We start from the raw sequence: 143,175 nt of genomic DNA on the forward strand, positions 1-143,175 counted from the left end.
GGGGCAAATCATCAAAAGACTTTATTTCCACTAAGAAATGTAAAAAAAATGGATGATGGACGTGTGTGTGTGCATGTGTATGTGTACTTGTATTTATATCTTTGTAAGGTCAAAAAAAAAACTTACAATTATATCTTTCTGGGCACATTTTGCCTGAGCCACACAACTTTAAAGTGCCCTTTCAGGATTAAGACCTGGTTTTAGGGTTAGGGTTAGAATTTGGTTTAGTTTAAGGTTAAGGTTAAGGTCTTGTTCTTCCATCATAGTTGATGATGATTATGGCATGTCTGAAATTGTTGGGTTTCAGTGAGTTCATACATGACTGTGCAGACCATTCTGGGCCCGGAGCACTGTGTAGATCAGGGATGAGGAGGAGCTCTGAAATGCAGCCACATGTCCTTGTTTGGCGATGCTGCCTCTTCAGCATGGCACAGGAGCTTCTCCTGCTAATATGACACCTTCCTGGACTCGTCTTCTCCAGGTTGGTCCAGTGCTGCGGCTTCCCAGCTGTTTTTTTTAGCTCAAACCTAAAGTTCTTCAAGGAGCATTTCAGGGTGTCTTTATAACTTTTGGGGCCGCCTTGTGCTTGCTTGACGACTTTTTATTTGGTAGTCTTGTGCAGGGCATTCTGGTCACAAGCAGAGTGGGAATACTGGGAATACAGGCCTTGCTGAAGACTTCAGTATCAGGAATTCCGTCCTGCCACTAGATCATCAGCACTTTCCTCAGACAACTTGGGAGGAATTGGTTGAGTTTCCTGACATGGTGCTGGTAGACGGTCCAGGCTTCAGCCCCATAAATAATAGAATAGAGTATGGCAGCTTGGTAGACCAACAGTTTTGTCTCCTGCTTGATGCCAGTCATTTGCTAAATCATGTCTCGCTATGTTTAGGGTAAGGGGCTCGGGGATGTGACCTCACTAAAATATAAAAACAAGTGTGCGTGTGTGTGTATGTGCGTGCATGCATAAACAATGCCCAGGTTCCATGTCACAACAAATGCAACAAACTCTTTTCTGAAAAGTCAATGGCAAAATGTAAGGAACGAGAGATGCTCTAAAAGTGGGCAGTTGGAGTCTATTCTGACTGGGGTGCACAGCATTTAATCTGTGTGTTTATCTGACGTTAAAAAGCATTTGTGCCATCTAAAGAAGAGGTTAGGTGTTTTTCAATGGAAATGTTCTCTGTTTGGACTCAGATTTATGATTGTTGAAACACTGTGCTGGTCTTTAAATGGGATCTGTAATGATCAGATTTATCTCCCAGTTTAGGAATGAATGTGTTTGATCACAGTGCGTGTGTGTGTGAGCCCTGAGCTCATATTTGAAAACCATCTGCAGGCAATTGGGAGAAGTTCTTAATCAACAGAAGTAGCACATCTCAAAGACGGAAGGGACCTAAGTGATTGATTTATTGACGGGGGGGCTCCACGATCATCGATATCTTCCCTCCATCCTGTACTCCCTGTCTCCCATAGGTGACCATTGATCACAGGGAGATGAATGGTGAATGGGCGGATTAGGGTGATTTCACAGATTGGTGCTTTGCCAATTGAGCGAAGCTGGTCATGAAAGAGAGAGATGGGGTTTTAGTGGGGTTACAGTGCACTAACTCCACCATTATAATAACAGCTGCTCATTCAGAGGGCTTTTTTATTTTTATTTTTATTTTTTTAAAACAAAGTGTCTCAGTGTTGGTGAGTCAGCCCATATTTGGGCCTGACAATGGCACTAGATCCTTGTGGTTGTCATCTGGTTGGTAGCTGCAAGTGTTTGCACAGGTTTTTAAAGGATAATTCAGAATTGTGGTTGTATGAAGGACTTAATAGACAAGCAGTGTGTTACATACACGTGACTGCACTGTAGCCAGGGTCAGCCGGTGCAAGCTCTTTGAAAACATGTTTGTCAATAAATACAAAGGGAGTTTAATGCCCAGTTGATAGCACAAGAGTAATGAGTTTGATATCCAGCCTTATCTGTGACAGACATACACCAGCCATCATTCAAGATTCAAAGTGTGTATTGTCATGTGTACAGTAAAAAAAAAAAACTGTTTCTCTGTGCACCGAATTTTTTTCTTTTCTGTCCATAAGAATGCCAAACTAACAAATGTCAAAAGCAATAGATAAATAGTAAAATAATAATAATAGAACACCATATTCAGTGCGTTTGCATGCATGTCAGATTATATAAACTGCCGTATTGTTGCCTGAAATCATACGGCAGCATCTGCTCGAAATTTGTATCATGATGAACATATACAGCAGGTACAAAACATGCAGAACCAAAGCACAATCCATCTCAGCGTCATGTAAAGGTCAACAGGAAACTGATTCAGTACGCACTAGCTTATAGAGAGACACAGCACCACCTACAGAAGCGGTGTCGGACGTACACGGCCAATAAAACGATTTTCTCCCCTGCTTTGTGTACAACTGTAAGTTGTCCAATTGGCCGGACTATGGCCTCAGCTCGATTAAACTGAGCATGTAAACGTACAGTGTTGCTACAACCACCAACCTTTCACTGTTTTCTTTTGAAAACTTTAAAGGTCCACTGTGTAAAATGAAGGTAAAACCATTTTGTAATGAGCATTTTATATTTATGAAAGGAACTACCAACTTTATGAAGACTGCCAATTTGGACCACCATGTTTTTACAATAGCCCATAGTAGACAAACTAAACTTCCTTCAATTTTTGATGCTGATTTAAGGCTACATTGCCTCTCCAAAACACCAGGAAGGAGGGGGAGGTGAGGGGTAGTAATTACAACATTTACTTCACCAGTGAATGCTAAATTCCACCCAGTGTTTGTTTCACAGATATCAGTAAATTAAGAGAATTTCTACAAACAAGATTAACAAATTAGATGTAACTGATTTTGCCTAACTCGTCTCACATTAACAAGCAAAGATCACACCTGAGTGTGTAACGGCAGTTCCATTTGTGTCACGCACACACACGGACACACTGACCTGTGAGCTGCTGAGCTTGGATCACTACAGATCCCTCAGAGATCTCTGTGCAGATCGACCGCTCTCTTTCTAGAGTCAGCAAAGCTGCAGTGGAGCTTAGTGTTGACCACAGGGGAGCATTATTTGTCGATGAAGCTTTGAGTCTCATATTAAAGTGGTCGCACTGTGGTTGGCTTTATTTATCCACTGGAATTTGAAGAGCAGAACCCGTGAACGCACCCAGGACAGACATTTGTTAATTAAACTGTTCGGGGAGATGACCTTCGCTCAGCATTCGTTATTAGCAGACAGATATTTGCTTTATGTTATTCTGTCATTTGCTGGTCTGTCTCGAGTAAATGAAACTGGGACCTGAGTGTTTTTGATTAAGTGATTTGTGTTTCAGCATCATGGGTGCAATGTAGATATCAGGACACAAATCTCAATTATACTTGAACTTCGAGCTGGGCAATGAATCAATTTTTACGTTTTCACATTTGTAGTTTAGGATTTGTTTTTAATGAAAATTGGTTTTCTCTTTAATTTCCACTACCAACACTCCCCGTGGGCTCCTGTAGTTAAGATAAGATCCCTGGAAGTTGGGACGTTCTTTAGAGCCAGTAAAAAAGCTTGCTGAAGTTCTATTTTTGCTGTTGTTTACAATGGCAGAGTTTGCCATCCTGTTCATACACCTGTTTTAAGGCTTGTATTTTGTTGCACCGTTACCCTAAGGGGGAAACCACAGGACGGAAAATTCAGAGAAAATTAAATAATGACTTTCTTTATTTGTAGTTTGTTTTTAAGAAGGAAAGAAAAAATCTATTATAATCTTAAATCGAGTTAGGTGTGAGTAAATCATAGATTTTTATTTTAAAGCCATATTGACCAGCCTTACTTACTACAGCATTTGTTCTTGGAGTTGAGCACACTGTGACAACTAATGCCAGGAAGCTGTAAAGGCCTATTCAAACCAGTGTCGGATGAAAACACGCATATAACAGATTAAGTAATTTACGAGTCCAGTAAGAGAAGCGCTTGTGCTTTGTCTTTCTAGAAGCTTTGGATGAGTTACTGTCTGCCACTACTGAGTGGCTCATTACTTGTTCAAGCTAAGTGGCAACCGGATGTGTCAATCACACTGGGGTCCACTCATGTGTCATAATTTACCAACTAGCTTCTCCAAATGGGAACATTAATTAAAAAAAACTGACATTATGTGCTATTGAAGAAGACCCCAAACTGAGTCCATTATCGCCTCAAGCAAATGTTGCATAGTTACCCCCTGATGGTTATTTAGTATACTTCAGCATTGGTGTCCTTGAGAGAGACAGACATCTATGTCCACTTTTTACATAATGTTCTATGGTTCAAAGAGAATTTGTGAACTCAGAACTTGGAGTTAATAGGGTGTAAATATGAGTGATGTGTTGCCATGTGAACACGTTAAACAACCCCATTTGAAAGCAACATATTTATATACATAATCTTTGTGTGATATGTATCTCTTTAGTGCTGCAAATGTAGCCTGTTTAAATTCTAGTATGTTGGTTGTTGTTCTATGTGGCTGGTTCTCTGCAATGTAACACTCATTTTGTCAATTAAAAGAAGACGTGCATAAACACTGATTAAATCCTCCGTTAATGTTCTTCTTCAAAAGTGACATTCAATCAAATGCTACGTTTGGCCTTATGATAGAGAGTTCCAAGTTGCATAGACTATAAGTAAGCTGACTTATCAGGCTGATGTGTAGCCCCACATACTAATTGTCAGTAATAAGTGTTGTCGGTATGAATAATGTAATTTATATTATGATGAATTTGACACATCATCACAGATCATTTACAGCTGAGGCTTCACAGTGAAAAACAAAAACACTTTATTTACTGATGGAAAAGTCACCTGTCTTTGTTTTGTGTGTGGCTGCCAGCTTGAATTAAGTGACAAACACATATTTTCAGTTATCAGGCAGCCCAACTTCCATATCAGGACCCTTGAAGAATCGATGCTGAAGTGCTTTTGTGACATCAAGTCACACAATGTACATGTATTGCTCCAGTTAAATGAGCTGTATGCAAGAAATGTAATCGGAGAATAAGGAAACAGGTTAAATTGTTATAATGGCTTCGGCGACAAAAATGGGAGGAGGGGGAACAACAACAACATAATATGTTTAATCTAGACTACAGTACCTATTCTAAACTCAAGTTGAATATCCTACAAATCGCCCCATACATACAAGCCTGAGCAACTGAAACAAATAATGCACATTTTACCTATTCACATGATATGTGAAAGTATAATGACCCGAGTCTTCATCTCTAGTAGTAGTAGACAGTTGTTTAATTGTGTTTAATTCCGGCTCACTTTGAGATTAAACATCTTTTTATAGGTTGTTCACAGCCTCTGCAGTTTTTGCCAATGTTGGAATAGAGACTTTTTCACTGAAGGGATGTGTTTGTGCAGCTGTTTTGTAGAACATCCAGTAGGCTGTGCCATCTCTTTCTCTCTCTCTGAGCCGCTCTGTGATTGGTCAAAGTCTCTCATCATAGGCCAGATTTCTACAAAGCAAGAAACAGAGCCAAGAGGGGGTGCAGAAGTCTAGTTCTCGCTCACATATCTTCATTTAAATTAGGCTGGAAGGTTATTATTGAATTATTGATCAGCAACCACAAATATGTGGACTACCCCAAGGACATAGGCTAAGGTCACTGTCTCAGGAATGCCTTTGTGGGAAACTGGACAGATTGGCACAGCTGCTAACTTGGATTCAGGGATGAATTTTGTTACTTTTTTTTTGTGGCCTAATGTCACCACAGTTTATCCGTTATGCTGAGGTGACTGACATCGTAGTGGGTGGTGGAGTTTTGATTTAGTTGTAATTGTTGACGTTTTATTTGGACTATTAATAAAATAGTTTGTCTGTCTGTATAGTATATGATTTCATAAAGCCAGTGTGTGTGTATATTCTTGTATTTGTGGATTTGTGAGACATTTTTGGCAAAGTGAGGTCATTTAAGCTGGTCCTCACACTTTTTGGGGGTGAAGACCTGGTTTTAAGACCTGGTTTTAAGGTTAAGATTAGAATTAGGTGAAGGTTAGGGTAAGGGGCTAGGGAATGCATTATGTCTAAGAGTGTCCTCACTGTGAATGAAGTACAAATGTGCATGTGTGTGCCTGCTCCACATGTCTGAGCTCAGTGTCACTCTGCTTTGATGATGTTAAACGGGACATGAGAAAAACTGTTTGACTAACAATAACTGTGTTTCTATTGATCTACTGCCGCTTTGAGGAGCTGCTTATACACGCACACGCAGACACACACACACACATTATATATTCTGTCGTCTTTTCACTTTTCATTAGCTGCAGTGATAAAATATGGCAGAGCTCAGATAAAACCACAGAATTAACTCTTGCTTTCATCTGAGGTAGAGTCACCGTTTGTGCTGAAACTGAACAAATGTGAGGAAGAGGATCCTCTGCACTTTTTCTGTCCTTGGGTGAATTGAACTAAAAACTAAAAGCTGATGATGAAGATGTTTCAGTGGGGGAAAACTGAAAACCGCTTCATTTTCACTCAACAGTGCAAATAAAACATGGTTTTATTTCAGAGGCTGCAAAAGCATTGTGTGTAAATGACAGGTGAATCTGCTCATCTGCTGTAGGTGTCCTGAGCTCCATCCCCGCTTTCGTCAGATCGCAACTCATCCTGCTCCTGTGCTGAAGGTAAGCTGTGTTCAGTCAGAGTATAATTTTATACTATTCTCTTTATATGAGTCTTTGGTTTGAATCTTGGAAAAATTGTAGTGAGTACAGGTGACTGCATTCTTTGTGCTCACTGTGCTGAGAACATAACATAAAACTACTTTTATTTTATTTTTATTTAAATTTTATTTTATTATTTTATATCAGTGTAACTTGTTATCTGAAAATGGGTTTTCTCTGTTTTATTTTTAGTTAGACAGTCTTTTCTGACATGAAATTGAAGTTTGTGTTACCTTGGATACGGCTTAGTCTCCCACCCCAAAGTATATAGCAGGCAAATCAGCGATTTTAACTTGCATGGGGTACTGCTGTCTTCTTTAGCAAGTTTGTGTTACTGGGGTAAATCGCAAATAAGAATTTTGAACACAGACGCCACAAAATAAGAATGGAATGATGGAATTGCTACATTTGAATTGGAGAAAATAATGGATCATATGATTATATATATGATATATTTTATTGATTATATGAAAAGCCAGTCAGTGGCGAGATTCTTCCACTGTCCCAAAACGGGACCAGGGGAAGGTGGAGAGGGCGAGGCAGAAAGTAAATGAAGAAGATGGACTTCCTGCTTACTACTGTGTTAATTGATTCAAGCTATTTTCAGCACTTGGCACCAACCTTAGCCCCAGGTGAGTAGTAGTTACCTGTTGTTTTTGTTGTGTGTACTCAGTTAATCATGCGAGTAAACACAAATTATCCACATGTGCGCGAGTAATGCGATGTGGAACATTGCTTTCACGTTCAGTGTGAACACACGTTAAGAGTCCAGAGTTTCTGTCGGTCCGTCTCGTGACAGTGGTTGTATTGTAGCATCCGACAGCAGTGTCATCGTCATCACACTTTGGTGGACGGTGCTGTTGTTTATGTCAGACATGTTGTTCAGAGGTTGCTCTCGCCGAATTAATCATAAATATAAATGTCTGCAGTCTGTCTGCACCTGTACGAAAAACCAATATCCATCCAAACTTGACGTTTTCCGCTCACCTAATGAGAACATGCCACCAGTCGTCCACCAGAGAACCTCATCATGTCAGTCCTTCACGGGACGGCGTGGGTGGAAGGCTTTGGCTCGTACCACCTCTGTCACTCAGGGGTTTATTCATCATCACCGTGATCCTTGAGGCTTGTCATTGTGAGCTCAGCTGAAATGTCCTGACAACCTGAAGAAGTCTTGTGTCACAGCTGCTGCCACACAACACTCTCAGCAAACATCCTTTGTGTAAACACCAGTTGAGACATGGTAATAATTTTGTTAAATTTCCGTCTGTGATTCTCTGAGTGTTTCTGCTCCAGTTTTGCACTTTGACAGTTTTGGTTGAGACTCATGTTTTCCCACCGTGGCCTCTCTACTGTTGCACCTGATATTTATGTAAAGCAGAGATTGTTGTGTCAGACGCCCCGCATTGAGTCACTGCTCACAGTTCCCTGATTGGCATCCTCAGAAACATTTTCATGATTTGCTGTTTTTATTTTGCATAAAGCAACAGAAGCTTTTGAACATTTCTGTGCCATTTCCACCCGACATCCATTCACCCTCCACTGTTGCTCACAACAACAAAAAATAACAGTGGATCACAAGTTTCATTACTTTGTGAACCCGATCTCATTCAGAAATCTCCATATTTGCAGCCTGGCTACTTTCTGTATTCTCACATTGACTTGTTGTTTTTGTATCAGTTTTATCTCACTGATTATTTTGTATCGATGGTCACACCCACTTTCATCTCCACCACCTGCTGCTGACAGTGATTTAACGTGAAAACATTACTCTGTTTCAGCATCTTCTGATTTTTGCTGCTGCATATCGAGCAGCACGTCAGTAAGACTGCAGCGACGGAGGAGGACACCTCTTCAAGTTTCTTTTATACATTAATATTTTCTTTTTTCCTTTCGTTCCTTTCATGGATTTTTTTTCCAATCTTTGGTGTTTGTAAAATTTAAAGCTTTAGTGCGTAACTTTTTGTTATTTTGAGCTATTGGTTCACACTGATGCTGATCAAGCCTGTCAGCTGCACGTGACTCTCTCTCTGTGACTCTTTGTGTGTTGTGTGTAGTATAGCAATGTTTTGTTTTTGTGCATGTGGCCACATTCCCACACTACAGACACAGTGAGATGCATTTTACATCATAACTGAGACGGCAAGGTGGAAGAACCACACGGCATGAGTAAAGTGACACAATTTTTGATTTTATTTTTAATCACACATCATGATTTTGACTCACAAATTAAATTGAAGCAGCAATCAAGAGCTCCCTGAATGGTTGCCTGACCAGCTGCTTGCATGTACCAATCATAACTGCTGCTTTTTCCTTTACCATACAGCTCCACATTTCCTGGATAGATATGTTTTACTTAATAAAGGAGAAAACATGTTATAAATTTATAAGCAGAAGCACTTTGTGAACCACAAAGCCATTTATATATTCGATTGGAATTTGCTTTAAAGTAAAATCTCAATGATAAAGGTCACAGTTACAGTGAATTTAGTGGAATAGACATAACAAGACAATTTAACTATAAATACTCAAGTAAAGCTTTACTTTCTCACCTTTCTACAAGTCCAGTCTCGACTGATTCAATGACTTTTGGAGAACTATGACCTTGATGAATGAGAATCTACACATATCTTTATACAAGGATACCATCATTTGTACACTTCCTGCAATGCATCTGTAGCACATCTTTTTTCCCTTTGTGTGTATTTCATTTTCGGATATTGAAGATAAGCAGTGATGTGTTTTGTTGACCTTCGCCTCGCAATCATTGTTTCTGCAGATTTGTTTATAAGGGCGATGGTGTTCTTTTTTTCTCCCCTGATTCAAGAACTCGTCACCATCACCGTCAAATGCTGTTTAATAGGTCAACACACATCTCTAATGATCTCTTTTTTTCCCCTCAGTGACGAGGACAATGTGGTTACTGCTGCGTCTTAGCCTGTTCAGCTTCATCTCGATGGCATCGCCGCTCAACCCTGACGACCCCAATGTGTGCAGCCACTGGGAGAGGTCAGTGTATAATAAATGGACTGCTGCCACACATGTGGTTTGAGGACTGGGAGACTGGGCAAAAAGCAGTCATGTGGCTCGGCACCTGCTGTGGTCAATGAGCTCTCCCTGTCTTCATAGTTTCATCTGACACAATTTTCCATATAAAGGGAACCCTCAGCTCAGGTGGGAACACACTGACTACATCTCAGTGTCACAGCTCAGAACAACAGGTGGACATTAATCAAAGTAAAAATCCTGAAAGTTTAAAAGAAAATCAAACTCAGAGTTCAGAGGAAGAATTGATCTCTATGTAGTTTCCTGGCTCTTCACCCATGGATCAATTCTCCTCATCTTGATGATTCGTCTTTAAGAGTAAACGGTATTGACGGTGGCATCACGACAAATTTTTGAAATATTGACAGATTGGAGAATATTCTGTTGCTCCATCACTGTGGTGCTGTCTTCACGCTCCTGCCTGTGAATGTGATTATGAGGAAACTGTCGTAGCGGATCTGACCTTTCCTGTTTCTGTCCTTGTAGCTACGCAGTGACTGTGCAGGAGTCGTACGCTCATCCATTTGACCAGGTCTACTACACCCGCTGCACCGACATCCTCAACTGGTTCAAATGCACAAGACACAGGTATGAAAGGGTATTCTACATGTTCCCACTTCTTTTTGTTTTCAGTTAAATACAAACTTTTATTTGTCCCCAGTGAAGCCTTGAAGTGTTCACAGGGCAGTTATAAAAAAAACATTTATATTTAACATCCTGGTGTAGGTTTTCCTTTTCTGTGTGTGTGTGTAGAGGTGAGCGTTTGTAGCCTTGTATGTGGTGTGTAATAGTAATCATAGTTTGATTGCATATCACCAGCATCTCGAATGCCTGCTACAAATGGAGAATAAAATGATCTTATAGTATGGCATTTTATTCATGAAAAACAGGAAGAAGTGCATATTTATGTAAGAGAAAAATAATTATGGTTAAAAATAATGACACATTGATCTGAAAGAGATGCATAAAAACAGACAATATTATTATATGTATTATCTTTGCTTGACTTGGAATGATGTATTATGGGTCTTTTTTTAATTATCATTAGCATTAATATTAAGACCGTTTCTATAATCACGTATGTTTTCCTGCAGTAAGTATTGATCTTTTCAAAACAAAAACCTTCACTCATCCACAGGTTTTATCGCTGTGAAGAAATATCTCCTGAAACAGTTACATTGTACAGTATTTGCTGTTTGCCTGCTGATGACTGACAATGTTTGCTCTGTCTGTAAACATAATGAGGATCCAATACAAGTTTGACACGTTTCTGCTCAGTGACATTATGACGTTATGACTCGTGTACAGGGAAAGTCAGGTTGCCACTGTACCCCCACGCCGCCGCCATGGTCATTCTGATGAGTGTCTGTTGTGTCGACTTTAATGACCCCATTAAGCTTTATAGCCGCCAGTTTAGCTCCCGCGTCTCCGAACTGAGTCATTGAACCTGATGTGAAATGTCAGAAAACATCAGTGTCCTTGAATGAGTCGCACGGACTCCCCGAGACGCTTGAGTTATGATCGTCATTCAGAGGTGGAGGTGTGAACAGATAGGGAGCAGCGTGTCCACGATTGGTTCATCATTTATTTAATATGAATGTACTGTTACACAGGATAGAAGATGTGAATTTAAAAAGTCATACTGTTTGTTAAAGTTTAAATCATTTTGTAAATCACAACAGTCTCACTTTCCATTTATTTTCATAAACGGATAAGGTTGCAACTCTTAAAACAGAATTAACTCAAATTCAAATATTATATTTAAAATTTAAAAATAAGTTTTGATAACTTTTTATTTTATTCTGATGCATGCATGTTCATAGCATGCATCATAACTATTCGTAATCTTAGCAGCCCTGTTCTTTAGACAACGTCTGGCCTATCAGTACAGGGATAAGTTCTGTGAGTTATGCTGTAAACGGGCAACATATTTTGTGCTTCCTTCACTTTCCCAGAAAGCTACAGTTGGTAATTCAGGGATCTTCAGGGAGCAGTGAGTTTGAGACCTCTGGTGTAATTGTTTCCAAACATCTGTTTCTGCCTGTCCAGACAAAAAGCACTGAAAAGACTTTTCCAACTAAAATGTAGCCAGCAGCGTTTCCAAACTCCTCCAAACTCTAGTTTCAGTAGGACTGTAAATAATGACTGATAGTGTATGAGATGCCATTGTGTCCTTCATGTACGTTTTGCCCTTTCTGAGCTCTTGTAGAAGCAGGGCAGCCTCTGTGGACAAAAGTGTTCCTGAAAACGTTCAGAGGGGCTTTATGTAAGAGAAATGCAAATGTCCACATCAGGAAGTTCTCCTGTCATCTCAGTATGTCACATTTCGAGTGAGTCCATGTGTCTCCTGCAGCTTGAACCAGGTGTCAGGTTTTTTTTTTACCTGGATGTTCCAGTCGATCTGCTGCCAGTATGAACATGTCTGACCCAGACAATCTCCCACTTTGTCAGGTTTATCACATTTGTCATATGGGTGTGTTCTCTCACCCAGTTGGGTTATGGGTAAGGGTATCTGTCTAATGGTTGTGTGTGTGTGTGTTTGTAGGATCAGCTATAAGACAGCCTACAGAAAAGGTGTGAGGACCATGTACCGGCGACGCTCTCAGTGCTGTCCAGGATTCTACGAGCTTGGAGATCTCTGTGTCCGTAAGTTGTCTTGATATTTTTTTCACTTTGGGTCTATTAAGCTAAAAAACGTGCCGAACTGAACCGTGCCACTGAGTGGAAACACGGCTAAAAACTGTGTGCAACCTAAAACAGTTGATGGAATTACAGTGTATTAGTGAAAGCATTCTTAATTTACTTCACCTTTTCCACAATAACATATATTGTTTTTTTCAAACAATTTTCCTTTTTGATCAATTATCAACACAAAACCAACCAGCAGAAGTTTCTCCAGCTGCAGATGAAATATTTTTTATTTATTTTCGGTGTAACAGTTATTTACCTGTCACCTGTTTATTTATTTTTTTTCGTTTTCCACCTGATACACAAAGTGTCCATGTTTGTGGAAATTGCTCTGTGTTGCTGCATCTCAGTCATTATCTTTTCACTGGCACCAGGCAGTTTTCTGTATCTGCATCAGATCAGTGCAGCTCTGTTACACAGTCGATGATTCAACTTTGACCTCAGCTCTGAAATCACAGTAAACAAGAGGAAACAAAAAACATGAGACGAGCAGACAACCATAGTGTGTGTTTTAAAGTAGCGGAGTTTAGTTTGAGGTTTAGGTCAACAATAGGGCTGTTGGGACAAATTGCATTGTTTCATAATTGTTGGCACATGCAGGTTTATAAATGTATGTATGTGGCAAATCACACGTTCTATTTTCTGAATTGTATTCCCACTACTCAACAAGGAAACATTGTCATGCATCTTTCTAATGACAAATTTACAGTTTTAGTGTTTTGGGTTGGTTTCATGTTGGTCTTTTTTTTTTAGGATTGGCTCAATATAATTTTTTTAGGGCAGGTGCAATATCGATCTTTCTTAAGCTGAAGCTTTTGTATAATTCTGTGAATTATATGTCCTTCTGTTTGTAGTCTTTGTTGTTCTGTGTAATGTTCTGCAGCTGTTGCTGCACATTTGCCCATGGAAAAATCTGATTTGGGAAAATAATTTGATTTTATCTGATTTTGAAACCTTAAAACACATAAAATACTTCTCTTAAATTAGCTTTTTATTTATTTATTTGATGAGAATGCAAAAAGAACAATCAGCAGCATTGCAGGTATTTCAGCTCACTGTCCCTAATAAACTGACCATTGATCATTGGTGCTGCCAGAATTTTTTGTTTTTTTCCAGTGATACTTTTAGTGAATTTGTACTTGATGCTCATCCCTGGAAGCAATAGCTTTAATTGAGAGAAGTTGTTTTTTTTCCTCAGTGTTATTTATTGGACTTCTTATACATCAATGTTGAGAAAAGACTGAGAGGAGAGTGTAGTCAGTAAACATCTGCTGCCGTTTGTTGACATAAAGATCTTCCCTTCTTCCCAAGGAAAATCTTTTTTCTTTATTTGTTTTGTTTTTTTGTTTTGTTTTTTTAAACAAAGTGCAGAGAAAGTGAGACATCGACAGTGGACAGAGAGTGTAGAACTGACAGGAGAAAGAAGAATGTCTCTAATCTTCATCTTAATCTCAGACTAATGCTTCGTCCTCCTGCTTCTGCTGAACGCGTCAATTATCCAGCCTACATGGTAAACTCTATAGAGCGGCACTGCTTTTTCTCATGGTACAGAAGAAGTCAATGGCTCTGCCTCGGGGGATGGGGAGTGTGCCGTTGTGTGTCTTTATTTATACATCTGCTGGTAAAATGACTTTATTACATTGTCCCGGGGATGGGGAAACACTCTATTGTATGACATCGCTCACATTGGCCAAAGAGCTTAAACGCTTGGAGCGACCAGTGATGGCTCGCTAATGCTAACAACCTCCGACAGGTCTTTTGTTGTGTGGTAGGCACAGCATGAGGTAAATAAAAGGATTCCCTCTTCCCCTCTGCAGCAGCGGGAGGTCATGGGGGAAGGAGTGGGATGTTTCCCTGCTTTTGTTTTCTGGCTGCTTTGTTTATGTTCCAGTTTTTATTTCCTGCTTATCAGGAAGTATAAAGTGTTTACCTTTTAGATGAAATTGCAGTTTGGGTTGCCTTCTTTCTGTCTGAACCCAACCTAAGCTCCCTGACATGCAGCTGTTACCACAGTAACCACTTGTTTTCCCAGTTTACAGACTCATGAAGAGCAAATGACCATCAACACATATATGAATATGAAAGATTTCCAGTATAGCATTAACAGTATCTGGGTGAATGTAGGTTTAAGATGATTTAGTGCATCGCTTCATGTTCTACTCACAGATGATCTGACCGGGTGTTTTTGTGAAAAATACTGGACGGAATGGAAATATTATCAGATAAAGTGATATCATCAGATGGAGTTTTTTTTCTTTCTTTTGTGCTGAGATGAGTGGATTATGGGTGGTTGATGGTTGGAGGAACGTCCTGGTTATGCCACCAAAGTCATAAGTCATGAGTCATGAGAGCATACAGGCAAACATTGTGATATTTTTTTATTGTGCCTCATATTTTATTTCATTGTGAGCCTTGATATTGGAAAGGCACTTCTCTATTTTGTCTCACATATTAATGTCAAGCACTTATCTACGACGACTCTATCTGTTGTGTTATCTAGTGTGTTGTTTGATTGGCTGTTAAAAAATCTCATTTATGAAAAAAAGTTTTAAAAAGAATTATACATAAAAAACACACACACAAGAGAACACAAGTATCCAAAAAGGAGCAGGATAAAGTAAAATTTGTGTTCTCTACTTATATACTTTACAGTATAAAGTATAACCTGACCTTTTACCCTTTGTCAGTATAAAGTTTATACTGATATAGGGCAAAAGGTCGGGTTGAACCCTGCCAGTCCATCACAGGGTTAACATGCAAAGATGAAGAGCCATCCACTCTCACACTCACACTACAGAGGACAAGGAGAAAGGCCTGAACTAGAATGCGAAGCGGCGATCGACTTGCTGTGAGGCAACAACGCTTTTACGTCTCTGCTAAATAATTCAACAGCGTCAAATATTTGCAATCAGCCTAAATCCACAAGTTACCCTTCAAAAAACGATGTTCAACCCAAACTAAGTATATACAAATAGTTCATCCAAATGTATTCACAACCCAAATATCCATGCAGTATTAAAATAAAAATAACAGTGAAGAGTGAAAGAAAATGTATTTTTTTTTTGTATCTCATAAACTTAATTTAACTGAAGTGCACATACTCTGCTTTGTGGAATGAGCACATCTATGTATGAGCTCTAAGTCTTTTATTGTCTAGTAGCTTTTTATGGATTTGGTGTTCATTTAACTGTTTTCATTTGAGGGACAGTTTTTAGTCTTTACCAACATCTATTGGCTTTGACCTCAATGTTCTCCTCCTTGCACGTAGGAAAAACAATGTTAGCCTTCAGTTCCTGTATCATTAAAACTCAAACGCTTGTTTAGTTTGTCCATTTAAAAACACGATGGTCCATGAGGCAGCTGTGAAGAGACGCCGCTGAGGAGAAGTGTTGGTCGATGCTTACGTCAGCTCTCGCTCTCCAGCGTCGGGAGCTTGAAGGGCACTGAGGACGGCTTCAGCATGCTGAGACAATAGCTGGAATTAGGTAGTGATTATTTATTTTGATATCTATTCATCTTGTTGCTGATGTAATCCACCAGTAGCTGTTCCTGGATGAAAGGATTATTCGGCTGTTTAAAGATTCATCAGGATTCTGTGTCTCTGGCTCTCTGGGGTTTCTGCCTGAAAGTGTCAAACAGAACCCAAGTTTTTCAAGCGGTTTACTTGGTGCGTCACATTTACTTATTTTAATGCTTTATGACCATATTTCCTAGAGTGAGGAAGGAATGTGTCACCTCCCGGCAGTTAAATGTCGTCCTCCACAGCAGCTGGAGATAAAAACCTTTAAAAGCCTTTTTATAGCTGCACACAGGTGACAGCCAGAGGCCGGAGGCGCCGTGTTTTCAGGTCGTCCGTCCCTCACGTTCTTGTGAACGTGACATCTCAAGAACGTCTTTAGGGAATCCTTTCAAACTTGGCACAAGCGTTCACTTAATCTCAAGGATGAGATTTTGGTGGTCACTCAGACAAATCTTTGTTTTACCTTGTATACGTGATTCCCTGGGGGGGAACTTAGGCAGAAACTTTCACCTGGACTGAAGAGATTTTGACCTTCAAAAGTCAAGGTCATTGTGACCTAATATTTCTATGAATGCGATATATCGAAGATACTGTTGAATGTGTATGAAATGCACCATGACTTGATCAGAGATGACAGGAAATAATATGTTAAAAGACTCATATTATACCCTATTTTTACAAGTTAACCGAATTCCCTGGTCTCCTAATGAACATGTGACATTTGTGGTCAAAATACCAAGATTAAAACGAAACTTAATGGGCAGGAAATGACATCAGCCACAGAGACTACTGGGAGCTAACAGTTAGCATTTGGAAAATGATAATTTGCAGGCTCTAGCAGGCACATTGCCGTCATATATAACATGTATCCGCTGGACAGATAAATCCTCTGAGGCTGGAAGTTTGTGTAGGACTCTGTGATGCATTGTGGAGCCAAGAATAGAACTTTTCTCAGACTTCCGGTTTTTCGGATATCGTTGCCCTCACCAGCACTCTCCCGTGTTTTGCTCCATTAAGGCTTAATGGAGCAAAACACCAAACCTAAACAGTGCCTTAATGTTTAAGCCACCCACTGCCACACACCCAATAATGCAGCTCATGGCACTTCAACACATGGAATGCCAACAGAACACTGAGCTGCAGTAATGGGTCAGAAAAGCCTTAACTACCCTCAAAATCCTCTCAACCAGAGATGAAAAAGAGGTCCTGTAGTGGAGATGTGTTCAAATAAAAGACAGCTGAGGGTGGAGAGAAAGTTATTGACAAACATGCCTGTGTGGATAATGTTATACCACTCTCTTATACACTTGGTTGGTGGATATTTAACATATTTACAGTCAGTTGTTGTTGCCCTGTCATCTCCTCTCATGTGATATAATGCTCTGCTGCTTAAAGATTAGCGATAAGCAAACATATGAAACAGCGGGACAGATGCTGAGAATAACAGGAAGTTCATTCATGTATGTTAATGACACAACAAACTGTCACCTGTTTCACAACACATTATAAATGACCTTATTATCTTTCGTTGGAGTGAGCAAAATTATACAGGGAATTAAAATCAGGGCTGTTCCTCTCGCCCTATAAACTTAAAGTATTTTTTTATTTGCATGATTTAATTAAAATAAGCAAATTTGAATAGCTTTATTTGCATGAAGTGATATGCTGTTTACAGCTATATTTTCCACATCACTAACTTCCCGTTATTACACCTCATTCGTTACGTATCACACAAAGGTGTGCATGTGTCACATATAACGTTGGTTAGATGCACAGTGTAACGCGGTGTTCTTACAGAGACTCGCGCTGTGGCAGCCAGAGCAGCTGCTGTCCCTTCAGTGAGCACAATCCTTAGTTTCTTTTCTATTCTGGGTTTAACACCAGGACGTTTGGTATTTTCTTTGACATTTCTTTGGAGAATGACCCTCTTAGCGAGAAGAATTTCTCACAGTGAAGGAGGAAGTGCATCTCCATTTCCACCTCCACACACACAGCTGTGTTTTATTTTCAGCCTGCCTCTCTTTCTATTGTGCACTAGCGGTCAGTGAGTCTTTGTTTGGTCAGAATCAAGCTCAAGTTTTCTATTTGAACTTGAATAACAATTTAGTTGACTCAAGGATTCAGTTCAGTTTTTTTTTCCTCAGTGTTCGAGATATATATTTTTTTTTTGTGTAATTTATGAGTTTGATTTTATTGTGGTGGTTGCGGTCGCTGTCTTTTTGGTTAGTTTAATCTACAGCTGAAGATTGAGAAGGCTGTTCTGTTGTCAAGGCTTTGAATGGCTAAGTGTGTTTTACACTTGAATATACAGTATATCTTTTTTATTATTATTTCAGTGCCAAATTCTTTTGACTGCCTGAGCAAGACGAGTCAAATCTCCGATATTGTAATATTGAACGCTTTGTAATCCATCAGTCGCATTAACATACAGCAACTCTGCTCACTGTTATTGTGCAGCAACAACTCTGTATCAGACTCATGGTGTTAGGAGCCAAGTGTGTGTGTGCGTAGCTGACGATTCTTAATGCAGGAGGAGGGGTGAAAAGCTGTAAAACATTAACACAGTGCTGCTGTAAATTTAGAGAGTGTGACCTGTCTGTGGCTAAAACACCATAAAACTCATATTGGTGGGTTTTCCTGTGCTGCAGCCCTTTTGTTTCACTGCTCTTCTTTCTCATCTCATTTTAAAAAGCAGCCTCGAACATGTAAACACACAGGTAGCCCTCTCTCCCTCTGTGTGTATGTGTGTGTGTCATTTATGAGATCTTCATCTGTGCACATATTTATGCACATCAGGCCACCTGGTTCTCCTACATGGAATCATCTGCACAAACAGAGCTTGAGCTGCTCCTGCAGCTGCTAAAGTCTCGGAGCTGTCAGTCCGACGTCTTCAGCTCGTCCTGATGTAAGATTCACTGTCACGCTCGGATCCACAGAAACTGAGCCACAGAGGAAGCGAGATAAAACTCAGACTTATGACACATACTATAATTAAAAGATCCGGGTCTTCATTTTAACTCGACTGAACATCTTCATGCTTCGTAGGTGTGTTATGTGTTTGTGCTCTCACCAACGGAAAATATTTACTGCACTTCTCAGCGTTTTCCCAGCATGGACTGGACACACATCCATGCTGACTTTACACTCTGACGGTTGTTTAATAATGTTGCTGTAACAAACGTGACACCGCGTGGGAAAAGTCTAAATTTAAATACATTTTTGGGAAATTCACATCGCGGAAGATCGTGTCAGAATTGAAATGAACTCATAAGATAATCCTTTATCTGTCCCACACCGGGGGAATGTACAACCGTTAGTTGATGGTAATACACTCCAGCTATAATCAGCTGACAGCATGCTGTCCTCAATTTATTAATCACGCCATAATCACAGCCAATCTCTCACCAAGGCGGTCCGTTTAAATAACAATTTGCACTCATTTCTTGCCACTCTCAAGCCACTGCCACTGGCAAAGCTTTGCCGCTGCCACCAGAGCCTCCACTCTTCTAGATGAGAAAACACAGCTTCTATCCAGAGACTGTAAGACCGGTCAACTCTAAGCCTCATTCAATTAATTTTACACTGCTCTTCCCTGCTGTGCTGCTATGTTTTTCAAACTTTCTGCTCTGCTTTTAATTGCTGTACCAGTTATTTATTACAAATGTACTTTTTAGTTTTACATTTTTAAAAACATAATGACTTTAATTATTAATTAATTATTATTATTTGTATTAGTAGTAGCTGCTGGTCCTGAGGCAGAGGCGTAACATGGTAACGACAGGCCCCAGTGCAAGCTTGTATGACGGGCCCTTGTACACACAAGTTATTAATAATGAGCACACATATTCACACACTGTATACAGTATATATTAAACAACCACATATGCATTTGACTATGGTTATTGTGTTGGAAAAGCAGAGATGAGAAGTCATAAACATGGACAGCGCTTGGTTAAGAGCCCTCAGAGGTGAAAACGAGGCATGAGCCAGAGCAGGGGAGCTGTCCGATGTCTCCGTGGTGCTGAAATGAGCACTAACTGTGACAAACAGGCCTTTCTTTCAGGCCATAACTTCACAACAGCACTTCAGTACTTGATAATTAGGCAAACAGTCATACAGTAACATGAAGCCTGTAGATCATAATGAGACTGAAGCGATTGGCGATAATTTAAAACCATACAAAAACTGACAATCTGCATAAACCACATCAAACGATGATTTTGCAGCAGAAAACAAATTTATCATCACCTGGAATGAATACGACACTAAATAAATGGATTAGAAATCTTTCGGAAACCCTTGAACTTAAAAATGTTAATTATTTGGCAGATGACGAAAATTAATTCACCAAGTCAGAAATTAATCAAGCGTAACATTAAAAATAAATAAATAAAATGTTCAGGAATGCAACAAATGTAATTTGTCTATAACTTTAATCTAAAAATAAAAATTTGCTTAAAACAGTAAATTTGAAAATTCATGCATACAAAAAAATTATATTTTAGCATTAAAAATATAATTTCAATTCAGCACTAAACTGTAGGTCATACACACAGAATCAACTTGCTTCAACAACACTGGGCAACGAACTATGCGCTCGGCATTGACTTGAAGATGTCGCATAAGACACTGCAGACCACCACCATAATCCATAATCACTGGAAAAAACTGGTTTATTCCAGCCATGTTGTCCTGCTGAACACGCTGTAAAAAAAATGTATATGAGGTTGTTTCACTTCCCTCAACCATTCATTATTATAGAGTGTGTGGAACACAAACTACGTAGCACAGCATAAATTATAAACCCCAGGCCCCGCATCTGCACGGACACCTGCTGCACTGCCTATAGTTATACCATTGTCCTGAGGACAAATTGCATTTTCATGTGCAAACTTGTAAATGAAAACAAAGGAACCTTGAACCTGGAGTCTAACAGGCTAACAGTTTTTCAATTTCTTGCTTGGGCTTGCTTTTGTACAAGTTTACATTTGATTCCCTGTTTGGCTTAGTAAGCTGCTCGGCCAATCCATGGAGCATTTAAAGAGCAGAGCCATCAGCGCCAAGTCTAACTGTATTTCCTTTTGTTGCAATGAATGGTTTAATTATGGTGAGAGTGTTCCTGACTACACTTCACTTGCGTTGTTGGACTCAGTCCTTCTCAGTGGCTTCTCTTTCTTTGACTCTGTGTTCGGACTTGTCAGATGCTATTCCAAATATGCTTTGTAATACCATTTAGCGTGTCTAACTCTGCAATCCTTTCGCACACAGCGGAAGCTTCGACTGAAATGCTGCTCCGTCTGTGTCTTGCCTCACTCTGCACGCACTGCATGTGGCAGAAGTCGAGACATTTTCATTTTTCTAAGTGTCGGTACCAAGTGCTGGCCAAATCAAACCCTGTCATGCAATTATTCCAGCACAGGCACCAACCAATCAAGTTATGTTTATGCGTTAAATCTCAACGGTACACCGTCCAAACAGAGCTCTTGGACAAGTCTGTTCTCCCTGCTGCAGTCATAAAAAGTGCACACACCAACAGTGGACATCACATCACCATCACTGTAAATATGTAAATGTAAATAGACATTGGCTAGTTTGGCTCATCAGGAACGACAGCATTGTTACCAAGGCTTCGTGTTTATATCTAGTCTGTTGACAACACACTGATAAGCATTTGAGAAGAAATTCTGCAATTGATCATCTGGTTGACAGCGAGGCTGAGGATGAAAAGAGGCTCTGAGACAAATCACTTTCAACCCCTTGCACACAAGCTGCCTGGGCATTTTAGCCCTGAGTATTGCCTCTCAGGCTAAGGCAGAGACACAGAGGGGACACCTGCAAAACATGGTATTCTTGTTAGGTTTCTGGAGAGAACAGACTTTTAGTAGAAGTAAAAGAGTGGATGCTCTGGTCTCTGAGCTTAAGACACATTTTAAAGAAGTTTGTTTATATAAAGTTTTTAACCTGCTAAATTTAATCTGGTTCTTGACGGCTCCTGTTGTTTGTGCTTTGACAGATTAATATATTCCACAGAGACATGGATGAATCTATCAACACTCGCTGTATGTATTTATGAATTTACAGACTCGGTTCAGATGCAGTGAGATGCTTCCCGATAGCAGCGTGCTCGCCACATTATCAGCTGTGTACAGCGAGCAGATAAGAATGCCATGGCTTCATTTTGCTGCTTTAAACTTTTCCAGCTGCTGTAATATTTCACCGTGACTCCACCTTACATTTGAGATTTGTCAGACTCTATCTGCAGGTTCAAAACAGATGACTCTATCACTTCATTATAAACGATGCCGGGTTTTTACGGCGCCGTCCAGCCACACTCTGTCATTATCCCCCATGGCGATTAGCTGAGAGGCCAGAGGCCACGGCAAGAAGACGGGAGGGAGGACGAGCAGAGGAGAAAACCTAAAGAAAGAGGGAGACAATATAAAAGACTCGCAGACACAGAGAGAGACAGAGCAATAAATACATACACGACAAGAGCACTCAGAGAGAGCTGACCTCTGCCAAGGCTTTTAACACTTTATCACCCGCGATTTACATACTGGCATCTGAAATGCTTTGATCCACTGGATCCAGAAGACTTTCTAGAGCTGTACAGAACTTCACTTGCTGATAGCCATTTCCATCGCATGATTCATCCTGATCTGTTTAGGATGTTGCTGAGAATTACACATCTGAGCTTGCTAAATGTGTGTTAACCATGTTAAATATTAATTGCCGCCAATTTGCCAAATCCGTAATCTGGGTTTTGACAAATTATGTTTGACAGTTTTGCCATCAGTGGTTAGATTCTCCAAAATAATCACTTACCCATTGCAAGAAAAGTAATATTGATCCTATGAAAAACTGTTTTTTCTTCTTCTTCCAATAAGTTCTGGCAGTTTCTCACTTACTATTATTTTGTCATTGCATGGAGACAAGTCCCTTTTGAGGAAACATTTCAAATTCAAATATGAAAGAGGTAATTACAGTTTTTTTTTTTTTTTGAAAAGTGGGTGTAGGCAGGTGGTAGGCAGGCTTGTGCTCGTGGAAAAATATAGCTGTGATTTTGATTTTGCACCTAAAAAAAATACTCTAGCCACATAACAAAAGGCTCACCTAATAAAATCAGAATTTGTAAACTGCACACTGGATTGTTTCATCCCCTGCTGCCTCCATTAATAAGAGTTTGTCTTCAAAATAACAAATAACACATTTTAACCTAGTGACAGAAGCAACAGTAGACCTGCAAATTGTCCCTGCATGCTAAAAAACATTTCTTCATGGGCTTTTGTACTAAAGAGTGAGAAGTTTTCAGAGCATTATAAACCCCAGTTTCAGGCTGTCAAACAGCAGGTTAGCAGAGTGAACATACTTTAAATTAAAGGTCTTTGTAGTTCACATGTGAACAAAAGGTAATATTCTGCGTCCACAGTTTCCCTTGCATTGTTTCATTTGAGAATTGAAAACACAAATAAAAGTACAAATGTTTTAATTTTAAAAGAAAATGCCAAAGCCTCTTTGAATGAAACTGAAAACATCTGGTTCAAACATGGTCTAATCTTAACACCTGTCTTTATGTCATATGTAAACATGTCAGTGGTAACACAGTCTCTCTCTCTGATCTTCTAGCTCTGTGTACAGAAGAGTGCGCTCATGGTCGCTGCGTCTCTCCAGACACATGTCAGTGTGAGCCCGGCTGGGGAGGACTGGACTGCTCCAGTGGTGAGTTTGCTGCCCCAATCATGGACTTTTTTTTTTATAACTACCAAGATTGTACGAGACACTGCGTCGTGTCTTATTATAATGTTACATGTGAGCTTTTCCACAACAGCAAAAACACTTAGGTTTGAAGGGGGTGGTGGCAGGTGTCAAACATCAGGAACTCATCATCCACATACAAACGTAAATAATTAGTGTTTCTTCAGTTTTTCAAAGAAAAAAAAGGGAGGGATTTTACAGCGCCCTCTGGTGGACGACCTATCTGTCTTCATCTGCGGTGATTCTGCACACTGAGCACTGGTTTTTACGCGGTTGTATTTCTGTATTTGAATACGGTGGAATTTCAAGGGCTGCTAACATTTATTAGCCCTCAACCTCTTGCTGTAATTGGTACAATCCAGCCCACGCAGTGTTTGTCCTGTTTTATTAGTGTTCAAAAGATCTAAGGGTCAACCTAAGAGTCCAACTCTGCTTTACTGAGAAGAGAGGATATAGTGAATGCATCACTGATCATTCACCGTCTCTCTGTCTTTATCCCTGTCTTTCTCATCTCTGTCGCTAACTATTTCATCGCTCTCTCCCTGTGTTCGTCTTTTTCTGTTTTTGTCTGACCCTCTTAATCCCTGTCTATGTCCATCTCCATTTCTGTTTCTTTCTGTTCGTCTCCATCTCTCTGTGTCTGTGTCTCTGTCCCTGTCTTTCTCTCTTTTTCTGTCTATATCTGTCCATCTCTGTGAGAAAGAGCACAGGTAAAGTTGAACTCTGTCCACTGTGTCAGGTTCCTTCCTTTCTTCTTCAATCTCCTGTCATCTCTTTCCTTCTACTTTTTCTCGTTTATTTCAGTGAAGGACACTGACTTTGTTTGCAGCAGCGTCACACAGCTGAACGTTGACACTGAAAATGTTTATTTTCGATTGATCCATCCATGTCAGTGTGACGACTTAATCCTCTTATCACTGTATCTGTCATGTAAACGTGTTAAAAAGACGCTGCACACTGAGCCTGACTTTTCTCTCCTGCCGGTTATTGAGCGCAACTTCACACATGCACACACTCGCTGCGTTTTTATTTTACACACACTCTCCAACCTGGTTGGACAGAGGAGATTGATCCTGCCGTCTGCTTCTCTAACACCAGCTCTGGGTGATGTCGGTGGTTTTGTAAATAACCGCCGTTAAGCTTCGGTGGCACGTTGAACGAATTTAAGGACTCGACGTGTATCGCTGGATCATGATTGGCAGACAACACCTGCTCCTCTACATCTATCAAGCATAATAACCAGAGGCAGCTGGTACATTTTTGTCCAAGCAGGGCAGATTGGACATATATCAAAAAGCAGGCAAACATGCTTTAAGTTTTATTGCAGTGTATTTAATTTAAATTAGATGAAAGGCTTTTATTTGTATTAAAGGTCCAACATGCAATCGATAATGTAGAATACTAATGTCTTGAGCAGAGAGAGACGTCTGAGAGAATGGAGACATTACTGTGAACAGCAGCTCTTTCTGACACTGAGCATCTCCTCAAATGTGTTCTCTCTCTCTGATGTTGTTGATTTTAGATTGGGGTTTTACTCCACCCTCCCTCTAGCCTCCATAGGAATCAGTACATTAGTATTTCTGTAACCTGGTAACCAACTACAGCTACTGTGCAGCTCTGTAGCCCATAAATGAATCCATCATTTGCTTTCCTTTTAGCTCAGTTTTTAGTTTCGACCTGAGAAAAAAAAACATCTGCTGGCTGTTTACCTGTTTATCTGCTGTTTGCTGTGAAGATGGTTAACATCAAAGCAGTGAAGTTCTGACATCAAACTGTTCGAAAAGTTGAACAACGGACAATGGACGTGATGAGGGTAATTTACTCGTCTCCATTGAGTGAGCATATTTAACACATAATTCAAAGCAGGAGTCATCGAATGTGCTTTACTTTATTTAAGTCCTTGGCTTTCTTTATTTTCAAACGCATGGTGGATTCTGAAAAACAAAAGGATGCAGTTAGCAGGAGATGACACCAGACACAGGACTGTCCTCTGCAGCATCTCCTGTCCTCTGCAGCGTGACCTGCTGCAGCTGAGCAGATTATCCTCAGTCCTTCCCTCCACACTCCACACAGCTGAGCGACTGATGCTCTGCCAGGAGAAAGAACCAGCTCAGAGGACGAGGACATGGTGGTGATGACAAAAGAGGAGGAAAGAGAAGAGACTTTAATGAAGAGGAAGCAGAACAAGTGGAAGATAAGGAGTTATGATGATTACAGTTATCTTGTGAAGATAAAATGATGACGAGGAAAGATTGTCAAGACCAAGAAGGATGAGATAAATGGAAATAACACTGAAGCACAGAGTTTAATGTGATAATTGCTTCGCTGATTTAATTCATCTTCAGACTTTTTCATGAATGTCAGACGTGACAAAGTTTATTCGTTCGATTAATAATTTCTTTGAGTTACACTTTGTGAAGAAACATCATGTCCAAATTCAGGGAGAAAAAACAAACTAAAAAAAAGACTCTTGTTCCCAGTCAGCGTGCCATTTGTTGCCATAGAAACAGTGGAAACAAATGATTTCCTCTTCTTCTTTTAATGGCAGAACTATGAATTTCGGTTACAACAGTACATCACAAGGACTATGTGAAACCATTTCACTGTCAGTGTTTCAAATCAGGACGCTTTACCTGAGAGAGCACGTTCATCCTGGTTCATCTCACCTTTTTAACTGAACTGAAATGATCTCATCAAGTGTTAGATAAAACTGGATAAAAACGTAAGTAAAACTGGAATGACACTGGATCAAACCCCATAATAAACTGCAATAATAATGGACTGACTGCAGATTAAAATAGGACCAGTACAGAGAGATAAACCTTGATTAAATCAGAAATACAACAGAATTGCAACAGGAATAAAACTATATTCAAACTGCAGTAAGACAAGTTGTATTGAAGAGGAAAAAACATGTGTAGATTTTTTTTTTCTTTCTAGTGAAGTGGAGGTTTCTGAAACAAAACCGCCTTTTGAAATGAGTAATTTTATTCTGCAGATGCACCGAGAAAAGTAATCTGAAACCAAGTAAAGAGATTTGTTGTACATATTTAGTTTGTCGAGGTCAAGTTCAGTGTGGATGTCCTCTCACTAGAGTTACTACTGTGCCTGAGCTATCAAAAACACACATACAAAGGTTCACACAGTTATTCTCTCAGGTTACTGCATTTACTACCGTTTCCATTGGACAACCTAAACAAAGGGATATTCATAACTCTAACCCATAAGCAGTTGATACCTAAACCTAACCTAACCTCCTCAGAAATTTGGTTCTGCATCATTAGGACCAGGTCTTGGTCTCCTGACAAGGTTAGTGTTGATGTCAGAAAGAAAAGGTCCTAATGAGGTAACAAATACAAGTGTATACAGTGTACTGTGCAAAGGTCTTAGACCTTTTTTTCAGTGTAACTGAATCATTAGAATCAGATAATCAGATAATTAATTTGTCCAGTATTTTCTCCATGACCGGAGCACACATTGATGCCGCTCGGGATCAGCAGTGCTGTCACTAAATACACCAGCCTCCTCTGTTAAATATTGAGATTTTAGACATTTCCCCTGGTAATTGTTGGAGATTAACCCACGGATTTAAGCCTTTTTAACTGATCTGCAATTCGGCATTGTTGGGCTTGAATCTTGTGTTGGACACAATCTTCCTGTGACAGCACTCTGACCAATCAGTGGCCAGCTGTCTGGCGACATCACACATAGTACCTGCTCAGCACGCTTGGAACCTCGCCAGAGCAGGTACTAAAAAAAAGTACCTGGTATGCTAGTGGAAACGCAACTTAACCATGCAGAGGCGAATTGAGTTGAGCCGGTGGAAACGCCATTGGACTTGAAATAAAACGAAGTAAAGACATAAGATAAGAAAGCTTGTGGTGCTCTAAGACTTTTGCATGGGGCTTTTTAAACACACACACACACACATTCTGGTTTCCATTAATACAGAGGACATTACATTGACTTTCATTCATTTCCTGGAGATTTATTCCAACCTTTACAATAACTACTTCTGGAGTAACCCTAACCTAAACCTAACCCTAACCTTCCACAATGTGACTAATGTGTGTAAACAGAGTTAGATTCCCCCAACAGGAGTAATCACTGGAACACACACACACACAGACGCCTGCAGTGGCATTTTTGCAGCTTTTCCCTCACGAGCCACATTTCTCAAGGGTTTTTTATGCTGGTGTCCTTGCAACATTAAAGTGTGTGGAGGTGTGCAAGCACACGCTGCAGCGGTCTGTCTCATGCTGACACTCATCAGAGTCCACTCACACATCCAGCACAGTAAAAGTACCCCAAAATCCCCCCTGTGTGTGTGTGTGTGTTTCATGCCAGGTTTAATACTCGGCTACTTCATTCATCATGACCTGTTTTCACTGTTTTCCACTTTGATTCCATTTTACCCACAGAATTATAATCTGTATCAAACAATCAAACTTTATCTGTGTAGTTTTAATACACATACAAATGGGGGCCACCAAGAAACACCAGGGTGATATAATTAGAATGTGATGGTGGATTATAATAATGAGCCAAAACAATTAAAATAAATAAAAATGTAAATAGAAATGTAATCACGTATCACAGAAATTAGACGACCCGCTGATTCACAGCTGGCCCTTTTATAAAAGGCAAGAGAAAAAGCAATCACTGTATCAGGTTACAAAGATATGACAATATTTAATATAATAAAATAAAAGCAATGAAATAAGGATTTGTAAAATCAATGTCAAAGAAGCCTTTACAATAAAAGTATTCAGTTGTGAAGCTGCATTCAAATGCCAAGTCTTGAAAAAGCACCCTGGAGCTCTCCAGACACGTCTCTTCACGGAGGTTGTTATACTGAGACAGTGCCCTAACGGGAAAATCCCGGTCACCGTTGAAATGTCAACCTATTTTTGAAAGGTAAGCAGAGCTTCTGCCCCGGCTTTGACTGCAGGGCTCGAGTGGTGTTTGTGTTATAGAATGGGCCATAAAGTCAATAATAAAATCTAAATTATTTTGTAAAATGAACTGGAAGCCAACATGAGAGGATGATCTTGTCTTGGTGTTGTTGTGGTGTTGATCATTAATTTATTCTAAACACATCGTTGATATTTGCAGCTTCGAGTGTCAGTTTATCTTCACTGCTACTGGAGGCGAAAAACAACAATTATACCAAAGTTTAATTGTGCGATTCAAATTGTCTCTATTAACGTGCACTGAACTGTCACTTTACACATGTCACTGAGGTGTGTGTGGAATTGTTACCTAGCAACAAAGCGCGAGGTGACGGTGATGCAGTGACACCGAGCTGCAACTGCTGGCCGGTTAAACAGAAGATCAATCACAAAATGATCAATATGAAACTCAACGGAATTTAATCTGTGACGTTAAAGGAGTGTGTGTGTCTCGATGTACTGGACCTTGTCAGGACCAGTTTGAAAACCAGATCCTAATCGGGCAGAAACAATTTTTTGCGGAGATGTATTGTTAGGTTAAGGTTAGGGTTAGCATTATTGGGTTTTGGTTAATGCTTCAGTTAGGTTTTACTAAAGAAAGCAAGTGAGTGAGAGTCCTTAAAGGTTTAGCTGTGTGTGTGTCCTAGGTATTACTCATGTTGTGGGGACCTATGTTTAACTCTCCATAACATAAATGATTACATTTTAAGATAAAGACATGTATGGTGAGGATGAGTTTAGGGTTAGGGTTACGCCAGTAATAGTTATGGTTAAGGTTAGTCTCCAGGAAATGAATGTAGGTCAATGTAATGTCCTCTGAAGTCAAGGAAACCAGACTGTGTTACATGAATCCTCCGTTGTTTCCAATTATCAGCACATACGTCATTGATCTATACCCCTATTGCCCCACATGCTCATTACAGCAATGGACATGGATCAATCCACAGCTGAAAATAGACCCCAACAAACAAACACGCTGTTTCCTCCTGTTTGTTTGAACAGCGTCAAGCAGCTTTGCTTTCAGTCCTAAGCCCCTCCCACCAGGTGAGCATTGACAGATACATATCATTAAAAAAAATGCTGGATGACGTTACAACGTTACAGTGCCACGTACAGGCCTGGCATATGTACTACAGCGTTTAGAGTCATTTTGGCCGATTTGTGTGGATGAAGACATTGCCTGAAACTATGCCGTATTTATGGAAAACCTTTCCCTCTCATTCCATGTGGATAGGTCCCAAGACAGGAAGTAGAGTACAGCAAAAGTTCTGTACAGTTGTCTGAACTGAACTGAATATACAGTACTGTATGTTGCCTAAAGTGTTCCAGTGCAGCTTTTTGTCTTCAGGTGTTCAGCTTTTTGTTTGCTTGATTTTTATACCAAAGCTCAGCACTCCCTAGCCTGTCTTCAATGTTCTTGAGAAAAATCCCCACAGATCCCAGTGTAAAGTCAGAAATGTTTGCTCACTGAACACGGTGACTTCCAGAACTTTGTTAGTTTGTGACTTGATGAGACAACTTGATGAGAGAAAATGACAAGAGGAGATTAGAGTCTTTGTGAGCAGAGATGAAGGAGGTGTGAGGTTTTTGGGGTGAGCGAAAGGTACAGCAGAGACGAACGTGACTTGTTTCTTGAGGAGAGGAGTTTTCACCCCCCCAGTGACTGTACAGAGCTGAATGGGATAAAGGTCGTCCTTCCTGTGGGAGACAAGCGGGAACAAAGTCACCAAGTTAAGCTCCGGTATGAGCTGATCGGCTGCTGTAGAGTCTCAAAGCCCCTCGGGAACAGCATACTCACTGTGTGGCCTTTCATGGAGATTACTTTATCACCATCACACTCTGGGGCTCACTCACCTGTTATTTATTGTCTCTGGCATCTGCAGGGGTGTTTGAGTTCAAGGAGACAACATCCCCACGGAACGTAAAAGTCCACAGGACATTAATGTGTGTAAGGTTTGAAACTTAAACTGAAATGAAACGAGAAATTGGATGAAGTAAGAGTGAACATTGCCTTCAGCAAACATTAGCAATTTAAGTTAATTATGAGGGGAGGGAAGATACCTGTCTTTATCATCGCTGTTTTAGCACCAGATAGATGGTCGAATCCACTCATAAAGTCAAAAGAGTGAAATATGTGTGAACCATCTGCATCCAAACTAGATTCAAACAAGTTCCTTACCAGTCCTAAACCGGATTCAGAACCGGACTCAAACTATACACCAACTCAAACAAACCAGACCCAAAACAGACCTAGAACAGACGAAAACCTGTTCTTTGTGTTCTTCCCCTGTGGCTGATTGAAACGGCAACATGGCTAAATTAATCCACTCATGTTATCTGATTAAAACTCTGTACATCATGTGTTGACAGGTCATAAAAGTGACTTGGCAACATGCTTTGCTGCTGCTGTTGCCAGTTAGCATCAGGGGCACTCTTCAGATGAGTTTGACCTCTGCTCACTGCTGTCTGACACACATACACACACACACACACACACTCTGCTCGGTCTTCTCCGGTCCCCTTGGTTATTACACATAATGTGAAACATTCGTTCTAGAACACATAATAAGCCACAATGCAAACTGTAAACTACTGTAATTAAACTGGTCATTTATCTGTTCAAAATAATATATATATTATATTGAAGAACACAACACGACTTTGTTTAAACTATATTAGTCATGCGCCCTCTCCAGAAATCAAAAAAATCTATCCAAGACAGTAAAAAGGTGTAGGTAAATGGTGAGACAACAAGGGAAGCTCAGCTTCCTCTAAAATGTCGTCAACTATGTACTGCGTTTTCAATTTCAATACTAAACCTGCACTAGAACACGATTAGAACGTGTCACTAGCTTGTTCAGAATCAGCCGTTTATCACGGATCGTCTTACGCGATTTTTCATGTTCCCGTAGCAGCCTTCGCAATAAAATGTCTTGAAGCTCAGCTTCAACTTTACTCTATGGGACGACACAGAATAGGGTTTTTTTCACTGCGGTGAGCTCGACAGTGATTGGACAAATGCGGCAAAAACTTCACGTCCACGGAAGCTCAGCTTCCCTGAGTCAGTGGCACAGTGGGTAGGTGCAGACACTGGGCTTCTGCATGATGATTGGAGGAACTGTCTGAAAGTCAGAATCAGTTTTTGATTGACAGCGTTGCAGAAGCATATACGAAGGCTGAGCCTTTTCTGCCTAATTCCTGTGTGGATTTTGCGAGGGAAGTCTGTAGCCAAATAGCTGGTTGTTGTGTGCTATTTGCTTGGCGATATATAGCCCATTCTAATTTTTTAATGTACACTGTAAATAAAATGCTAGTATAGCATTTCAGTTTTACATAATTATTTAAAAAAAAATTCTAGTTGTTCTCTTGCAGAATTTATGTATAAATTACTGGACCTGAAATGAGCTTCCCCTGTTTAAAAGACCACTGGTGAATAGAGAGAGAAGAATAGGCAGTAATGCAATATTACAGATGCCGACTGCCATAAAACACCAAGAACAAAGAAACATCCGTCACTACAGCCAGATAAGTTTTGAGTCCAAAATAAATTTTTTGGTGGTGTCCCTGTGAAAACGCAAAAGCAACAGGTACCAACACAGACAGGAGACGGCAATCATCTGCATTGTAATAACTCACAGTGCTGTCGCTGCTGTTGGTGTTTACTTATTTGCTGCTTTGATTTCTTATTGTTGTCTTCATGTTGGTGTAATTACTCAGCTTGCAGAGTTATAGAGTTGATAAGAAAAGCATTTATTTGTGAGGTGTCCATGTGAATGAATCTGCTGCTTTTCGTCAGGTGTGTAAAACTGATGACACGGCAGCAGGATCCTTGAAGAGTGAATCTCGTACATGAACGTGAGCGTGATGCTACCACATCTCACTTAGTGAAAACAAAGGAAACAAGGCAATCAGAGACTTCACAAGCCTCTGGCAGCCTCTATTGGTCATGTTGGCAAGTGCAAGTGTGGAAGCATAGACACACCCAGACTGTAGTTAACTACAACTACACAGTTTCTGTTTCAGGTATAAAGATGTCTCTGCTCTGAAGGTTGTCGCTGTTTTTGCTGCATGACAGCACTGCTTAGCTACTAAGCTAAGCTACAATTTACCTGTGGCTAAGCTCCTCCTCCTTGGCTCACGACAGTCATTACTTTAACAGCGGTTTTGTCTAAAATGTGTTTAGGTAAGGTACATTGGTGTTTGAAGTGGATATTGTTGCTTTCGCTGCTGATTTGGTGACATTTAATTACACATTTGAACTCTGTGTACTCAGTGCTTCTATGTACTGTTGGCTATAGCAAAGTTAAGTAACGTGGGCAGAAAAAACTCAACACATGTCTGATATATAGTTTTAAAACCATTGCCGAGTGGCAGCTGTTTTTATCTCACGATTCCAGGACTTTGTGCGTCATTCATGATTACGCTTGTCCTTCTGAACTGTGAGCCCACTGCTCCTCCACCACATCAGCTACTCAGTATCGTGGACACGAGTCCAAATCACCTGAGCTCTGCCGGCAACGAACTCCTGCTGCTCTTCATTAGCATCGAGCTCATTAGGCAGCTAATACCTGTTGTCCCCATCGGAGGGGGCGGGGTCAGCAGCCATTAGCCCGTCTGTCCTCTGGGCTCAAATCCTGCTCTGAACCTTTCAGGATAAAACAAAGAGCATCGTCCATTACCAACGTTTGTGTGCATGCGTGTGTGTGGTGTGCGTGTAAGAGAGAGACTGGGTTCAGCATTGAAGGAATACTAGAGATGTCTCACAGACACGAAAGAGGCTGAACATAGGAAACACAACTGGGTTTGTGTTTGTTTTCATTCTGACACTTCGTTTTTGTCCTCAGCGATAATACACATGGTCAGACATTGATTAACCTGCTCAACACAAACACAGCTTCAACACACACACACACACACACACACATAGTGGGCACTGTCAGGTCCAATTAGTGGCTGCAGCAGCATCAGCATGCCCCGTGTGTTTGGACTAAATTAATATAACAACAAACTTTTTAATCAAGTTTCACCACGGCGCTGCAAGTTGATCGAGTGTTTGGAGCTGTGACGAGGAGCCGCAATTCAGAAACATGATCCGTCAGCGTTTTCTACTGTTTGTTTCATTAGTCTCAGTATGTTTGTGTGTGTGTGTGTGTGTGTGTGTGTGTGTGTGTGTGTGTGTGTGTGTGGTAATCTGGCTGCTTGTATGTATTAGGACCTCAAAATAGCACATTCCAGGAAAAAATGACATAAGTATATTTAACTTGGATTAGATTGTGAAGATGGGTTGTGATCCACACATTGTTGTTGTTGCATTTTGACTGACAAAGTCAGTGGCCAAGAAATTTGGCTTGTAACTGGAGGGTTGCTGGTTTAAATCCCGGGACAGGTAAAGAGGCTGAGGTGCCCCTGAGTAAGGCACCAAATCCCCCATGTCTCCCTGGGTGCAGAAAGTGCTGCCCACTGCTCCTTTGCCTGGCTTGGGTGTAGGTCTGAACAATGAATCGAATTTTAATCAAAATCGCAATACAGAGGTGCAATATTTGTTAAGGCCAAAATGTGTGTCAAAATATCATTTTAGATGAATAATTTTCTTGATATATACACATCATATTCTTCAGACTGCAGGGAACATCTTTGTTTCTCACAGAAAGCACAAATATCACACAGTAAATAATTTTAAATATGTTTTTCGAATGAAAATGAGAATCATGATGTAAATATTTCCATTCTCTCTGATATCGCGAATCATATCGCAATCGCAATTAGATATTTATTCAAAATCGTTCAGCCCTGCTTGTTTGTGTTCACTACTGGTGTGTAAAATGGGTGGTTTAAGGGCAGAGGTCAAATTTACTATACGTTACTGGTGTGTGTGAAAAGAATAATTAATTCTAATTCTAGGAAATAATAACCACATGACTGTTCCAAACCATTGACTATAAACAGATTTGTCTTCACTTACTCCCACAGTAAAAACAGGAGTCAATGCAGCAGTGATCTGGTAATGAGATGTAGCTTTCTAACGTAAAATGACAGAAACCAATTATTTGATGCCTAATTCTGCTTAAACTGAGGTGGTGGGGTTTATGCATCCATATAGCAGACAGGTAAACTGACAGAATATTTACACACGACATGCGTGCAGTGCAAGTAGAAAAGTCATAAGAACACAGTTGCTCTGCAACAGCAGACACTGTATCTTCAGCCAATATTAATGTAATGCAGGGTCTGAAGACAAAAAAAATGTCCAGGAGTTGAAAATGTGAACATTTGCATCACAACTCGTGAACTCAGCATTTTCAGAAAAACTTTCCACTTACAATGTTGTGAATACGACATTAGGGGGCCGTTCACCTGGATTATTCTCGTAAAGTGTAAGCATTATGCTATTTGAAGGCACTGTGTTTCAAAGCTGTGAGGAAACGGCAGAACGTATAATGGACGGTACGAGGAAATGGACATTACCTCACCTCCCGCACTTTCTGATTTCCCACTTTCCTTCTAATGCCATGTGAACCCACGCTGGATTAACTTCCCCACAGATGAGCCATTAATCACCACACACCCCACTCTCTCCCTCTCTGTCTTTCAGTCTCTCTCCCCCCTGTGCACTCTGATTAATTTCCAGACTAACTTGTTTATTGCTCACTGCCTTTCACCTGCACAATAGCTGCTTTTTCTCCCCACACGACTGACTTCACTTTGACTTTGAAAATGGCTTGGAATTATTCATTTGCCGTCTTCCTCCACTTTACATTTGCTCCAAGGAGAGCAGCGCAATCGCAGCCCCCCCCCCCACTCTTTAAATCCTCATCCATTTCTTCCTCAGTTATTTTGCACTTCAAGCCATTTTGACCTTTCTCAAAGGATGCAGGGAGGCAGGGGGAGACGGAAGGTCGGTCTGTTGATTCCTAAACGATCCCCTGAAGCCGGTCTGCTCTTGAGGACGGTGTATGGGCTGAATGAGAGCACATTCAGGTCTTATAGGATATGATGACACTTCACTGTGTCTTTATAGAAGTACTGTCTTCCAGGACGCGCAGCACTCCAAAGAACTGAGACAACAAGGTGCCAACAAAGTGAAACATAAATTTTGTGCACACACGCATGCACTGCAAGTCTTTATCCTTACACCCTCTTACCTTTTTATGACATCAATATTATTTATTTTATTGTTTGTCCTTCCACCCTTCCTCCCTCTCCATATATTACCATCCATGCATCAAAACTGTGCACCCATAGAAGCCAGATTGTATTATTTTACACCTCGGTATAGTCTTGTCCTGTTTTCTGCCCGTGTTATTGTTCCTTACCTCTCAAAAAGCTGTTCAGTGATTACAATCATTGCACTTGCCCTCACCTGTCTTGTAACCACTAAATTCCACAATAAAAAGGGTTTATTATTCGGGATGAAATGTGTTCTACAAATACATTTGCCTTGCTTTGCCCTTTGAAACTCAATAAATAAATAAAGCAAGTAATGAAGACTGAATTAAAAAATAAAAAGTAGACAGAGCAGGTGGAGCTCAATAGGACATGAAAGAAGGCACTATAAATGCTGCCATTCTAAATGTTAGTAAAGTAGAATGATTTTACCATGTTCACCATCTAGATCACAGTATTGGCATGCATTATTGTATTATTCGTTTTCCAGATATAGTTTTTGTGATGTCATCCATTGGTTTGTGAATCCTCTTTTTGATTTTGTTGATGGACGTTGTTCAAACATTAGAAAAATAAAGACTCCTGTCTTATTGTCTGGACATGGCGATGGCGTCATAAAGAGTAGAATCACACACAAAACACACGTATAGCCACAGAGTATGTCAGAGTAAACTGACACTTTATTCCAGGTCTATGAGCAGAAAACGATGTCGTCCATCTCGTCTGCACGACCCCACCCACACCCACACACACACCCCTCATTGACCCTGACAGCCCAACAGCCTGAAATATGCTGCCACTAATTAGAATAATTAATTGAAAATAGGAAATCAATGTATCTGAATTAAACATGTGTGTTTTTGTGTGTGTGTGTGTGTGCGTGCGTGCGTGCGTGTGTGTGTGTGTGTGTTAGTCATCTCAGAATAACACGTGTGCGTGCAACACACACATGCACATAGTGTCCTTTAGTATCTGCGACTTTCATCGCCTTGCATTGGAGGTTAAAAACAAACAGCGACTGTTTTTCTTATTGGGGATTGCTCCGTTGTTTGTCAGAGCCGAGCTCTCTCGCCGCCGTCTGATGCCGTGCTTATGGAAACAGTTTTGCTCGCAACGCCGTTGTGGCCATGAATAAAGTGGTACAAACGTGGAAGTGAGGGAATCTAAAAGAAGTGCATAGTTTGAGTCTGGGTTTCTGTGATTTAAAGGAATAATGAGCTTCTTCTTTTTTTTCATCGAAATATAGCTGTATTGTTTTACCACATGATAATGACTCGGCTATATTCTGCTGCATCAGAAGTTATTGTCTCTGTTTGCATGGAAGCAACAGCAGCCATTTGTTTGGAATAAATTTAAATGAAATGTTCTTAATAATAGATAAAGTTAACCCAGCGCTGCAGTAAATGTAAAACACTGGAGCCACGATGGTGTTGTCAAAGTCATGAAAACAGTTGGTCTTTGTGTATGAGTGTGTGTGTAGATTTGTCATGTTTTCCTTTCAAAAGATGAATAATGTAAAGCCACGTTGGCTTTATTAACGGTTAATCAATTAGTTATATTGAACCTCTAAAGAACAGTTATTAATGTTAAAAAATAATGTTTGGGTTGCCAAGTTGTGTTGTTTATCCTCCTCTGTGACATTACATATGCAAGACTGTAAAGGCTTAGTGTGTGTAGTTTAAATAAAGTTAGATAGTTTGTAGGCATCAATGTAGAATGCACCTCATTATTCTCGGATTCCTTTTGTTTCATACGTCTGTGGTTATAAATGATATGTTGTTTTGCTCCAGATTCTCTGGATTCCTCATGAATATCAGATTTCTGTTGCAAATGATTTGATATAATGAGATTTTAATGATAAGAAAAAAAAATGAATCAAACTGACTTTGTGTTTAAGACCAAGTCCACAGTGTCAGATAAACATCCCTGTGTGAAGCCGGCAGCGTTTACATTTCCTTAAGTGTATCCACCAAATTAAAGTAGTCGTTGTTTGTTATTTGTTGGTAGGAAGCTACAGTTCATGTGAGGAAATGTGAGTTCCCACAAAAGTTGATATGTAATGCATTATTCAACAATTGATTAAGCATTAATAAAGCCATTAGTTGGGACTTTTTTTAAAGAAGTGGTTCGAATAATTAAAGTAGTTTTTTAAGGAAGTGCCAAGAACAAAAAAAGTTAGAGTGTGGCTCCTGCTCTGTTTTTCGACCGCCCGTCCCTCAGCTCCACTTATTGGCAGGTTGCTTCTTGTCGTTCCTGTCCAATCAGGCTGCTAGTCGATCACTCTCTCACTGGCAGCACCATTAATTTCCTCATCACTTTAGAGCTGATGTGTCCAAGTCAGTCTCAATCTGAGTTTGTGAATTGATTAGTTTGGTCTGCTTGCAGCTCTCAGACCAGCTCTGAAGTCTGGACGTGTTCCTCAAATTACCCGGAGGTGCTGTATGTGAGAACACAAATGTTTTTTGCAAACGGCACTCTAGACATTTTCTGGAACTTTTCCTTTCAGCTCCCTCGTCAAATTTAGGATAATGTTAAAGTGAGAGCACAGCAGGAAAGCCTTGTAGCATAAATGAAGGCATCTGGCTCAGACGATCCCCTGCTGTGTTGTCCGTGTAGAGGGAGTCGTGTTTGAACTTGAAGGTTGTGGGTTAGATTCCAAGACACTCTGCTGATGTGTCCTTGGGCAAGACACTTAACCCCACACTGCTCCTGACGGCTGTGTCGGCAGCGTGTGAATGGGTATGAAAGATGAGTAATAGAAAAGACAAATGCAAAAACACTTTCTATGAAGGTCTAGTTTATAACGCATTAGGAGTACATGCATAAGATATTATAATGCTTCGTACAAGTCATTATAATGGTGTATAATCATGTAAAAGAACTTATACCAATGTTTATAAAGTATTACAAGTGTGGACATTGAAGCACTATATGCATTATAATGTTTTATGCATATACTCCTAATGCATTATAAACTAGACCTTCATGGAAAGTGTTACCGAAAATCCACTGCACATAGATGTGCTGTATGAAAGTGTGAGTGAATGGCAAAATTGTAACTGGAAAGCAGCTTTTCCTCAAGACTAGAAAAGTGCTATAAATACAGACCATTTGAATTTGAACAGCAAACTCCAGAAAATATCTGGACGTAATTGTCTCAACATGTGCCCCAAGTTCATGTCTCAAATCACCAAAATGAGTATCTGCAGTGCTGGGTTCATCGTGTCTGAGTGACTCATGTTCATGAACAGACAAAACACACTTCCTTCATCCACATCTGTAAATCTGATTGAGCTGGAAATCAACACACAGTAAGGAGCTGCAGCTAATTTATTTTCTCTGTTTGTGAACCAACACTTCAGACGGTTAGTCACACTCATCACTGTCACCGAACTGACTGTTAAACACAAGCGGCATTGATTAATGAACAACACTTCATGCTGATGCCAGCGGTTGGTCACATGTTTTTATATTAATTTAATGCTCAAGAGGTTTTTGTGTTTTTTCAACTCCAGCAGATTTGAACATTATTCTCCATGTTATTCCTCTACTCTCATGCTACATCCCACATGACTTCGTTTTCTTTTCTTTCTTTAAATACATCACTGCTACGGTTACACCTGTCATCTTAGAGTTTTGCAGCCCCTAAAACGGGTAAAGTGTGGGAACTTTGTTGGACACATTTTAGTTTTTAGGGCTTTTTAGGGCTGCATTGGGCAGGTGGGAAAAAGAAATGTTTAAAACTGATAACGCAGTTATCCACCGTCATGTGGCTCATATCTATTCAATTCAATTCAATTCAATTTGATTTGTATAGCACCAAATCATAACATACATTATCTCAAGGCACTCTACATAGACAACATCATGCAGAGCAGAGAAACCCAACAATTCACACAATGAGCAAATACTGGGCATCAGTGGAGAGAGAAAAAAACCTCAGAGAAGCAGACTCAAAGATGTGCAGCCATCTGCCTCGACCGGTTGGGGTGAAAGGAAAAATGGGGGACAGAGGAGAGGTGAGGGACAGAAAGGACAAGAGGGAGGTGAGGTAGAGACAGAAGAACGAGACCAGGAGCAGACACAGCTGTCAAGTTATACATTTATACAGGACATTTGGAGTCAGTGATGACATGTTTATAGAACTACAGTCATTTATATAGCAGCAGCAGCAGAAATTGTTGATAAAAATGATACTGATATCGACTTAATTATAGCATAATAATAATAATGGTGATGACATGTATGATAATAATAATAATAACAGTAGTAGTAGCCTCGAAACTGGATCTGGATCCTGCAACCGCTTTATCCTCCACCGGAAGGTCACGGTATCAGTCACAACTCTCTGATAAGGTGTAAACGTCCATGCAACTGACTAAAATGGCACTTTTGCTCACAGCTGATTGTCCAGTTGTTGGCGAGGAAAAAAACAATCAGGAAGTTAATGTGGGTAACTGCATCGTCATTTCCAAAGGTCTGCCTCTCCAGACTAAACTGCAGCCCTGGGCTTTCTCAAACAAAAATGGAGCAGCATTTTCAAACTTTTCTAAAATAAACGACAGGTGCATCTAAAGCAGAATGTACATATTTTTTTAAAATGAAAATCGAGTCTTGTAGTCTTACTTGTAGTCTTACACTACTACACTGAGACCATGCACTTCTCAGACATTATTTGGTGAGATCTAAGCTCATTTTCTTATAAACTTTTAATCCAAACCACTTGAGTCTCCCCTCCTGGTGGACATTGAAGATAATCCAGGTTTCAGACACTTCCACACAAGCATAGCGTTTGCTTGTGTCAGTTCAGTCAAACCGTAAGAATTTTTTAATGTTACAAACAAGTGGAGACAAGACACACCCAGGATTTTAAGTAGATGCAGCTTTTGATTTTACGATATTGTAAATCAGCCATGCAAAATGGTGTGTGTGGGTGTGGGTGTCTTAAAACCTGTTTGAAATGCCATAATCACATCATGGTCCTCTATCACAGTATGTTACAGCATCATTGTGCTGCCTTGGCGACTTCTAGCTGCTCCGCTCTAATAAGTTAAAGGCAATGAAGCAGCTGCAAAATAATAGAAATATACAACATCATCAGCGGCGAGGAGCAGTAATGAGATTTTTTTTTTTAAGGTGGTTATTGTCAATACTTCTATTTGTAACAATGTGTGAAATGAGGATGTGAATCATGAGCAGAATCTGCAGCTTGACTGAGTTTTATAGTTTCAGCTCAGTGTTTATCAAAACACACACACGTTTGCACAGCTATTGTTTTTAGGACATTGACTTCTATTTATTTATCTTGTCTCTAACCTTTACCTTAACCAGTTAATGTCTAACCACAATTCACATTTTTACCAGAGCCTCAGAAATTAGGTTATGCCTCATTAAAGCAAGACCTTGTTCCATATGAGACCCACTGGTCCTAACACAGTGAGCGTTTATACCCGAAAATGTCCTAAAAAGGTAAAAAATATGTTTATATATATATATATACATATGTATATATATATATATATACATATGTATATATATATATATATACATATGTATATATATATATATATATATATATACATATGTATATATATATATATATACATATGTATATATATATATATATATATACATATGTATATATATATCAAACCATTATGAAGTGAGAGGCTCCCTGCACTGAAATCAAACCTTCTGCATTATTTCAAATTTTACTTTTAGAGAGTGACTCAACTACAGACAGTGAGGAGCTCTTCTGCCACAGTTTATTACTCTGCTGTTAATTTAGTGCAAAAAAGTTCTGCTCACTGCCAGTGAGCTGCTCCTGATCAAAGTCATTAGTCACTCGATTTGGACTCTTTGCTGCTGAATAATTGAGGCCGTGAGAGGATAAAGGATTTGACTCACTAGTTAAGAAAAAATAAAGAGACAGGAAGAGGAGAGAGAGGAGATAGAGAAAGAGAGAGGGATATAGAGCAGGAGGAGACACGGAATAAGACAAGTAAATTAAAGAGTGATTGAGAGGGAGAAAGTGTGATGTATGCTCACAGCTCTGTCCACCGCACAACATACGGAGAAACGGTAACAATGTGTCTGTGAGACGGCTCCCATGTGTAGAAAGAAATGCTCCTTTCTCCACCTCTGCTGAATTCGCTGTCACCTCCAATGTACAACGGCACTGAGGTGTTTAAAGGGGATATTATACCATATTTCTCCAAGTTATCTCAGCGCTGATTGGTCACCATGTCGCCAACGTTGAAACTTCTCAACTCGAGTGTAGGATCGGTTGTGGTGTTGTTTGCACAATTGGTGCGAAATCTACTCACGTCCTATACAACAACAATAAGAGAGGAGAACCTCTGTGCTGATTGGCTTTCACAACATTGCACATTTTTCATTTTTACAGTTTAAATATTTCAATGTAAGTGTCTGAAGCTAAGCACTTTGTTTTCCTGCCTCTTTGCTTTGACTTTATTTAATCTCAAAGTGCAGAAAAACTGGGTAGCATGTGATGTGAATGCACCATCATAATTAGTCAATGTCACTGTCAGAAAAGCGAAAAAACATGCAATGAATGTCTGAATGATAGTGGTGGTCGGACGGGCCGTTTGGCGCACATTGGCAGCCACGCTTCCGTCAGTCTGCTCCAGAGCAGCTCTGGCTACACGTAGCTTACCACCACCAGTGAGAATGTGTTAATTAATAATGGCCAATTTGTAAAGCGCTTTGAGTATCTAGAAAAGTGCTCTAGAAAAATGTAATGAAATGTAATGAGAATATACCACCCTTCCATCAGCCCTTGGGTCGGAACTCTGCCTCCAAAACACAGGGACTCATTGCCTGTCGTGGAACCGTGAATTTTGGCTGCACTTTCTCTGCCATTTACCTTTGACCTGCTCACTAAATTCTGGTTGTCGGCTATCTGGCTGTACGCCTCTTTGAATTGTGAAAACTGTCAGCACTCGGCCTCTGGGTGCAGAACTTTTCGTGTGTGGAGTGAACCTCAGCCCAGGTGCAAAAAAATGGAAATTCTGAAAGTTCAAACATTATGTACATAAAATTCCCTTCTTTTATTCTTGTTTTCAGATCATGTCAAATCTGAAGTAATTAACCATGTAGAAATCCCCACAATAATCCATTAGTTTATGCTGTCAGACAAGTAGGAACTGCAATAATCCATTTGTTTATTCTAATTTCACATGGTTATAAATGCTAATTGGGGAATTTTCTTGCTGTGTCAGCACGACAACTTGACCACATGGCGTCCTGCATCCATCACGCCTCACGTCACCTCAGCAGGCTGCTCTTTGAGGTGTTTTTGCTCTGCGACATTTTAATGTCTCATCAGGATAAATGAGTGTGAATGTAATTCTGAGATGTGGGACATTTTTAAAATAAACTGCCTTGTGCTGGCTGCGTCTCTTCTGGATCACTGCGCTCGGGGCTGGGTTGAAAAAGCGACACCACATCCTCCTCTTGGCTGCATCCCATTCACTCCCCCAGTCGGCCTCCAAAAATGTTTTGTTCTATTTGTCGTTACAGCAGGATGAATAAGGAAATGAGGTGAAGACTGCACATTTACTGTCCACATGAAGAGAAGTTGAGTAGGTTAAAGAATGAGTAAGGAAAGTGTTAAGTTTAATCATTTTATTCTAATCTCTCTTCATTCGCTGCCATCTCTGTGCAAGACCACTGTGACCGTTTTCTTCTCTCTCTCCATAATAAGAAAACCCACTGAGGCTTTTAATGTCACAGTATTATTTACTGAGCGTGTCATTGAAATATTCTTCTAGTAATTTGTAGGTGATTAGAGTTGACCATACAGTATGTGCAGGGTCAGCAATAAGGAGGAAATGTCAGGTAGACAAAGACGTCTGTGTTAATCAGAGTTCTGATTAACAGAACAGTTCATGTGTTTTTTGACGTCCCCTCCTCTGCTTTGTGTTTGTGCCTGGTGTGGATTCTGCACAGCGCAGTCAGCTGCGTGTTTCACACCGACCACAGCCATTTTTAGACACAAACTCTGGGATTATATAATGTCCTGATATTTAGGTCCAGACATTCGCCGGAGTTTGCTGTTCACGTATGACGAATGCATCGAGAGACACGTCCACAACAGCTGGATAATCACCCTTTCACTCACCGTGGTTCCTCTGGAGTTTTCTCCAGCTGGTGTTCTCACAAGAGCTCACCTGGACATTAACCACAGTTTACAGTATCCTAGGGAGTTTGCAGAGTTCTGTGCTTGTCTGAAAACAAAGTATGTGTAAATATTACACTTTAAAACAAACCCTTTACAGGTTTTGATGGACAATAGATCATTTCTTTCATCATCATTTCAAACTGAGAGTGGCTGCTACAGAGTTGTTGTTTTAGATAATAACCATAATATCACTTACCTTATAGAGTCTTTCTTAGTATATTTTTTTGATATATATTTTCCCCCTTTTCACTGGTGACAGGATTTATGTCACATCGGCGGGTTCTTCTTCCCTTAAAGGCTGAGACTTTGCCGTTTGTGTGTTCATAGTTTTTTTTAAAGTTGACAGATCCCAGAGCAGCTCGGTTGGTAAACATCAGCCTGCAGTGTGGAGTTCACCGACATCACGACCCACAGCACTTCAGAATTTTTTACCGTTGTGATTTGAGACTTGCCACTTCTGTGATGCGGTCTCGGGCCCCTCGGTATGATAAATGAAACTTTGTTTGACTCTGGCCAGGTAAACATGCTATTTATTTAATTATTTATCTATCTGCAAAACACTGAACCTCAAATCACAGGATTCTGTGTACGGGTGCGCGTGGTGTGAATGTTCAACAGTAGCTGTGGTCATCCCAAACATACATATGATGTTGGTGGTCAAAGGTCACTGTGGCCTCCTCCCTTGTGCATTTTATTTTACTACTAACATAATGCCAACCATACAAGCCCAGGGGGGCAATGTTTTGATCTGGGGTTGCTTCAGTTGGTCCAATCTAGTTTTTACCAACATAGTGCAAAAAAATGAGGTTGCTGCATGACCAATTTTTAAAAGCATATTCCTAGACGGCAGTGCCAGGACTCATCGGGCTGAAATTGTGACGGAGTGGTTCAGGGATCATGAGACATCGTTTTCACCAGAGTCCATGCCATTGTGAATCTTTGGAACGGGTAAGAGGAGACAGTGCTCTATCTCTATCCTGTGAATTGGTCACTGTGACCTCACAAACACATTTTAACATGAGTTAAATACTGTGGACAGGCATGAACTATACCTATATGACTATATATCACCTCACCATTCTCTCGTTTCTCAAACATTAACCCTCTCACACTGATCAATGAATCACTCTCAAACCAATGACTCATGCAGACACAGATGACACAGCTTTAAATCACACATGCTTTTTCCCTGTGTCCAGAGTGTGAGAGCGACTTCTGGGGCCCTCACTGCACCAACCGCTGTCAGTGTCGCAACGGCGCCAAATGCAACCCCATCACTGGAGCCTGCGTCTGCACCGACGGCTACCAGGGCTGGCGCTGTGAGGAGCCCTGCGACTCCGGCTTCTATGGCAAAGACTGCCTGTTGGAGTGCCAGTGCCTCAATGGCGCCACCTGTCGCCATGAGACCGGCGAGTGCCTGTGTGCTCCTGGATACACCGGAGCATTGTGAGTCACTTTTTTTTCCAGAATAAAGCTCCTCCACGTTCTCCTTGAATGTGCCGATTATTACACTGATCACTTCATCATCGGTGTGTTACTTACAGGGGACTGCTTGACTGTTGCATGAGAGTGGTTCAAGTGGGGTTTCAGATTTTTCAAAATACTGACCTTGGCTGAAGTTCCCTATTTTGCTTTCTTGTTCATAAGGAAAGTATCCACACAGGCATGTCTGTCATGAGCTTCCCCTCCATTGCATCTCCACTGCAGATCCTGGTTTTGCTTTTCCTCTGGTGATAGGGAGGGTGGCAACAAAGACCAAAACACCGAAGCAAATACCTGTGACGTGCCTCCCATCCACATCCTTCCAATGTGGTGGTCAATTTAAACCGTATTACCTCGCCTCCATCTCTTGCTGCCTGTCATTCGATGTGTCACCTTGTTCCAGCAACGCTGCCTGTTCTTCAGCCCCACCACCACCCCCCAGCATGCATCTGTTGACTCTGATATCATAAGTAATGTAATTTGCTGTATCTGCAGGGAGTGATGAGATTGGAGCCGAGACGCCAATCTCTCAAATAGGTTTTCCTGCTGCAACATTTTCAACTTTAGTCATCTGACTGAACTGAAGTTTATATCCATCTGTAAACCACACACTCCCCCTGAAAAGGCTCACAGGACACAGGAGTTTGTGTTACTAAAGTAAAACTTAGAATATAATTTCAAACGGCACAAGTGGATCAACTACAACTGTGTGCTGTGATATAAAATTGATGATTTTCTCTGTGGACTTTGGTGCAGAGTGTGAGTTTACAAAGTGACATAAACTGTTCTACAGGGGAAGGCTGTACACTTGAACTGCTAATTTTATTGGGTGAGCCTTTTGGTAAGTGGCTAAAATCTGTTTTTTTCTGTTGTTTGTCTCAACTCAGTGAGTGTTTTCACCTGTATGTAACACACTGACATCTTCCTTCTCTCTCTCCGTCTCCTCCAGCTGTGAGGAGAAGTGTCCTCCAGGGAAACATGGCTCCCTGTGTGAACAACGCTGTCCCTGTCAGAATGGAGGGACGTGTCATCATGTGACTGGACAGTGTTCCTGTCTCGCCGGCTGGATGGTACGACCCACACTATGAAATGATTTAGCTTAGCTACGGGGAATTATGTGAACCACAATGTTTGTGTTTGGCGATGAGGGTTTAAATCTTGCTGGACCTTCCAAACCTAAAGAAAACAAAACCAACAAACTAAACACTGTGTCACTTTGTCACTTTTAACCCTTTTTTTTCTCTCTTTCTCAGGGCCCGGTGTGTGCGCAGCCATGCCCATTTGGATCTTTCGGTATCAACTGCTCTCAGGAGTGCACGTGTCGTAACAGTGGCCTGTGCGACCACATCAGTGGTCAGTGCCAGTGTACGTCAGGCTACATCGGAGAGAGGTGCGTTAGCACAGTACATGAAGCTCTTACGATAAGTTTTTAATACATTTTATCAGACTTGGCAAAGAGTAACGGGAACATGAATGATGCCTTGTTTTGTCCTCCACTTCTTTGATCTCTACTGTGTTTCAAAATCCCTTCTTTCTGGTATTTTCTGTCCAGAATTTCTGCCATGCAACATTTTTACACTTATAAGATACTGAAAGACACCAATTAAATTGGTGTCTTTCAGTATCTTATAAGTGTAAAAATGTTGCAATAATAATAATTATTATAATAATAATAAAAACTATTACAAATAAATGGGGAAAAGGGGACCCCCTCTACCCAGTGGCAAAACTATTAACAATCTGCTTTTATAGCCAAACTTAAATCAATACAAATTTACTTTATCAGAAGCATTTTCCACAAAACTGATAATATCAGGCTCTAGAGTCTGTAAACGAAACTGAAATACAGACGGGAAACGGATCCCTGCGGAAACAAGTCATTATCCTGTGGGATTTTATCAGATCTGAACACGTGCAATAGAACTCCCTGTAACAGCACTTAAAGTGTGTGCTTCCTTACATTTTATAGCACTTTGTAGTGCAATACATACAGCTTTTTCACATTTTTGTATTGTTCGTACTATAACTGTTTGTGTACAAATGGCAAATAAAACATCAAGTATTCACAAATTCTGCACAGTAAAATAATGTGGGCAGTTTTTTTTTCAAAACATCAGTGATCACAGAGCTCGCCATAGCAAACACTTGCATCAGACAGAGCTGCGTGGAAACAGGCGTTTTATCCAACTTTATCCAGCCCTCCGTCTTTCCTCTGCTATCACCATCGATGTGTCTCCCTCTCTTCATTATTATTCTCCATTGAGCTAAATTATGTGTTTGTTTGGGCCAAGACGGATGAATTAGCCGACATGGATTGAGTTCTCACCCACTCGTCCACGCTCTAATGGAATTATGCGCGTGCGGAGGAAGTGACACTGAACATAAGTCCCGGCAAAGACGTCTTCATTGACTGATTTGTCTGTTTCTTAATAAACGTACGTGTAGAGAATGATGCAGAGAAACTGGCTCATTATAATCCACATCACCACTCTGTGACCTTAAAGCTCCACTCAGGTCTGAGTATAATGTGGTTGACCTCACGATGCCGTCGGTGTGCGTGATGTCACAGTGTGTGTGAGGAAATGAAGTGCACTGGGGAAAATCTGTGTTGTGATGCAGCAGCCGTGTCACTAGTTCTTTTCATTCACTTTTTTTCTTCTGATAATTTATTTTTAAAGGAGACATATTATGCAAAATCAACATTTTAATCCTTGTTATCCTTATATTTGGGACTCTGGAGGCCCTATGAGTAGGCAAAATGTGAAAAAAAAAAATGACTCATTTTTCTTGTGATCCGCCTCAGTCTAAGCACAGGAGATAAAACATGCGATGTTGACTTCAGCACTCATTGTGACTTCACAATGAGACATTCCTGGAATTGTTGTCTTGTGGAGCTCCGCTTTGTCCCTAATAAATGTGAGAGTGCAGGCGAGGGCAATAGTATCCGGAAGAGTGTAAGTGCGCGAAGTGTTCTATGCTTGGCTCCACAGTGCAGCACAGAGTTCTACACAAACTTCCAGCCTCAGAGGATTTACGTGTTCAGTGGATACATTTTATATATGACGGTAATGTGCCGGCTAGAGTTGGCAAATGATAACTTTTCCAAATGCGAACTGCTGTTGACATCAGCCCTTAAGTTTAGTTTTTTTTTTTTTTAAAGAGATACTACTAAACCGAGCGTATTTTGACCAAAGCATGTCACAGACATGTTCATTAGGACACCAGGGAACTAGTTTAACTTGTAGAAATAGGGTGTAATATCTCCTAAGATGTTGATGTTCTTTTCTCTGTCTAATTTTAAAGCTGCAGCTTCTTCCGTTTCATTAAAACATCGTATCCAAGACACCTGAGATCACTTCCTCTCACTTCTCCATCCTTACTGCTTCAGGTGTCAGGAGGAATGTCCGGTCGGCACCTATGGACCACAGTGTGCCCACAAGTGTGACTGTCAGAATGGCGCAAAGTGTTACCACATCAATGGGGCATGTCTGTGCAACGAGGGCTTCAAAGGTCCCAGCTGCCAGGACCGGTTCTGTCCCAGTGGCCTGTATGGATTTATGTGTGATAAACACTGTCCCTGTACAGCTGCACACACACTCAGGTACTGACACACACACACACACACACACACACACACACTCTCTCTCTTCCAGACATGCACCTGCAGGTTCTGGCACAATACACAAACACACACACATTGAGCTGTGGTCTTTGCAGCACAGTGTGAACAGAAGAAAATTGGTGTGGAAAGTCTGAGGCTACATCCACATGACCTTTACAAATGCATAGATTCTGCTCCAGATATGCCTGCTGCCCTCGCTGCCCTCGTGTTTGTGAGCCCTTGAAAAAGGGGGACGTTTAAAATTGCAGTGGTTCCAGTTTAGTTTGAAAAATAAAATTTGAATTTTAATCTGGGTGGGCAGAAATAGAGAGTATACATTTGAAAACGATGAAGCAGTTATCCACATTCATGATTGGTTCTTATCAGCCACAACCTGACTATCAACTGTGAGTGAAAAGCTCCTTTTTAGTTTATATTTGTCTTTGGCTCCCTTCTCACCAAGATTCAAGATTATTTTACTGTTTCCAATAAATAGTACTCTCTAAAATTGAAGAAATAAACTGAGGATCAGCTTCCTGTTTACACAGTCATGTGTATTCCCAGTGTACCTGAATGGTTATGTGATAGGCGTATTCAGGGGTATTGGCCTGAAATGCAGATTGTGAAACATCGTGAAAACTTTGTTGTGTCATTTTTGACATTCTGGTTCCTCCTCACTTGTCCAGTTCACCTTTTGTAACAACCATGATTCCATACATAGTACAACTGTTGTTGTACAATTATTGTATATGTATAACCATTATACTACTGTGTGTGTGTGTGTGTGTGTGTGTGTGTGTGTGTGTGTGTGTGTGTGTGTGTGTGTGTGTGTGTGTGTGTGTGTGTGTGTGTGTGTGTGTGTGTGTGTGTGTGTGTGTGTGTGTGTGTGTGTGTGTGTGCGTGCGTGCGCGTGCGTGTGTGTACGCTTGATGATTTGCGTCATCCCATATGATCATTATGGTCTTAAATTGTTGTTTTGTTGTACACAAGACATCCATTGCACATCTCTCTCTCTGTCTTGGAAGAAATATTCTTCCTCTGAGGCTTTTCCTGAGCTTTCTTTTTCATTATTTTTCTTCCTGTGGAAAGGTTTTTTTTTTGTGGTGTGAGTTCCTTACCTTAGCCAAGACTCTAACACAATTTGAGGATAAACAGATCGTAAACCCCACCAAGACAAACTGTGTTCCGTGCATATGTGTTGTTGTGTGCTGTTAAACCAAATAGATTTTTCATGTCCTTTCTCCGTCTCAGCTGTCACCCGCTGTCGGGGGAGTGCACCTGCATCGCAGGATGGACGGGCCTCTACTGCAATGATACCTGTCCGGCAGGTTACTACGGCACTGGCTGCAGGGAACTCTGTGCCTGCGCCAATGGAGCTGACTGTGACGGCACCACCGGAGCCTGTGTGTGCGCGCCAGGATTTATTGTAAGTTCAGAAACACACACATTCACAAATGTTGCTGAGCTCTCTGATTTAAGGGCATCATGACCATGGCTCTTGTAATATTAGTAGCCTATGCAGATTTACATATTTCCGGTTAAAGTGAGTTGCGAAGGAGGAAGACAACCTACTGTCTGTTGTGGAGGAATTCTCTATACCTGCTATATCTATGTTTCTGACGAACAAGATGATGAGTAGGACATTTCTAGATTGAGGTTGACATGTCTGAATAGTACATCAGGTGGGGGTGACGCATTGAAAGGATCATACAATCAAATCCAAAATTTAATCACTTGTTCTTGGTCCCATTGCGGACATTTCCTGAAAATTTCATCCAAATCCGGCAGTGACTTTTCGAATTATGTTGCTAACAGACAGACAGACAAACAAAAAACAAACAAACTCTGGTGAAATTACAGTATATACCTCCTGGTGGAGGTCAACAACAACAGCTGAAACAAGTGCTGTACATCAGAGATAAGTAAATCAAATAAAACATACAGACGTGTGACCTAATAAACCTATTAACAATAAAACAATAAAATACTGTAGAAAATATAAAAACAACACAAATAAACAGGTCATACAATAAAATGATAAAAAAAAGAGATAAAACCAACTTCTCATACCCAATAGAAATTGGTATAGCGTAAGATGAGTCATCAAAAATCTATAGCAGCATCTTTTGATATTATTAGGATGTATACAGGCACATATGTAACATTTCAAGCAACATATATCTGATTGAAGCACTAAAATGTGTATTTTCATGGGATCTGTGTTATGAAAGTGACGATAAAGTTCTCAGAAAATGTGTTTGTGAGGAACTGTACGCAATCATGTTGTCAGGTTGTCCTTCTTTCTACCCGCCCACCCCCCCCCCCCTCTCATCAGTCTCTTAGGAGGATGAACAGTTAATTAAGCTTGAACTTGGAGTCAAATAAACAGCATGAAGTTAAATAGCTGCAGAATGTCTGCGTGATGATGATGAAGAAGAAGAGTTGAGCTTCCTGCCCTGCTCACATGTGGCGGTAATAACATGTGGTGGCATTGTTGCAGCAGCAGCAGAACCTGCTGACTCGTCAACTCCTATCGACTCGTCAGCTGCTGTTGACTCGGCACGTTTAGTCACATGATCAAAGTGCAAACTGCAGGTGCAGAGCTCTAATATAGGTCAGCCAATGTCAGCACTGTGTGTGTGTGTGCATGTTATATGTTATTATATTTTCCCCTCGTCAATAGTCAGCATATTTAAAACAGAAAAAAATAATTAAAGATGATATAGGTGATGTATGTTTGAGCTAATTGATAATATAAATTACTTTTCACCTCCATGTAGATCAAGCTATCTTCTTTGTCCTTAAACATCGGGGCCGAGGTTTGAAATCTACTCATGTGTCACTGTTTCACTTCGAGATATAGTGTACACTAAAAAAAAAAGGAAGTCTAGAAATTAATAAATAAATAAAATGTCAAGGCAACTTGATCCAATCAATTTTTGAGTTTACAGCCCAACAAAAGTTTTAAAAAAAAGTTCCATCAACTAACTTTTTTATTTTGTTAGACAAACTTGTAAGTTAGAGTTGTGCCAGCTCAAAAGTCTCTTTTCAAACAGTTTGGCTAACTAATCTTGTTCAGATAATGTAAAAAATTTATTAAAAAATAAAACTTAAAATAATATTAGTTGATGGAACTTTTTTAAAAACCCAAGATCTTTTGTTGGGCTGTCAAATCAAATATTGATTGCAGCAAGTTGCCTTGAAATGTTGAGTTTTATTTTTTACAGTGTAGAAGAAGAGATGGTTTCTATGGAAACCGCTGCTACGTCCGTTACAGATTGTTGTGACAAAGTGACAGTGAGCGTCCTCAGCTTCCACTCGTTGAAAATGATTTCATCATTTCTATAATTACTGACGTAGTCAACATACTGCGTTTATCATCACACAATGTAAATTAATTATTGTGGGCTGACGTGTCTAAAAATGTATTTATTGTGATTATTTAAAAACACAAACCAACAAGATTTTAGTCACTTCAACATCAGTTTCAGTGTAAACCATCTTAAGAACATGGCCATTGCTGTACCTTGCTGTTTAACAGCCTTTTCAAACAGGAAATTGAACAATAATACGATTAATAAATAATAATAATTAATTGAGGGCCACACGGCGATGTAGTGGCTCGCACTGTTGCATGTCATGCAGCCCCGCGACCCTCATGTGGAGCATAAAGCGGTTAAGAACACGTGTATCTACAATTTCTTATGACACTGAATTTTTTTTACCATGTACAGTAAGTGACTTTGTCAGCAGTTACAACCTGTCAATTACTATGACCAGTAAAATGTAGATCACAAACCTTTAAGTACATTTGTAAAATGTAAACCTCATCATGCTTTTTGTCAAAGAAAATGAAAACCTCACTTGATTTTTATGTCAGTCTTTCCTGGAACCAGCGTGGCAGATTTGTATATGATTCAGGGTCCACAAAGACATAACGCATGTTTATGGTCAAATTAAATTATGAGTAAGCAAATTAAAAGAAATATGAAAAGAAGTTTAGTCATACACTATCATCAAATTTCAACTTATGAAAAAGAAGAAAATCCCCAGTCATTCAATTTAAGGTCACATCCTAATCTGCTGGTTTTTCTCATTGGTCTAACACATTATTTTTTAACAAAAATGCTCCAACTTTTTAATAAGACCTCTCTCTCTTACTATCAGTATTACTCTCTCTCTCCCTCCCTCACTCTGCCTTTGTGAATATTAGATTAATAAAGGAGAGCAGGTTGGAAGCAGCACATTTAATTAGCACATTTATATGTTGAAGGTCCTGATCAATGCGGCACCATGCTTCAGCTTCAGGGTTTGTGGAGCTCACTTCCACTAAAAGTGACGGGCTCTTCTCTGACCATGTCCACTTTTGATCGGACAAGCTGTGACATGATGTTGCTCAGTGGGGGGACACACAAATACACACAGACATCCACCAGTGACCATTGTCTCTATCTGCTCCATAATATATGTGCTTGTTGTTTGTCGCATCTTGCCGTCATTTTTAATGCAGCGGTGGAGTCGTAATGAATTTAAAGATGAACTGTGAAAGAGACGCCGGGGGAAAACTGTCAGTCACAGGTGATTGTTGGCTGAGCAGCGGCGCTCTATCTACAGTATGAAGAATGAACGAGTCTCAATCAAGGAGGGGCAGAGGCTCACTGCAAACAAACAAAATGTCCTTACCTTTATAAATAAATGAAGCAAATGAAGCAAGTGTCACTTACTCACCTGATGACACCTGTGAGCCCATAAACAAATGTAATATGTACATATGTGTATAAAGTATGTATTTTACTATGGGTACGTCATATATGTTTTAAACCTATACTGAATGTGATATTAATACTATATCACCAAATAGGAGACACGCTTAATATCATTCTGAGTATAAATGTCATGCATTACATGACAGTAGACTGCTGCAACCACAGAGTAGAGCCATAATCTGACATGAGCTCCAGAAAATGTCTGATTTTGTGTTCTCAACTGAGCTCACTTGGACATTGCGGGGAGGTTGTATAATAAGTTCAGTAGATTGTTTACCGAATGGCGTTTGCAGGAGTGTGTGTTCTCACATACAGCCCCTGCGGACAGTTTAAGGAACTCAGGTCAGCGCTGAAAGCAGCTTAGTTTGTAACCGCATCATCACTCTACATTAGCGTAATACAGTATTGTAAAACTGAAGTACCGTCATAATGAATTCACTTCTGACTAAGCCCTTCCCTCAACCACAGAATGGCCGGTCACAGCGTGTGGTATCAGCTTCACAATGTACTTGAACATTCTAATATGAGATCTCCATCAAAACGCATTAATGATAATCATTTAACGATGTCCATAGCATGAATGCAACTCATTTGGGTGTCAACTTTGTGTCACTTTTGCGATCACGTTACCATTATGGCCAGCTTCAGTGTTGCCAGGGTCGTAAAATCTCCTCAGTACCTTGTTTTATCATTTTAACAGGAACGCACGCTAAAAGCTCACAATTTCTACGACAAACTTTCACTTCAAATAAATCATGCCTTATCTATGCTCTTCTCTGTCACTGTGACATGCATTTTAGTCCAAAACTCCACACATTTCAACATAACTTCACGACTCCAGTGTGGACTGCTTGTCTGAGTGGGCCACAGGTCAGTTACTTATCTGTCTCTATGTTGTGTTTGTGTCCCAGGGTGACGACTGCTACATCAGCTGTCCGTCAGGTCTGTATGGGACCAACTGCTCCTCGTCGTGCTCCTGCCACAACGAGATTTCCTGCTCACACATCGACGGCTCCTGCACCTGCGGAGAAGGTTCTCCCCCTTTTTTACTCAGCCAGAATGTTCTGCAGCTCTACTTTACATCCATCCATCTTTATCTATACCTCTTATTGCATCAGGGAGGTTGGAAAAGCAAAAAAAATTACAGAGATAGTGATATTTAAAATAAGAAACACCAAGGCCTAAGCTGAACCCGAGTGAAAACCTTGAAATGAGGCAACCATATAAACCACCACACTGCTGTTTCCACTCACTTAGTATCAGCATCTTTACATTATTTATGTTCCCCCGACCCTTGTGGGGGAACGTGTGTAATTAAAGTGGAGACACATCAGAGGCCAAGCACAGAACCAGAGGCCCGAGAGGTTTGAGCTTCAGGCTGTAAACTCTGATTTCTTTTCTTTTAAAATCACTCAGGGTAAAACTGAGAGGCAACCTTACTGGAACATTTCTGCCGAGCAAAGACGTGATGACTTTGACACCCAGGGATCATCATGGGTCTGACCATGAAGCTTTGCCTTCAACAACGTCTTAGAAAACAGCAGAGAGATGAGTGAGATCCCTGTTTTCAGGGTTAGGATGAGAGCATACAGGGTCGAGCGATATTGACAGTTCTCAAATGGAACTGTCAGTTTGACTATCATAATAGAGGCTGGAGAACAATACACAGAGGAAAAAGTGTGACATCACTCTCTGCTTGAAACATCAGTACTTTATTATATATTTGTATGTGTAATATTTGTCTCCTTGTATCCTGTGATGTAGATTGCTGCAAATTTACAAATATTATAGTTTGAGTTTTGTAAAGCGATTCACCAAGTTAACAACAAAGAAAATACACCACTTTGAGTACCTCATCTAAATAAAGGGCTTTCATTCATGTTGACAAACTGACAGCTGAATTCATGATCACCAATATATCAATATGGATCCCATTCCAGACACTGTGGGCTGATGGTTTGTTTCTTTCTTCTTCTCTATCTTTGTCTCTGACCATGTCTTGGCCTCCATCTTTGTCTGCATGTCCACCTCTGTGTCTCCAGGTTGGCAGGGCGTGGACTGCTCCATCCCCTGCTCCAGCGGTTCTTGGGGACTGAACTGTAATCAGACGTGTCTGTGTGCCAACGGAGCAGCGTGCGACCCCATCAACGGGACGTGCACCTGCTCGTCGGGCTGGAGGGGCGAATATTGTGACGAACCGTGTTTTGTGAGTGGTCATTGGTCATGAGTGCAAGATGAGATGGAGTCATCGAGATGGGTATTAAAGATCCTGTCTGTTGTGTTGCTGTTGGTACTGTAGGAGGGGTCATATGGACTGGACTGCACAGAGCGATGTGACTGTGTCCACTCCAACGGCTGTGACCCAGTGTCCGGTCTCTGTCACTGTCTCGCCGGTTGGACAGGTACGTGTAAAAGTCAAAAAATGTGTTGGTGAGTTGTTTGTGGTTGTGCATGTATGCAAGTGTTTTTTTTTTTTTGACAGGGGTTGAAAGATGAAAGTTGTTTGAAGGTAAAACTTTTTCAACATGCTCAGACACATCTCAACATTTTACAACAATTCACACAGTCTGTTGGGTGTAACCATCTATGTGACATCAGTGAAACGCAGCTGGAAGTTGAGTCGACATGTACGTTCATGTATGGTTTGATCCAAACGTCACACGAACGATCGGCAAAGTCAGTTTGAAACTGCTGTAACTGGTGATGTGCATGGTTTTTCTTCTTCTCTTGGGGTTTATTGGCGGTTGACCTACCCAGCTTATGGGTGTTTTGACCCAGGACTGACCTGTAGGACTGACAGTCGTCAAATGCTTCCAGTTCTGAGCTGAAGTTGATAAAAAAAAAACAAGCGAATTCAACATAAAACTTTTGCATCATTTCTTCATTGTAGATCTGCGTCCATTGCAGTTTGCCTCAAGCTTGCTCGTGTTGTCCACCGTATGTCAGCTATTTTGGACTGTCAGTCATGATCTACATCCAGTTCTGAACTTCAGTTTTGTAGTTGAAGCACTTATGAGGAACACTTGATATTCTGTAACTGAGAACAGAAAAGGATGTGAGGGCAGCTTTAGGTGGTGACACCACAACATTGATAGAGAAGACAAGTATACCACAAACTACAACAAAGTCATGGAAGCTGACTCGCGTATACATAATATACACATCAACTGAAAGACAGCATTTAATACGTTGGGCTCAAAAAGGCTTAAACAGAGCTCTCAGACAAGACTGTTCTCCCAGTTACCTATGTTTTTGTCCGTTAAAGTGCACCCAACAATGGCAAAACATCACATCAACATCAGTTTTGCTCCAGCACCGAGCGTCAGACCCGCCTACCGTCCAGAATTCAAGTGACAAAATGTGTTTGACAGGAGAATCCTTTAGTTGTGGAAAAGCTTGAACAAAATACGGCTGATACACTCCACCCCCTCCTGTCAGCCCACAAAACACTGGCAGTTTTGCAACCCAGAATGGACTTGCTTGAGTTTTCTTGAAGACATTTCACCTCTCTTCTAAGAGGCTTCTTCACTTCTTTCACTTTCTTTTTTTTTTTTTTTTTTTTTTTTTTTTTAAACTAATGCCAACTCAGAGAGTTGTTATGTTGGAGTATAGAACTGAAGTGGGACACAGCAGTGAACAGTAAAATCTGGATATACTGGACTGAAATACGAGCGTCATATGACTGAAACTTAACTGGGTCATGTTTTAATATTTTTTTTCAGTGACTTGACAGTGAATTGTTTCTTGGATGTTCACTTCACAGCACACTCATCTGTCTCCACCTCTCCCCACCTCCCTTTGTTTTAACTTCCCCTAACATAATGAATAAGCCTCAGATTCTCACTCACTTTATAGCTCAGAGGGGTTTTATTAATTGAGCTATAAAATCTGCCTCTGCCCACTCTCATATTCTCTTATGTTCTCTGTCGATGGAAGTTTCTAATGAGCTGCAGATAAAAAACACAGAGCGAGAGAAGACTATAGGCCCATTTATACTCTACGCAAAAGACGCAGATGGAAGGACCCTTTCGTCCGCACTTTACATTAATTTCCTCCGTCATAATGCGCCTCGCAGGGGAGCTTACAATGATGGATGAAATGGAGCAACACCACCAGAAATCGTGGGGGCAGTATAGAGTCAATAGTCCAATCAGTCAGGAATACAAGGAAGAATAGTGTATAAAAGCAATTAAAACTGGCTGCCGGAGCTTTCCGGCTTATCCCTGCAGCCAGAAAACAGAGAGCGACTGCCAAGCGCACGGCTTTACTTACTGACGCACTGTGGAAAGTGGCATGTTAAATTCTAGGGTCTATTCGGAGAAGCAAGTTGTTGAAAGTCCATCCTTTATCTACCGCGTTATCCTCCACTGGAGGGTCGCTGGGCCTATCTCAGCTGACATAGGGCGATAGGCGGGGTACACCCTGGACAGTTTGCCAGTCCATCGCAGGACCACATATAGAGACAAACAACCATTCCAAAATAACCTCTTCAGTGGTCGCCATGTTTGTTGATGCCTGCAACTTGGTACTTGACACTGCCCTCTAAAAGAAATGTCCACACCAATCCAAAAGACACATGGAGGCATGTAGGATAGTGATGGAGAGTATAAATGGGCCTTAAGAGTTAAAGCTGCCGTCAGTGAGATACTGTCATTCAAACCTGTGTGAAAAAGCTCTATATTCTGACAGCAATCAATGATATAGTGTTTGGTGAGTAAATGACATATTGAAGAAACTTTTCCGTTATCCTACAACAGTTTAGCCAATCTAGATCCACAGTTCCACAAAGAGGCAGTCCTCTCTGTTTGTGGTGTAAGGGGGAGGAAAGCAGGAAACAAAGCCACAGCTAGTTAGCAGTTAGAACATTAGCTAAACATTAGATGAAAGACATCCTTTCAATCACTTTAATGTACACTTTCTGCCTTTTCACATCACTACTTTTTTTCCCCGCGATATTATTTGTGCATTAAAAACATTTTTAAATATTAAAAACTGAGTCCAGTCAGTGCAACTTTCACATCAGTGAATTATTTTTGCTTCCAGTGGAAGCACTTTTAACAAATCAGAATGTGTGCTGTTGACAAGACAGTAAGAATATTAAATTAAGCAAATTTACTCAAAACTTTTAACTGTCTGACAGACGTCCTTAAACCTGACATGTAGCAGTGAAGTGGTAAAGTCTAGGCTCCTGAAAGCTCTCCTTTTTCTTCAGTGTTTGCTGTTCTCAGGTATGTTTTATTTTAATAAGTAAAACGACTGAGCTCCTACTCATTATCGCTAGATGCTGACTCCACCTGTTTCTCCCTGTGATGCCATTTTTTTTATGTTCCTTATGATTTAGTCTCTTAATCACATCAGTGAAAAGTGAGGGCTGGTCAAAATTCACCTCCGAGTTATTTTCAGGTTCATGACTTTCGTTCACATTGCCGTCGATGTGCAAAAAAACCCCAACCTTTTCACTTTATTACGCTTCATTGTCCCAGATTAAAAAAAAAAAAAAAAGTTTCACAACATGAAAATTACACAACCATCTGTATAATGATTCTAAATGTGAAAATATGTTGGTTTACACAGTCACATTACTTGTCTTCCTGATGGACAAAAACCAAGTCCCCATAATCTAAGTGATTACATTTTAAGGTGAAGATGTGTTGTATGGTTAGGATGAGGTTAGGGTTAGGCATTTTAGGTGCGTGTGTATATCTTTGTGAGGTCCAAAAAAACATAAAAACCTATCTTTGTGGAGACATTTTTGTTTGGGCCCCAAACTTTAACTGGATTTTAAAGGGTTAGGGTTAGACACTTAGTTGTGATGGTTAAGGTTAGGGTAAGGGGTTAGGGAATGCTCATTATCTCAATGATGTGTCCTCACTAAGATAATATAAAAACAAGTTTGTGTGTGTGTGTGTGTGTGTGTCTTATGAGCACCGAGGACTCAAACGCTTATGTGTCAAGAGTCTCCGTCTCTGGACACGCTCACATGCAAGACTGATGAAAGAGCGAGACACTTCGGCAAATGATTAAAGGGCAAAATGTCTCAAGCTGTTACGGTTTTTCACTTTTACTTCATACAAACCGTTGTTTGTTCCGTGACATCATCGTCATGATATCATCATTTACTTGGTGCCGACTCAGAATGAACATTGGGAGGTGAAAAAACTAACCAAGCTTCTAATTGAAATTTAAACACATATATTTATAAATAACTTGTCAAGAAAATAAATATCCTTCATCTGTTTTCTGTATTTAAATGGAAAGACACAAAGTTTCTCTCACTCATGAATTAATGAGGCCAAACTGCCAGCATAAATCTCACATTCAGTTAATGTAAATAAAATCACATTTTCACAGCAGTTATCAAAACTTAACCTTGATGGTGTATTCACACTGCATGTACAGTAACACTTTTTTTCCATTCAATAAGATTACATATAATGTGAGTAAAAATCCACAAAAGCATTTTAGCTGAGTCATGTTTGGGCTTTTGTTTCTTCTTTTTGCGAGAACAATATTTGTTACACAGTTGGAGAATTATGTCTTTGAAATGACTCGGCACCAATGTGTTGGTAACAGCGTCATAGTTCATAAATGGTCTAAAATGATTTTATGGGACTAATATTGATATCAGGAGATGCTCTAGATTGTGATATCGGTATCGTACACATTCAATGTGGTATTGTCTCGTCCCTAATAACATACAAAATCTAACATTAGTCATGCCAACGAGAAATTCATGAATCCTGCTATAATGTGAACTTTTTTTTTTGCATTTAGATATATATTGTGTGAAAACAAGTGAGTGGAGCACCTGCATTTCACATCTGCTGACCACCAGCTCTGGAGGAAAGAGGCAGGGCCAGATTCGGACCCAGGTCACACACACTTCATCATAGTGTAACCTGTGTGTGTGTGTGTGTGTTGTGCAGGTGTCCACTGTGGCAGTGTGTGTGAGGAGGGACGCTGGGGACCCAACTGCTCCTACAGCTGCACCTGTGAGAATGGTGGCTCCTGCTCCCCAGAGGACGGGACCTGCATGTGTCCTCCTGGCTACCGTGGCAACAACTGCAGACGAAGTATGATTTATAAGCGCACACACACACACCCTCTAACACAACACAAGTCACTCTTAAAAGCATCACACTGATCTGATTATTGACATCACACTGAAACTACAATCTGTTGCTGAACGTCGTGTCTGGGTTTAGAACATTGAAGCCTTGAATGTCTATCTGACAGTGACTCTGTTGTGTTGTATACAGGTCCATAGGAAAATTAGATGAATTACTACTGTTCAAAAGTTTGGGTAAAACTCACCCTTTTATTCATCAAAAGAGTTGCAAAATGATTGACATTGACAAGATTAGAAATAATGATTTTTATTCCAAATAATAATTTTGCCCTTCAAACTTTGCTTTTGTCAAAGAACCAGCAAAACTGTTTTCAGCTAACATCTTTGCACAAGGGTTTTCAAGGGTTTTTGAATCATCCAATCACCTTCTAAAGTGATTATCAAACACAATGAACCAATAAAAGTGCTTTTCCTTCAAAAATAAGGACATTTCTAAGTGACCCCAAACTTTTGAATGGTAGTGTATCTCTTGGTTCTGTTTATAAATATTTATTTTAGACGTTTTAGAGTTCAGCATTGTCGTCATCATTAGTCTCAGGAAAAGATGACTATTTTTCCTCTTTCTTGATCGCTACACACACACCCATGACTTTACCATAATAATATTATGGTACATAACATAACATAACATATTATGTTATGTTTAAAAACGTCCCATGTTATAAATATGTTCACAAATCTTATTTGAAGGAACAAACTCAGTTTTACCCAGGGCTTTTCCAAATACTGATCTCTTCTGGTTAAAAAGAAATGTACTCTTCTTTTCTTTCTACAATCAAATATCACATTTTGGTTGAAAACAAAGAATGACATTCAAAATGAAATGGGAAAAATTGGGAGTGTCGAGTTAAAACACAGTAAATTCCTCTGTGTGTGGAGGTCTGTTCTTGACCTTGAGACCACAAGCACCTGCTAACGGAAAAGTGGTCCTCAGTGAATAAGACTTTATCTTCTGGACTTATTTAAATGATGCAAAATAAAAGCTGAAGTGGCTCCATCAGTTCTACATTTTAAAAGCACTTGAGTGGAGTGCACACAGCACACTGTTCCACCAGGAGGAGCCTCGACTACTATAGTGTCTCTCATTTTCAAACCGCATTTGGTCACAAACACCTATAGTAACACGGATATGTTGTTTAAAACAAGGTTTAATGTTGCTTGGTTTCATATTTACGGGTCATATTGTGTTTTTGATGTTGTTACACGTTTTTCCTCCTTCTCTGTGATGAATCAGTGGTTTATTCATGTTTGAATGTCTTACCCCGTCCTGAGCTCTCGTTGGCTGACATTGGCTCAAATTGTTTTAAACTCCTAAAGTGTGAATCAGATTAGAATCTGCAACGCGATGGCAAGCCTCTTTAATTGCCTCTTGAAAAAAGTTCACACACAGTGATTGGAGATTGCTTGCTGATCTGATCAGGGAGAGGATTTGTCCAAGACTTTTTGCACCTGAAAATCGTGGTGTGTGTGAATGAGGATTCGTAACATTTAATGGTTCAGAATAGACTTACTCCAGACTAGGGTTTAAGCAAGGTCATCACATGCAATGTTGAGTAAGGTCATTTTGATCAAACTTTGCTGCTTAATTCAAACCAAACTTGCTAAGTCCATCTGATATCACATCATTGGACGTTCTACTTAACTCCAGTTTTCAGGCAAAATAAATGTGCAAATAACCACCAGTCACATTGTTTTTGATCAGTTTCATTTTCACAATGAAAGCAGCTCCCAACGTTGATGGTTTGAGGGTGCAGCCGTACTCCAGATCAGAGCACACTGCAGGAGAGTGTGAAAATGGATCTTCTTCTTCCTTCTTCTGCTCCTGAGAAATCTGAACAAACACGTACAGTGTAATGAAATGAAGCAGCTACAGCTTTGTGTTGTCCATGTCGATAACAGACATGAAGAAGCCACTATTTGTATTCTATGTCTATGTCTGGTGTCAGACTGTCTGACACGGTTGTTGACGCAGGGAAACAACTAGCACCACGTCTTCTGTGCTTCTTCCCAACTCTCTGCTCAGTCCCTCTGCAGCTATCTTAATTAGGGAAATCATGTTTGTGAGGCAGTGTGATGACACCGCCTACACTGAAATCAATTAAAGCCAATTAAAGGCTGAGTTAAAGGAGAAAAAAGAGTGAGGAGAAAAGAAAAAGGGGATCGAACCAACAAGTTGATCTCTGACTCACACACACACACACACACACATGCTGCTAACCCATACCTCTGCTTATGTCCTCTGCAGCCTGCTCTCCTGGTTTCTATGGACACCGCTGCAGTCAGTCATGTCCTCAGTGTGTCCACAGTGACGGGCCATGCCATCATGTGACCGGTCACTGTGATTGTCTCTCTGGCTACTTTGGCTCCCTCTGTAACCAAGGTCAGTGTCAACATTTACTTCCTGTTCCCGTAGTCAATGTGGACAATATGTTTATGTCCTTATGAATACATGAGACCTGCTGCCTCAGATGACACAGCGTCTCTGACTGTGACCCAGCTCACACATTGGGGCACATTGTATGCTGTTGTCCCACTGTCCCCCCGTGTTTTCTCAAGAGCTCAGGTTATTATGAAACTCTGTATGTTTGAAGTGAAATGGTTACTGTCATGTCGCCACATATTCTGTCTGCACATAATCATACCATGTGTTTTCTATGTTGGTGTGAGAGCACATCCTCCACTCGCTTTTTCAGCTCAGATTCTTTACACTGTACATTACATGCGTCCATATGTGCATACATATGGATTCAATCCTGTCCTTTACAAATAAATGTAAAGGACTTTAAAACAACCACAGTGGACCCAATGAATAAAAGGCATAAAAGCTCACACGAGGCAATAAGATGCATCTAAAACAACAAAAATAAATGAAGAGACATTTAAAATGTGGATAAAAGTAACAGCAACTACAATAAACCACAATAAAAACTTGTCAAATTAAATAAATAAAAACTAAATATAAATAACCAAATATGCATGTATGATATTTTGTTTAATTGTTAAGTTTCTGTTTCCATGGTAACTTGTTTGACCAAAGTTAGTGCAGTTAAAAAAAATCTCTGGAAACAAGTTGTTACTCTTGCCAGCAACCACCTGTTGAGAACCAGGTTGGGCCTTTGACCATCAAATACATACATGTACAAATGTATGAAGAATGTAAATGTCTGAAGAAAAACACAGTGTAAATTCATATTGTTTGCGTTAGTTAAGTTAGATTGACAGTTCACAACTGTTCAAAGCATCTTCCTGGTGATTCCTCTGTACATCATTGATGCAGTATGTTTGAACAGTCGCAGTCAATCAAACTTGTTTGAATTTCTTTAGCCGACTCTGGACGCAATCGGGTAGTGTGTAGTGATCACCGACCCAGCTGCAAACACACGTCGCAAACAGTCAATGAAAAAGAGCAGGTGGGACACAGGACATAGCATCAGAAGACAACAGGAAGTAGTGTGAATATCAAAACAGCGATGGCGATGTTCGTTTACCCTTTAAACTGTCGCTCAAGTAGACATAGTCGCTCAAGTAGACATCGTCACTCAAGTAGATATAGTCGCTCAAGTAGACATCGTCACTCAAGTAGATATAGTCGCTCAAGTAGACATAGTCGCTCTCACGAGAGTTCGATGATTTCAGTTGTTTTGACAGATAAGTAGTCTGTGATCCCTCGTCAGGTGCAGTCGTTAAATGTGTGATACCCAGTCTTTATGTTGTCGTAAAAAATCTGCTGAAACGTTTAGTGTGTACTCCAAGTCTTTTCAAAATCGGCAACGATTGTGAAAGTTGTGTAGTGTGTTCCCAGCGTCTGATGCTGACTATATGTCGGTAAAAAACTTTCTATCATCTTCCTGTTACCTCTGTGTTTTCATGCAGTTTATATCTGCAGGTGATACAGGAGTTCATTCTCTCAAGGAGATGACCAGCGAGGTTTGTGCCAAGAGAAATTTAAATAGAGACTGTGGAGCAGAATGAAGTAAAATATTCATTGTCGTTAAACAAGAAGAGGGCCTTAGTTTTGCCCTGTTCTACATTAGCCATTCTGCTAGTCACTGCAGCTTTGTGGAGGGCCTCAGATAACTGGATGATAAATCAGACGTCCAGTGCAGAAGCTTGTAGTCTGTGCCTGTTCCCTTGATGCTGGAAACACTTTTGTACAAGCTAATGAGGTTATTGACTGGTAAACTCCTGAGGGTCGGTTTCATCTCAGAAGAAAACATCTAATTGTGTGTGCATGTTTTTAAGAGCTAATTGTTCAATGAGCTATAAATGTTTCAGCGGAAACCGTCCAGAGCTGTGAAATAGACACTTTTCGTCTTATACTTATCATTTGGATGTTGGAACTGATTGCACAGTGTAATGGTGATGACACCAAAATGACACCATCCACAGTTATATTGATCCCCTTAAGTCCACCATCCACATTTGTATTGATCCCCCATTAGTCTCTTTCACTATGCCATTTATGGCGCAAAAGAACTGCATTATTTGATGAATTCCAAAACAATGACACAATAGTGCCTGTGTCCTTACCGTTATCTTAACAATGTATCAGAAACGGTTCCTTTACTCGTCAACTAGGGTTCCCAACTTTTATATTTACATTTATATTCTTATATGGTTCTACTGAGCACTTTTATTTCTGAAATTATAGTACCACAGAAATTGTATTGTATTATGTGATTGTGGATGAACTCTCAGTTGGAGAGGTGGAACTTTTTAATCTACTTCCAGAGTATCATCGACATTGTCATGTTTAATCCTCTGAGGAGCATGAACCACCATTGTAGTTGTGATATTTCAGGACTGAGGGATTGGACTACAAAGCCACATTCACTGCTAGGGATGATAATTAAGAGCCGATCAGGGAACACAGTCCCTGTCCTGCTCATTATTTCTGCCAAATTCTCCTCTTTTCAGTCAATATGTCCCGAACATGCTGTTTATTACTTTGATCCCAATTTTTTTCGATACTACTCATACTCTGGTAACTGTTACGTAAGTGGAGGGACTTCATTAAACCATCGTAATGAACTGCATTGTAGTTTTATTTACAGTTGATAATCCCCCTCCGGCTCTGCAGGGCAGGATAATGGCAGCTACAAGCGCAGGTGGGCATGCCATATTAATATAGGCAATAAATTTAATGTAACAGGTGAAAAAAGCAGTAAAATGCAAATCAGTGCAAAAGAGTGAAAAGTGATGATTTACACAGATCACGTGCTGTGCATCCCATATCATTTCAGCCTTACAAGAAATCACACGTTCATAAAATGTTTTATGAAGGTGACTTTGATCACGATTGTGCAACGGAAACATTTGAGTATTTTTTTTTTTGTATCATGAGTTAAATTCAAGTCAAACACCAACTTTTCTCTTCTAAGCACTCTTTTAACTTAATTTGCTCACAAATCTGAGATGAACCTGAGCACAACACGGAGATTATTGCACACATTAGTAGCAGTGTGTCGTGTTAATGGGCTATAATCAAAAATCCCCAGAGCACATAAAATATTATCAGGCCTGTCAGACACTAAGTTAACTACATTTGGTAAAATAAATAAAAAAGAAGAGTTATTACATCCTTAAGCTACAGGATGTGTCTTTCTAACTCTAACTGTAGAAAGCAGCTTCTCTGTCTTTCTCTGGACAAAGATGCTGTCCAATCAAGATTTTAAGATTTTTAAAGACAGTTTTGGACGTCACAGACCTGTCAATCAAATCAAATTAATTTAGATTTTACAGTAACATCACTCAGTTACAAATAAAGACATCCTATCTGACCGAGGCCATTGATGCAGACATATTCACTAACGTGGGTAATCTTAATGTGCTTCTTATAGAAATAAAATCATGGATTGTGACGTCATTGATTGTTTTTTTCAGATCTAGTGAACAAGACCATTGTGCTTTTATGGTTTGGGTCAGTATATCAGGGTCTTGGGAATAGTTTATTTGTCACATTATATTACTATTATATTACATAAATTATCAGCTTTCAGAAACTACTGGAATTTTTTTAGATTGCACAAACCGTCGCGTAATTAAGTAAGTTTACATGATTAAAATGAAATCCAATACAAGCAAACATCTCTGGGTTCAGTAGTCGTGGCTGTGGTCACAGCAGTTTGGTGCATAGTTTCCATCATACAGTATGTCAGCTGGTAAATAAATGTGTAATAATATTCATTAAAATATGACTAACTTTAATGTGCTTTTATAGACGATAATTTATGACTTGTGGCTCATGACCTCATTGAAAACCCTCATGGATTTTATGTGCAGACAGAAGTTCACAAAACCCAAAGCGTTGCTTTAATGGTTGTTAATATGTTGTTAAAATGGAGACTTTGTGACTGACTGCTCACGCTTCCCGTAGTGTGTCACTCTGGGAAGTTTGGTAAGGCCTGTGCCGAGACGTGTCTGTGCACCAACAACGGCACCTGTAACCCCATCGACGGCTCGTGTCAGTGTTACCCCGGATGGATTGGCGAGGACTGCTCCAAACGTAAGACAGAGCTCTGCTCTCACTTATCGAGCAGTCGAGTAAAGGCCACTACTCCATTGGCTCTGACATTAATTATCCATCTAACACTGAGCAGAGCTCCCACAATCACTCAGTCACTGGTGACTAATGAAGACTCAGACTGTCCAGATCCCTGTCACGACCTGTCCTCTGGCTGATGACGTACTGTGGTGTGTGTGTGTGTCTGTTTTATTGGCAGCGTGTCCTCAGGGCTCGTGGGGACCAGACTGCATCCACACATGTAACTGTCACAACGGAGCCCTGTGCAGCGCCACAGATGGAGAGTGTGACTGCAGCCAGGGCTGGACGGGACTCTTCTGCACTCAGCGTAGGACACACACACATACACACACACGCATACACACGCATATACACACACACACACTCATGTTTCATTGCCTTGAATACCTTACCTACACTTCCATCTGGTGGCAAATACTAAAAGTACATCCCTGAATATACCCTTTCCTGTCTTTTCATTGTGACCTGGTACCATTGTTGCAGCTTTCTTTCATTTCAGAGGGCAAAAGAGGAATAAAATCCTATCGTTATTTTAGGATACACTGTGTGGATTTTGACCTGTCTGAGCCTAAGAGAAAAGTGCTTCTGTGTTTGAACCTATTCCAAATTTGAAAACGTCAATGGGCCTGATTTAAACAATCAAAAGTGCATGGTTCAAAGTACGTGGAACAAATGCATGAGGGTGTGTTCTACTCCACTTTTGCTTGTTACACAGCACGTAATCTAGGTGAAGGGGTTGTATTATAAGCCAGGTGCACTTGTGTCTTGCACATTGCTATTTGTCGAAAGGAGTGAAGGGAGGTTCAGATCCTCTACTATATATTCTGCATATACTGAGGGATAGGTACATGGTCCTTGGCCAGTGAATTGTCTGCCTCATTATATCCTACTGATCCTCTGTCCCAACAACAACTCAGTTAAGCCGCAGAAGTTAAAGAATTGCAATGACATGTAACCTGCATTTAAGTGATGAGGAAGAGGAGGAGGAGGACCGCTGAAGCATGTGTAACTGTGTGTGTAACCAACAAAATTGACCAACAAAAACACTGCACCTGGCCACACCTCAATTTAAGTCAAATTTAACACACCCAGAGGTGCACTGATGGACGCAGCATTTGCTACCGACACAATGTGAGCGCTGGGTGTCTGTGCATATATATGTTTCATGTGAATAATGTCATGTCCTAGCTTTGAAGAGGACAACTTAGACAAAAAAGAACCAGCTTGATTTATTAAAGCACAATGTCAAGAACAGCCAATGTGGACTTGATCCAGACCCAAGCATATATTCAGATATTTTGTCCAAACCTGGCGCACCCTGACCTGTGTTCTGGGCATTATCTCTGGTAGTTGTGTTTACATGTTTCTGAAACATGGGACATCACTGAAAACTGTCAGAGTAACAATATAGAATATACAGTGTGCTAAATAAAACTGTTTCAAACTGACTGAGAAAGTCAATAATATTCATTTGCATATAAGCACAGTACATTTCTGGGTTTGCCTGCATGTGTAAATTGAACTTTCCTGAATGCTGTTTCTGCAACAAGAGGGAAAATAACTGCTTCACACAGCATTTCATTTTAGCCCAACGTGTTTAAATCTGATGAGTTTTTCCCCCACTGTGACAGAACAGATTAGCCAATCCCAGAAAAAGCTGCTTCCACATGTTCCGCATTTCCAGGATTAGTCAGTAGTTGAGTTTGTCCTCTTTTAGACATCAGAGGTGTGATGAAGACACAAAGAGTGAAAAAACATTGTTGTGTCGTCCTCCGTAGGTTGTCCCACGGGCTTCTACGGCACTCAGTGTGCCGAGGTGTGTCGCTGTCAAAACGGAGCAGACTGCGACCACATCACTGGACAGTGTTCATGTAGGACAGGATTCATCGGACACAGCTGTGAACTCAGTGAGTGTGTGTGTGTGTTCTCATGTCCACATTTCTGAGTTAAGGGCTAAGGTTTTGAATTGTGGTTAGGTTAAGGTTAGGTTATGCATTCGCTGGGATAACAGTGTCCTGCTGATTTTCTGTAGATATTCTCTGATGTGGTGGATTTAGTGCTTTACAAAGCAACAAAAACTTCAGTTTCTTGTCTAATGGCCAGCAATAAACATATTCTTATGTGACATACACTTAACCTGATGTAGATTTATATGAGTTGAGCCTTTTGTTAAGTGGCTAATGTTTATTTTCAGTCAGAACCTAACCCATGCAACCACACTTCTGCAACTGTCTCTGTTAACATTCATTTCTGGGCATTCAGTTACACACAGCGTAATTGGAAAAACAATACCCTCGCCTCACAGTTTCAGGAAATGATTGTATTCCCTGGACATAAATATTAAGCCAATGTTTTGTTAAGACAAATACAGCCGATAAATGAATCCACCAGTGGGGCTGTGAGTTTAACAAAGTGTTCTGCTTTGTGTGCAGAGTGTCCCGCGGGGACGTTCGGTTACGGCTGCCAGCAACTGTGCGAGTGTATGAACAACGCCACCTGCGACTACGTGACAGGAACCTGCTACTGCAGCATCGGCTTCAAAGGCATCCGCTGTGACCAGGGTGAGCGTTAATGGCATCGTGTGTGGGGGGAAAGTGTCTCAGATGAGAGAGAGTTGGCTTCTTCAGATAAGGCTTCAAGTGAATCTCTGAAAACAGTTTTTCCTTTTTCTTTTTTAGAGTTTAAAAGGCAGTAAGACAAAATTTAAAAAAAGATAATGAAAGTGTTTCTGTAAAGATGAAGGGACAGAGTTGTGTTTGTTCTTCGTTTTGAAGCTGAACTTTCTAGGCTAACTTTGTTTTTATCCTTTTGGGCCTTAATTTGATAGAAACAGTGAACACTCAGCTTTCAGGATGCCCTTTGTTGTTCATTTGTTTGTATCCTGTTGTTTCTCATGATGCTGCATATTATCAGTGAGTTCTTCAGAAGCTGTTCCACTGTCCTGTTGATCAACACATTAAATCAGCAACACATTTATAAAGTGTGATTGCACCCAGGAGGGAGATATCATCATTTGCCATGTGCACAGGTCGACTGGAATTTGTGTGCATGTTTAAAGGTATTTAATTTACCACCCTCTTAAGTCACAAAGATGTTCACTGTGATAAAAAGAAATTAATTAGTAATTAATATATTAATTTTTTTTTTGTGGTTTTTTAAATGTTGCAGTGTCGAGCTCTTCACCTTGGTCATTCCCAGATTTAAGAACGCCATGGCCCAATTTAAAGTCTGAATATTTTCTGTGGTGCATCAAAACATTAAATCACATCTCCAATCAGCACTCAAGTTCCATACGAATCTATTTCATATTTAATGCATAAAATACCGTTTGAACTTACAAGCTACAAAATCCTCCATAAATTATCCATAAAAATAATGTGTTCCCAAGAACATAGCAATCTGCAAATTAACTTTTACAAAAAACACCAACAATACAATTACCGTTCGTAATATAGGGGTAAAGCCTAATCCAGCTGTTCCCAAACTTGTTTTTGCAGTGACTGGATTTATCTTGCAGCTGCTAGTTGATGTTATACCTGTAGTTTTTTCTTCACAAAAACATTGGTCTCACATTTCCCTCAGCTGCTCTGATGATGGAGGAACTCAACCCCTACACCAAGATCAGCCCGGCACAGGCGTCAGAGCGGCAGTCAGCCGGCGCCGTCCTTGGCATCATCTTCCTGCTGCTGCTCATCATGGCCATGCTCGGCCTGGTCGTCTGGTTCCGCTATCGACAGAGAGAGAAGGGTCACCACGTTCCGAATGTCACGTACACTCCTGCCCTGCACGTCACCTCCACCGACTACTCACTCTCAGGTGAGACGTTCTCCTCTTTATTTATTTTTCCTTTTTCATGCAGGTTTCACACTTCCAGGACGACCTGCCACACAGCAGCTGCCACAGATTCATTTTTATTTTTGTGAAGGTTTAATAATCAATGACATTATCTGTCTTGTCATAATGAAAAACACCTGATTCTATACTGACACTGAGTAATCAATGTATTTGATTTTCAAAATCACTCCATTGTCACTCCTCGGGCTCACAGCTGTGTGTTAATGTGTGATAACATGTTGTGTGGTGGCAGCAGGGCTACAGTGCACAGGCCTTCTCTCCTCTGCTGACTCCTCCCCCAGCAACAGCACTGTCGGACACTGCTTCTCTAACCCAAGTTACCACACTCTGGGGCCGTGTGGCTATGCCGCACACTACGCCAAGACAGACAAGAAGGGCTCCACCAGGGTGAGTGTCCAACAACGTTAATCCTGCCCTCCAATATTTTTCTCTCTGGACTTTGCCAATCAAATTAGACTTTTTTCATTGGATTTCAGACAAACCGGATGCACTTACAGTATCTCACATAAAGTGTGCATTAAAATCCCCCTTTTGGCATGGAACTGTGATAGTCAGACTGTTTAATTGTATAATGAAAGAACTAATGTTATTTTGATTAAAAAACACAACTGTGGGAAGTTTATTATTAGGATCGAACAATGAATCAATGAATTGAAAGAGTTGTAGAAGCCCCGGTTAACGAAAGAAGTGAAGATCAGCGAGCAGCAGTATGGGTTCATGCTAAGAAGAATACCACACAGGAGCAGTACCGAGAAGGTCAGAAGTTTTTGTGGATCGAGAGACAGCTTAGGATTGGGTGCCAACAGAGAAACTGTGGCAGAGAAGTATGTGAGGGTGGTGCAGGATCTTTAAACACAGTGGTGAGGTGTGCATATGGAGTGACGGATGGGTTCTAGTGAAGGTGGGATCAGCTCTGAGCTCTGTCTTGTTTGCAATGGACACGTTGACAGATGAGGTCAGGCAGGTGTTTCCCGTAGACTAGGTTGTTTGTATATGATATTGTAATCTGTAGTGAAAGTAGGGGGGAGGGAGCCTGGAGAGGCGGACTAGGAATGAAGGTTAACAGGAGCAAGGCGGAACACCTGTGTGTGACAGTGAAGATGCAAGGACTAGAGGTGGTGAATGTTGATGAGTTATAATACCTGGGGTCAAAAGCAATAGACAGTTCACAAGAGAGATGAAGAAGAGAGTGCAGGCAGGGTGGAGTGAGTGGAGATGAATGTCAGGGCTGATGTATGACAGAAGAATAGCAGCATAAGTGAAAGGGAAGGTCTACAAGACAGTAGTGAGACCTACTATAATGTATGGCTTTGAGACAGTGGCCAGGATACGGGGATTAGAAATGAGCAGAATTGCAGGACTGCTCAGGTTGAACAGTTTGGTGTTGAAGTAAGAGTTGAGATGGTTTGGTCACATGCAGAAGAAAGATAGTATAAAAACAGGCAGAGCACAGAGAAGTTTTATGATTTGGTGAAACAGATGAGGACACAAGGGGATAGGACGAAATAGAAGCAGATGATCCAGGGAGAAGCCAAAAGAAGAAGAAGATATTTACCCCAAATTTCACCCCATATTACAATCATATAGCCTATATTAATTTATATGTACAGTGCATAATTATGTCAATAAACATACTGATAGTAATATAATCCACTTATACCATATACTTTAATCTCCAGTCTTATTAGAGTGTCAGGTGCATTTAATAAAAACCAGGCAGCAAAAAACTGTTTACTCTCCCATAACTGCTGTGCATTAACATTCATGTTGCAGTGGCAAAAAAGGCATAAGCACAGGCTGTAATAAGAGATGCATGTCATCATGCTCATGTGACCAACTGTGTGGACTCTTTTTAAGATTATAGACACATTTTAACTCAGTTACGTTGTGTTATGGCAATCAGAATCAGTAGATACTCAAGGTTCTGATGTTGGTATCAGACCAGGTTAAGTGGTGTGGAGTGGCCCCAAACTAACAGCCTGTGTGTATTTTCTAGATGAAGATGAAGAAGCGACACAGGAACAGCGCTCCAGAGTGGGGAGCTTACTGTAACCTCAGTGAACTCGGTCAGTCTCCTGCCTCCACCTCCACATGCAAACGTTTCTGTCATAATATTTTTTTGTGTGTAATAAAAGTGATGTGAAGTGACATTATTGGTGAAGCCTAGCAGATTGAAGCCTCAGTTTGCTTTTCTTCAAGGCTTAAGGAGATAGTTAAGGATAGGATTTTAAATTGTTGCATCAGGTAATGGCCAGTGTTACATTTCGATCACTTTGCGCTCACATTATGAAATCTTAAATGAATGCTGTCTTAAGAATTATGTTCACTGCTTCTCCAGCAAGACAGAAAATAGTTGTTTATCCACTGCTTCCGCCATCAGTAAGTAAAAATGTATTATTTTGTGACTGAAACCCTTCTTTCAGGTGTGCATACAGTACAGACTCCAATTTCCAGCAGGAAAAGGGATTTTGTATTGTGAGATAAAGCAGCAAACATGTTCTTAAGATATTGTAGACTGATGTAGAAAACATATTTTTGTGTGTTTGTGTCCCTTAAAAGTGGGGGACACTTTCACTAAGCATCTGCCTGCCTTTGCTGGCTGCTTCTCAGCAAAGGGAGTGCACAGAGTGCAGTCAGCTGTCAACTCACTGACTATAAACCTCTCTCTCAAACACACACACACACACACACACACACACACCCCCCCACACACACTGTCTCCATAAAACCTGAATCATCACTTTAATGGTGAATCATTCAACCCCTTTTGCTGCTCCAGAGCGGTGGTGTTCATCTGTGAGCTCAAATGAACATAAACTTCCAACCTGTAAACAACACAAGACTCATATATCACTAAATCTCACTAAAAAGTGTGCATTATCTCCTCCTTCCCAACCAAGCAACATACAGTATACTACTCCATCACTGACAATAACACCAGTATTTCTGTAGTTGTAATGTACCTTTTTGTTCTTCGTCTCCGTGCAGGTGTTTACTGCATCGATCGTCGTTACAGCTACCACCTGGAGCCGCGCTACAGAGGTACAGTGTGAGGTGGACTGACTCCACCCACCCCACACAGTCCCCAGCCAATGACCACTGTGACCCTGCAAGCTTCATGTTCCATTTCCCGTGTTTAAAGTTTGAGGTCGCAGAGACGAGGTGTACTGTACCTGTGACGCACGGTGCTGTAGCTGATATCACAGCTGTACCTGACCAGTAGATGTGGTTGACATGTTTGAACATGAGGACAGAAAGAAAAAACAGGAAATCCCAACAAAACATTTATCACGTTCGTTTTTCCATTATACAGTTATAGCCCTACTTGGCTCTACTCGGTGTGGAATCAGACACGTTGTTTTCCATTACTTCATAGTACCTATTCAACGTGGGCGAGGTGGTCATAACGCGGTTGCACGAAACTGCTGGGATGTTGTCTTATACAAACACAGAAAGTAGTGACAGCAGTTGTTTTCGGCATCATTCAATCATAACAATCAGTTAAAGGCGCATTATATAATAAATCTAAAGCAACTGGCCATAAAATCCTCCTAATATGTCACAGAGACTCAGGAATAATGTTCATATAACAAACTGAACTCACCAACAACAACAGTACAACCAAAATATTTGCATTAAAGAAAATATTTTGCAGACTGCAAATCATGTTTATGTTTTGAGATCATGTTTTGGCATGTGGCGCCACCTACCGCCGTCTACCAATCATTGCAGTTAGTCGAGTCTCAGCTGCCGAGCAACCACGGGTTGTCAGTTACGTCAGAAAACGAAACCTAAAAGACCTCGGTATTTTGAATTTGAACGTAGTAACCGTTTTTGGCCGCATTCTTACATATGGCACCTTTAATAAAAAGATTAGTGAAGTACTTCCTGCATGACCGGAGCACAGACTCCATCAGTCACTGAACTAAAATATGGCGGAATGGGTACACCAGACTCTTGTCCTTGCTAAATGTTGGAGATTAACCCATGTTTTCAGGATTGTTAAGTCTTTTTTAACTGATCTGCAGCTCGGCATTGTTCGGTTTGATTCCTGTGTCGGACGCCGGGTGACTCTTGACTCTTCCAGTGACGACCCTCTCTGTGGCCGGCAGTGTGTTACGTCACACTTTAGTATCCGTTCAGCTCGATTGAAATCTCACCAGAGCAGGCACTAAAATAAGTACCAGGTACTATCCCTAATGGAAGAGCAAAAAAAAAAAGTGTAGACTCGAGCCGAGTCTTGCAAGAACTGTATAATGGAAAAGTGCCATAAGTTAACTCAAAATGTTTAAAGATCCTGTGAAGCAAGTTCATCATTCGACATCTAAAATTCCTAAAGATGAGTAGAATGAAGAAGAAGAGGAGCAGACTCCTGCTGTGAGGCTGCAGGTGCTGCTGATAAAGCAGAAGAGAGAGGGTGGGAGACTGCAGCTAAACCAGCTCTTTTTGTCTGTGTGTCGTTGAGCTACCACCAAAATGGTGATTATGTTGCTTCCTGACTCCTGCAGACAGCCATGTGTTTGTGTTGTGTGTAGATTGTAACCTCAGCGCTTCATTCCCTTGTCATGACATGTGATCAGTATTTGATGGTGAGTGTTTGTGTCTCCGCAGGATGAACTGACTCCTCCCCTCCCTCGTTTGTGCGTTTCCCTCCGCTGAGATCGTTCGCCTGTTGGTCTCTCAAGGAAGAGTCTATCCTGCACTTTGAACTTAACACTGAGTGTCGCCTCCTGTTTTTTTTTGTTTTCTTTTACCTGAACGCTGGATGTTTATGTGACTTCCTCTTTTCTTACCTGAAAACTGTGTTTGTGTCACTTCCTGATTGTTTAACCTGAGCTGCTGATGTTTACCTGTGACCCTGATGTTTTATTCTAACGTGTTATTTCTTTCAGGACAAGTCTGTTGTTTTATCAGTAAAGGCAAAGTACGTAAGAATTATGAGCTGGAGTCTTGAAACACAGTAGAGGCAAAGTTAGCCCCTCCTCTGCTCATTACCAGTAACTCTCTGATAAGAAATGTACTAACACCTGGGCCACACTGGCTACATGCACACCTGAAACAATGCCTGTAACAGCTTCTCATAGCAAGATATTTTAACCCACACTTAAAAGCAGATGATCCTAGTATGTACACTACATACACGGCAATCTATCACGTTGTGGTAACATTTCTTAGGTGTTTAACCACAGCCTCTACCTGTACCTGTCTGGCTGCGTCTCTGCAGATGACAATACCACCACACTCTTTAAGTGGGATCAGGGATTACTTTTGGGTCAGATTATGCATCGACAGATTTTTCTCATGAATTCATGTCAGTGCTGTGTGAAATAATCCCCGTCTCTCTCTCTTTCTCTGTGTGTAGACTACATGAAGGGCTCTCTGTCCAGCACCTGCTCCCTGAACAGCGAGAACCCGTACGCCACCATCACAGACCACCCTGCTCTGTGCAAACACTTGGAGAGCAGCTACGTGGAGATGAAGTCGCCGGCTCGCCACGAGCACATGACACACTGCTGCTCTGCCACTGCTGCTGCTGCTGCTGCCATCATCACCACCACCACCACCACCACAGCTCCTGCCAAAAACGTTTACGACATGGGTAAATTATGACGCGGTGAATGAAAAGTGCCCTCTCAAAAACTCTATAAAAGTATCTGAAAATAGTTACAATATCTGAATTAAAATATTGAACAGTACTTACAGTATCTTGTATGTACATGCACGTTTTCAACTCTCCATAGGAATCAATTTTTCAAGGTAACAAAGGTCATTTTGGTCGTCTTTGAATCTTTGGTCCACTTCACCATCTCTGTCATAACTACTGGGGGAAAAATACACCTCAGAGTGTGGAAGTACATATTCAGTACTGGTGGTTACAGTGTGTTGTCTTTGTTTTTCATTTTATTGTGTGTATTTGTCATGACTGACGACTGACGAAGAGTCTCATTTATACAATAGTACAGATAAAAATGTAAAATGCAATACAATCCATAAGTCCCTTATATCGCATGCTCTACTCGGCACAGACTGTTAAAAAATGTAAATATAGATCAGCGACAGCATTTTAGCTGAGTCGAGTTGTTCTTTATGGGAGAAGAATATTTGTTACAGCTGGAGAATTGTGTTTTTGAAGTAGCTTGAAACGACTCGGCACAAAATGTTGTTAACAGTTTAAAAAGGTCTGAAATGACTGTATCAGACTGATATCGGTACATACTCTAGTGCCTGGCATCGGTATTGGACACGAAAAGTGGTATTGCACTATCCGTAAGCATAATGATGACAATACAACTACTGCTACTAGTAATTATAATAATAGCCTCACTACCAGATCTGGATCCTGCAGCCCAGAGGTCCCCTGCAAGATGAGAACAGAGAGAGAGGAAGGAAAGGCTCAAACTAGGGAGAGAAAGAACAAAGAACAGCCCAAACTAAACTGACCGTGGGAGCTGTTTCCACAGGAGAGGAGCCTGGTAACTGAAGGCTCTGCCTCACAGAGTAATCCTGTATTTTGGGACCAAATTGGATGATAATGTAAAAAACTAGTTCCTTCAGGTATGATGGAGCCTGATCATTAAGTGACTGATTTGTACATGAAGGGGAGGATTTTAAATTGAATTCTAAACTGTACTGGGGGGGAGCCAGTGTAGAGAAGATAACTCTGTAGTGATGTGGTCTCTCTTTCTAGTTCCTGTCAGAACTCGTGCTGCAGCATTTTTAATTAACCGCAGGGAGTAACGAGTCGCAGTAATCCAATTTATGCCGCTGATAAAAGAAGCAAATAAAATTACATAAGCTGGAACCAGATTCACCAATCATCTTTCCCTCCGCCTCTGTCTTTCTTTCTCTCTCTCTCTCTCTCTCCCTCTCAGAGCCAACCATCAGTATTATCCAAGGCACAGGTGCAGCCGGTGTGGTCGTTCCCAGTTACCCTCAGAACCCCTACGACATGCCGAGGAACAGCCACATTCCCAGCCACTACGACCTACTGCCCATACGGCCGAGCCCTTCCCACAGTCACAGCCCGCCGCTGCCTGACAGCCCCACCAGCTCACTCCTCTAAACCCCGGCTCCTTGCTTCCTTCCTTCCTTTCTCCTCCTGGTCAATGGAGCAGAACTCCCATTTCATGCAGAACCAGGGAACTGTGACGAAACAGCAAATGATCAGTGGTGATTTTTTGGATTGGTGAGTGAAGACAGACATTCAGAGGGCAGAGGGCAGAGGGCTCTGTGTATGTGTGCGCGCGTGTGTGTATTTATATCTTTGTGAGGTCCAAAAACTTTAAAAAGACATTTTTACTGTGCCCCACAACTTTAAAGGGCTTCAACAGTGTTAAGACCTGGTTCTAAGGTTAGGGTTAAGGTTAGGTAAAGGGGCGAGGGCAGGTGTCTGCAACCTTTAGTATGAAGGAGCCATTTTTCTCCCCTCTCCACTCAAATAATATTCATCTGGAGCCACAAAACCTATTTGACCCGAAGATGGTAACATGTATAAATGAGAATTTACAAAACTAATACTTTTGACATTTTATTGTCGTTTATACCAACCTCTTATGAAGTGGAGAAAACATAAAACACAGTCCTTCCATTGTTTGTGGAGCAGTAAGTAAATGTGTACTTCTTCGTGTACACATTATGCAAGTATCAGGAATGACTTCCCATATTTCAAACACAGGTTTATTGATGGTTTTCAATATCACCTTTAATGTAGACATTGATTGTGATGCACAGAGCATTAAAACACTTTCAATTATAGCCTCGATCCCTAAAAAAACATTTAAATAATCATATTATTTTGGTGGGTTTTTTTCAAAGCTGCAGGTTGCAGACCCCTGGGCTATGGAATGCATAATGTCTATAATGTGTCTCACTAAGATATAAAAACAAGTGTGTGCGTGCGATCACTGTATTATGTAAAACCAGATGGAGCATTTCTTGTGTCGTATTGTAAATTCTCATTAGCAACATAAGCGGAGGGAATGTGGAATACATACATATACTGTGTGCAACACAGGCGTACCTACCTGTTGGTATGCTAACAGGTAGAAGCTACACCTGTATCCCATTGTCGTCCATTTTGACTCAAACTGACAATGTAAAGAAAAGGGAAAAAAAGAAGAAAAAAACAGTTTCTCATATATAATTCATCAGACTTTTCTAAAAGCTGAACACTGGGATCCTGAGCACTGGGTGTTTTCAACGACTCTCTGCGACTCGCACATGCAGAGACATGCGGTCGCTCAGAATCACGCAACTTCGTATATTTCTAAATATTTTTAAACATTGTTATTTCCTGTTTACATATTTAAAAGGTCCTTCAGCAGAGGATCACTATTTTCTCTTTTTGTATGTACTGTAGACAAAGTGGTGTATTATTGTGATTCTGTTGATTTTGTTGTGGGCGAGCTTACTTCAAATGCATGCCAATGGTTATTGGAGATATAATATTTAATTAACCAGGAAACCTCTGAATGACTTTCTCAGCACTGGGTGTCATCACTGCAGCGAGGTCAAAGATTTACACGTCCTCAACTTGAACGCCATTGCAGACACAAAAGCATCTATTTATTTCAGTCAAAATGAATTAAATTATAACACAGAAAATCCTGCTCCTGCCAGTTATATTGATAACATAATCTAGCAATAATCAATAATAACAGGACATTTTGACAATCAGATGTAAACAGCTTTGTTTTCCCAACTTTGTTTCCTTCCTATTTTTTTTTTACTTTATAACGTGTCTTATCTTTCTCTTTGATCTACACTGTAGTTTCAGTTGATCTTTCATGTGATGCTTTTTTATTTGTATTTTTTTATTTTGTCTGTTTCCAGCCTGTGACTCAATAAAGTTGTCATAGCTCAGAGGGGTGGTGTGTTTCCTCACAGATGACGATGACAACTTTGCGCCTGTATGCAGTCACAACATATAAATATTCAGTGTTATCTGCCTGATGATACGTCCTTCAGTCAATATTTCCAAAGTTTCCCCGAGGTTCGATAAAAAATGTATTAGGTTGCAGAGAGCACATTTAAAATAAAAATTTTAAAAAAGGAGCCTTGAACGTTTCCTTGAGGAACTCAATGCCCAGTGAATGTAATAGAAAACTACAGAGATTACCGAGGTACGTGATCCATCTCCTTTTGATAATAAGCATTCGTAATCTTTTGAGGCTGGTGTAGCTGATTCAAAAGGGATGGACAAAATAATAGAAATATGTGGTTTAAGAGAATGTTTTGTTACTTGAGGTTAAAGCCTGGCACATACAGTTCATTTCAATTGAACAACTTGGTACAAACTTAAATTAAAACACATTAAAATGTCTTATTATTGCCACTTTATACAGGTATTCTCCTATGAATGTAGTCTACAGGACTCACTGCAACTACAGCTACTATATATACAGTCGAGAAGTTAACTATTTCCTTCCATACAATAGGAAATTGACTCTTTTTTCACTCATAAAGATTAATATCAATCATATCTGCCCAATTGACACACAAAAAGCAACTTTTATTACATTAATAATCTTCAAAAATAAAGATTTTTTAATAATAGTTGCCCACTGAACTAATTCTGAACCCATAATAGCCCAGATGTGTCACAACATAAACTAGTTACTGGTTTTAATGTTGTAAAACAGTATTGATGAGCTGTTGTCGCACTGTAAGAAACTCCAGAAAGATGTAAAGGTTTATGACTGGTGCGCTTTAATAAGATGAACTGATAACTTAAGATATAGACATAAATTGTACAATTTAATCAATCTGTACAAAACATAAAACCATTGGTAATGACCCCCCTCACATGGAACCCTCCAGATTCACTGACATGACATTTCACACACTGGAATTTACAGTCACTTTTAGAATAAAGTAAAAAAAAAAAAAATTATAATTCAAACAATTAAAAAAAAAAAAAAGAAACAAACAAAACACACACACACACACACGCACACAGAACAACAAAGGAGCATGAAACAGGACCAGAGGAAAGCGAGTCTGGATGGGCTCGGCTGGCAGTGCCGTCTGTTCCAAGAAACGCCATTGGCACTGCCAGCCAAGCTCACACACTCCACCCTCAGCATCTTCACACACACACATGCGCGCGCGGCTGCGTCCTGCGTCTTCTACAGAACAAGCTCCAGGGTTCAGTTAATGGGTCGTTGATGAGAGGGGTGTTAACACATGACGGTCAGCTTGTTGAGCACACGTTAGCTAACCCCGGGCTAACCCCATGGACAGTAATGGCAATGTTAGATACATAAGGCGATGCAACAGCGGAGTTGCAGTCGTACAGAAAGCCATGCACTGGGTTGAAGTCAGAGGCAGCTCGGTGTTGGTAGGCTTCATGTGACGGGACAACGCGGCACTCTGTCTCCAGCAACAGACGGGTCACTGGTTAGTGGTTTGAGGGGGGTTAGTGGTTACGGAGGAGGCAGGTATGACCTGGTCACAGGTGAATGAGGTGCGTGTTTTGTGACACAGATGAAGGAGGCACTGTGACCAGAATCTAATCAGAACGAGGCTCATTCTCAAAAAATGAGCCTCAAAATCTTTTACTTTTCAGGAAACACATTAACCTCTGCGACTCTGCGGCGTCTAACATTTAACCGTTTAATCTTTAAAACGCGGTTTCATCTAACGTGATGTGAGGTGCAGATTTACTAAAATACATGTTACAAGGTTCAGTGCAACGTTTTTTGACACAACTTCATCCATTTCCTGTTTCCTCTGTGTTGCAACTACGTGTTTGGTTACATGCAGAGCTCAGTTTGCACGACTTCCAGGAGACGGGTGATTATAATATTATTGGATATGATGGGAATGTAAATGAAAGGATACCTTTGCTGTCTTTTTATTCCTTCATGAGCTATAAAGTGGGGGGGAAAAAACAATCCAAACAGCTTGTTTGTGCATAGTTGTAGTTTAAAACAAATCAAACTGTTTTTCCTAAATTCTGGTGGTCTACAACCACAACATGGCGCCACTTCGAGCGGGACAACATTACCATGAGTGGACATGCAACGCAGCAGGGTGCCATGCAAAGCTGGTCCGAACCCATCGACCGTTGTTGACACGGCGGCCGCAGGGTACACAAGGCTACTTCACTTTGTACACACTCGACTCGACGTTTTCCATGGCGCAAACTTAAAACTCACAAAACATTTTCACTGGCGTAATATTCACAGCAATCAGATGCAATTTTAACTACGAGCGCATGGACGCACACGCGTAACGTTGTGCTCCATACATCCACATGGTTTCCAACAGTACATTGCACTAAAGAGGAGGGGGCAGGGCCTAAAATGACAGGATATATATATATATTTATATATATATATATAGGAAAAACACAGCAACCTTGATGTGCTTTAAATTCATATACAGCTGCAGTCGATATATGATACAAGACAGAGACAATAAAAAAGTGGAGAAGAAGAAGAAAAACTCATCACATTCATATATTAAGACGTTTGTGTCAGCGCTTCTACACTAATGAAATCTAACATGATATGAAATGCTCACTGCCTACTGTCCTGCTGGAGGGGGGCACCCCACTCAGCGACTTCTTCTTATACTGGGATATATTCACCTAGGGTGGGGGGGGGAGAAAGGGGAGGAGGGGGGAGGCAGGTACAGGTGGGAGCAGAGGTGAAGTCACAGCTTTGAAGCCGTGAGTCGTCCCTCCCTCACCACACAGTACGCAAGGCAGTCTATTCTCTGAGGGGAAGGGGGGGGAATGGAGTAGTGAGCCAGGAAATGGGGAGAGAGGGATAGGGGAGAAGAGGTGGAGGAGGAGGGGAGTAGCAGCAGACCGGCGGTGGGCGGGGCTAGATGTTCTGACAGCACTGCATCTTTGGTTTGTTCTCAGTGGGCTGCACCTGGATGTTGACCACGTTGTTGCTCGGGGACATATCGCTCTCCTGACGCTCCGACATCTGCTTCTGAGAGACGATGCGGTAGATCTCTGAGGAGGGAAGGAGGGGACAGTGTAATTTAGGCTTCACTAGAGATTTCAATACACAAACCTAAATGTTGACTTTGACAAACTGTTGTGTGTGTGTGTGTGTGTGTGTGTGTGTGTGTGTGTAGAGATTTTGCTGGGGTATTGACAGATCAATACAAAATCATTTTGGTTTTAATCTTCCAATATCAGTGAGCGTTCTTTTGATTGCTTTTTAATGATTGACAGTCAGATGAGTCTGTCAATCATTGTTTTGACACGCCTCAAAAGATAAGACCACATGATAATAAAGTATGTGTGCGTAAGTGTGTCCAGACTTTACTTCCACTGTAATCTGCCCACCTCTCCTCTGTCCCCCATTTTTCTTTCACCCCAACCGGGTGAGGCAGATTCTGCAAATTTTTGAGTCTGGTTCTATCAGAGGTTTCTTTAAGTTAAAAGGTATTTTTTTTAGCTCTCCACTGATGCCTTGGGTTTGCTCATTGTGTGAACTGCTGGATTTGTCTTCTCTATTATGATATTATAAAGGTTTCTGCCTTAATATATGTACAATGCCTTGAGATAATGTATATATACACGTGTATATACCCAGTACACACCTGTCAGAATGGTCTGGAAGGCTGTCTCTACGTTGGTTGAGTCCAAAGCTGACGTCTCCAGGAAAGATAAACCGTTTTTCTCTGCAGGTCAAAGTCAAACATATATATTACGTATACAGTATATAAAGTTAGCATACATCCTTATACTATTAGCATGTCATATAGTGTCTGCACATATATTTTTTAACACGATGACATTAGGTGACATGTTCATGTTAATCTCATTTTATTATTGATTTGAATAGTGGTAGAAATTTGTAACATATATGTAATATATACTATTATACTTGTTTATTATTGACCTTTGTTTGAGTGTATGATTTGTTATTGAATTTTCTGTACGCAAAGGCGTGTTATAACATTTTTGTAATTTCATTTAAAATATTTAAAATTAGATTTTACCAGCGAAGGCACGGGCCTCATCAGTGGGAACGGCGCGAAGGTGACGCAGGTCGCTCTTGTTGCCCACCAGCATGATGACGATGTTGCTGTCCGCGTGATCTCTCAGCTCCTTCAGCCAGCGCTCCACATTTTCATAGGTGAGATGCTTGGCAATGTCGTAGACTAGGAGAGCGCCCACCGCCCCGCGGTAGTACCTACAGCAGAGCCACGCAACCAGGAAAGACAACCATTTTCAGAGTGGAGTAGAAGGAAGTGTGTGTAACAAACTCAACAAAGCACTGATCTTTTCATTTAATCGTTTCACAGCTACACGTCCTGATCTCTCTGCACTCACGCTGATGTGATGGCACGGTAGCGTTCCTGACCAGCTGTGTCCCAGATCTGCGCCTTCACCGTCTTGCCGTCGACCTGAATGCTACGCGTGGCGAACTCAACCCCGATGGTGCTCTTACTCTCCAGGTTGAACTCGTTGCGAGTGAACCGGGACAGCAGGTTACTCTTCCCCACGCCAGAGTCTCCAATGAGGACGACTGCAAAATAAAAATAATACAAATTACATTGGAGACAGGTAATGAACTTCCCTAAATTTTCTTATTTTAATCTCTCAAATTTCAGCCTTAAACAAAAACTAAATGATTTGCATTCAGTGACACTTAACTGGAAACTGAAACTCACTTTCGGCTCAGTGATGTTTTTAATACACTCCTAGTTTTGTTTTCTTCCAAAGTTATATGAACAAAGCTCATAGTTTATTATCTGTATATATCCTCCTTATGTCTTCCTTTCCTATAATCTTCTGGCAGTAGTTGTTATTATTGTTGTTAGTGTAGTGACAATTTGTGGAAAAACACATTTATCACATATTTTAAAATGTCATCTTTAGGTGTCTTTTATTTCGATTCCTCTTATTTATTTATTTATTGATGTACCCTAATCGATTTATCAGCTCTCAATAATTCAGCAGCAGATTTATAACAGTGTGGATATTTGGTGTTGTGTTGATGAGGATGTGTTGAGCATCATCGCCATACATAAAACATGACATCACTACAATACAGAATGTGTTGTTTTAGTCTGCTACTTGATTATTTAAACGTCGTCATAATTATTACATGATTTGAGTAAACACGACATTATTGACACGGACGCGGTTTGTTTAATTGTTCGTCTAACGGTGCTTTTCCTACAGAAACCCCGGCTAACCTTGAGGCTAACATGTTAGCACATTGTTCCGCTATAAACGGCTTAAATGTGTGACTTTTGTGGGTCCGTGCTCCTCCGCTCTGCCGGCTCCTCATGTGGATAATGTGATAACGGTTAACTAACGTTAGGTGTGTCCGCGCCCACAGACGGGAGCAGCTAAAAAAGCGGGCTAACAGCTAACGTCGGAGCCGCCCTGTCAGTTGATGGTTTGAGGACACAACGAGTCGGATCCACGAGTGTTTTCACACACGGGGTTCAGGAAGAGTCGCTCTGTGTCTGTCCGTAAGTTATAGTCACTGACATGTCACGGACAACTCACTGAAACACGATCACAGCACAAAGGTTGGTGGCGGCGGCGGTGGCTACGTTAGCCTGGCAGCCAGTCAGCTGGCCTGGTTAGCCTCTCGGCTAACATACCGACAGACGTAATGAGAAAATATTCATTTTTACCTTTGAACAAATAGTCATATTCGTCATCTCTGGTGCCCATTGTCTTTTAGGGGGAATGTCAGTCCGAGGTTTGATTCGTTTTAATGTGAACAAGAGGGGCCGCGGTGTTTTACTCTTCCAACGGGAATCTATTTGGGAGACCTACTTCCGCAGTTTCTTCTTCTTCTCCCCAAGCAGCGTCACAGTGGCACAAAACACGAGCTTGTCATCTAGTGGTTAAGAGAGGAGCTGCACCGCACTTTTTTTTTCTTTTACAAAGAGTGGAATTGACATAACCACAATAAAAGCACTTACTTAAAACGACCACAGGCAAGGGAATCACAACTAACAAACAAAGAAACAATCATAAAACACATAAACAACCTCAAAGACAGACAGAACTTCAAAGACTCAAAACAACTTTGAACTACGTGTAGTGCACCCGTGTACTGCAGCATCACGCCTCTTGTTGTCCAGCATGGTGGAGAACTGTGCAGGGCAGCATTACACTCAGTAGCAGTGAAAGTAGTAGACGCAATAGTGGTGGTAGTAGTAATAATAGAAGCAGTAGAATTAGAAGTAGTATTAATAGTAGTAGTAGAATTAGAAGTAGTGGTAAAATTATAAGTAGTAGTAGTAGTAGAAGTAACCCCAGAGAGACACAAAAGTCTACGAACAGGCACAACACAGTAATAGAGGAAAAACATCTTCAAAGAGATACGAATATGAATACTTTATTGTCCACGAAGTGAACATTTGTCTTTGGTTCCACCACAGCAAACATGTAAACAAAACATTAAAAATTATATATACATTGGTAGAAGATGGATGAATGAATGAATGGATGTGTCTTATTTTTTTATTTTATTTTTTTTGGTTGTTTTAGGTCTCTCGGTCGTGGGGGGACACTGGTGCCAATCCCATCTGACATAGGGCAAAAGACAGGGTACACCCTGGACAGGTCGCCAGTCCATCACAAGGCAAATAGACACATTGTTATTGACAATATAAAAACTGATTCATGATATATTAAGTGCGATGTATGGAATAAACTGCAGGAACTTTTATGTTTGACAATGTTGAAAGGATGGAGCGTTTCTTCAACCTTCTGTGCAAAGTAAGTTTAATATAAGCGTGTGTTTTCCAGAAGGTGAAATGTTCAGTGACAAAATACACAAATTAATGATTTTTTTTTATTACCTTAAAAGTCATCACAGCCATAAAATATCACTACTACCACCACCAAAATTAATATTATGGTGGAAAAAAAATTGTTCATGCATACAAAACATGAAAATGAAGAGAATATACCTCAAAGCAAAGTACTGCTCAATTTATTAAATTTTGTTCTATTAATTTCTATTAAGTATGGACATTCTATGCGTTCATACTTGATAAAATACAAATATACAACTGCTTATTTTATTTCTGCAGCTGTAGCCAGAATCATCCTCAAGCTGATTCCTGCTCCACACCTTTATTTCTTCTTGTATTCAGGAAGGAATTTCCTCCATGCCATGCTCTGTAAAAAAAAAAAAAAGAAGAAAGAAAGAAGAGAAGAGGACAAGATGTGAGGACGATTCTGCGCTGACCACCAACATCTCAGTGCTCACAGTGTCTAACTCACATTTTTCCCCCAGGTGGATTTAGACTTTTTCTTCATATCATCCAGAGACTCGTAGGTGTTGCCGTGGACAGTGGCAGCGGCCTCTTCAGGGATCTGCTCATAGGTGTCATCGGGTAGGCCGGCTGGTGCTAGTCTTGCGGGGACCTCGGCGTACAAGCCGTTTTCCTGCTGGGCCGAACACCCACCGGGCGCCACAGACATCTCGTACAGGGGGTTGGACCTTAGCATTCCCAGATCATTGCACGGCTGCAGTGACCTGGAGGAGCTCATCCTCTGAGCAGCAGGTTTATGGAGGGAGTAATCGTGGTGGGTGACTGTCTTTAGAGGTGTGTGAGCAAAAAGGGCTCCTAATGTTGTATATTGGATCTGATTAGAGTACTCCTCCTCCTCCTCCTCCTCCTCCTCCTCCTCCTCCTCCTCCTCCTCCTCCTCCTCCATTTTGTTGTTGTTGTCCAGCTGTGGTAGAGACTGCAGAGACATGCTCCTGTCCTCAGCCTGTGTCAGGTCAGAGCAGGTAGTTCCAGGTGGACACAGATCCCCTAGAAATGAGCTCGTGTTTCCTCGCTGTCGCACTGATGTTGTGTCTGGTAAAGATTCCCTCAGAGACAAGCCCAGAGTAACACCCCTCTTTGGTACTGGAGGTGCACCCTGAAAAACACCACACACCAGCACAACGCTCACTTTTAGTCATCGATGGCTGTGTGCTGCTTGGATCACATCACCTGTGTCACCTCAGGCTAAAACTTCCAATGACTCGTTCATTCATTCATTCATTCATCATCTACCGCTTTATCCTCCACATAAGGGTCAAGCGGGGTGCTAGTGCCAATCCCAGCTGAGCTAGGGCAAAAGGTGGGACCACACACCTTCACATTCATACCTATGGTCCAATTTGGAGTGTCCAATTAACTTCTGCATGTTTTTGGACTGGGTTAGCCCTCCTGCCTTTGCAGCAAGAAGACCATGGGTTTTCTCCGGGTTCTCCAGTTTTCTCCCACACTGTAGATTTGGGGATTAGGCAAATTGGACACTCCAAATTGACCACATGTGTTAATGTGAGAGTGAATGGTTGTTTGTCTCTATATGTGGCCCTGTGATGATCTGGAGATCTGTCCAGGGTGTACCCCTCGTATCGCCCCATGTCAGCTGAGATTGGCACAGCACCCCCCGCGACCCTCATGTGGTAGGATAAAGCGGTAGAAGATCGATGGCTGGATCGATGGATGTTCTTGGACTGTGGGAGGAAACTGGAGAACCAGGAGAAAACTCACACACACAGTGGGAGAACATGCAAACTCCATGCAGAAAGGAAAGAAAGAAATTAATATTGCATCTAAATTATAAGTTACTGGTGTTTGCACACAGTAGGTTTAGGCCCCAAAAGCACCAAGTTTGGAAGGTTTTTCCTCATAGTATCAACATCCTCCCCATATAAACTCAGAAATGTCTTCATGACATCGTAAATAACATAACCTTTCCTATGATTTGCAGAAAAGTATAAGAACAAGATTTTATCATGAAAACCATGCTGCATTGGCGCAGGTCATTTTTTTCCCTTTGGACCTTAACATCCCCAGGTCCTTGTGTCCTCTGTCTTTTGTCGTTAATGAAAGTCCTACCTGAGCGAGGGACACTGCATTCATGGACACTGTTCCAGTCAATCTTCTGTTCTTAGATTTTGGAAGCAGAGCAGGAAGCTGTTCTACAGCTGAGTTGTCCCTCTGATGATGGTTTTTCTGGTCCCACAGAGTCCGCAGAGCCTGGACACTCACCCCTGACTTCCCTTTGGGAGTGTGGTTCACCACATCATACAGTTCACCTGTGCTCTCCTAAAAGAAATAGACAGTGTTATTAATGTTGACAAAACCAGAGCTGCAGGTTAACAGCCCCACCCTCCTCACCTGAGAACAGCTCCAGGTCAGGTATTCTCCAAACGGCTGAATCGGGCTGACCCTGTAGTGCTCGATCAGCTCTGTGACACTGTGGTAGGACTGACAGTCTCCTGATATGACAAAGTGGCCATCTTGCCTCTGGGTGATGACAAAATGGCGGCACCTGTCAAGGCCCCTTTGGAAATGGGAATAAATGACAACAGTGAGACTCAGCACGGGGGATTTTATCACTGATCTGCAAACATACTTCCTCTCACCTGTAGGACAGGATATAGGCGATGGCTTTATCGCTGAGGCGAACCAGAAAACAGCCCAGAGCTTTATCTCTCAGTAAGTCCTCTGCTTCCCTGACGGTGAGAGAGAAAGAGTGTTGATTATTCAAACAAGAAGCAAGTGCAGTTCTTACAAATCAAACTATTAAAAAACACTGTCAGCAGCAGCTTTGCTGATGCAGCTTTATGTGGTTATTGATCAATAATTCTATTATAACCTTTCAGCATAGTGTAAATCGAGTTCTAGAGTGACCTCTCGCTCTGGAATGATTTGCGATCGGTCTTCAAATATTAAGTCTTGAGGAAGTGCAGAAGTTGAATTCCTTTTCATAACACTTTACAGATCGAAATCATGCTAAAAGATTATTATGGAAATGTCAATAACCACACAGTAAAGGCAGATGCATCTACCACAGTCTATTAAAAGCTCACAAGGCCAAAACAAACCATGAATTGAATATAATTTCTGACACTGACACTCCTCTCTTCTCTGTTTTTCTTACTTCCGCGCAGCAAAGCCATGAAACCAGTCTGGAAAGTTTCCGTTGTTGAGGATGAGAGCCTGGGTCTGTGTCTCGATGAACCACCTGAGCACCAGCTCCTTCAAGCCACCCTCATTCTCTGGCTGCAGGGCGACGCACACCTTCTTCTCCATCCTCCCGCTCCTCACTGACTATACTCTCTGCTGTGTGAAGGATGACGACGCACCTCGTTTGACTATACTGTCCACTGTGCTGAGAGGTGCCATTGTTCCAGCTAGTTCACCTGTGACTCTCCTCTTATCAGCTTCATTTTACTACCTGACTTCCTGCTCCCATATTCATCACAGTTCATTCCACTCTGGGTTTGCTTTTGTTGTTGATTACAGGGAGCAACATGTTTATGTTTGATTTCATTAATGTGTTGGGGACAAGATACTCACACCACCACGTCAAATAATCAAAACAAACACAACATATTCAGTATTTTTAAACTGATGCTGCATCAGGTACTTAAACAACATAATACTGTCCCTATGCTAAATTTGTATTTTCTGAATAAGGTTATTTCCAGTGCTGCCTCCTAATAAATTAGCAGTTTGTAGTATTGCATGTGCCTGCTGCACAGCACTGCCCCCTGCTGGTTAGGGTTAGGCATGAGCCTGTTGTTGTCCACACACACATCACAGACACAGAGCAGGACAGGGGGGAGGACATGCAGCACATGGAAACATCTCATGTGGTAAAATATCTATTCACTCAATTTCTTGTTTTATTTTTTTATTTTTTTTTAAATATTATTTATAATATTAAGACACTTTCTGGTGTTTAGCCCGACTAACTAATTCTTTCATCGGTTATGTTGAGTCAAAGCTTTTTACAGTGATAGTGACAGTAACAGTGAGTGTGTCTGTTGTTGCAGGTTAACAGTCACTGACCTACGCTGACATGGATTTATTCAAACAACAGAAAGTGGAGGATTTCTACGAAATCGGCGAAGAGCTGGGAAGGTACAGATCTTATTCTCACTATTCTCAGTATTTCATGTAAACTATGTGATGGTAATTATGATAAAGAAATACCTAAAGCAGAGTCTAGTATTTATTAGTTTGAATTGGTTTTGTCCTTTGTATCACAGAGCTCTCTGTTTAAATAACAGATTGATATTAAGACACCATCATGGAAATGAGAGGTTAGATAGTAACTAGTATGTAGGTCACTTCTCATCAAACTATTATGAAAATGCCTCTAAATCACTAACTGGGTTAGTTGCTCCTGCGTCAGTAAAATGTTAGTTTGAACAGTGGGACAGACAGAGCATCTCCTGTGACCGATTAACAACATTTGAAGTTTCTATACGACTTGAGGAGAAGTAAAAAAACAAGCTGTAGTTTAGAGGACGAGCCGTACGGTGACAACTGTCGAGCTGCTTTTTTTTAAGACTTGTCTATTTTTAGCTGTGCCAGGACCAGGAAGTAGAGTATTAGTTTACGAACCAGAAATAAAATGTATGGAGTCTGATAATGTCTGACTGTCTTAGTTTTTCAAAAGTCCTCACACTATTCATCCAACCTAATGAATATCTTTTGAATACTTAATTCAATCTATACATCTTTTTGCTGAAACTATAGTTACACACTGCAAATTGAGAATAGCCTCCTCAAACCACCGCTGCTGCTGTCTTGGTCATACACTCATCGAAGAAGCATCTGGACAGAGTTTATCTCTGGTTTCTGTGGCGTGCACTGATGTAAGTGATGTTTCCATCCATCACATCCCGGGCCCCCGCCCAATGTAATTGATCACCTCTCCTCCACATGACGGTTTATTAGAAAACGAGCCATTGAACAACAGAGTATGCAAATATATATTATATAGTACTTGACTGTGAAGTGACAGTGTGTGAAATGGGGAAAAAATAAGTGCCGGTACTCCCCTTATCTATATGAGGCGTGTATGTCTGTAGGTATTACAAAACCATTAAACACTAAATTATGAAAATATTACCACAGGCTGGCAGTGACAACAAGTTACCCGTAAACCTTGTCCTTGATGTAATTGAAGTTTGAAGAAAGTGGAAATGAGACAACTTGAACGTGGGCTTCTTAATTGTGCTATTTTGAGTAATTTCTCAGGGTGAACTATGTGTTGAAGTGAAGAGTTTTTTTAACAAAACATGTTAAATTATATTCACTGGCTTCACACATTTGTGTTGTGTAAATCATTGTTGAATTGAAATGTTAAGGATTGAAATATACTGTATTTACAATTTGGCAAAAATGCAAAACATAAGTCCAGTTTTTAGTTATTTTAATATGGACTAAATATGTAAATAAGCAGATGTCATTGACAGATACACATCTTGTCATTGGAGTAGAAATAATTTTTCATTATTGCCATTATTTATGGATAAACATTGTCCACTTTTGTATTTTTTTGAATATAATTACAAATATTTGCATTAATTGACTGACTTTATATCACTAAAAATCTAATCTAATCATTTTAGTCCTCACCTGATCTGTGTGTTCATGTGTACAGGTGTAATCTGAGTGTTTGTTTGCTCTCTTCCATCAGTGGTCAGTTTGCTATTGTAAAGCAATGCACCGAGAAAAGCACAGGACTGCAGTTTGCCGCCAAGTTCATCAAGAAGCGCCAGAGCATGGCCAGCTCTAGGGGAGTGCGGCGGGAGGAGATTGAGCGGGAGGTGAACATCCTGCAGCAGATTCAACACGCCAACATTGTCACGCTTCACGATGTCTACGAGAATCGCACAGATGTGGTTCTGATCCTGGAGCTGTGAGTGTCCAGTGTGTTACTGTGTCATTTCTGGAACACATTCGAAATGGCTGTAGGTTGATCTCACTGTCGTTAGGATATAAAATCATACAATTTATTGCTTCAGAATTGCATAGTTTACTATTCACCACCCCATTTCCCTCTGTTTATAAGTTAATTTCGCTGGTTTTCCTGTAGATGGTAGTTTTTTCTCAACAAATGAGCAAAATAAGATGTTTCATTTAATCATAGAAAAATTATATTCTTGACCCTCCAAAGCCAATCATAGGCAAAACAATTATTATTATGTAAACTAGAACATGTTGGTTTGGTGTATTATTATATTTGGTGCAGTGATTAGAATGATTGTGGGTTTAAAAAAAATAACAATATTAATTAATATTGTTAATATTAGAGCTAAGCCCCTTTAAAGGGGTCAGTTTTAATTGACAAGCCCTCCAAATGTGTAACAAAGCTTCACAACATTCTCTTTTTTAATGTCTTTTTGTTGAGAACTGTTTCAGCTCATGTACGATCAGTGAGCCACTGGGTTGCAAAAAAAAAAAAAAAATACACAGTGATTTTTAGGTCACGTCCTACAAACCACCCCAGCAGTGTACACTCTTAGAAATAAGGGTTCCAAAAGGGTTCTTCTACAAGGGCTGAGGTTCTACCTGGAACCATTTGCTTCTGAAAAACCCTACCCCGAAGAAAGGGTTTTTCAAGGGTTCTTGGTAACACTAATGGTTCCAGTAAGAACCATTTTGATCCAGAGAACCCTTTAAAACCCTTTTCCTGAATAAAGGGTTTTAAAAGGGTTCCAGGTGGAACCTTTATAAAAATGGTTCTACCTGGAGCCAAAAAGGGTTCTCCTATGAGGACAAGCCCAAGAACCTTATATGGTTCTACTTAGCACTTTTATTTCTAAGAGTGTAAGAAAATTCTTTTAACTGGTAGATGATAAATAGTCTGTATTTATATAGCACTTTTCTAGTCTTGATGACCACTCAAAGCTACGTCACATTACAGTTTTTGTCGTTCACCCACTCACTCACACACATCTATATTTGGATGTTTTTTCGATGGCACATCTTTCACACCCACTCACACGCTGTCGACACAGCTGTCAGGAGCAACTTGGAGTTTACCAGGGACACGTTGGCATGTAGATGAGCAAATGTGGGAATTCTAATTCCCTTGACCTTCAGGTTGCTCCACCACTTGGTCACTGTTGCCCCCCCCCCCCCCCACCCCCCTTAGGCGAGTATCTTCATCAGCCACCTATGATACTCTCTGTGTCATGCCATGATGTCATGGGATTATAAAGTTTCGATGAAGACAGCTATTTGGATGTGTTTTGGCACCGAGTGTGCAGCGTGAGCAGCCCTCCCTTACAGTCACATCACCACATGCTCCTCGGCTGATTTGTCATGTCGAAGTGTGACCGCGCTGAGTTAATATGATCTGTGTCTGTGTCTCAGGGTTTCTGGCGGGGAGCTGTTTGACTTCCTGGCACAAAAGGAGTCACTGAGCGAGGAAGAGGCCACACAGTTCATCAAGCAGATCCTCGAGGGCGTCAACTACCTTCACGCAAGAAAAATAGCCCACTTTGACCTCAAGGTTTGTCTGAACCAGACATGTCACCACTTCAGCAGCAGCCTCATCATGAGCCCACTGAACCATGACATTTCATTAAAGCTTTAAAGCTTGATTTCTTGCTCGCTATGACTCAGCAGAGCTCAGCACTTTACGATAATATACAATATTTGTATTTTTTACTTAAAAAGAGATCCACACTTCACTGTGGTTTTAATGTATACAAATGTCAGTAAACAACAAAAACAACAGACAGTCCTGTAAATTACATAATCCATGTTGTTTTCTTGAGGTTCTATCAGTTGATGATGAGCAGCTGCCAAACACACTGTGACACACTTTCAACAATGACTGTGATCACAAGTTCTCACCACAGGGTCCATTTAGTAGTTCTGGAGCAGTAACTATCAGGTGGAGAAAAATGTGTGTGTGTTGCAAGGTTATTATAGTTAAAGGTGCATTATATAATAAATTTAAAGCAACTGGCCATAAAATCCTCCTAATATGTCGCAGAGACTCAGGAAAAATTTTCATATATCAAACTGAACTCACCAACAACAACAGTACAGCCAAAATATTTGCATTAAAAAAAATCTTTTGCAGTCCGCAAATTATGTGTATGTTTTGAAATCATGTTTTGACATGTGGCGCCACCTACCACTGTCTACCAATCACTGCAGTCAACAGTCTCAGCTGTCGTGCAACCACGGGTTGCCAGTTACATCTGATCTACAATGGCGGCGAAAACGAAACCTAAAAGACCATGTCGCAAATACTCCATATCACAAAAAAACTAACACTAAAACTAATAAAAACTAACATAAAACCAAGCCTTTGCAAAAACAAAAACTAGTAAACCCCCTCTAAAAACTAATTAAAACTAACTCATTTTAAAAGAACTCCCAAAGTTTAACAAAGGTAAAGAAAACAATGTAACTCTGGTTGTTTCTCTCTTGCCTGCAGCCTGAGAACATCATGCTCCTGGACAAGAACGTTCCACTGCCCAGAATCAAACTCATTGACTTTGGTCTGGCTCACAAGATTGAAGCTGGGGTTGAGTTCAAAAACATCTTTGGGACACCTGAGTTTGTAGGTAAGATGTTTGTATGCTGTCAGGTGAGAGCCAGTGGACAGACAGTAAGTCAGTTCCATTCTTGTGAACGACTATGTGATATCTCAAGAAAGTCTAGAGGGAATTTTTCTACTGTCATCTGTCATGGGTGGATGATATGGGCAATAAATTATATCTCTATATTTTAGGGGATTTTAATATCCTTTACTTCATGTTTCTTAAACTGAGGGACATGCACCACTGGTTACTACTGTATTTTAACTTTGGTGATTATGGTGTTATCTGGAGAGCTCAATATTTTCTTATAAAATGTTTGAGAACCACTGGTTTAAGTCAATAATTGTTGCTTCGATTATATCAATGGACACAATGTTTCAGGAAATCAACTACTGTTTTTTATTCTCTTGAAGACTAAATTCAAAGCAGTTATGCGAATCTCAGAGAAGGCAAACAACTACTATAGCACCTCTAGTAACATGCATGTTCACCCACCATGCATGTGTGTGTGTCCTCTAATGTTTTCTTTTTTCCTCTTAAGCTCCAGAGATTGTCAACTACGAGCCACTGGCACTCGAAGCAGACATGTGGAGCATCGGGGTCATCACCTACATCCTGTAACTGCAACACAATCAGCATCACAGATCCCGTTCAGACCTGGTACTAGCATCTGTCCTGAGCGATCAGTTCAGAGTTCAGGTGTGAACACACTGAAAGCTTCTTCATATCCAAACCACATTCGTCGGCAGTTGTCAGGGCGACATTTGGCCACATTCTTCTACATCTGAGAACAGACGCATTAAAGACCACCTCCACAGCTGATGTCTTCTGACCAACTGCAGTTTTACGCTGATCTGCACACAATCTCCTCTTTTTGACGGTTAAAACTTTATTTCACGTTACAACAGAGCAACAACACTGTGATCAGATCTGTCAGGATGGATTTTAATGTCAGGACTGTAAGGGGATGTTATTTACAGCTTCCTTCAATCAGGAAGAATAACTGATGGTTGTCCTTCTTTTATCTCCTGCTCCAGGCTGAGCGGTGCCTCACCTTTCCTGGGGGAGACCAAACAGGACACACTGGGAAACATTTCAGCCGTAAATTACGAGTTTGATGAAGAGTTTTTTTGTCACACCAGTGAGCTGGCCAAGAAGTTCATCAGCCAGCTGCTGGAGAAAGATATAAGGTGAAGCGGTTGAAGAAGGTTAACCTCTGTGGTTTTACTTCTTTGATGGTTCCCGTAACAACTCTGTGCAGAGTGAAGGCAATTCTTTTCTTTTTCTTTCACAGGAAAAGATTAACGATTCAAGATGCTCTGAATCATCCGTGGATCAAGGTAAAATTATTTTATAATCATGTTGTAGAAGATACATTTATTCAGATGTTTTATTTTGGCCCTGTTTATACCTGACATTAGTTCCCCTATCAAACACATACTACACCATAAAGCTGGGATAGGCAAGGTAAGTCAAGCGATCTATCTACAGGCTCTATCTCCAGCCTTAGGCAAGGCAAGTTTATTTATATAGCGCATTTCAGCAGCAAGACATTTTAAAGTGCTATACAATAAAATAGAGAGCGAAATACTCCAGGAGCAGCATTAAAGATTTAAAAGGCATGACAAAACACGATGAAATGTTTAAATGGGGGAAAGAAAGAGGGGGAAATAGAAATTTAAAGAAGTTGCAGTTATTGCTGAGGTGTAGCAGCGAAGATCATTTTCATTTCATTCAAACGCAGTGGCAAACAGGTAGGTTTTTCGCGCTAGATTTAAAATAATTAATTGATTAAACAGACCTGCACTCTTGTGGGAGTATATTATACATATATTTAGGGCATAACAGCTGAAGGCAGTAGAAAAAAGGCCTAAAAGAGAGTTAGACAATTCATGCATTAAAATGTGTCAATATGGCTTTCAGAGATAGAGAGATATCCTCGGATTACCTGTGCCTTTGTGTGCACTTACGGAACCAATAACTTTGTCCTCCATTTTTGATAAAAGGTTGGCAGGGTTTGCACATTTTTGCTTTTGTGACCCCACGTCACACATATTTTTCTGCTTGAGTTGAAATCTTTCAATCTTTCTGTGAAACTGAGGACAAGAAAGCAAAAATCTGCACCTTTGCATGAGTGACATGACATTCTCATCTACTCGCATCTTTGAATTTACTGCAAGTTCTTATCTGACACAAATCCTTTTCTGTCTTTTCAAAACCCTAAAGTCCAACGAGCACAAGGAGGAAACTAAAACCCTGGAGCCAAAGAAACGGGAGCGGCGCCAGCTGAAGACCAAGCGCCTGCGAGAGTACACCATCAAGTCCCACTCCAGCATGCCCCCGAACAACACTTACGTAAACTTTGAGCGCTTTGCTCAGGTGGTGGAGGACATTGACCAGATGGAGAGCTCCTTCACTGACCTGGCATCAGCACATGACACCCTGCAGGAAGATATCGACGCCATGGTCTCCATATACAATGACAAGGAGGCCTGGTACAAGGAGGAGAGCGAAGGCGTGCGCCACGAGCTCTCGCAAATCCGCTATGAGTTCCGCAAGGTTGAGGCCTTGAAGAGGGGCCTGCAGGACGACATGCAGGCCTTCAGCTGCAGCCTCACTGCCATCAGCAGCCGTTACAATGAGAGGCTGAGCCACTTTGACGCACTGCGCCTGGAGCTCAGCAACGAGCTGAAATGGGTGCAGGAAGTGATGGCGTCGTTTCCCATGGACGGAGGCGGTGGCGGGTATCCCAACTGCAACTTCTCCACGGTCTTCAATAATGATGTGAATGAAGCGCTGAAAGAGCTGTTGAACCGCTCCTGTGGTGGAGAGCTGCTGTCCGGGATTAACCTGGACTTTACTGAAACTGGACAGCAACGATAAATATGTAGAACTGCACAAATGAATTAAAAACACCTTTTTTGTATGTTTCCATGCTGTAATTATTATGAGCGTTAAGTGGCACTTTCACATCTTAAGGGATAGTTTAGTTTACGTGGAGTCGATGGAGTGCATATAATGTGTGCTGTGTGCTCCCTTTGAACTTGCAGGTGAGAGGCAGGTAAAACCATATTTTAACCACTGAACAAAAGGCTCACACACAAAACAATCTAGGTCTGTTGATACATTCTCTTTAAAATAGTGTATGTTCACTGCTTTCTGTCTTCTCCGATAGAAAACTGAAGTTTGTGTTGCTTTGAAACTCCGGAGAAGATGGACATGGATTTAGAAAATCAGTATTTTTTTTTGTGTGTGAACATAGAAGTTGTTGGTCTTCTGCTGCCTCATTTGGTAAGTCTGTGTTTTTTTTGAACACCAACAAGTCCCAAAATAACACATTTGAACTTACCAAAGGAAGCAGCAGTGCATCAACAGCTCTTGTGCTGTGATGTAAAATCAATGACGTTCTCTACAGATTTTACAGTGTAGACTGAAATGGTTGGGGATTCTTGTTTGAGATCAGTCGTGCAGCTAAGTGAAGCAGTCATGGGGAATTAACCAATCATACACTCCAGCTGATCAGCTGAGACAGTCTCGTGAGATTTGAGACAGTCTTGTGAGATTTTAGACTCTTGAGTCTAAAATCAGCACTTACAGAGCTGATGGTTTCCAACGCTATAATCCATTATTCTGAGTCTGGATAAGTATCTTAATCTTTCTGTCCATTTTTGACACATTTAACCACCTGCAATCTTTGGTAAACCAGCGTGCTTTAACTTGACCAGTGAAACTCATATATCTCATATACAGTAAGTCACAATTAAACAGGTAAAACAGGTGATTGTGTCAGTTATTTTCTGAGTTTATTAATAAACACTCTAGAAAAGCTTGACCCCATAACCTCCCCACCTTAAAACCCAAACAAACTTGAGCCTCTCAGATAGTGTTCAGGAGGAGTTCCTCTGTGTCTGCATCAGAAAGATAACAACAAAAGCCACACAAAAATTACATCACATCATGTCCTCACGAGTCCTTGCTTAGTGGGGGATTCATTTGGTTGTTAATTGAGTGTTATATTCTTATATCATTAATTTGCCATTAGAGATTAATATTCACAAGAACTAAAAAGTTAATAACATTGCAGTGAATCATTACATTACAATGCATTGCATTCTTCAAGGCTTATCAATCATGCAATCGTGCAGAGGGAGTAACTGCTGAGAAGGTTTAGCATACAGATGCAAACACTATGTGTTTGCTCCTTTTACTACATTCTTTCTGTGGACATATACTTGTGTTTTTTGCTGCACAAGATGTCAGAACGTGGTGAAAACTCTTTTTCTTTCCTTTTTTGTCCTCAAACTTCAAATTCTAGACATCCTCCAACTAACCAACGATATTTAGTTTACTTTCAAAAAGGTGCAAAGAAACACACAAGAAGCTGAAAATGCTTACAAAAACTCAAAAATGTATTTCAGTTAATTCAAACAAAAGCTAACAAGTTAAATGAAACTGTGTTCGTATACCTTTTGCGTTAGCAATTTAAGTATTTTTAAAGGCGCCATTTGTAAGAATGTGGCCAAAAATGGTTACTACATTCACAAATTCAAAATACCGAGCTCTTTTAGGTTTCGTTTTCTCCGCCGTTGTAGTTCAGACGTAACTGGCAACCCGTGGTTGCTCGGCAGCTGAGACTCTACTGACTGCAATGATTGGTAGACGGCGGTAGGTGGCGCCACATGCCAAAACATGATTTCAAAACATAAACATGATTTGCAGACTGCAAAATATATATTTTTAATGCAAATATTTTGGCTGTACTGTTGTTGTTGTTGAGTTCAGTTTGTTATATGAACATTATTCCTGAGTCTCTGTGACATATTAGGAGGATTTTATGGCCAGTTGCTTTACATTTATTACATAATGTACCTTTGAAGTTTATCCAACCGTTTTCTTTTTTCAGTGCATTTGTAAATTAAATTAGTCTAAATGTTGCAGCTAACGTTGTTGTCAACGGCTCAGTATCACATATTAAAGCTGCAGTATGTAACCTTTAAATATAAATAAATGTATGATAATAATCTGAATATCTCTGAGGTTTTTGTGGTTAAGGTTTAAAGGACATTTACATGCATGTATTCGTCTGACTCCACCTCCATAGGTGGCACTGTGTCTCTCTATAAGGCAGGCAGTGCCTATTGAATCATATAGCTATATGAATACAATTGTACAGGCGGATTCACTCATTCTGTTCTACACGCACTGTGTCAACAACATATTGTGGAGTCTTTTGTCTGCGGGGCTCAAGCAGACAGACATACAGACAGATGGACAGATAGGTCGGTCTGTCATAGCAGCGTCACAGCCCGGGGCTGGGGCTCACTGAGGGGCTGGACTCAGCAGACCACCGCCCGGACTCACTCGCAGCTGAAGGCTCAGAGAGAGAGAGAGAGAGCGAGAGGGAGAGAGGCGGGCCGATGCATGGAGTTCCATGCACTGCACTGTCTCCTTTCACGGTAACGTCGGCAGAGCACGGATTGGACTGGACTGTTCGTGTTTATGCAAGGGAGCAAAACCGGGCTCCCGTGTGAAGACGTGAAGAAGAGGAAGAGGAGCGAGAGGAGGCCTTCTGCTGGTGAGCGAGCTTTTATCGTAGCTAGCGTCAGGAAAGTGGAGCTAGCAAGCTAACGTGCTATGATACAGCAGATAAACAGGTGTGGTTTACAGTGGGGGGAAAAAAACAAAACTGCAGCGGTGGTTTGGAGTCAGCCTTTGTGGGTATTCGAGTCTACTACAGTGTAGCATGTTTGCTATCCGCCTGTCATGTGTACAGGTATGAAACAGAGGCGTTTACGTTCGCTGGGTGACCAGAGGAAAAGTTAGCTAACGGTAGCTAATGTAAAAGAAGCAACCCTGGCCAGTCTTCTTCTTTTTCTTTCTTGTGTTTGTTTGATGGATATGTTTTTAATCATAAACAGCAGACTCGCGAATGCACAGAGTGATTGTGACATACAATTAACTGCCGATCACTGACATCATTCCTGAGAAAGCAGCACAGAGGTTAGCATCTCTCTCTGCCTCAGGCCACCACTGTTAAATACAAGAACATGCAGACACTGCTCCAGTTTCACCTGACTATAACTATTCAGTGTGGACCGTGCTATGTGCTCAACAAATCAGAGCAGACTTTGTAGACTCGATGAACTCAAATGTCTAAAGAGAACATGTTCCCTGCTTTAGATAATAAACAACGTCAGTTGACAGAAACATTCGATATATTGGTATGAGACACCACAGTGTCGAACTGGTCATGAAGATGGCAGTTGGACATCACTTAGGGTTCTGTCTCTCCAGTCAGTACTTTGTGTTTGTACTGCAATGCACTTGAGAATAAAAGTGAGTTAACTTGCATCAATAATATTTGGAGGATTAAATAACAATTGACCAATACTGATTCAGAAAATGGCATAAATTAAAAGCCGATTCATTGGACTACCCCTACTCAATATACAATACATGTCCCACGCTAATGGTTATATCATGATACTTATTCTGTGATAGTTTGTATATTACACAAGACAATTATATAATGATAACATGATAGTACCCATATATTTAGAGATAAAAACGTCCCCAAAAAAAGACAGTGGAGGATTTGGGGAGACATTGTTTTTACTGCTGTTTATGGGGCTGTCATGTTTCTTCATGGTCAGATTTGTCATACTCGCACTACTACTGCTGCTGCATCAACTGCCAGACAGTTAATATAAGCTGCTTGGTGACTGCTCCTTTTCCTAAGCATGCTCAGAATAAATGACAACATATACACAGAGATCTAATATTTCAAAGTGCAGCCAACGTGACAGAACCCAACCCAACCATTATCATTTAAAAAGGAGCATTTTTCCCACCTATGATCAGCTGTTCTGTCTGTGCACCCTCAAGCTACAACACAAGTAGAGAGAAAGTTCAGGTCAGATCATGTTACGAAAGTCTTGTGTCCCCTTAATGTGAGGAAATGCACGTAATGGGGTGAAATGTACTTCCGAGGTCACGACAACTCGGGCTGGGTATTGATTAAAAAATGTTGGTACCACCTGGACTTTGACATCAGTTCCTGAGCAGTACTTTTTTGAGACAAATCAATTTGAACAAAAAAGCTTTTAAGTTGCAGTTTTACACTTAAAACTCCAACATTTAAAGCAAGTGAACAATAAAACCAGTGAGTGCTCAGTGGCACTTTTGGCATTTTTCCCTTGTCTGCCAGTGTATATGGTTTGTTATTTGATGACCTCCTCTTAACTTTAGGGTTGGCAGAGGCTAACGTCAAGGGAAAAAAAGCAATAACTTGGCAGGTAGCCAGCCAACCCTATAAATAAGCAAATATTAACAAGCTAGCTTTATATTGATTCAGTGTTGATAAGTTATTGCTGATCATGAATTTACACATTTATCTAACTATCTGCATGCAACTTTTTTTTAAAGTTTAGATATAGTACACTGGACTTCTTTTATTTAGTTAAAATAGTCTGAGTCAAGATGCTTCTTCACTTCACAGACTGTCTGGTGGAAAACTCCAGGCTGATTACCTGTTCAGAGAGACGTTGCGTAATACACTACTACTACTACACTATCATCCCACTAATAGCACCAAGGATGTTTGTGACTCCCATAATCTGATTGTTATCAACTGTCCACCTGCAATTTATTGTGTTCTGTTTAGTGTTGCGTCTTTCTATGTTTCAATTTCCTTTGGCTGGGCTTACATAGGTGTTGATAATCTTGTTCCTCTTGTGGCATTTGTCCTGTATTGTCGTGAAAAATGTTGCATTGCAATCTCCCTCGTCAGCTGTCTTTGGGAATGTGAGCAATCGGAATAAAATAAACTGCTGTCATTGGTGAGTCAACAAGGATTTTTGTTAAGCCTTAAAGAATAAAAGCACACACACACATACAAACACACACACTCTGCACAGGCTATAACAGTATGAAGGATTCCTGTAGCTGGAGGAGTTCCTACAGTGTGTTCAGTTGAACTTCGAGGCAGAGCCATTTATTGATTCTTGAAAGAAAAGTGTGTACTATGTACTCTCATGCAAACGTCAGCATGTGTGCAGTGTTGACAGTATGGTGATTTCCAGTAAGTCCATGGAAGTATGCCTATACCTCAAACAGCAATGTAAATGTGATTTTTTTTCTTTCTCCTCCTCAATTATTACATTTGTCAGATGTAACAGACTTACAAACAAAATATTTTATTTCTCGTTCTCAGGTTCATTCCAAAAATATTTTTGTCGTGGTACGGCATTAGTATGAGTTGGGACTTGATGAAGAATTCTGAGAATTTCTTCTCCATGAAATGAATCCGAAAACATGTTTTAGCAAAAACAACCATCACCATTTCTTTTTGCACTTCATGTGAGCCAGTTTGTAGGGAATTAATAGTTAGAGCAAACCTCATTAAACTGAATTCTATTAGTGACGGCAAACCTTGTTGACTTAACCAGCATGTTTTAAGATGATTTAATGTTTGGAAAAAGTTTGCTCTGCTTATAATACATGGAGCATACTGTGACTGAACAGCAGACAAAACTATATATGATGCAAGAGCCATATAGTCGTTGTTATCAGTACAAATGCCTTCAGCTTATAAGTAACTAAATAATTCAGCAGGCAGAGGGAATTATGTACGCCATCTGTTAACATATGTTATTCATATCCTGGTCAAATTATACTGACAAACTCTTTTTATGACACATATGGACATTGGCTTTACATTGGAGTAAAAATGTGTTTTATTTGTTAAGGTTTATAAAGAAAAGGGACAACTTATTTCTAAGGTTATATATCATTGTCTGTCTTAAGTGATGCGGTTATGATGCGCTTGATCCTCGGCAGTATGACCAACAATTCATATCGTGGTATTTTTCATACTTTCAATGGTTTCATGGTATACAGCCAAATTTTTTTATGCATGATTATGAGTGAGTGCTCCAGCGAGTGAGTGTGGTCGTATTGAGTGAGTGGTCGATCGAGAGAGGGAGTGGCACAGCTGATTGTGTGTGTGTGTGTGTGTGTGTGTGTTTGTGTAGCAGTGCAGTTGTATTTAATTTAACTGCATACGTTCTTTGTACTGTCCGGCATGTTTTTTGCTAAGGCGGTTGAGAAATTGCACATTCCTGCCATTACTACCTACTTCTTCAGCTAAGCCCTTAGTATGTGTGGGGCAGCACTGTAAAGGGTTTCACTGCTTTCCGTTTTCAGTTTCAGTGTTAAAAACCCCCACAAAACTGCACCACAACAGTTTCGGTATGGACCATACCAAATATTGTTATTTACTTGCATAACTTGCATAACATACTGAAATGAAAATTTCCATGCCCAGTTTGAAAAACTTTGAGGAAAGATTTGATATGTTTGATGAAGAGAATTTGATTTATCATATTTGATCATTTTTGCTGATTGTTTTCAGGACTGATGGCTCCAGAGTGACATGCCATGGCTTTAATGATCCCCCCGGTGAAGCTCAAATGGCTGGAGCACCTGAACAGCTCATGGATATCCGAGGACAGCGAGTCGATAGCCACGCGGGAGGGAGTCTCGGTGCTCTACTCAAAACTGCTAGCCAACAAGGAGGTTGTGCTGCTGCCTCAGCAGGTGCTATGTCTGAAGGGCCCCCAGCTTCCTGACTTTGAGCGGGAATCCCTCTCCAGCGATGAGCAGGAACACTACCTGGACGCCCTGCTTAGCAGCCAATTGGCTCTGGCCAAGATGGTCTGCTCTGACTCACCCTTTGCTGCTGCACTGCGCAAACGTGTGCTGGTGCTCCAGCGCATCTTCTATGCACTTTCTAACAAGTACCATGACAAAGGAAAGGTCAAGCAGCAGCCGCATTCACCAGAGAACAACTCGGGTTCGGCTGACCTGCACTCCGTCAGTGAGCGGCCACGCTCCAGCACTGATGCCCTCATTGAGATGGGTGTTCGCACAGGCCTCAGTCTTCTCTTTGCTCTCCTGCGCCAGAGCTGGATGATGCCTCCTCCACCCAGTCCTAGTGGAGTACCTGGGGGCAACATAAACTTGTGTAATGATGTAATTCATACGGCCATTGATGTGGTAAGCTCTCTTCCACCACTCTCTTTGGCTAATGAGAGTAAGATCCCGCCAATGGGCCTGGATTGCCTGGCCCAGGTCACCACCTTCCTTAAGGGAGTGACCATGCCAAACTCTGGAGCAGATATTCTGGGCCGACGCCTTGCCTCAGAGCTTTTGCTGGGGCTGGCCTCTCAGAGAGGATCCCTGCGCTACTTGTTGGAGTGGATAGAGATGGCTTTGGCCGCTGCAGCCGTGGTCAGTACTATGGAACAGAACAAGGTGCTACAGAACCAGGAGGGCCTCATTGGGTACGATTGTTTCATGAACATCCTCATGCAAATGAGACGCTCTCTGGTAAGTCAACATTTGATGAATGGACAGATTTTCTTAACTTGGAGCTTACTAATAGGCTTTAAATACCATGTGTCATCAATTTGCTTGATTTTTTAGGAGCTAGATTGTGCATCAGAAAAGTGTAGCTGGACAACAAAAGACTGGCTCGAAATTAGAATTGCACTCTAACCCAGTTCAATGCAGATCAATAACTTGAATCTTGAAGATCTTGGGATCCTTTCATATCTGGCACAAATGTTCACATGGACTCAAGGATTGAAATTACTGTTTTGATTTGGGTGACCATAGGGAAAAACACACATGTTCCGTGAGAGACAAGAATGCTTTAAGTAGATTTTTTATAATACTGCTAAAAACTAACAAAAAAACAAATTGGCATGTGTAAAAGTACAATTTCTATATGTGAAAAGTCAGTGTCTGTTTTCTTGAATGTACTGTGGGCTTTTATTGGTCCTGTCAAATTTGATAGTCCATGTGTTATTTAAATTTATATTCTTTTCGTCTCAGGGCTCCTCAGCTGATCGCAGCCAGTGGCGGGAACCCACACGGACACCTGATGGCCTGTGCTCACTGTATGAGGCAGCACTCTGCCTATTTGAGGAAGTAAGATATTACTTTTGTGTTAAAATATCAAATATGCCATAGCTGCCAACTAGCCAATAGATGGCTTAATTTAAATCTTCTTCTTCCAGGTTTGTAGAATGGCGTCAGACTACTCTCGCACCTGTGTGAGTCCTGACAACATACAGACGGGCGAGGCACCAGTGGTGTCTGAGACCTGTGAGGTGTATGTGTGGGGCAGCAATAGCAGCCATCAGCTTGTGGAAGGAACACAGGAGAAAATCTTGCAGCCCAAGCTGGCTGCCAGCTTTGCTGATGCACAGACGGTAAGATCTTGCACGTGTCTCTTATTTTCTTTTTTTATGTGATGTTTCCACAGCCGCAGGGTGTGTTTCGTGCACGCAACCTCTGCTGCAGCACAGCTGTGTTGTCCGTTTTGGAGTACAGTGACAGCGCATTCAAATGCGATATTTCAGCCTGGTTTTTATGTTTTTGAGAAGCGTTCTTGAATGAGCTTTCCCTCCCATGCATCCAGGTGTGGTAAAATTGGATGCAGATTACTGCTGATCTAGCAGATCTTTTCCATAGTAGGGAGTCGCACGAAGACTCTTGCACACTGTGTGGATTTTCAAGAATATTACTGCAGCTTTTTGTAGAGTTAGCCTTTGAGAGTTATGAAACATACTTTTAAATTATCTAAATACTCCTCTGTTCTCAACTAGAATATTTTAGAACCTCATACAATCACACCTCAGCCCTTCACCAATAAGCTATTGTTTTTAGTAGAGAAAAAAAGAACATCATAATGCAAGTAATTCAATACAAAAAATGTCTCTGTTTTAATGACGTGTCAATACTCTGCAGATTGAGGCAGGTCAGTATTGCACATTTGTGATCTCGTCTGATGGCTCCGTCCGGGCCTGTGGAAAGGGCAGCTATGGCCGCTTGGGCCTTGGGGACTCCAACAATCAGTCAACGCTCAAGAAGCTGACCTTTGAACCCCACCGTGCCATCAAGAAGGTGTCGTCGTCCAAGGGCTCAGATGGCCATACGCTGGCTTTCACAACGGAGGGGGAGGTGTTCAGCTGGGGTGACGGTGATTATGGCAAACTTGGTCACGGGAACAGCTCAACACAAAAATACCCCAAACTTATCCAGGGGCCACTGCAGGGAAAGGTAGGGTTTCATCCAGTGTCCAAGGCTGACACATGGCGTATAATTTGCATGATTCACATCTCGCCTCCTACATTATTATTTTTTTCCACTGGCTTTATCTTGTTGTGAACCTTTGTGTGTCTGTTTTTTTCTTGTCAGGTGGTGGTCTGTGTGTCTGCTGGCTACAGACACAGTGCTGCAGTCAGTGAGGATGGAGAGCTCTACACATGGGGTGAAGGGGATTTTGGAAGATTGGGTAAGTTGCTGGATTGAGCAAAGCTCGGTCTTTAATTATCTGTGATATATTGTGATTATTATCGATCAACTGAAATTAACCTTTTGATTGTGAAAACATGGAGGATGTTGGATTAGCATCAGTGTTTTCAGGGATGTGCACCAATTCCTCAACAATGGACACTAAAGGGACCTTCAGATTTCATGAGATTACATACAAAGACTTGAGTACACGTAAATGCCACAGAGGCACAAAAACAGCTTAATTTGCTTGAGTTGAAATATTTGAAACAAACTTGATTCAAGCTGTCGGTTACACTGCTATTTGGTAATATTTTTTGTCTGTTAGTCAGCCCTAGCATTAGTCCCAGATGAGCAGTTTTTGGTTATTTTTACTCAGAAAATACAGTTATTATTATACATTATCCAGTGATTACCATCACGACACACACATTTATTTTGTATCTGGTGTGAATGCGCCTTCCAAAACCTCTAGAGGTCAGAGGTTTTTTTGTTTTTTTTACCTTTTATTAAAGACTATATTTTAAGTCATATTTTGTCAGTATAGTCTGAATCCAATCGTGTGAGCCCAATCTCGTGTCTCTTCTCATGAGGAGGCCTTTGTTTCCCTTTTGAACCTAAAAGCGAAAAGGCAATTTTTGTGTCCATGTCAAAACAATGTAATGATCTTGATGTTACTACAGGTCATGGTGACAGCAACAGCCGAAACATTCCTACACTAGTTAAAGACATCAGCAACGTTGGAGAGGTTTCATGTGGTAGCTCCCATACGATTGCACTGTCAAAGGATGGGCGGACTGTTTGGTCATTTGGAGGTGGAGACAACGGTAATGTAAACCGTAAATGTGAACATAGTTGGTGTATTCTGAATGTTTCATTTTACAGTGCATGCTTTGAGATAAATATTTTGTTATATATTTCACTGAAATGTGAATTTGTCTTTCCCACAGGAAAATTGGGTCATGGTGACACAAATCGGGTTTACAAGCCAAAGGTAGTGGAGGCCCTGCAGGGGATGTTTATCAGGAAAGTGTGTGCAGGAAGCCAGTCATCTCTCGCCTTAACTTCCACTGGACAGGTAGGACATCTGTAACGTTAGTGCTGGGCGGTATGACCAAAAATGTTCACGGTACACAATGGTATGTTTAGTGTGTGTGTGTGCTCGTATTGAGTGGGTGGTCGAGGGAGGGAGGGAGGGAGGAAGTGGCGCAGCTGAGTATGTGTTTCTGTTAACATGGCTGTATATATTCTTGGTCCTCTCGGATGTGTTTTTTGCTAAGGCGGTGGAGTAAATTATTCATTGCTGCAATTACTACCACAGTTAATTCTTCAGCTAAGCCCTTGGCATGTGGGGTGCAGTGAAAAGGGCCCACCCTCGAACTGTGTTGCGCCAAGTACTATCTATCTAATTTTAATATACTGGTCTTCTGGTTTTATGAAAACTTAATATTATTAAAAATTTCATAACAAAACATACTGATTTTTGGTATGAATCAGCCCAGCACTATGTGACGTTAATCCAGACTAAAGAAAAGCTGGGGTTTCTTCTTCAATGTGTCCTCCAAATATTATAAAGCTTTTATAAAGTTTGTGCCTTCCTACTGAATGACAAACTAATGGATTTTAATGCAATTAGAGGTGGGTCTAAATATTGCAAACATCTATATATCGTCATCCTGACTCATGAGATCTGATTATCAAGAAGCTGTCACCTGATATCTAAATGAATTCAAGAAAAATACAGAATTCTAAACAGATTTCCTAACAATTTTACTCATGAGCATCATGACGTAACGTCTACTTGAAGATGAACCAAAGTAAACTGACTCACAGAAGCACTGTATTGTGATATTGTCATTGTGGGCCATAAATTGTGTTTTATTGTATTTAAATGGTTCCCAGCCTGAGCTGGCAATTTTAGAGACATGATATAAATTCATCACATTGCTTTGTGTGGTATTGTTAGTTACCCTACAATTCCACAAATGTAATAGAAAAACATTTGCAGCCTGTAAAATAAATCATCTTATTCTTCTATTTTAGGTGTATGCCTGGGGCTGTGGTGCCTGCCTAGGGTGTGGTTCTTCTGAGGCCACAGCCCTCAGACCCAAACTAATCGAGGAGCTGGCTACCACCAGGGTGGTGGACATCTCTATAGGGGACAGTCACTGCCTGGCCCTCTCACATGGTATGCCTTCTTGCCCTCTGTCTCTCTGTTGCTTTTCCGACACTATTGATAAAACCATGTTTGACATAATTTAGTTCAGAGCAGTACAATATCTACCTTATTATTTGATAGTATGAATGATTATCCCTGCCATTTCTGTAATGATCCCTCTTCTACTCAACCATGTAGACAATGAAGTATATGCATGGGGCAACAACTCAATGGGCCAGTGTGGTCAGGGGAACTCCACCGGGCCCATCACTAAGCCCAAGAAAGTCGTCGGCCTGGACGGAGTTGCTATTCAGCAGATCTCAGCTGGCACGTCTCATAGCCTGGCCTGGACAGCGCTTCCTAGGGATAGGTCAGTATCCTGCAGAGCTGTCACACAAGCATCAGGACAGGAGACAATGACCATAGCCTGGGTTTGTCTGAAACTGTTGAAATCATAAACAAGTGCAGATGTCAGCATGTTTCTGTCCTGATTGTATAATATTAGTTTTAGGTAAGTAAATCCATGATAAATGGGAGTTAGAGCTGTATAGATCACTCTGCCACTGTGCTGACAGAACATACATTGTTAATTATTTATAATAATATGAATTTAAACACCAAACACACACCATAGATTAAACAAACAGATGAACCAAACCTAGAGTTTTGAATAAAGCAAATATTACAAAATAAAATTTGAAGTTGTAAGAAGCGTTCTGGGCTTTTTTCACGTGCGCCTTCTGAATCACCAGAACGTTCATCAACATTTCCTCATTCTGGCTCTGTAGGCAGGTGGTGGCGTGGCACAGACCGTACTGTGTAGACCTGGAAGAAAGTACCTTTTCCCACCTGCGCTCTTTCCTTGAGCGCTATTGTGATGGCATCAACAGTGAAGTTCCTCCTCTTCCCTTCCCTTCCTCCAGGTGAGAACACAGTTACAGAAGGAAGATCTACAAGACCTGGTTTTCTATTCGAATTTCAAAAGTGATTCAAAAGCTTAATAATAATGTTTTATGTATTGCAGGGAGCATCATAACTTTCTCAAGCTGTGCCTTCGGCTCTTGTCCAATCACCTGGCTTTGGCTCTGGCCGGGGGTGTGGCCACCAGTATTTTAGGTCGGCAGGCAAGGCCGCTGAGGAACCTGCTCTTCAGACTGATGGACTCATCTGTGCCAGATGAGATTCAGGAAGTAAGAGATGAGATCACCGGGCTTAGTGTTAAGGCACTGTCTGAACAAAATACAATGAAACTATAGAAAGTTTAAAGAAACATTTACGTTTAGTGGAATGAAGACATAAAAGAGAATATTTAATTGTGTTTGCTAATTGTAAAACTGTAAATGTAATATAAAAAGTGACGTCAAAGCCAAAGTGACAACCGCAAAAGTTATTCAACCAGTATGTCAGTGAGAGAGTTTCATTTCATGTTTTAGCTTTTTTACTGTGTGCCTTTAAGAATTTGTAATTACTGGCCATATTTACCATACCATACCATATTTTCCTTGCAAGCTGAGAAATGCTTGTAATCAGTGTCGAATTGTTTTAATATTCTGGCCACGCTATGTGTTCGATGTCACTAGGAAAACTTTTCCCCTTGATGACACAAACTCGGAAGGTTGTTAATCTTCAGATTTAAGTCACATGATGACATGAAGTAGTGACTGTGTGTGTGTGTGTTTGTTTGTGTCTCCTCAGGCGGTGATTGAGACTCTGTCCGTGGGGGCGACCATGCTGCTGCCTCCTCTGAGAGAGAGGATGGAGCTGCTTCACTCCCTGCTGCCTCAGGGACCTGACAGATGGGAGAGTCTCTCTAAAGGACAGGTACTGCCTCTTACCTGCCAACCACTTATCACATTCATAGCATACAGTGCTGCCTGCAAAGTCTCATTAAAAGGGTCTTGACCGAGACCAGCAGCAGGTTTCAAGAAGACAAATTATCTACAGTACAATTTACAGAATCATAAGACATAGCAGATAGCATTTCAATAGGGCAGTGTGTATCAGTGAAATCATCTTAATCTAGATTTGCCACCCTTCATGTTTTGCAGAAATATTTTATATTAACCCAGCAAGACATCTTTGTAGAATAATTCATACTGTTTGAAACAGAAATGTAAGAAGCTGTAAATAGTTGTCTGTGACAAATGTGGATAAATCATTTTGCATTGGCCTCTCTTCTATTGACTGAACTGTTGACTGACCTCAGCATTAACCCATAGTGCATTGCAGGGCAGTGTGTGATAAAAACTGTGGTTGTGTCTGTGCTACAGAGGATGCAGCTTGATATCATCCTGACCAGTCTACAGGACCACACCCACGTGGCCTCGCTCCTGGGTTACAGCTCTCCTGCTGACGGCCCTGAGGTTCTGTCCTCTGGCCTTGGGTTCACAGCTTCCCCAGATTCCACCTTCAGCACCACAGCGGGACATCCAGACACACACCTGGCTGAGATTCTCATGAAGACGCTACTCAGGAACCTGGGCTTTTATACTGTAAGTTGGCACAGCTCTCTCATTGTGTGTGTGTGTGTGGGATGTGTTTGAGAATTTGCTGGGAAAGTGAGTCAGCATTCAACTCTCAACCACACGATCACACACTTTAACAGTAGCCCCTGTAGAATAGTCACAGTTTGTGTTCGAGTACATCCATGATTGGAACTCAAGACATCCTCAGGAAACTGTTTTCTTTATTGAAAACAGATCATTGTGAAGATCACGAGTATGAACATTGTCAGAAAAACATTTGTTGGTCATAAAACAGTTTCACACCCATGTTAAGGTCAATACATTTACCTTGAAGATCTCTTTAAACCCATCCATCTCAGCTTTGTGTGTTTACATTGAACAGGACCAAGCGTTTGGTGAGCTGGAGAAGAACAGTGATAAACTGCAGCAGGGCATGTCCTCCTCTGACAGCAGTCAGCCAGCTCACCTTCACCAGCTTCTCTGCTCCCTGCAGAAGCAGCTGCTGGCATACTGCCACATTAACTCAGTCACTGAGGTACGTTCACACAGCTTCTTCATTCCTTTTTCCTACATCAGCCATTTCCAGTTTTATGAACACTGCAGCCCAGTTCTGCCAGGCCAGAAAAATGTCACATACATTTTGCTTTGTGCTTATCATTCAAGCAGGTGGGGGCAGTGTTATGAGCTTGGGAAGCTCTAGTTCAGCAACTATGTGCTCAAAAAATTCAAAAAAAGTCAGCCGAGTATCTAAATATACTGAATATAGTAAATTTTTTAGGCATTTTCCAAAGTGACAATACCACATGGTCATTGGGCTTAATCTGTGAGTGGTTCAGAGAGCATTAGTCATCATTTTCATTTGAATTGGCCTCTACAGAGTCCAGATTTTGACCCAACTGAGAATCTTTGGGATGTGCTGAAGAAGACTTTATACCATCTTAAGTGCAACATCTGATCCTACAGCAAATGCATGATGTAATCAGACCGTCATGCAGTCCAAAAAAATGTGAAATATATATAGAAATGGGTTGATTATTTTGGCAAAACCTCACTATCTGTGTGTTTTTCTGCAGAGCTCGAGCAGTGTGGCTTTACTCCACAAACATCTGCAGCTGCTGCTGCCCCATGCCACAGATATCTACTCCCGCTCTGCAACCCTGATAAAGGAAAGCTCCTGGAACAGCAGTATACGAGAAAAGCTTCAAGGTGTAAATTACTTTTCTGCTCACCTGTGGACCACTGGCGACTGCTGCCTATGAAGTCTGCCTATTCTTATGAAGTGTTTCAAAGTAACACTATGTTACAAAAAATTAGGTCCTTTTTTGAAACTTAATGTTCATTTATCTCTTCCGTCTCCAGATGTGATCTTCGTCTCTGCAGCAGGCAGCATGCTTTGTCAGATCATCAACTCTTTGCTGCTGCTTCCCGTGTCAGTGGCGAGACCTCTATTGAACCACCTGTTGGACCTGCTACCCCCTCTGGACCGGCTTAACAGACTGCTGCCTGCTGCTTCTCCTCTGGAGGACCAGGAGCTGCAGTGGCCTCTTCATGGTGAGCTTTAAAAAGATTGAATTTATCTGGAAATCCTTCATTTCCATACAGTGGAATTTATGTGGTCCCCTCTTTAACTTTCCAGGTACATCTGACTTTGCTGAGCCAACATCAGGTATGTCTCTGCCTCAGCCAGCATTGTCCTGGGTATGGCTGGTGGACCTGGAGAGGACAGTTGCTCTTCTGGTGGGCCGATGCCTTGGTGGGATGCTGCAGGGGGCCACCACTTCACTGGAAGAACAGGACACAGCTTACTGGCTCAGAACACCACTCTTCAGCAACGGCTTGGAGATGGACATACCTCTGCTTGGTAGGGAGAGAGTACATGTCCAACACTGTGACGGAGTACATGTCTTTTTTTTTTTTTTAAATGTCCATGACTGTAAATGACTAACAACAGAAGCAGCTGTTTGTTTTACATTGAACTGAATGGTGACTTTAAATGGGGTTAGGCTTACTGTGTTTCTGAAAGGTCCAAGTTTATGAATTGTAATGTTTTGGTCTTCAAAAATAGCATAATTTCCAGAAATTATTTTGTGGTGGATGTTAAGTTAATATATTGGAATTTGGTCATGTAGAGTTTAAACTCTAATTTTCCACTATCTGATTGTTTTCCTCTGTTTTCATGCCTTGCCTTATGCCAACATCAACCACGGGGTTTTGCCTTTGCTGTCACCAAGTAATGGTTTTCTCATGACTTTGAATGCCAAGCATACAGTATCTTGATCAACATTTCCATGTTGCAAAAAGAGTGCACGAGTCCCATTTAAAGGCATCATTATTTCCAGTTTTCTGAACTGCGGTTTGTTGATTTGGTGTACTTCAGATCTTTATTTCCTCTGTGATGACTCTATGGACTTGAGTCCTTTGACTGGTTGAGGTGATGACTCTGTTCCCTTGTGTCCCCCAGATTCATCCATTAGCTCCCTGTTGGAGGCAGCGCTGTGTGGAAATGAGGAGCAGAAGCCGTTCGACTGCACCTTGTGTCCTGACCTGAGCGTCCTGGTGGACCTAGCTCTAGGTTCATCTAAAGAGCCTGCCAACAGCCTGTGGATCAACATGCAGGACTACGCCATCAGCAAAGGTGTGTCCATGCTCCAAGTGCAGTATGGATCTTGCTGTCTCTACAACTGAATGGGTATAGATCAATGTGTCTTCTGTTGCAGACTGGGACAATGCGTCTCTCAGTAACGAGTCTCTGTTGGACACTGTATCCAGGTTTTCATTGGCAGCCTTATTGAAGCACACCGGGCTGTTGGGCCAGGCCTGTGGAGATGGCAGGTACTGTACTCTGATCTGATGAAAGGGAAGAATGCGCTAAATAGTTCATGCCATCAATGTCGGTTGCTGATATTTACATGAGCAGGACCTGCCAATACCAATCTTACATGTATATTTTAATTTTACCGTCAGATACCAACCATCCAAGTCTCTGGCTGAGATTTATCGCAGTGTTTATAAAGTACGAAACCGTCTGCTGGCCTGTAAGAACATAGATTTCATCCAGACACGTTCTTCTTCACGTGAGAGGAGGGTGAGTACTTGCGCACACCTTAACCATTACTATGCCATCTCTGCTTATTTGTATTTTGTTTCCAAGTCTGTGAAATTATGTTTTGTTATGCTTAGTTCTTTAATAAGACCCTCCCTGCTAATCTGCTTTGACAATGAAACAAAATCATTTCGCAGTCACTTGTCGACTTATAAACCCTTTGCTTTCAGATCTCCGACAATCAGGACTCTCTGGACATGGACCCTCAGGAGCACTCGTTCACACGCACAATCGATGAGGAGGCGGAGCTGGAAGAGAGGGCGGACCGTGAGAGAGAAGAGGGTCACCAGGAACAAGATGATGAAGAGGAGGACCATGAACATGAAGTGATGACAGCTGGAAGTATGTACATCTGCCTGAAGTGTGTGTGTTTGTGTGCGAGATGAGCAGAAACAGAAAATATATATATAACATCTCTGTTAACTGGGCAGTGAATTAATAGAAAGAGCTTCTTTTATTGAATGTGAATAAATGACACCTTGAGACCAGTTTTTCCAACATCCAACCTTGCTTTTACAAATGTTACACTTCTTAGCACCTATATATATTAATTTATCTTTATATTGACACTGAACAATATGTGATTAGTTTTTTGTATTGGTTAAAATCCCATTTCATGTTGAAATACACACCTGGACACATCTGTACAGTCTGACATTAAAAACATATTTTTTGATGTCAAAAACATTAGTATACAGCAAAGGGCGGGCAGATCAGATCACAGGATCATGTGTGTCAGTGCCAAGTGTCATCAGTCATGCTTAGCCCTGTCCACTTGTGATTGGTTTCCCCATGACAGATGCTAATACTAGGTCTGAAAGAGGCTTCTGTCATGTGGCTGCTCCTTGTCCTCTAACCCAGCAATTTGTGTGTTTTGTGTGTTTTGTGTGTTTTGTGTGCATATTGCACAACACAGAAATCTTTCAATGTTTCCTCTCAGCGCGGGAAGTCGCTCGCAGTCGGGACAGAGAACGGACCAGCAGCAGCGCAGGCCTGGGCTCTGGCTCTGGCCCGAGGAGTGGAGGAGGAGGCAGAGACGAGGACGTCATTCTGTCTCAGGATGGGAGGTTGGGCAGCGCGGGTCTCCCAGAGGGCCAGGACCTGTACACGGCAACCTGTAACTCAGTGATCCACCGCTGTGCCCTGCTACTGCTGGGCTTGAGCCCCATGTTCGGAGAGATTAGCAAACAGCACCAGGAGGAGGGTCAGACCCAGTCCACTACAGGGACACATGAGTGTCTGAGCTTCATGACCAGGTCAGACAACCGGTTCTTCTGTGAACACGGCTCCTCTGGGAACCAGGGAAATGTTTAAGTTGTTACTTTGTCACTGACACAGATGTGTAATCAGCTCCTGTGCTGTGTTAATCTTGTAGGAGTGAGAGTCTGAGCGCAGAGAGTCGCTCAGTGCAGAGCAGCCCGAGTTACAGACTGATCAAGTCCAGGAGCGAGTCTGATCTGTCTCAGCCTGAGTCAGATGAAGAGGGTTACACTCTGGTACAGCAGACATGCTCACACATACTCGCTACATTATCTGTGTTTAATATGTGAGTACCAGGTTTGGTCTGAGTCTCTCCTTTTTTGTTTCAGAGTGGAAGGAGAAACGTTGACCTGGACTTGGCGTTTTCTCACAAAAAAAGAGGTAAAGATTATAAAATGAATGTGATTGAGTGAGGATGTTCAGGTTTGTCTTTTATATGATACCCTTGTCTCTCTGTTCTATGATTTTTTTTTCTGTGTGGATAGTTTATTTGCTTCTTTTGGGGCAGTTGAGCCCCAAACACAAGAGGAGCTCCAAGCAAGTAACCAATGGCATGTTTCTTCCTGTTGATAGCTCATCTCTCCATGACTGGGTTGCCCCTTTCCTTTTCATCTTTCATGATGAGCTCAGTCAATTCACAGTCTCCTCTCTGTGTGTAATGAGCTGTTACATAAACAGTGCCTGTTGCACAGTAAACAGTTCATTCTGTTTCTTGGAATGTTTGTGACTTTGCTCAGTGAATTCTCACTTTGTCTGGAAAATGTGATCAGTCACACTGAGAGGGGCTGTCACAATCATGACATTAAGCTGAGAGTTAATTTTTATTCTATTAATCATTATTAACAATTAAATTTTCTTCTGTTAATTTATGCCATTACAACTTTAAGCCAGACCTCAGTAAAGACATATAACTGAAAAATTTGTAGTTGAGAGACCATTTGTATTTTATTTGTTGTTGCAGTTTGGCCTTTACGTTACTAGAGCTCCAGGAAATTCAGATCAGTTGCACGTGTTGTAAATTATCATGTGACCCCATTCAGACAGTCAAATGAGCTAAGGCCTCATCCGCACGAAAACAGAACTTTCCCAAGTTGTTTTCTATTTTTAATTGTTAGCAAGTTTACCGTATATGGCATTGTTTCACGAACTGTCTTCCTTCCCACAAAACTCTCTAAAGGACTTTAATAGCTGTATATGCCATGCCTGTATTTGGCCACAGAGTACATAAAGCTTGAGAGGGGGGACCATGACTTCAAAATTGTGTGTTGGTTACATGATAACACAAGGGTGGGTTTGGAGGGCTCTCAAAAAATGGGTTCTGTGTGTTTAAAGAGCCGATACGTTCCAAACGTTTGTGGATTTTCTTAATCCTATTATGTGTTCAAGCCCTAATTCCAATCATGAGTGAGACACACACAAGTGGACAATGGTTAGATGGAGTAAATTAAGAAAACTAACCTCAACATTATTTCTATAAGAATAAAATTATGATATTAATTTGTAAACAAAACGAACAAAAACATCATTTCTGATGCTTTAAGTGCTTTCAGAAAGAAAAGCCCTTATCACCATCCATTTCTCAGCTGCAGCATTTCCCTCAATGGGCACTGAAAGCTCTGTTCCCATTATAGATACTTATACTGGCTGTGCATGAGGAATCAGCATTACTCCATTTGATGAACTTTTCTGGAGTAATAATGCATTGGTCTTCACAGCTCTTACTGTTAGTGCTCATAATCGCCATTGTCCATCCATCACAAGAGTTTTGTCTGAGTGCTGTTGTGTTTGAAAGCTCCTCCTCCTTTCCATTAGGTCTACTTCACAGCTCCCCGGACTCCGTGGCTGAGTCTTGGTTCCGAGCCAAACTGAGCCACCAGCGCAGCTACGGCTCAGCACACTCGTACGAAGAGTCAGACTTGGACCTGAACCACTCCCTGGGCATCCATGCTCTCATTGACAACATGGTCAGTTTCATCAGTGGTGATGTGGGCCTGGTGCCTGCCTTCAAGGAGCCAGAGGAGGGTATGTCAACCAGCCCTCAGGCGATTATCCTGGCTATGGAGCAACAGCAGAGCAGAGCAGAGGTGAGAAAAACAATTTGCTGTTTTTTGATCTTCACTCTTGATGGGATTTTACCAGGAAATCACAAGCAATCAGTGTATTCTGATCACAAAATATATATACTGTGTTTTTAATACTGTATTTAATGTAGACAAATATAAAACATTTAAATTATTATTTATGGCACCAAAGACATCAGATTAGATCAAATGTTTGAGTATTGTGTTTTTCTCTTCAGTTGCGACTTGAGGCGCTCCACCAGATTGTGGTGCTGATCTCTGGTATGGAGGAGAAGGGCAGTCAGCCCGGTTTTCAGTCCTCCTCACTACTCACCTCTGTCAGGCTGCAGTTCCTGGCTGGGTGTTTTGGCCTCGGTACTGTTGGCACAGGAGGCTTAAAGAGAGAGAGTGTGCAGCTGCATCACTACCAGGTAACACACTAATATTCAACATATATACTGTAGTTTGGAGGTGGTATTTTCTGATTTGTTTCTGATGAACAGTTACTGTATGTTTACCGCATATTCTACCTGTGTTTACACATTAATATATAATGTTTTTGCAGGATGGTGTAAAAGCAGCTAAGAGGAGCCTCCAGCTTGAAATCCAGACAGCTGTTCATAAGATCTATCAGCAGCTGTCTGTCACACTTGAGAGAGCACTGCAGGCCAATAAGCACCACGTCGGTAAGAAACAGACTTGCTTATATACATGTTATGAAACTGATTCGGATACCTGAACTTTATATAATGACTGACACTGATCTGGAATCAGTGCTTTTAGAAAAATGCAAATCAATTTCAATAGCTGTATTCCACGAACTCTGTATGAAGTGGTGATTGGTATCATTGTAGTTAACCAATGTAAGGTGAGGCCAATGTAAAGTTGTTACTCTTAAGCCCAATGTTTACTTCTACGTAAGTGCTCTACGTCGGTTACGGAGACCCCTCTACGTCGCCGGAGAGGCTGTTGGAGAGTCTCTCCGTCGTCTCTGGGTGCACGAAATATTTTTTATGTGTCCGTCGCTCCATCAAGGCACAACAGAGACGGCAAAGGCTGCGATTGGTCCTCAGGACAGGCCAAGATAACTGCAGCTGCTCTGTGCTCACTGCCGACAACGTCGCTGGCAAGCTATAAATATGTCATATCTTAATACACATGCCACATGTTTAGACTCTAAATGGCCAATTTCTCACCTCAAATGATCTTAAAGCTGCGTTCCGGGACACAGAAAATATTTATTTTAGGTGAGAAACGGTCACTGTTTCAATGTTATTCAGCTGCAACAACAACAGTCTTTCTCTCTCGGACGCCATTGCTCACTGTAGCAAGAAGCACAACTACCTTGCGTAGTGACCCCTACTGATCGGGCAGAAAATTGCAGCGCAACGACTGAGAACAATGAAGGCTTGAGGGGTCTCCCTAGTTTTGCAGCTGGATAAAGCATTACGCAGTCGGAGAAGTATACTGTGGTATTGTGTTACTTTATAGAAACGTTCTACCTGATTTTCTTTTTTCCATCTTCCAGAAGCACAACAGCGCCTCCTGCTGGTGACTGTATTTGCACTGAGCGTTCGATACCAGCCTGTGGATGTTTCCTTGGCTATCTCAAGCGGGCTGCTCAATGTGTTGTCTCAGCTCTGCGGCACAGAGACCATGTTGGGCCAGCCACTACAGCTGCTCCAGAAACCTGGTGTGTCCCAGCTCAGTACAGCACTGAAGATGGCGTCCACTCGCCTACTGCAGATACTTGCCATCAGCACGGGGTGAGAAATTCTACACATTTAAAGCACTTTGTAAAAAAAAAGAACAGATGTCCTCAACAGCTGTGTGTTTCCTGGGTTTTCCAGAACGTATGCAGACAAGTTGAGTCCAAAGGTGGTGCAGTCTCTTCTAGACCTTCTGTGCAGTCAGCTGAAGAACCTTCTGTCTCAGGCAGGAGTCAGTGTTCTGTCGTCAGGAAAAGACCAAGAGGACAACAAGCATGAGGATGGTGCTGACCCAGAGAAGAAAGACCTGAGAGGTTGATAAATAAGTATTAATCAGTGTTAGATCATTAATAATCCATGTCGACTATGATATTGGCAGAATGTTTGTGTCCTGTACCACTATTACACAAACAATTTTCCATCATAAGAAAACACCAAAGCTAGGGATAGAATGACACATACATACATACCACTGCTGGGCGGTGATTCTAGTTTCTTATTTCTTTTTGTTAGCTCTGCTTCGTAAGCAGCATACTGCAGAACTACACCTGGGAGACTTTCTTGTCTTCCTCCGGCGGGTCGTGTCCTCCAAGGCCATCCAGTCCAAAATGGCGTCCCCCAAATGGACCGAAGTTCTACTCAACATTGCTGCACAGAAATGCTGCTCAGGTACAATCAGCTCTTGGAACAAAAAACAAATAGTGTGTTGCTGTTATGTTAGGAAACACAGCTGAGACATGAACCTTTGACATGTTGACTCCAGGGGTCCCTCTGGTGGGAAACTTAAGAACTCGGCTCCTGGCTCTTCACGTCCTGGAGGCTGTGCTGCCTGCGTGTGAGGCCAATATGGAGGATGACCAGATGACACAGGTACAACTTTTGAGCTGCTGTCAGATCTGCACTGAATTCCACACTGAAATTGTCTGGAGGCACTGTATGTGAGACACAAACATATGCAAAGATCACTCTGGCATTAAGTTAGATTTAGGAACTACAGTGACATATTAAATCAATTATATTATTCAACTGCAGCGGACACCAAAGACACATCAGTTCAGATGCAGCTTTTTTCCAGTTATGTGTTTTGGTATGTTTGAGTATATTTGAGTATGTGTTTCTATTTACACTGAGTACTGTGTAAAATTCACCACCACCTTTGTTGTTTTTATGTCTATCAAGTTCTGTGATCTTTAGAATTTGGGATGGAATAATGTGATTGGAAGTAGAGTTCATATATTGGCAAACCTTCAGTCAGGTAAACTCATGTGTATGTAATGCTCAAGCATGTATAATTTAGTCACAATGCAGCACTGGAACCAACTGCCGTAAGATCTAAATGCCTCGCACATTGCAGTTTTTATATCAAGATTGAAAATGTTGTCTCCGTGTAGTTTTTTACATTTCACATTGAATCTAATTTCTGTACATGGAAAGTGCTTTAATATCTTTATATAATTATTATTAATTCAGCAGACTGTTCGCTCATATAATATGCTGTCTTTCAGGTGGTGGAGCATCTGTTCTCTCTGCTGTCTGACTGCATGTGGGAAGCTCCTATTGCTCAAGCGAAGCACCTAATCCAGATTAAAGAAAAAGTCCAAGAACTGAAACTGCAGGTATGCGTCTGTTCTCCACTGCTGTTTCTACAATACCATCCTCTGTTTGAATGACTGACAGCTTCTGTCATCTTAAGGGGGAGGCAGAGGAGGAGGATGAGAATCTCCCCATCCAGGAAGTGTCCTTTGACCCAGAGAAGGCTCAGTGTTGTGTGGTTGAGAATGGCCAGGGCCTGACACATGGCAGCGGGGGAAAAGGCTACGGCTTGGCCTCCACAGGGATCTCCTCTGGATGTTATCAGTGGAAGGTAAAAAGCTGTGGTGTTAATAGGTGGAACAAAATTAAAATGTGTTGGTACCCAAAACATGTTTGTTATAGCATTTTGTTTGGCCAGATTTATACACAGCAGAGACAAATTAATTTGTCTCTTTTGCAGTTTTATATTGTGAAAGAAAACCGAGGCAATGAGGGTACGTGTGTTGGTGTCTCTCGATGGCCCGTGCACGACTTTAACCACCGCACAACTTCGGATATGTGGCTGTACCGGGCGTACAGCGGAAACCTCTATCACAATGGCGAACAAACACTGACACTGAGCAGCTTCACTCAGGGAGACTTCATCACCTGCGTTCTGGACATGGAGGCCCGAACCATCTCATTTGGCAAGAACGGAGAGGTGAGACATGGATTGGGTCACTTATAGTGATACCAATGTGACATACTGCACTTTATCATATACACACAATGTCATGATATCACTTCAGGCCTGTGTCTGTTTCTAACTACAACTGTCTTGTTGAACAGGAGCCAAAGTTGGCGTTTGAGGATGTTGATGCCACAGAGCTTTATCCCTGTGTGATGTTCTACAGCAGTAACCCTGGAGAGAAGGTACCAGAAAATTATTGTCTACCAACATGGAATTATTTTACTCTCTGTTGGCGTATGTGCATGAAATACCAGAATAGGAGCTCTGTTCAATTTGACGTTGATAATATTTTTATGGCTACAGTATATGCATGCTCATGTTGTATTTTAATGGCTCTAGGTTAAGATCTGTGATATGCAAATGAGGGGAACGCCTCGAGACCTCCTACCTGGCGACCCGGTCTGCAGCCCCATGGCCACCGTTTTGGCCGAGGCCACGACTCAACTGATTCGCATACTACATCGCACCGACCACTGGACCCATCGCATCAACAAAACAATGATTGAACGACTTCACAAAATCAAACCTTGCTTCAGAGAGTTAGCGGGTGCATCTGGAAGCGGCGGCGGACAACGGCTGAAAAAGAGCCGCTCAGTACAGAGCCGTGAGGAGCACGACGCCCAGAGAGAAAGCCAAGAAATTCCCATGAGAACAGAAGAGGAGAGAGGGCGCCATGGACGGCAGCACGGCTTGGGGGAGTTGTCGGAACTCCATCTTAGAACGCTATGCACAGAGGTGTGGCCAGTCTTGGCAGTGATTGGGGGTGCAGACACGGGCTTGCGCGTTGGTGGCCGGTGTGTACACAAACAGACTGGGCGCCACGCTACTCTGCTTGGTGTGGTGAAGGAAGGTAGCACTTCAGCTAAGGTGCAGTGGGACGAAGCTGAGATCACCATCAGGTTTGTCTTTGGAAATGTGTAATTTTTTGTCCCATTTTGTGCATACGTGTTGTGGGTTTTTTGCCAAAGTTTAGCCATGTCAACCTTTTGATTGTCACAAATCGTCACTGATGTTGGTGAATATAGGCTGCGTGACCACCAGGTTTTTGAACAGTGTAGGAAGGCCTTAAAGGGTAGTTATGATATTCAGACATTCAGACAGTCAGTGTCAGAAAAACATTGATATCAGTGTAGTAAACGGCTCCTCTTCACATCCAGATGGCCATCATTAAATAAAGTTGTTTTAAAAAGAAAACAATTCTGGTGTAATGGGAAACTGGAAAAGCTTGCAGTAACAGGCCAGACTACAACAAGAGCAACCTAATCCAACGCTCCTGTTTGCTGTCTTTAAAGGTGAATCACCTTTAAAGAAAACACAAATATTATCTTCATGAACCACACAGGTAGGCATGTTGGTGAGATACACGAGTCAACCATTTACTATGAGTGAAAGGTAAAACAGACAGAATATTGTGGCCTGAATGTCTGGTTTTGGCATATTTTCACCAGCTGATTGTGATTTGTTACCCACCTGTCTCCATGCTCCTCTGATACTTTCTCTATTCACCTGTGGCTTTTTAATCAATCCTCCATTCTCCTTACTCTGTCTCACAGTTTTTACTTTTCTGCTGCCCACTCACTTTGCATTATTATTTTAGCGCTTGTTTCCAAACATCCAAACCCACATGTCCATCTTAGTGTGTCTTGCATGCTGTGCTCTGTCTCCTACCCTCTCCCTTACGTTGTGTTTCCTTCCCTTGTCTTCTTCACTATCCACCTCCTTCTGTTAAAGCTTCCCAACTTTTTGGTCACCTAGTGACACTCCACTGTACAACCTGGAGCCCTGCGAGCCGCTGCCGTTTGACGTGATGCGTTTCTGTGGCCTTACTGCTTCACTTCTGTTGGACCTCACCTACCTTACCAGCATCCATGAAGAAACGGCTGCTAAGCTCAGTGCGCGGCGTCATGACAAGAAGCATCGCAACGCAGCATCAACTGGGCACGAGCCAACCACTAATGACGACAAAGCTGACAATGAGAGACACAACCGCAATGAACAACATGATGCTGTCGGGGAGTCTGTTGCAGCTCCAAACACTGTTACCTCTGAACTGCGTGTGTCCCACAGCCTAGACGAGGTGAAGGCGCACGTAGCACCCAACTCAAAGTCAGAGAGTGAGATCTCCTCTGTAGCCGGTGGGAATGAGTCACTTTTCACAGCAGCTCCTCACACTCCTGCCGGTGGCAACAGGAAGAAATGCCACGAGCATGGCTCCCGAAGTCACGAACTTCCTTCCTCCTCCATCCCCACGCAGTCGGAGACTCACGCTGTTCAGCTGTCCTACCTCTACCTGGGAGCCATGAAGACTTTGAGTGCCCTGCTGAGCTGCAGCAAATATGCTGAGCTACTGCTTATTCCGAAGGTAAAGCAGCTTATAAATCAATTTTCACAATTATTGCAGTCATTTCTTTCATAGCAATTATGTTTTTCAGGATGTACATTTAAAAAAAAAAATTTAGTGAGTTAAAATGCTGATCATTGTTGAAAAATGTTGATGCTAAACTCCTCTCTCCTCTGACATCCAGGTTTTACCAGAAGCAACACCCAGTGGGCACAATGCTGATCTAAATGCTAGTACCAGTGGAAGCGCAGCTACCACCTCACCAGTCTGTCAGGAAGAGGTAGAGATGCGCGCAGCTTTGCAATTTCTCATGCGTCACATGGTGAAGCGGGCAGTGATGCGCTCCCCCATCAAACGGGCATTGGGCCTGGCAGACCTGGAGAGGGCGCAGGCTGTGATCTACAAGCTCGTCGTGAGTGGGCTGCTGGAGGAGCCCAGTGTTGAAAAAGTCAAGCCTGGTGAGGATATTTTTTTTTAAAAGAGACTTCTAAACGCTCAGATATCATGATGACACAAAACTAAAGACGGATTCACTTCGAAATGAAAAATAAATTATTAGCACTGATTCTTAATAAAGGAATAGTGGAATGTTTTTGAAATGTGGTTGGTGTTGCACCGAGTGGCAATTATTGTTGTTTTTTTTTCTTTATTTGCTAGTTTGCTCATTTATTTTATGTATTTAATTTATTTCTGGGGGTTTTATACCATTCCTCTTAATTTCTTCTGGTTTCTTTGCTTAATCTAACTTAATTTTATTTATATTGTGATTATTATAATAATTATTGTAGATGTTTTTGGTGCAAGTTTCTTAACCATGTATTCACATTTTTTCACACTGTTCTCTTCTACGCATATCCGGTAATACATATCAAGGTCAAGGTCCATATACTGTATCACTGTTTAAGGGAGCGCAGAGAATGCAGTCATAAGTCATACTGGGCTATCCCTTTGTTTCTTGGCTCATGACTATATGTACAACCATGTACAACCATCTGTGTTTTTATGTCTCAGGAGTTAGGATTGAACCGGAGGGTGAGGGGGAAGGTACAGAGGGTGAGCAGTTGGCACAGACTCCAGTCACTACCAGCCCCTCTGCCTCCAGCACTACCTCCTTCATGAGCTCGTCACTGGAGGACACCACCACCGCCACCACACCCGTCACAGACACAGAGACTGCCCCCGCCTCAGAGTCCCCGGGGGTCATGCCTCTCAGCCTCCTCAGGTTAGAACAGATGGCAGCACATGGCCCCAGTCAGCTGGTGTTAATGAATTACCTTGTTTTGTATGTTTGATAATTATTTGAATGCTTCTCTTTGTCACTGCAGACAAATGTTCTCCAGCTACCCGACCACCACCATGGTTCCAACGCGTCGAGCTCAGACTCCCCCAGTGTCATCTCTGCCGACCTCTCCCTCTGAGGATGTTGGCCGTAGGCAGAGTCTCACCTCACCTGACTCCACACCCAGCAGACCACAGAATAGAACAGGCACCTGTAAGTATGACTCAGCACCTTTCATAGAAATAACACAAATATTGAAATTCAGATTATGAAAGGAAAGTTGAGAGTTGTATTGAAAATATACATCTAAACACCCAATACGCTATAATAACCCAACAGAAACACACAGATCTTTAAATGATAGTTCGTTTTATGAACTGTGGTTATAAGAGGTACTGGCACACTCTATGTGCTGTGTGCACCCCCTGCACATCATCCTTCCTGAGACTGGCAGACACACTTTCAAAAACATGGCACGGACAACAGATAGAAACAGATATTAGTCTCTTAGAAAAGGCTCACTTGACTTGACTTACGGTGGCTGATATTTGCTGCAGCTCTGTCAGACCCCAGCAGCAGGCTGTCAACGTCTCCCCCTCCTCCTGCCATCGCTGTGCCCCTGCTGGAGATGGGCTTCTCCCTGCGCCAGATCACCAAAGCACTGGAGGCCACAGGTCAGTCTCACTCACATTATTAATGTAGATAATAGGCTTGGGTTATGTGCCAACATTTCCATCTTGCAGCTAAGAAGCTAAGAGAGGAGTCAGTTTTCAGATGAAGGAAATGGAATCCAACGTGCATTGGTCCTGCTCACAAAGACCAAACACTGAGCCCCGTTTTGTCTTTCACTCTAGATGTTCTGTGAGTGTGTCTGACCCAGACACTCTCCTGCTATGTTCTTCATTTATGAACGGCAAACCCCAGATGTCCTGAATTAAGTTCATGTCTGAACATTTTTATAAAAAACAGATCCATCCTAGTAACGAAGGACTGACCATATTTATACAGTATATACAAGTGACATTCTCCTTTCACTAATGCTTCCAATTGCGCTTGACGGGTTATTTATAGAGCTGAATTTAAGGTGCGTTCACACTGGATGCTCAGAGATTTCTTGTGAGTATCAAGAGTTAACATACCAGCATAGAATAAGAGCAGAGCAGTGTCTACATTAAAACTAGACAATCACTTTAGTCTATATTAAGTTGAGTGTGTTTTTCTTCTGTCCTTAGGTGCTCGAGGTGAGGCCGACGCTCAGAACATCACAGTACTGGCCATGTGGATGATAGAACATCCAGGTACAGAGGATGAGCCTGATGAGCCTCACCAAAGAGGAGGAGGAGGAGGAGGAGGCGGCGGCGGTGGCAATGACAGGTCTGAATCCTCTTGTCGAGGGGCAGCAGCTTCTTCTGGTGGCAAATGTCAAGACAGGAGTTCGTACCTGTGCTCCCCTGGAGACATCGCTAGTGCAGATGCATCGGAGATGGAAGAGGGTTTCAGTGACAGGTGAGAGGTCTCATGTAGTTTACCCATAATCCTTCTTGACTGTTGAGACCATTATCTAGTCTCTAATAGCTCTTTTTCGTACTTTGTTTTGTGATTACTATCATAGCCTCCCTGCCCCATCAAAACATTGTAGACTGGGAGGGATGTGTTGGTGAAACACCTCACTCTGTTATCAAAGAACTGGGGATTACGTTAAATAAACCAATCATTTCATCCAACTCATAAAATAAGCTACTAATATTAAATCTTGTTTATCAGTAAATTCACATGTTAATAAAAGTGATTTGTTTATGCTGCAGTCCTGAGGGTCTTGAGCAGGACAATGCATCAGCCACCAGTGGCTCCGCTCTGAGAGGACGCTCTGCTGTCGGCAGGAAACACCGCTTCGACCTGGCTGCACGAACACTGTTAGCCCGTGCTGGTGAGATTTTTCTTCATGCTTGTTTGTAAATAATTTTCCTTAATAATAATTTGACTCCATCATCTGACATCAAATGTTTTTTTCTCCGCATCAGCTGGACTGTACCGCTCAGTGCAGGCGCACCACAGTCAATCACGTCGTGAGGTCTCATCCCTCCAGCAGCAGCAGGACCCAGCCACTCTTTATGACTTTAATCTGGATGAGGAGCTGGAGATGGACCTGGATGAGGAGACCATGGAGGCCATGTTCGGCCAGGACCTCGCTAGTGACACCGACATTCTGGGAATGTGGATCCCGGAGGTACTGGACTGGCCAACATGGGTGTGTGTGACTTTATGCTCCGCTCAGAGGGCTGCCATAACATTTCTGCTCCTTTGACGTGACCAGGTTCAGGTTTCTTGAAGTGTGGTTGTTGAGTACTGACACGTGGCCTGTGCTGTGCTCACCCCCGTGCCGAGAACCAGCAAGCATGTTCTCAGGAAAAACATACATAGGGTTTTAAAATCAAGGTGGCCATGTTTTCTCTGAGAGCATGCCTGCCTGTTTCATCCTTGCTATAGGCACAAGGTGCTGCTCACAGCACAGTCGGTGCTTAAAATATCAGTACCTCATACAACTTTGAATCAAAAAAACTGAACAATCCCCTTTACTAAACTGCATTACATCTCCCTCACAGTTACATCGTATGCCCATCCAAATTTAACTTTACTGCTGCTTGATTAATGCTCTTGCGCATGAAATAAAAAAAAACACAAAGATGCCATTGATTCATAATTCTACCTTCGCACTCTGCATGAATGTGTCACTGCTGTACTGAAGCCTAACAACATTGTCTCAGCGTGTGTGTTTTTTTGTATTTGTCTTAATGAATGTTTGTGTGTATGTTTGTGTCTCTGTAATTGGACCACACCTCGTAGCATGTGTGTGAGACAGACGATCGAGATGAGGTGGTGGTGTGCGAGCTGTGCGAGGCCAACGTGGCCAACTTCAACCAGCACATGAAGAAGAGCCACCCAGGTTGTGGCCGCAGTGCCAACCGCCAAGGTTACCGCAGCAACGGCTCTTATGTGGACGGCTGGTTTGGGGGAGAGTGTGGCAGTGGGAATCCCTACTACCTGCTATGCGGGACTTGCAGGGAGAAATACCTGGCCATCAAGAGCAAGGCGAAAGTACCTGTAGTAGAGAGGTAAGTAAGCGTGAGGTGGCTGGATGTTGTTTTTCTTACTGCACAAAATGTCAAACCAGTGTTTAAAGGTCCAGTATGTAATATTTAGGAGGGGTTGTTGGCAGAAATCAAATATACAACACAATAATGCATGTATCAGTGTAAAATCACTCTAAGATAATAATTGTTTGGTTTTTGTAGATTTAGAATAAGCCTTTTATTTGTAATTGTAATGTTAATAATAGGGCCTTGCTTTACAGAGGGCACCATGATGTGCTGCCATGTCTCTACAGACAAACTAGCCAGAGCGTGCATTTGCCCTTAGGACTACTGCAGTCTCACCAATAGCTGACACTAATTCTTACAAACTGTACCTTTAAGCACTTGCAGCATTTTGAAAGTTTGCACTGGTATTGGAAATAAACCAAATGACACCAAACACTACTCTTCGATTGAGGAGCTTAGGTTTTGTGTTTATCTTATTATCATTTAAAATGTGACTGACTCATTCTTCTTATTATTTTACTCAGGTATAAGGGACAAGCTCCAGACCTCCTGGGAAAACAGGACAGTGCATATGAAGGTAAGGTTTGATGTTTTCAGAATGATTCCACACTTTGTATATTCATGTTTGAAATCCACTTGTGTAAAGTAAAAACAAGTAAATAATACCTGCTTAAAAAAGCCCATTGGCTTTCATTTCATACACATAGGAGGCTATGTTTTGGCAGTGTTTGTCTGTCTGTGAGCACCATAACTCAAAAAGTAAAAATACATTTGGATTATGGATTATAAACTGTATACATTTTGTAACATTAACTGGTCAAGTTTCATGTTGCAGCTGCACATCCATTATCTTACTTTCCCTTCCACGTTTGTAGGAGAAATCTGTGTAGCCTTTGATTTCTGCCAATTAAAAAAAAAAATATGACCCTCAAACAATTGTTAACCTTGGGGAAACTGTGAGGAAGTATTGGCAGCTGTTTGTGGTCTCTATAATACTATCGCTTGTTACACATTTGTGAATTACCTTGTAATTAACATCACGGTGTATCTGTTTAATGGTTGTGTGTGGGGCTGCAGAGGACTGGGACATGCTGGATGTTGATGAAGATGAGAAGCTGACAGGGGAGGAAGAGTTTGAGCTCTTGGCCGGACCATTGGGTCTCAGTGAGCGAAGGATCGTCCCCGAGGCTGTCCAGTTCCCTGACAGCGACCCACTCGGAGCCTCTGTTGCCATGGTGACAGCCACCAACAGCATGGAGGAGACCTTGCTGCAGATAGGTGAGTAAGATGGGGATACATTTTTAATATCAATCAAAATTACATATTCATTTCGTATTGTATGGTGTTGGTGTGTTGTGGAGCTGATCGAACGAGTGTGTGTTTGCCTTCAGGCTGTCAGACCTCAGTGGACAAGAGTTCATCAGGCAGGGTGACACTTGGCGAGCAGGCTACTGCCCTGCAAAACCCACATGACCGAGTGATGGCGCTGAGGAGGGTTACGGCTGCAGCTCAGGTGCTGCTGGCCAGGACCATGGTGATGAGAGCGCTGTCGCTGCTTTCAGTCAGGTATGTCTGATGTGATGGACGCTTAATCCTGTCTGTTATCCTATCCTATGTTGTTATTTGACAACAACTCATGCATGTGGAATTCAGAACTACTGGAGTTCACACAAGGCCTTCCACAAGGGCATAGTTAGCCAGTTGGAAAACGTTGTCAGCTTGGGTCCCCAAAAGCCCAAATTTCTGGCTACCAAGAAATGACTACCAAGAAAAAAAACGTTTAGCCTCTTAAAAGGCTCACTTGATACAATCTACACCTGATTCTACACTATGTCTACACAACCTTAACCAACAGGAAACTGGAATTCGGATCATTTCTTTTAATTGCTGGATGAAAATCTGCAATTGTACATCAACACACGTCATTATGTGACTTTGGTGTTTGAAATCGCTTCTTCCATGTAACAAACTTAGTAGACTAGTAACTACCTTGTTTTGCTTACTAAATTTGTTGAATATCTTCATAGATTTTGTGGTGGGAGAGTTAACATTTACAAACCTGTTGGAAAAAACACTGTCTAAACCAAGAGGTGAAGCAGTGAACATATTCTTAAGCTGCCATAGATTTGATTAAATATGTCTTTAGTTAACCCTTTAAGGTACTACGACCACACTCACTATATCTCATTGCAAACTCACTAACATTTAATGTGACTTGTTCTGAATGCTGTAGTTTATGATTTATGCAAACCAGGTTTATTATGAACAGACGTCTCTACCATGTGGTAGAGGCCTGTATCTGAAATATTGTAGGGTCTAATAAAAAAAAAAAAAAGTATATTGATTGTTGTTATTGTTATCTTAAGTAAAAAAATAAAACAATAAAATAATAAAAAATGCAAAGAAATAATTTTTCCTTTGCTTTTTTCTTTGTACCCTTAAAGGGTTAAATGGTTAACTATATAATAGTACTTTTTTTTTTTTGTTCCAGCCATGTTTCACTGAGCTCAGTCAGCTATGCGACAGTACCACACTTTAAAGTTATGAGTGCATAATTTCCTTCCCTCTCACCTCAGTGGTTCAAGCTGCAGTCTTGCAGCAGGTCTGGAGTCTCTCGGTTTGACTGACATTAGGACATTGGTCAGACTGATGTGCCTGGCGGCGGCAGGCCGAGCCGGGCTTTCCACCAGTCCTATAGCAGGCTCTGGCCACTCGGAAAGGCCCCGCGGGGCCACCAAGGCGAGCAAGCCCATCTCATGTCTGGCTTACCTCAGCACAGCAGTGGGTTGCCTGGCATCCAATAGTCCCAATGCCGCCAAGCTGCTTGTGCAGCTTTGCACTCAGGTACACACAGTATACGAACAGCCTTCTCCAGAGTGCATTGACATTGATTTCTGATCTGATCATAATTTGCTTGTTTTGTTTTGTCTAGAACTTGATCTCTGCAGCTACTGGCATGAATCTGACAACCGTAGATGACCCGATCCAGAGGAAGTTTCTGCCCAGCTTCCTCCGTGGTGTCGCTGAGGAGAACAAGCTCATTACTTCCCCGAACTTTGTGGTGACACAGGCGCTGGTGGCTCTGCTGGCAGATAAAGGGGCACGACTCAGACCTGCATATGACAAGACTGATGTGGAGAAAAGAGGTTTGTAGACACAGTTGAGCATAAAGATGCTGGTGTCCATTTTGTATTTTTGTCATAATAGCTCAGAATATTTCATGTTTGGGTTAAATGGCCTAGAGACCCATTGTGAGGAAAACCATTGTTTTATGCTATGCCACCATATTGCATGCTCTTTTCATGTATTCCATGTCACTGATGTCACTTATAATAGTTGGACAGGGCAAGTCAAAGCAAGTTTTTTGGGCTTTCACATACCATACATCTGTGTGAACAAATGTTTACCCTTTGCTTTTGAGCAAGGCACGCCATGATGTTTTTCGTCCTGGTATTTCAACAGTGTTTTTTCAGTGTGGTTGGCCCTCAGTAAATATTGCTGCTGCTTGTGCATGCTATTACTTTGGTTTTCTTTCAGTGTTCAACATTTTTATTCAAGATAAATTTATTAAAAATTTGATGTGATTAATATTTACTTAAGTATTTTTATTTAAGTGTTATATACTCGGTCACAGCAACATTTATTTTGCTTTGTTTTAAGGTATAGTTCATATTTTTGTTGTTTGTTTGCAGTGATAACACATGACATTGATTGTGTACCTGCCTGACTCATTCGAGGCACAGGGAGTGCATAGCACACTCGGGGTTCTTACAACCACACTTCAAAACCTGAACTATCCCTTAAACAGCATATTTACTGTTAATGTGTGTTGCAGTGTATAACTGTTAGTGGCCTACTTGTGAATCATTTCATCATTATTATCATGTATTATTATTATAAGTAATGGTGAACACCGTTATTATTCCTTGCAGACATTACTCATGCTTGTTTCACACTGTTATTCTCTGTTCACATTTTGGTTATGTATTTTATGTTGGTGTTTTCATGTCTGTCTTTTTCATTTGTGCTCCTCCTCTCACTCACCTGGCCACCTTGTCATCTTGTTTTCCGTGTCGAGCAGGTCTAATTGCGCAATTGTATGCCCATCCTTCCCATAATCCTTCCGCTGTAGGCCCTCTGGAGCTGGCCAATGCGCTGGCAGCTTGCTGCCTGTCGTCAAGGCTGTCCTCGCAGCACCGCCAGTGGGCTGCCCAGCAGCTGGTCCGCACACTGGCCGCCCACGACCGCGACAACAACCAGAGCCGACCACAGACCTTTGCCGACATGGCAGGGGACCTGCGGAAGTGCTCCTTCATCAAGCTTGAGGCTCACCAGAGCAGGGTCAGTTGCTTTCTTCTCTCATTTAAAGTAGAAAAGGTTTTGAAACTGAGATAGCCCTCAGAAATATAGATAAGAATAAGACAAAAAAAATTTAATTTCAGAGAATATAATTTTTTCCTCATATTACCATTATTATGATCAGATTTGTATAACAAACCCATGTATTTTGAAACGAGCTCAAAAAGTGGAATCCAGGATTATTATCATTTTTACATGACTGTTAATTAATTTAATCAATTAAAATCTGATGCATGATTTTGTACCACATCTTGTTTACTCAGAAGTCGGTCACATGACTGACTCAAGGTCAGTGGTTTCGAGTTTGTGACATATTCTGACACTATAATTAGATTTTTAAAGTATAGTGCTGGTTTACTATGTGGAGCCTTGGTCATATATAATATCTAAAAAAAATAATGGATGTTGATTGCTCAGTTATCAGGTGTACTTTCGATATTTCTGGGTGGGCCATACCCGTGTTGTGTATTTCATGAAGCCTCTTTGTGTGTTTGACTCAGGTCATCATGTGTGGATGGTGCAGTAAGAAAGGCCTGTTGGCCACCAGCGGCAACGACGGCACAGTCAGAGTGTGGAATGTGACCAAGAGCCAGTACACGCTCCAACAGACCTGCATCTTTAATAAAGAGTAAGATTTCCTCAGACACCACAGACTGCTCATGTCCTCTCATCTCGCAGCAGAGAATGTCAGGGTGACTTTCTGTCTGATACATTATAACTCTTCAAGCTACACCAATCAATGTTTTTATACAAATGAGGGATTCATTATTCATTCTTTGCCCTGTCTCACTTGTGAGGCAACTGTAACTCTGTCCTCCATATCCAATATAACATTGGAAGAATTGATTTTGCACATCATCCAACACTTTTGACAATTCTTGCAGAACAAAACTTCTGCAAAAGAAAAGTCATGTACATTTTTAATTTATGTCAGTTACTACCAATCACATTGATGCGGTCTGTGATATCAGTATATAGAGCCGCTGTGCAACATAAATGTCAGTATAAATTTGACTGAGTAAACATAAAGCTTAAAATGTTCCTCAGAGGGCAAATGTTACTGAACTCCCACATTTCCTCCAGCACATTTTAATTAATTGTTATTAAAACCTCCTCTGACCACTGTGACAGATACAGTCTATAAATACATGCTTTCTCAAATGTTTTCATTTCAACTATAGTAGCTGATTATATTCCACTCATTATTATTTTGTTATGTTTTCTATCAGTGACGGTTCCTCAGAAGAGGGCGTGTCCAGCCTCGGTTCTCCCAGTGACATGTGCCTGTCTCCTTTGGCATGGAGTGTAACCGGAAGATATTTGGCCTCCGCCATTGAGAAAATGGTCAACATCTGGCAAGTTAATGGTAATGACTCATCACTTGTTTTTGTTTTTTATATCACAGTTGGTGGTTGATAGTTGGTGTATGAGGGCCTGAATCTGAAGAGTGTGTATCTACCATTAAAAGTGAATGTGCCAGGAAACTGGATATGGTACAGTCATCACTTCCTGCCTCCCTCTGTCTTTGCATCCTGCAGTGTGCACCATCTGTCCTTGGCTTCAAGGATGAAATTCCACACTTATATTTGCTTTCATCAGCACAGGTTGACATGTGACTGAAACCTTGCACGTGTTTTGTCTTCTTTTGTTAATATTGTTGTTTAATTAACAAACCAACACAGTAACTTTTATGGTCCAGTATGTAACATTTTGCCTGACAAGATTTCAGAAATTAAATGTTAAAAATTTAAGTACTGTATATAGTTAGTTCATATCTATGAATTGGTAAACTCTAGTGTTGATCCAGATAAGGATCAGGATTTTTGTGCAGTATAAATACAGATTGTATAGTGGATGGGAAAGAGGGAGTGATCTGTCTTTTATTAGAATAATTTCTGTAATTTTCAATAACTTTTTGAGGACTTAAATAAAGACACACAGGCAGACAAAAAACATTAAATAAATAAATAACTAGGGTAACTGTGATCTCCTTCCCCCTCTTTAGGTGGTAAAGGTCTCCTGGATGTGCAGCCTCACTGGGTTTCAGCTCTAGCATGGCCTAAAGAGGAAGCAGAGTCTTTATGGTGTGGCGAGCCCAAGGACATGTTGCTGGTGGGACGGATGGACGGATCTCTGGGCCTCATTGAGGTGCTGGACACGGCCACAATGCACCGAACCGAGCTGGAGCACTGCTACAGGAAGGATGGTATGATTTTCCTCTTTGTGGTTCTTCTGCATGATGACTGGGTTCTTTGAATATTAAACATGTCCACACTTGCTCTTCTTTCAGTGGCAGTGATGCACATCGCCTGGTACAGTGAGGACAAGCCTTTTGCTGTGGGCTACGCAGATGGCAAGCTACTTATTGGATCCAAAGAGCCCTTAGAAAAGGCTGCCATTGTGGTCATTGACGCGCACAAGGTAAATGACAACAGATAACTGTTGCTTACAAATAGGCCAGATGGTTTGAATGTTTACAGATAAACATTCTCTCATCACAGGAGTCCATCAGCTGTATGAAATGGAGCCCCACTGGTCAGATCCTGCTCACCTGTGCCAAAGAAGAGACAGTGAAGCTTTGGGCAAGCCAGGACCTTCGCTCCGGCTGGCGCTGTCTGCAAAGTCTCAGACACCCTTCCGTGGTTAACAGTGTAGCCTGGTGCAGCCTGCCTGGATGTGGGCAAAGGCCCCTCAACATGTTGGCCGTGTACGTTATTTCACTTCAATATTTAAGAGATCTAGGGTTTTGATTTTGTTCAAATGTAAAGAGTCACAGGGCTCCAGATTAACATTGATATAATATTTTAATGTGTCTCCTTCAATTTCAATTCAATTCAATTTAACGGTTGTCTTTTTGTCAGTTTCCATATACAATCATACTTATGTAAATAACTGTTAAGCAGAATAAGGTGTGGGAAACTGTCTTTATTTCAAGCACAAATATAGTGCAGTGTGATCTACTGTAATACTGCACTGGAGATCTTGAATTATTTTAATTACTGTCTTACTATCATTGATGTAATACTGTTTGGTCGTTACGACATTGCTAAAATGACTATTGATATCTAATGTTGGCTTAAGACTTTTTACAGTACTGTATATGATGTCTGTTTATCAGATAAAGCACAATACTTAAAATGTTAAGTCACTTTTGACATTAAATTTATTTATTTATTTATTTAATTGTTTGTTTATTTATATTGTATTTTTCAGATGCTGCCAGAATGGCCTGGTTTCAGTTTGGACTGTTCCTCAGGATGTTTCCCACTTCTCAGAATCCTGCTCTCCAAACTCAGAGGGATGGTGGGAGAATGAAGCAAAACCTAAAATGATGGTACTTTTAATTTATTTGATAGATAACAACGTATCAATGTTATGCACCTGCTGCCTTTTATTTAGAAATTCCTGGACATTTGTGAATGTGGAAGATCATTTCACATTTACGTGAACATATCTGACTGTAGATTAATGTATACATCATTCTCATTCATCCGTGATGCTTGTGTTGCAGTCCTCCCGGTGTTCAGTAGATGGAGCAACATGTGTTTTCCAGCTAAAGGGTCACATCACTCCGGTCAGAACATTGGCCTTCAGCCCTGATGGTCTAGCTCTGGCATCTGGTGGAGTGGGAGGCCTCATGAACATCTGGTCCCTGCGGGTAAGAGCAGTCTACACAAACATACACACAAACATATACAGGATGCACATGCTGTTTACAGTGACGCTGAATACCTCTCCTCTGGTGTGTTTGTCCATATTCACAGGATGGGTCGGTCCTCCAGACGGTCGTTGCTGGGTCGGGGGCAATTCAGAATATCGTCTGGATTCCAGATGTGGGTGTGGCTGTCTGCTCCAACAGGTCAAAGGTGAGACTCCTTACCTTCATTAATTTTTCTACTATAAATTCACTTAAATTGTTTTATCCGTATTCTATTTATTATACATATATATATTTATATATGATATCATTTCCAGGACGTGCTTGTCGTCAACTGCTCCAAAGAGTTCATGATGTCCAACCATGTGCTGGCCACGTGCCGCACAGCTCTGAAGAAGCAGGGTGTGGTGGGACTTAACATGGCGCCTTGCATGAGGGCCTTCCTGGAGAGACTGCCCGTCATGCTGCAGGAGCAGTATGCCTACGAGAAGGTAGAGAACATTGAATGTGCTCTGTCTGTCAGTTACTAGCAGTCACTGTGACCTCAATTGCCTTACACCAGTCAACAGGTTTATCATCCAGAGGAGTTTGTTGCGAACAAAGTGTTGATTTCTGTTAGATATTATTCATACACCACTCAAATCTTGCATCTGGACACATATGAATATAAACAAATGCAAACTCTCCCTCCAGCCTCACGTTGTCTGTGGCGAGCAGCTCGTGCACAGCCCCTACATGCAATGCTTAGCCTCCCTGGCTGTGGGTCTCCACTTGGACCAGCTAATGTGTCGCCCACCTGTGCCACCTCACCTGCGACACTGCCCGCCAGAGTCTGGCACTGCCATCTGGAGCATGAGCGAGTGGGCATGGTTGGACTGCTTCTCTACAACAGTCAAAGCAGCGGAGGCTCTCGCTCGTGGCGCCATCTTCCCAGAGTCCTTCGCTGTTCCGGACTTGGAGCCTGTACCCAAAGATGAAATGGTTCGGCTCTTGGTGAGGGAGAAAAATTGTGCTGTATGATGTAATTAATATCTGTGCAGCACAGAGTAACTAAAAATAATTCAAACATACAACACCTTGTGTTTATAGGACAACAGTAAATGGTCGCCTGGAATGGATGAACAGATCATGTCCTGGGCTACGTCGAGACCGGAGGTACGTTCATCCATAGATTAACTGTAATAACACTTGTCTGCGGTTGAGCTAGCTACTGGTCTGACCATTTATCTCCCTTCTGTGTGTGTGTGTATAGGACTGGCACCTCGGAGGGAAGTGTGATTGTTTTCTGTGGGGAGCAGGGCGACACGGTCAGCTAGCAGAGGCTGGCAGAAACATACTGGTGCCGACCACAGCTCCGTCTTTCTCTCAAGCACAGCAGGTAAACGGTTACCAAACACCAAACTTCCACTATGAAAGTCTCTCCACTCGGCATCCATTTTGGTAACACATTGTAACAGACCAGGCTCTAATCTGAATGAAGGTGGAAAGAGCCATAACTTGACTTTTAATGGTGGGACATAAAAACAGCATACATGTAATCATCAGTCATGCATGATCAAATAAAAAACTGAACAAAACACAAATAAAGATTGTTGACTTTGAGGGTCTTCTACGATCCATGCACAAGGTTTTTCATGATAATGTATGCATAGAAAGCATGTTGTGTACAAGTGACACATGACCCCTGACGTTCGGCATGCGTCTTGTCCTCTAGGTGGTGTGTGGTCAGAATTGCACCTTTGTGATCCAGCCTAATGGGACAGTGTTGGCCTGTGGTGAGGGAAGCTACGGTCGCCTGGGCCAAGGCAACTCTGACGACCTGCATGTACTCACCGTCATTTCAGCTCTTCAAGGTCTGTTGTTTTTAGAGAACAAACTATTAGATGATGTGAGTCTTTTTAAGTGTTTGGAATGATGGTGAGGTTAACATGTGCATCTTCTAAGGCTGCCGTGCTCGATAAATAATAGATTACTAAATCACACAAGTTCTCTGATTTTTCAGCATTTTAGATGTGATATGGACTCTCTTTGCTCCATATCACATAGAAACCAGAAAGACCAAATGTGTACCAGTTTAGAATTTTGTCTTTTTCCAGTAATTGATTCATTGAGAAAATAATTGATGGATTAATTAGCGTGTAAATAACCATTTAGCTCAGCTAATGTGGTAGAAACCAACATGATGCAGGTTCATTTTCTACGTAGGTGTTAAAAAGCAGAACTGTCTTTTCTGACTGTCTGTCCATTGTTTCCTCAGGATTTGTTGTGACACAACTGGTGACCTCGTGCGGCAGTGATGGTCACTCCATGGCGCTGACGGAGAGCGGCGAGGTGTTCAGCTGGGGTGACGGGGACTATGGTAAGCTGGGCCATGGAAACAGCGACCGCCAACGCCGACCCAGACAGATAGAAGCTCTGCAAGGAGAAGAGGTGGTACAGGTGAGGTTTTTTTTTACTCAATGATTACTCGCATTTGTAGGCCTTTGCTAATTTGTGTTCACTTTTCTTCTTTTATGACCTGTTTGACATTGTTTTTTTCCCCACTCACCAGATGTCATGTGGGTTCAAACATTCAGCGGTGGTCACAGCTGACGGGAAACTCTTCACCTTCGGTAATGGTGATTATGGCCGCCTGGGGCTGGGAAACACCTCCAACAAGAAACTGCCAGAGAAGGTCATGGCTCTGGAGGGTTACCAGGTCGGACAGGTAAGATGCAACAATACTATCGAGATAAATGTACAGATTATAAACAATAACCATCATTAACTTAGGACACCTAGCACCCCTGATTGTTGCCAAGGGGTGAGGGGAAAACTCACCTGTGCTGATGAAAGCTCTGTAATGATGTTGACATGTCTCCCCTCAGGTGGCTTGTGGTCTTAACCATACTTTGGTCATCTCTGCTGATGGAATGATGGTTTGGGCTTTTGGTGATGGAGACTATGGAAAACTGGGACTTGGCAATTCCACAGCCAAATCATCGCCTCAGGTAAAAGCTTGTGTTAAACCTGAAAAATGTCATCTCTTACAACTGTTATTAGAGTGAAAACATTGATAAATGTTTGTTTTCAATTTCTCAGAAGGTGGATGTGCTCTGTGGCATCGGAATCAAGAAAGTGGCGTGTGGAACACAGTTCTCTGTGGCTTTGACCAAAGACGGAAAGGTTTTCACATTTGGCCAAGGTATTTTAAGTGACGACACAAGTGTTGCCGCTGCATCCATCAGTAACTTCAGATTGACAGAAAAGTTTGACAAAATGTTGTCAGATTTTTATATATTTATAATGTTTTTGTCACATTGTCACAGACCGTCTCATTGGTCTACCTGAGGGCCGGGCCAGGAACCACAACCGTCCCCAGCAAGTCCCGGCTCTGTCTGGGGTCCACATCCAGGATGTTGCTGTCGGAGCAGAGCACACTTTGGTGCTTTCCGCCACAGGAGATGTTTACACCTGGGGCAGCAACTCAGAGGGACAGGTAATCTGCAGATGCACTCGTTGACCGCCGAGAGGTTGACAATCATCAGTGAAGTTTCAATAATATCAGTTATAAAGAAATTATCTCTGGTGTGTTGTTGACCATTGTGTAAACTTTGCTGTGCAGCTGGGTCTTGGTCACACCAACCACGTCCGGGAGCCCACGCTTGCGACGGCACTGCAGGGCAAGAACATTCACCAGATTTCAGCTGGACGATGCCACAGTGCAGCATGGACGGCTCCCTCTGTGCCGCCACGAGCGCCAGGTTAGACACACAAGGCACTTAAAGATTTCTGCAGCGCTGTAGAAACATTTAGTAAATACATGTGTTGATAAAGATGATTGTGTTTTTTTGTTTCTCTGTCTTCTGTCCTCCATCCACTCCCTCATGGTTGTTGCCTCCTCCTCAGGCTCATCAGTACCTCTGCAGCTGGGTCTGCCCGTGGTGGTGCCTCCTCAGTACTCCGGCCTGAAGGAAGTGAGTATCGAAGCAGTCAGAGCTCGCCTTCGCCTCCTCTACCACTTCTCCGACCTCATGTACTCATCATGGAGACTGCTCAACCTCAGCCCTAACAACCAGGTCAGAAACATGACACAAACATTGAAGATTAAGCTTTCACCATCAGACATTTTGGTGATGTATTGTTGAGCTTCTTAGTCTCTAGCATCGTTCAGATTGTGTTGTGACTGTATTTGTTACCTTGCAGAGCTGTGCCTCCCATTACAACCCTGGTACCTGGGGGATTGTCCAGGGCCAGCTGAGGCCACTGTTGGCTCCCAGAGTGTACACTCTGCCCATGGTGCGCTCTATCGGCAAAACTATGGTGCAGGGAAAGAACTACGGTCCCCAGATCACTGTCAAACGCATCTCCACCCGGTAAGAGCTGCCATGGAGTCCATCTTCCTCTCACATTACATCAGCAAACAGGTCTCATGTTGACACAGACTCCTGGGAAAACAGCACCACAATCATAGCTGCATAAAAAGACTTGATGTTCCCAACAGAGCAGGAGATAATGAGTCCTGGTCTAAAGTGCGTTTGAAAACATTAAAGGCTCATTTCCACACAGCAAGTCATGCCTATGGTAACCTTTGTTCAGTCCAGAAATTCTGTCCACCTACGTTGAAGATTTTAGACTGACCATATGTATTTTGTGCCACTGGAATTTAGCATGAAAGCTATTTAGATAAAAAAAAAGACAATTTAATTTTTTTGGCATTGTTGAGATTCAAATTGTGTAACTGTATAATTACACACAAACCTGTTAAGTCAATACAGACAACAATAATCAGTTAATTATATAACGGTGGCTATAGCTTGCATTGCGTTTTCTATACAGATCAATGGATATTTTGGTTATATAGTCAACCTAAACGATTTGCTTACACCAAAAATCTTCAATCACTACAGCTCAATTGTATCACACATATTTGACAAAGCTACACGGTGAACATCGTCTTTCATGGCCATAGTGGCATTTCTATCATCTGTATGAAAAGGCTTTTCCATGTGTTGAATACTTGAGGGCAGAGTTGGTAAAAGAAGCAGAATTACAAACAAAAATCTGTGGAAATTAGTTGTTAATGACATGTCATATGTCATTAACATAACACACAAATATATAATTTATGGGACTGTGGCTCTCTGCAGGGGGCGGAAGTGTAAGCCGATCTACGTGCAGATCGCTCGCCAGGTTGTGAAGCTCAACGCCTCTGACCTCCGACTGCCGTCGAGGGCTTGGAAAGTGAAGCTGGTGGGAGAAGGGGCGGACGATGCAGGTGGCGTCTTTGACGACACCATCACAGAGATGTGCCAGGTGTGAACGGATTTATCAGTGTTTTGAGTCATCA

The 143,175-nt window shown here is 41.4% G+C and overlaps 5 protein-coding genes across 7 annotated transcripts in view; 3 read left to right on the forward strand and 2 right to left on the reverse strand.

Moving 5' to 3' along the window:
• Positions 1–9,683: 9,683 nt before the first annotated feature.
• On the forward strand, positions 9,684–78,485 carry LOC310936646 (uncharacterized protein; the record flags this gene model as incomplete). The annotated part of the gene is made up of 24 exons (XM_083900753.1): positions 9,684–9,727; positions 10,250–10,351; positions 12,309–12,409; positions 23,598–23,690; positions 45,245–45,491; positions 46,477–46,597; positions 46,781–46,917; positions 48,916–49,128; positions 50,380–50,554; positions 54,806–54,926; positions 55,937–56,100; positions 56,194–56,296; positions 60,821–60,967; positions 63,269–63,403; positions 67,400–67,528; positions 67,746–67,874; positions 69,346–69,474; positions 70,000–70,128; positions 71,150–71,383; positions 71,658–71,809; positions 73,419–73,488; positions 74,411–74,464; positions 76,785–77,021; positions 78,295–78,485. The coding sequence occupies exons 3-24, from the start codon at positions 12,349–12,351 to the stop codon at positions 78,483–78,485; spliced, it is 3,171 nt and encodes a 1,056-aa protein (XP_083756879.1). The 5' UTR covers positions 9,684–9,727; positions 10,250–10,351; positions 12,309–12,348.
• A 2,755-nt stretch (positions 78,486–81,240) lies between these two features.
• rab11a (RAB11a, member RAS oncogene family) lies at positions 81,241–86,178 on the reverse strand. The gene is made up of 5 exons (XM_083900872.1): positions 86,042–86,178; positions 84,723–84,918; positions 84,389–84,582; positions 83,987–84,067; positions 81,241–83,390 (listed from the first exon to the last, which is right to left on the reverse strand). The coding sequence occupies exons 1-5, from the start codon at positions 86,079–86,081 to the stop codon at positions 83,254–83,256; spliced, it is 648 nt and encodes a 215-aa protein (XP_083756998.1). The 5' UTR covers positions 86,082–86,178; the 3' UTR covers positions 81,241–83,253.
• A 1,319-nt stretch (positions 86,179–87,497) lies between these two features.
• sh2d7 (SH2 domain containing 7) lies at positions 87,498–90,466 on the reverse strand (the record flags this gene model as incomplete). Its single annotated transcript, XM_083900580.1, has 6 exons — positions 87,498–87,542; positions 87,648–87,965; positions 89,267–89,476; positions 89,549–89,714; positions 89,797–89,886; positions 90,315–90,466. 6 exons carry the CDS (start codon positions 90,464–90,466, stop codon positions 87,498–87,500), a joined length of 981 nt encoding a protein of 326 aa, XP_083756706.1.
• Positions 90,467–90,938: 472 nt separating this feature from the next.
• Positions 90,939–99,485, forward strand: dapk2a (death-associated protein kinase 2a). 2 transcript variants are annotated; one of them, XM_083901056.1, is made up of 10 exons: positions 90,985–91,032; positions 91,213–91,300; positions 91,922–92,040; positions 92,868–93,089; positions 94,550–94,688; positions 95,628–95,757; positions 96,275–96,350; positions 96,771–96,923; positions 97,028–97,073; positions 97,960–99,485. In XM_083901056.1, the coding sequence occupies exons 4-10, from the start codon at positions 92,953–92,955 to the stop codon at positions 98,614–98,616; spliced, it is 1,338 nt and encodes a 445-aa protein (XP_083757182.1). In that variant the 5' UTR covers positions 90,985–91,032; positions 91,213–91,300; positions 91,922–92,040; positions 92,868–92,952; the 3' UTR covers positions 98,617–99,485. The 2 variants fall into 2 exon arrangements, with proteins under 2 accessions (XP_083757181.1, XP_083757182.1); XM_083901055.1 differs by lacking the exon at positions 91,922–92,040 and having other exon boundaries at positions 90,939–91,032.
• Positions 99,486–101,139: 1,654 nt separating this feature from the next.
• The window catches only part of herc1 (HECT and RLD domain containing E3 ubiquitin protein ligase family member 1), a 46,722-nt gene continuing 4,686 nt past the window's right edge, over positions 101,140–143,175 (forward strand). Inside the window, exons 1-74 of one of the 2 annotated variants that reach the window (XM_083900811.1) lie at positions 101,140–101,308; positions 105,146–106,122; positions 106,630–106,725; positions 106,815–107,009; positions 107,548–107,859; positions 107,998–108,094; positions 108,777–108,920; positions 109,044–109,171; positions 110,137–110,281; positions 110,450–110,621; positions 111,040–111,174; positions 111,276–111,441; positions 111,947–112,072; positions 112,522–112,743; positions 113,099–113,251; positions 113,790–113,922; positions 114,076–114,267; positions 114,353–114,577; positions 115,178–115,351; positions 115,434–115,548; positions 115,681–115,801; positions 115,990–116,161; positions 116,760–117,075; positions 117,195–117,315; positions 117,409–117,460; positions 118,892–119,163; positions 119,379–119,570; positions 119,705–119,825; positions 120,668–120,905; positions 120,990–121,162; positions 121,362–121,517; positions 121,612–121,718; positions 122,354–122,464; positions 122,542–122,712; positions 122,842–123,081; positions 123,210–123,293; positions 123,451–124,010; positions 124,843–125,473; positions 125,637–125,910; positions 126,464–126,674; positions 126,778–126,944; positions 127,289–127,405; positions 127,964–128,237; positions 128,537–128,658; positions 128,753–128,958; positions 129,576–129,844; positions 130,354–130,406; positions 130,907–131,107; positions 131,221–131,395; positions 132,406–132,673; positions 132,762–132,975; positions 133,962–134,170; positions 134,689–134,816; positions 135,418–135,554; positions 136,194–136,394; positions 136,479–136,609; positions 136,690–136,895; positions 137,402–137,522; positions 137,700–137,846; positions 137,953–138,054; positions 138,164–138,337; positions 138,540–138,839; positions 138,936–139,001; positions 139,099–139,224; positions 139,561–139,699; positions 140,104–140,285; positions 140,398–140,553; positions 140,714–140,836; positions 140,928–141,030; positions 141,155–141,324; positions 141,451–141,589; positions 141,735–141,904; positions 142,032–142,201; positions 142,976–143,141. In XM_083900811.1, the coding sequence (XP_083756937.1) occupies positions 105,172–106,122; positions 106,630–106,725; positions 106,815–107,009; positions 107,548–107,859; positions 107,998–108,094; positions 108,777–108,920; positions 109,044–109,171; positions 110,137–110,281; positions 110,450–110,621; positions 111,040–111,174; positions 111,276–111,441; positions 111,947–112,072; positions 112,522–112,743; positions 113,099–113,251; positions 113,790–113,922; positions 114,076–114,267; positions 114,353–114,577; positions 115,178–115,351; positions 115,434–115,548; positions 115,681–115,801; positions 115,990–116,161; positions 116,760–117,075; positions 117,195–117,315; positions 117,409–117,460; positions 118,892–119,163; positions 119,379–119,570; positions 119,705–119,825; positions 120,668–120,905; positions 120,990–121,162; positions 121,362–121,517; positions 121,612–121,718; positions 122,354–122,464; positions 122,542–122,712; positions 122,842–123,081; positions 123,210–123,293; positions 123,451–124,010; positions 124,843–125,473; positions 125,637–125,910; positions 126,464–126,674; positions 126,778–126,944; positions 127,289–127,405; positions 127,964–128,237; positions 128,537–128,658; positions 128,753–128,958; positions 129,576–129,844; positions 130,354–130,406; positions 130,907–131,107; positions 131,221–131,395; positions 132,406–132,673; positions 132,762–132,975; positions 133,962–134,170; positions 134,689–134,816; positions 135,418–135,554; positions 136,194–136,394; positions 136,479–136,609; positions 136,690–136,895; positions 137,402–137,522; positions 137,700–137,846; positions 137,953–138,054; positions 138,164–138,337; positions 138,540–138,839; positions 138,936–139,001; positions 139,099–139,224; positions 139,561–139,699; positions 140,104–140,285; positions 140,398–140,553; positions 140,714–140,836; positions 140,928–141,030; positions 141,155–141,324; positions 141,451–141,589; positions 141,735–141,904; positions 142,032–142,201; positions 142,976–143,141 (13,836 nt within the window). In that variant the 5' untranslated portion in view covers positions 101,140–101,308; positions 105,146–105,171. The remainder of the gene's footprint in view (positions 101,309–105,145; positions 106,123–106,629; positions 106,726–106,814; positions 107,010–107,547; positions 107,860–107,997; positions 108,095–108,776; positions 108,921–109,043; positions 109,172–110,136; positions 110,282–110,449; positions 110,622–111,039; positions 111,175–111,275; positions 111,442–111,946; positions 112,073–112,521; positions 112,744–113,098; positions 113,252–113,789; positions 113,923–114,075; positions 114,268–114,352; positions 114,578–115,177; positions 115,352–115,433; positions 115,549–115,680; positions 115,802–115,989; positions 116,162–116,759; positions 117,076–117,194; positions 117,316–117,408; positions 117,461–118,891; positions 119,164–119,378; positions 119,571–119,704; positions 119,826–120,667; positions 120,906–120,989; positions 121,163–121,361; positions 121,518–121,611; positions 121,719–122,353; positions 122,465–122,541; positions 122,713–122,841; positions 123,082–123,209; positions 123,294–123,450; positions 124,011–124,842; positions 125,474–125,636; positions 125,911–126,463; positions 126,675–126,777; positions 126,945–127,288; positions 127,406–127,963; positions 128,238–128,536; positions 128,659–128,752; positions 128,959–129,575; positions 129,845–130,353; positions 130,407–130,906; positions 131,108–131,220; positions 131,396–132,405; positions 132,674–132,761; positions 132,976–133,961; positions 134,171–134,688; positions 134,817–135,417; positions 135,555–136,193; positions 136,395–136,478; positions 136,610–136,689; positions 136,896–137,401; positions 137,523–137,699; positions 137,847–137,952; positions 138,055–138,163; positions 138,338–138,539; positions 138,840–138,935; positions 139,002–139,098; positions 139,225–139,560; positions 139,700–140,103; positions 140,286–140,397; positions 140,554–140,713; positions 140,837–140,927; positions 141,031–141,154; positions 141,325–141,450; positions 141,590–141,734; positions 141,905–142,031; positions 142,202–142,975; positions 143,142–143,175) is intronic. The other variant, XM_083900812.1, reaches the window with a different exon arrangement.

The sequence above is a fragment of the Microchirus variegatus genome (assembly GCF_963457635.1).
Source record: "Microchirus variegatus genome assembly, chromosome: 14".
NCBI classification, from domain to species: domain Eukaryota; kingdom Metazoa; phylum Chordata; class Actinopteri; order Pleuronectiformes; family Soleidae; genus Microchirus; species Microchirus variegatus.

Bases quoted from the DNA above. Each gene is read 5' to 3' on its own strand.
- rab11a (XM_083900872.1), bottom strand. From the start codon at position 86,081: ATGGGCACCAGAGATGACGAATATGACTATTTGTTCAAAG. The intron at 84,068-84,388 runs GTAAAATCTAAT...TTTGACCTGCAG, and splicing joins TGAGGCCCGTGCCTTCGCTG to AGAAAAACGGTTTATCTTTC. The intron at 83,391-83,986 runs GTGTGTACTGGG...TTCCCTCCTCAG, and splicing joins CTTCCAGACCATTCTGACAG to AGATCTACCGCATCGTCTCT.
- dapk2a (XM_083901055.1), top strand. From the start codon at position 91,239: ATGGATTTATTCAAACAACAGAAAGTGGAGGATTTCTACGAAATCGGC. The intron at 95,758-96,274 runs GTAAGATGTTTG...TTTCCTCTTAAG, and splicing joins TGGGACACCTGAGTTTGTAG to CTCCAGAGATTGTCAACTAC. The intron at 96,924-97,027 runs GTGAAGCGGTTG...TTTCTTTCACAG, and splicing joins CTGCTGGAGAAAGATATAAG to GAAAAGATTAACGATTCAAG.